A 120548-nucleotide genomic window follows, 5' to 3' on the forward strand; every position below is an offset into this window, starting at 1 on the left:
TTCCAAAGTTTATTTGTGGTATCACTTTCAGTAGATCAATTTAATTAAAAAACATTATACTGGCCTTAATATACTAACTATAATCTGTTGCTTCCACATACTTTTTCAACATTGCTAAGAACTGTGTTTGTCTTTCCTTAAATATTTTATTATTAAGATGACAAATGATTTTCAAGAGTTACAGGTAATCAAATAAAAAATAAATCAGGGTTAACCTTAGATTAAATAGATCAGAACTCATCAGTGTTCTTAAATCATATGGTAATTTAGATTAAAATATCCATATTCCTCAGTACAGAAATGGAGAAAACATACTGAAAAAGCAAGTTATTGGGTACCACCAACATGTAAATTTACTTATCTTGATGAACACTTAAAAGTTTGTTAGGTGAAAATTATTATACTTAGTCAAAATGGTTAAAGTTTCAAATTTGTGAAATGATGTATACATAAATATAAGTAAGTTTTAACCTTAAATATCAGTCAAATTTTTGGTAATGAATGCATACATACTGATTCCTTCCCTTTAAAGTTTTCTGACTATGTGATCACATTTTATGTCATATCCAAAGAAATCTGTCTCACTTGATGCACTCACTATTCAGAATAAGACACTAACATTTTAAAGGCATTACAGAAGTATAATGAGTTTAAGTAAATCAGAATTACTCCTTGGGATAATAAGGCATCTATAAAATATGTGGCATTTTATTGAATAAAAACTATACAGTATAGCTATAGATGCTGAATCTTTTTGCATGGTTCTTATCTTAGCAAGTATGGAAGAGAAATCATAAAATCCCCAATTTCAAATGATTTAAACATATAAAACAGCCATTGAGACATTCATTTCAGTTCTGAAATGTAAATCTGTAATTAGAATATTCTTTCATAAAGGAAAACTGAGATGTTATCTTAAATGAGTTTCTGCGTTAGGTGAAAAAAATCCTAATGCTACTTTGAAAGCATTAATCCATATGTATAGTAATTCATACTTAGTAACTTTTTGGACAATCTTTTAATTTTTTTCCCTTAAGGATGGGGTGTGAGGTAAATGTGAGCAGGTTTCTACAGTATGAATATATGTACATATAAAAAATATGGTTGTAAAGAGCAGGTGTTTTGCAAATAAAGCATATTACACACAAAATATAAATAACTTCCCTTTTAAAGTTTACTAAGAATAAAGAATACAGAACATGGTTATAGGCACTTACATTTCTATCTATCAAATGCAGTAATTAGTAATGCACTTCAAAAGAAGTGTTTTCTTTAGAGGGTTCATGGCATTGAAAATTCCACCTTTGGAAAGGGTACTTTTCATGACAAAAGTAACAGTACAACAAAAAAAGATCGTGGTAGGAGGAAAACAGTCCAAATTTAACGGACACTTTCAACTTCTTTTGGCCTTTACATCAACTTTTATGTTAAAAATAAAGTTGGTAGAGAAGCTAGCTCACTTGCAAGGTTAAGTGGCTTTTATGCAATTGGCGAATCTTGCTCAGATAATGCATTTTTAAAGCGCAAAACCAAGAGCCACCAGTATCTTTCTGTGCAATCAGAAATTATTTTCTTCTAATTCAAATGGCAGCAGAGGAATTCTGGTATGCACACATGTGCACACACACACAATCATTATCAAGACATGACAAACTAAGCAGTATTCCAAACAGATGGTGATCCATAGGCTGTTTACAAAGGTAGAATACAAATAGATTAAACTTTCTCAGGTAGAAGGCAAAAGTGTATATTTCTCCATCTCTGCTGAATTCATTTATCTTCTTAAGGCTTTCACAGAAAGCACCACTTATGAACAAATAATTCAGTACCCAGAGTTTGACTGGAGACTTATGAATCAGGATTAAAGTCTTGATGCAGTTCATAAAAACCCAATAAAAAAAAGCATCAAAAACCACATTTAAAATAAAGCGGTCCATATATAAAGAATGAAGTGTTTTGAAGTTCCCAGCTTGTATTCTACAGAGTACTGAAAAGTTTAGTATTTAGCAGCCTGTGAAGGTGTAGTGAGTAAAGAGTCTGAGAACCAAGTTAACACCCTTATTCTATTCTAACTCCACCCAATCCTTGGGTGAAAATAGTTTTTGCATCTAGAATTTCTCCACTATTGTTTAGTTGTCAAATCTTTACATCTTGGGATTCCACCATCTTGGCAAGTGTCTTCTTGATTCTCAGAGCTGTGAGTCTGGAGGCTGGGTTATGGGCCCAGCATTCTGACATCAGCTTCAAAACTGCTCGCAGACACTGTGAAGTACAGAGAAAGCAGTGAGCAGGTAGTTTTGGCAACATTTACCAATCACCTCCTCAGGGGACTGACTTCCACTTACTTCATCACTGTTCCATCGATTAGACACAATTGGCCGCAAACGTTTGACACACACAACCTCACGCATATCTTCATATGATGGATCATTGGGCACCATGTTGTAATATGGCAATTGGTATTCTTCTACTATGCCTGCAGGGAGGGAGAAGACATGGTGGGCAAAAAAATGGTGGTTGGACAAAATACTTATTCAGCATCTCTTGCTAAACTATGAAAGTAAAACAGATTCTTATATAAAGAAGAAAATATTTATGGAGTGGATAATTGAATTTTAACAGTAAATCAGGGTCTCTATCAGGACTGTGGATATGCCAATATCACTTTAAAAAAGGCAAAGTGAAATGCTCATGAACCCTGAAGTTTTTTTTTGTTTTTTTTTTAAAGATTTACTTATTTTTATACAAGAGTGGAGGTACAGGCCAGAGATGTGGGAGGATGAGAGGATTTACCACAGCGGGGAGCAGAACAGGCAGACGACCGAAATACACCGCTGAGGGGAGCAGTGAGCGAAACAGGAGAGGTCTGCAACACCATGTTGGAATGTCCCTGGCCGGCCGGGAATCGAACCCATGCTGCAGAGGTTGCTGATAGCTTCACAGTTCTGCACTCAACCCGCTGCACCACTGGGGAGGCTCCTTACCCTAAAGTTTTATTACTTATGCAGATAATTTTCTACTAATGAGTGTAATCTTATTTTTTGTTTCTATTTTGCGCTGGAATGACAACATGATATATATTTTTTAAAGATTTATTTTTATTTATGCATGGAAGATCTGGGGTGTAGGCCAGAGGTGCAGGGTGTGAGAGGATTCAACAGAGACAGAATGGGGAGCAGAACAGGCAGATCTACTGAAATACACTGCCGAGGGGAGCAGTGGACAAGACAGGAGTTAACTCCCTGGTTGGGGATGGAACTCATGCTGCAGTGGCTGGTGATAGCTTGATAGTGCTGAGACTTTAATCCCTGCGTCACAAGGGGTTATGACAATACGATATCATGACAATATGATATTCAGAAAAGAGAATTAAAAATGTTATCCTTAGAAAAGTTTGCCTGCAAGATTGTCTATAAAGAGTTCCCTACATGATTACAAAACTTTACCTATATATTAAGGGTAGCTCACTGTACACGACTATTTGTACAACATTATGGTTAATACTGAATACCTGCTTTCTTTCTAGGAACTTGGAATTTTGGTACATGCTAGGCAGAGGGTGCTCTAGTAAAATCTTTGGGGTCAAAGTCTCTAATGGATTTCCCTAGACGACAACATTTCACTTACTATCCAAGACAGTTCACTGCCGGAGGAATTTTAAGTGAATCCTGAGTGACTCCACTGGGAGAGGACTTTTGGAAACTTGTACCTGATTTCCTCTAATGTTTCTCCATGCACTTTTTCCTTTTGTTGATTTTGATTTGTACTGTTAATAAATCTCAGCTGTGAGGACAACTATACACTGATTCCTTTGAAGAAATCATAGAACCTGGGAGTGGTCTTGGGGATCCCTGCCTTATATGACATCAAATTATATAATTGTAGCTATTATTTTTTGAAAGAGGAGTACATAAACATAAACATAAACATACTTCCTAAACTCCTACCTCCTGTGATACAACGACGAGCCATTTCCCAAATGATGAGGCCAAAGCTATAGATGTCAGCCATTATGTAGGGCTGGAAATGGTTTTTATTCAGGCTTTCATCTAGTACTTCTGGAGCCATGTAGCGTTTGGTACCCACCCTGGTATTCAAGGGTATATCAACCTCATTTGTATCGCTGAAACAAAAGACAATGTCCAGGTTAGGGCTAAGAACAAGATACTTTTTTATTTTTGTCACATCTTGTAAAAGTCAGTCAGTTTCTTTATCTCTTCACATTCCCTATCAGAAATCCTTGGGGCCAGGGCCTCCCCTGGTGGCGCAGCGGTTGAGCGCTGGGCTGCGAGGCTGCCTGCAGCCTCTGCAGCGCCAGTTCGTTCCCCAGCCGCTGGCGAGGGTCCCACCAAAAAAAAAAAAAAAGAAATCCTTGGGGCCAGACATATTTTGAAATTTAGTATCTTTCATATTTTAGAAAAGTAATAGACCCTTTAAATATATGTTACATATAATACTCTCAGCAGGGTTTGGAGCATCACTGTGAATCACTCATTACTATGTTTGTAGTGAAAAACTAAATATGAATATTCATAATAAATACTTTTCATCAATTTAGGTCAATTTTTAATATTTTATTTTTGTTTTTGCATAGAACTGGGGTGTAGGTGAGAGGTGTGGGGGACAGGGAGGGGTGAGAGGACTCACCAGAAACAGAGTGGGGAGCAGAACAGGTGGATTTACTGAATTACACTGCTGAGGGGGTAGTGGTCGAGATAGGAGAGGTCTGCTGCACCATGTGGGTCAGCTCCCTGGCTGAGGATTGAACTCAGGCTGTAGAGGTGATGGCCCTGAGACTTAATCCGTAGGCCACCAGGGAGGCCCTAAGGTCAGGTTTATCAATAGGTCTAAGAAAGGACAATACTAAATATAAGAAAAAGTGTTAATTATGTGCCCAGAATAAGTGAATATGAAAATTGAGAGGAATCACTTGCTTTTATCATCCTCATGTGATAAACTCAATTTTTGTGAATTAGGACTCATTTCCATCTTTACAGGTCCAAATAACTTAGTTCTGTAATGACTAATATCTACAGAATCATACTAACAATAATGAATGATGTCTACCTATTTTCCAATTTTTATACTAAATTCTAGAGTTATAAAATATGAATGTGCTATTGCTTTGTTCCCAGTTCTGGCAGGTTCTGAAAAGTACTCTGAAGTTAGAGATTAATATAATACATATTTTCTTATACTGCATCTGATAAATATTTGAGCCAATCAATAATAGTTGGTTAAAAAAAAAAACAACCACCAGGGTTCTAATACTGTTAACTACTAGGGAAGATTTTTTTTTAATATTTGTTTTATTATGGACAAATACTTTTATTTTTATAAAGATTTATTTATTTATTTATGCATACAAGAATGGGGGTGCAGGCCAGAGGTGCAGGGGGTGAGAGGATTCACCAGAGAGAGAGTAGGGAGCAGAACAGGGGGATTTATTGAAATACACTGCTGAAGGGAGCAGTGGGCGAGACAGGAGTGGTCTACTGCACCATGTGGGTTAGCTCATAGGCCAGGGGATTGAACTCATGCTGCAGTGGCTGGTGAAAGCTTGACAGTTCTGAGACTTAACCCCTTGTACCACCAAGGAGGTCCTGAACAAGTACTTTTATTTGATGGTTTGAAATGAATTCTGAAATGTGGAAAAGCTGCTGTATTATAGATACATGAAAATAATTCTTACAGTTTTCCTAAAACTTTACTAATACCAACTGTTTAAAAATATTGACAATATTAAGTTGTGATGGAGAAATGGCATACTTATAGCCTGCTTATGAGAATATAAATTGATTCACCCTTTCTGAAGGGATAACTTGCAGCATGCTGTAACTTAGTATTATATACTCTTTATCCCTTCTCCAAGAATTCATCATGAAGAAAAACTTGCACAAGTGTCCAAGGGTATAATATAAAGGGGGTAAAAAACAATGTTCATTGTTAGGCATTTTCCTAATAACCGAGAAATTGCAGGTAATTTTTTTACACCCATCAGTTGGGTGATAGATGAAATATCCATATTATGGAAAACTTTGTATTAACACTTAAAAAAATGAAACAGATCTACATAAATTGAAATAAAGGATATATAAGATAAATAAAAAGGGGGAAATCAAGAATTACATTGAATATGATGTAATTTTTATTTAAAAAACAACACATAAAAACCACAACTATATTTATATAACTATGTAAAGTTACATAAATTCACGTTTGGAATTCCATTGTCCTGAATACAAATAGGGAAACAACTTCTGGAGCTTAAAATAATTTCAGAACAGTGGGCAAAGACCACTCACCTGTTGAATTTAACAGCAAGGCCAAGGTCAGCAATACAGCAACTTCCATTCTTCTTGATAAGGATGTTTTTGCTCTTTAGATCTCGATGAGCAATTGCAGGCTTTCCTTGGGTGCCATAAATTTCAGTGTGGAGATGGCACAGACCACAGGCAGCTGAATAAGCCAACTTGAGCAGGGCTCTCGTGTCTAGTGTGGCACATTTCAGGAAATCATAGAGAGATCCATTTTCATGGTAATCAGTAATCAAATAGAGCTGTGTCCAGGAACCTGTACCTTTAATGTCTGCTGCTATAAAACCTGTTCAAATTTAAAAGATGAGTTATCAGAAGAGGCTAAAAAGAATGACAGTTCATTTAAGGATATTGAGAATAATTTAGGTATCATTTACAGTAAATAAAAACTTAATTTACCTGACAAAATCTCTTGAATGTGTTAAAACAGTTTTTATGCCTACATTTACAAATGTAACTTTACACTTCTACAGTAAGTTTAAAATACTTTTAATGATAATCATGAGAAGATAAAATGACAAGGGGAAAAGATCACATATACGTGGGGGAATATTACCTACATGATTCTCTAAACATGAAAAGTTGTAAGGAGGAACGGAGAAAGGTTCTCAGTTTCAGAGTGCGAAGTGAACACTTCAGAATAATTAAAGGTGTCAACTAAGAGTCTGTTACTAAGTCAGCTGCCTTTTGCCCACCAATGCCTCATCTAATTCGCCTTTTCAGTCTTGCTGGCCGAGCGGTAGGTCCACAGCACTGGTCTCTGTTTCTTCTCTTTTTTCCCTCAGAAGGTAAGCATTGAGTTGAACAGTGTTCCCTCCCAATTCAGGTTCACCTGTCATTTTAAAGGTAACCTTATTTGGAAGTAGGGTCTTTGCAGATGTGATCACATCAGATGAGGTCACACTACATTAGGATGGCCTAATTCAATCACTTCTATCCTTTTAAGAAGAGTGAAATTTGGACATAGAGGAGGTCATGTGATGACACAAAGACAGGAGTGTTGTTTACAAGCCACAAAAAGCAAAAGATTGCTGACAATCAACAGAAGCCAGGAAAAGGCAGGGAAGACTCCTCCCCTAGAACCTTTAGGGAACATGGTCCTGCCAGTATCTTGATTTTAAATTTCTAGCCTCCAAAACTCTGGGAGAATAAGTTTCTGGTTTTAAGCCACCTAGTATGTGATAATTTGTTATAATCGCTTACTATATGCTCAGTCATGAACGGCAACGAGCTATGCATTCTAAAGTAAAAGATAAACAGTTGCTGAAAAGAAGGTAGAAAAGCTAGGCATGCTTATGCATTCTAGTAATGAGATCATACCTAAGTTATTTTGCTAGCATGTAAACCAGGAGTGGATGATTTAAGCTTACAGAAGCAAAGGTACAGAGAGATAAGGGGACCCTAGAAAACTGATTAAATGACCTATGAAAGACTGACATTCATTAGTATATTAGCAAATCCAATAAACTAGCATTACTTCTAATTTGAAAGCCACCGCAGTTTCCTTGGTTGGGTAACAAAGTGGTTGGCTGGCATTGAGGACTGTATTTAACTTGTGTATTCTCTACTTGGTTTCAAAAAGCTCACATGGCAGGCTTCCACCTGCATCCCACCAACCTTAGCAACTGAATTGACTGAAATCAAATGTGTACCCACCAAGTATATTTTCATGGCGCATGAGCACAGTTTGATAGATTTCTGTTTCTCGAAACCAGCTAGCTTCTTCAGTGGTAAAAAACACTTTGACTGCCACTTTCTCACCACGCCATTTGCCCATCCACACTTCTCCATATCGACCTTTACCAACTTGCCGAACCATCTGAATCTGTTTGGCAATCGTTCGCTGAACCTTCAAAGAAAAAGGTGAAATGTTTTGAATGCTTGATGAAAGGAACCTATCTATTCAGACCTAGAAAGTAGTCTGATAGCCCATCTCATAAGAAAGGATGGTATATACAACAGACCACCTCAAATGTTAAAATTTATAATGTATTTTAAAGGAGACGAAACAATGTACAATATATTTTGAAATCACAAATTAATCTACGTGGCAGACTGTTTGCAAAAAGGGTCAAAATAACTTCCCTCCCAGCACAAACACCCTTGGGTTATCTCCACAGAGAAACTGGGCTTGGCTACATGACTTGCTTTGGGCAAGGACTGACCCGTTCCGTTGCTTCAGGCTACTCAACTTTGGAATGATTTATTATTTAACAAAATCTAAATGACAGTTAAAAATCTTTTAACTCAGTCTAAATCCCTACATGATTGGGCCTCTGCCTAACTCTCTAGCCTCAACATTCACTATAATCATCTACCCTAGTCCTCTTATTTACACTTTTTCAAGTTGTAGAACTCACTGAAGCTCATTTTTGTCTCAGAGTCTTTTTGTATGTGCAGTTCCCTTGAGGTTTTTTTTTTTTAAGATCTATTTATACAAATGCTGGGGTACAGGCCAGATGTGTGGGAGGGTGAGAGGATTCACCAGAGACAGAGTGGGGAACAGAACAGGCAGACTGATGAAATACACTACTGAGGGGAGCAGCTGGCCAGACAGGAGAGGTCTGCTGCGCCATGCGGGATTCTCGCTGGCTGGCCGGGATGGAACTCAGAGGCTGTGAACAGCTTCACAGTGCTCTGCTCAACCACCTGGGCCACTAGGGAGATCCGGGTATTGTTTTTCTCTGTTAACACCTTCATAACACCTATACTCAGTTGTTACATTTACCACAATTAAAAATTTTTTACTTAAATACATAGTTGTTTGAATTCCATTACCTCCACTCACAGACTACAGATACTTATTTGCAATGAATACAATAAGCATTTTCATTAATATTTATTGAATTAAAGATGTACACTGCCACCTTGCATTTTCAGAGGTGTTAGTGGCCAATGTACGTTAAAAAGAACACTAGAGTCCAGGTTGGAAATGCACCTAAAATGGGCTAGATTTTGTGCAATGACTTTCTTTATCACTACAGAATCCTTTTGCAATTTTTTTTTAAAGATTTTATTATTTATTTAGGGGGCCTCCCCGGTGGCGCAGCGGTTGAGTGCTGGTTGCGAAGCTGCCCGCAGCCTCTGCGGCGCCGGTTCGATCCCTGGCTGCTCCCTGGCCACCGGAGGAGGGTCCCGCACGGCGCTCAGACCTCTCCCGCCACCAGCTGCTCCCCTCAGCATGTACTTCGGTCCTTCTGCCTGCTCTGCTCCCTGCTCTGGCTCTGGTGAATTCTCTCACCCTCCCGTGCTTCTGACTGTACCCAGTGCTTGTATAAACAAATAAATTAAAAAATCTTAAAAAAAAAATTTTTTTATTATTTATTTATACAAGCACTGGGTGCAGTCAGAAGCACGGGAGGGTGAGAGAATTCACCAGAGTCAGAGCGGGGAGCAGAACAGGCAGAAGGACCGAGGTACACTGCTGAGGGGAGCAGCGGGCACAGCAGGAGAGGTCTGTGCATCATGTGGGACCCTTGCTGGTGGCTGGGGATCGAAATGCGCTGCAGAGGCTGTGGGCAGCTTCGCAGCCCAGTGCTCAACCACTGTGCCACCAGGGGAGGCGCCTCCTTTTGCAATTTTTTAAATTCACATATAATAAAACTCACTCTTTTTATAAACAGGTTAGCATTTTGACAAATGTATAGCCATGTAACTACTACCACTACAATTAAGATACAGGGCCTCCCTGTTGGCCTAGGGGTTAAGTCTCAGAACTATCACCACTATGGCCTGAGTTCCATGCCCAGCCAGGGAGCTATCCTACATATGGCACAGCAAAGCTCTCCTGTTTCTCCCACTGCTCCCCTTAGCAGTGTATTTCAGTAAATCCACCTATTCTGCTCCCTACTCTGTCTGTGTGAATGCTCTCACTCCCCACACCTCTGGCCTACACTCCAGTTCTTCTACACACAAAATAAAATATATAAATATAAAAAAAAAGGATACAGAACAATTTCACCACCCCTGAAAGTTCTTTGTTGTCTCTTTAAAGTCAATCCTTCCGGGCCCCACAAATTGTAGTTCAGTTTATTTTGGCGTTTTCTAATTTTCAATGTGCATAAATTTTGTTAAACTTATTCCAAAATGTTTCATGATTTGACATTGTTTTGAATAAAAGTGCCATAAAATTTTAATTCCTAATTGTTGCTACTGTGTATATATTCAGTGGTTTTTGTACAACGACTTTATATTCTGCAATCCTAATTAACTCACTTCCTGGATGTTACAGATTTATGCTGTCATCCTTGAGATTTTCTATATAATTGTGTTGTTCATTTATAGAGACATTCATACTTTTATTTTTCCAATTCAGTTACAGAATTATTAAATTAGATGTAATTTTAAATTAGAAATCAAATGTATTTACTTTGACCAAATGTGGTTAAACTATTAAAAATCTAAATGGATATCTAATGTTTTTTGTAAGGGTCCTTTCAACCCCTAAATCTGAATATTTCCATACTTATAGCCTTCTGAGGATTACTTACAATTTCTCTTAAATTTATTTTCATGAAATGTGTATTGGTTATAAATAATACTATGTTAAGGCAAGTATCCTCTCTACGAAGATCTGGGGGAGATACTTTCCTTTGATTTCAGAGTCTGAAATACTCATACTTCTCCCAACCGGTTTAACCATTTAAATACAAGGAATCTCATATCTGATTCCTCTTCAAGTTGGCAGTTAAAAACAAAATGTGCTAGCTAACTAACAAGTTACATGCCACACTTTGACCATATTTTCTTTTCTAACTTGCTTATAAATCTATTTTAATGGTCTATTCTATTTTTGTTTTATATTTATTTTTTTCTAATTTCACCTTGTATTAATACAGCCATCTTTCTAAGTAAGATGGAAACTGTGCCTAGTAATGCTCCCTAATTTGAAATAATTATGCTGTCTCTTATCATAGGAGGACATGTTCTGTATCAACAAACCATTCCTGTTTATATGATATTTTATCTTACCAATAAAGGTAATCCAGATCCACTACCAGAACTTTGTGACTGGTCAATAAGGTCTTTTAATGATTCTCCAACTGGAATAAATGCTTCGTCTTGTTCCAAATCACGATTATAACGACGTCTGCTTGAGATGCTCTTGCAATAATGTCTTTTAAAAAAGCAGAGAATAACCTACATTAAAATTCTAAGACTATAAAATACTGAGGTAAGAAAAATCTTCTAAAAATTAAAAAAACAAAAAACAAAAAACAAATGAAGTTAACACCATGACCCTTCCTTCAGACAGGATCATATCCTAGTTAGTCTTCTCTAAGGTAACGTTTCCTCTGTTAAAATATATCCAGAAATGGAGTTTATGAGGTAGGGTTCTATATATTATGTTCAAATGGAAAGGTGTCCCTGGTGTATTAGCAAGTGATAAAACATAAAGATGTGATTAGAGCTATAAATTTTATATTACTTGTTTATATAGCTTACATAAATGAAAATATATATATATATATTTGTCTAAAAAGATCAGAAAGGATAAATTGAAGATAATAGTTACTTCTGGGGGTTTAGGAACATTTACATTCAACTTTATGTATTTTCATTTGAATTTATAATATTTTGTAACAAAATGAATAGTAAATTTACTTTTGCATCAAAATGAACAATAAATATTTCCATTTTAAGAATATGAAAAAGAAAAGAAGTTTTCTTAATTCATTTTGATATTTTTCAAGACTTTTATTTAAAAATTTTAAATTATGAAATATTTCAAGTACACAGGGAAAGATTAATAGGCACCCACGTGTAGACCACTTATATTTATTTATAAACATTAACATTATATTTATTTTAGACATATTTTAAATAAACATTAGAAATATTTGAAGCTCTAGCCTTTTCTCTGATAATTTCTAAGAGGCAAGCACTATCATGAAAGAGGTCATCTCCTTCCTATCTCCATCTTCATACTTTCAGCATGAAAAAAAAAAATATATTCACAAGCACTATCATTTTTTTACATTGATTTTATTTTTTAATATTAATTTTTTTATATCATTGTCCATTTTTAAACAATATTTGCTTACCCCCACCCCCTCAGGTGTAGTCCCCATAGAGTTCCCTTCACCATTGCACCCGTGCACCATCACCTCAGTCCCCTGTGCTCTTCCCTCCCTTCCTCTGATGCCTCTCCCTCCTCCTTCCCTGCAGTATGTCTGATTTATAATTGTCCGTTTTTGCATAAGCACTATTATTTCTGTGGATACAAATTTATGTCAGTGCTGTATGTTGTGTCAATATTTTTATGCCTTGTTTTAAAAAATACTCATGTCTTACATATTTATCCTTGTTAAAAAAAAAGTTAATTTTTACTAATACCAAGTTTTACATAGTTCTGTGACTCACTTCATTTTTACAAAATTCCTAAGAGGTAATACTATCATTTCCACTTTATAAACGAGGAGCCCAGAGAGTCATCATCTGTCCCATGGCCAATAGTTAGCTGGTCAGCTGGTAAAGCTGGGATCTAAACCCAAAAGCCTACATCTGGAATCCATGATCTTACTCACTCTGCAGAGGAAATGATTTTTTTGGTGTCTAGTGTTCCTGTTACCAATTTGCTACAACTTATCCTGACAGCCACATTTTTTTTTTTTAAAGATTTATTTATTTATTTATTTATTTATTTATTTATTTATTTATTTATTTATTTATATAAGCACTGGGTACAGTCAGAAGCGCGGGAGGGTGAGAGAATTCACCAGAGCGGGGAGCAGAGCAGGCAGATGGACGAAATACACTGCTGAGGGGAGCAGCGGGCGGCAGGAGAGGTCTGCGCGCCATGTGGGACTCTCCTCTGGTGGTTGGGGAGCAGCCGGGGATCGAACTGGTGCTGCAGAGGCTGCAGGCAGTTTCGCAACCCAGTGCTCAACCGCTGCGCCACTGGGGAGGCCCAGTGACAGCCACATTTTAATTATTTACAAAAGTTTGTTAAATTGTGTCTCAAAAAAAAAATTGTGCTTATCTCACATAAATGTATTAAATTTACACTTTCAATTTTATCAGTTATCATCAAATTGCTCTCCAAAATGAATTAATTTATACTTTCACCAAAAGCATATTATTACAACATTCATTTCTCCACATACCAGCCCAAATTTGGAAGTGTTGTATTTTTAGTCTTTGGCAAACGTTATAGCTATGTAGTGACTTGTTTTCATTTGCTTCTCCCTCATTATTAGGGAGGTTTATAATTTTTTTATTTACAGTTCAACTTCTTTTCTGTGAACTGCCTGGTGATACTTTTTGCGCAATATTCAAGTGGATAATCTTTCCCCTACTTTTAAATATATACTTTTATGCCCTGTTTAAGAACCCTTCCCAACCCTAAAGTCATAAACACGTTTTCTTTTCTAGGTTTTAAAATTTTGATTCATTTATTCTTTTAATCCATTTTGAACTTATAAGTATAGAAATTAGGGAATCAAATTAGATTGCTTTCCTATGGACAGCCCCATCTACTTAACCATTTTGTGATTTTTAAATATTTATATGGGTGCTTTACTTAAATGGTTTAAAATTCAAAAGGCACAAAGGGTGTAGAGTGAAAATGTTCCTCCATCCTTCTCCCTAAATCATGAAGTGCATTTTTCTAGAAGGAACCTGGAACTAGGACTATTTACAGGGCTTGGGGTAATCTTCTAGAGAACATTTATATTCAAACAAAAATATGTATGTTGCTATTCATGTCCACTTTTTAAAAATTTCCTTCCAGAAATGGTAGTAGATGATACATAATGTTCTGCATCTTACTGAGCAATAAATACATCTAAGGGATCATTCCATAGCAGTAAATAAAGAGCCTTCTTTTCTTTAATGGCTAAGGAACAGTTCATTATATTGCTGTGAACCACTCCCTACCAGTAACATTTAGATTGTTTCTAGTTTTATTTCATACAAAGCTGAATGACTGGTCCCTTTTTTGGCGTATTTCTAGTATAAACTGCTGCAAGTTAGAACTGAATTTGGAGTTTTGATGGAATGCTCTACTGACTTCCTTGTTTCTCCACCATTAGATGAGAGTGCTCATTTTCCACATGCTCTCATCCACACTCCTGTGGTTATTTTTATAACTTTATATTTTTTATGGAAGTTCTATATTCCTGTTTTTTTTTTTTTTTTTTTTTTTTTTTTTATAGAGGCATGCTTTATTTATTTGTTTGCTGGTTTGTTTGTTTGTTTTGTTTATACATGCACTGGGTACAGTCAGAAGCGCGGGAGGGCGAGAGAATTCACCAGAGCCAGAGCAGGGAGCAGAACAGACAGAAGGACCAAAGTACACTGCTGAGGGGAGCAGCGGGCGGCAGGAGAGGTCTGCGCACCATGTGGGACCCTCCTCTGGTGGCCGGGGAGCAGCTGGGGATCGAACCGGCGCCGCAGAGGCCGCGCGCAGCTTCGCAACCCAGCGCTCAACCGCTGCGCCACCGGGGAGGCCCTATATTCCTGTTTTTAAAAGTTACATAGACATGGTATCTGACAAGCTCTATAAGAGTCAAAGAAAAAAATATAGAAATTTCATATCAGAAATTTTATGTGATCCAGAATGAAGGGAGCTGATGGTCAGAGAGGAGATTTTAAAGAATCTATTGATTTTGAAGGTTGGTATCATGTATATAAATCAGAATCAAGAAGAATACAAAAATTAGATTTTTCTAAACTCAAAGAGAATAGTCATCAGAAAAAAAGTAAAACAAGGTATTAAAGTACATAAGAGACTAAATATGTATAAAGATACAGCCCTCAACTTCAGTCTTATCTTTTTATGGTTTGCTATGGGCAGCAAATCGTATCTTATAAAAAAAATTCAGCTAACATTGTAGATACGCCAAACTACTAATCTCATTTTTGTTCTTTCCAGAGAATATACTTTTAGCCTTCTGCTAGGGAGATGATAGGAAAGTCACATTATTATTTAGAACAGAAGTAGGGATATCTCAACGTCTATGGAATCTGGTGTAAGAAATGATCTCATTTCCTGGTATACACGTGCTTGTTTAGTTTCCTTCCATAATGCAGTAGGGCTAAGCTGTATGACCAAAATAACGTGGCAGAGTAGTGTGACTTCCATAAACAGCACTGCAGTCTCTACTTTCATCTTCTGCATCACTCAATCTGAAGGGAAGCCAGGCTTCATGCTATGAGGACATTCTAACAAGGAGTTCTGCAGAAAGACTCATGTGAGGGGAACTAATGTTTCCTGCCAACCTGTAAGTCTTGGAAGTGAGCACCTTGGAAGGGCAATCTGCCAGTTAAAGTCAAGCCTTCTGGAGAACACAGTCTTTGTTGACAACTGACTGGAAACTCATGAAAGATCCTGAGTCACCCAAGCAAGTCCCCCTTGAAAATTCCTGATCCACAGAAATAACAAGATATTATAATTGCTGTTTGAAGCCACTCAGCTGGGGAGGTATTTCTTTATTTTATTTCTTTATTTTATTTTACATAATTCTTACATCATTTTTCATTTTTGCACAACGTATGCATTTTCTTTTTTATTTATTTATTTATTTATTTTTAAATAGAGGCATGTTTTATTTATTTATTTGTTTGTTTTTGTTTATACATGCACTGGGTACAGTCAGAAGTGCGGGAGGGTGAGAGAATTCACCAGAGCCAGAGCGGGGAGCAGAGCAGGCAGAAAGACCGAAGCACACTGCTGAGGGGAGCAGCGGGCGGCAGGAGAGGTCTGCGCGCCATGTGGGACCCTCCTCAGGTGGCCGGGGAGCAGCCGGGGATCGAACCGGCGCCGCAGAGGTCGCCGGCAGCTTCGCAACCCAGCACTCAACCACTGCGCCACCGGGGAGGCCCTGCATTTTCATTTTGATTATATTCCCCATACAATTCCCACTCCCCCTTATTATGACCCTAATCCCTCCTCTTGGGGAAATATTTCTTAATGCAGCATTAGATAACTATCAGTGCATCTGATTTTCTAAAAACAGACTTTAATCCTCTTGGTTTTACTGCCACCCTTAACTTCACTTCCAGAGATAACTGTTACTGCCAATTCCTGAGCTTCTTGGGGAATTATATAAGTTGGTTGCTCTATGGCTTTCTCAAATTTAGCCTAGGATTCAGATTTTTAGGTATGCAAAGTCACTACTAATCGTTCCCATGGTTCACACATTTCAAATTTTTTACTGTCATTTTATCTCCTATTTTCCTTGTCCTAACTGGACAAAGAAGTTAAAAGCTATTGTTTTAGTGAGGGAAGCAAAAATGAGTACGTTTGCTTAATTAGCCTCTTTATTTAAAAGATCTGCTAACCAAACATTCTAGAGACACACCTATTTCTTTTGAGATAAATCATGTGGGGTTTTTGCCTATTTTCCCAATGAGTTACTAGATTTTTTTCCTTTTTTCATTACAGAAGCTTCATAGTCCAGCTCTACATAATTCAAGAAATTAGCTCTTTGTATGTAATATGAGTTAACCATATTATTCAGCGGTAGTGTGTCTTCTGAGCTCTTATGGTAGTTGCTGCCCCATAGTCAAGTTTCATTTTTATATAGTGGTAATTCACACAACCAAATTTTTATTTTTTTTTGTTTTTTAAAATTTATTTATTTAATTTCCCCCCTAAGATTTATTTATTTATTTATTTAGACAAGCACTGGGTACAGTCAGAAGCACGGGAGGGTGAGAGAATTCACCAGAGCCAGAGCAGGGAGCAGAGCAGGCAGAAGGACCGAAGTACACTGCTGAGGGGAGTAGCGGGCGGCAGGAGAGGTCTGCACGCCATGCGGGACCCTCCTCCAGTGTCAGGGGAGCAGCCGGGGAGCAGCCAGGGAGCAGCCGGGGAATCGAACCGGCACCGCAGAGGCTCCGGGCAGCTTCGCAACCCAGCGCTCAACCGCTGCGCCACCGGGGAGGCCCCAAATTTTTATTTTTAAAGTTTTTTTGTTTAGGTTTTTTTTTTTTTTTAAAGATTTATTTATTTATTTATACAAGCACTGGGTATAGTCAGAAGCGCGGGAGGGTGAGAGAATTCACCAGAGCCAGCGCGGGGAGCAGAGCAGGCAGAAGGACCGAAGTACACTGCTGAGGGGAGCAGCGGGCGGCAGGAGAGGTCTGCGCACCATGTGGGACCCTCCTCCAGTGGCAGGGGAGCAACCGGGGAGCGAACCTGCGCTGCAGAGGCTGCGGGCAGCTTCGAAACCCAGCGCTCAACCACTAAGCCACTGGGGAGGCCCTATTTTAGGTTTTGTTTCATACTAAGAAAGGTCTTCCACGTGTCCAGATTGTTTCAAAAAATTCTTCATGGTCTGCTCTAGCACTTAAGCCATTTCATATATATCATTTCATTTAATGTATAAAATTTATAAATAGTTCCAATCTGGCTAAAATTTATTTCAGTGTAGGGAATTTCATTTTTCCATATAGCTACCTAGTTCCATATCCAGTTCTTGGAAAATCCGTTTTTCTTCAATGATCTGAAATGTTACCTTTGTCATATACTAAATCTCTTTATACAGTGGGGCCCATTTATACATGCAGTACTCTGTTTCACTGATCCGTCTATCCAAACGCCACTAAGATAGTTTTATCATTGAAGTTTAAGTCCTGTCTCCTTTTATTTCTCTTCTCTTTGCTAGCTGTCTTCTGAAATCATGATTAAATGTGAATAATTCTGAAGTCCCAAGTAACTAAAGAATAATAACATAGTTGGTTTCTTGGAATAAATCATAAGTTTTCAGATATAAAGTTCAATATTCCCTAAGTTACAAAATCATAAGTACTAATGAACACAAAAGAATTACAAAGTTGTGTTCAATTAATTGACTGGTTGAAGGGTCCTCTTTTCCTTTAAGAAAACTATAATTTAGGGCCTCCCTGGTGGCGCAGCGGTTGAGCACTGGGTTGCGAAGCTGCCCGCAGTCTCTGCAGTGCCGGTTCGATCCCCGGCTGCTCCCCGGCCTCCTCTGGCGGGGGCCCCCTCATGGCGCGCTAGACCTCTCCTGCCGCCCGCTGCTCCCCTCAGCAGTGTACTTCGGTCCTTCTGCCTGTTCTGCATCCTGCTCTGACTCTGGTGAATTGTCTCACCCTCCCGTGCTTCTGATTGTACCCAGTGCTTGTATAACTAACTAACTAACTAAATAAATAAATAAATAAGTAAATCTTTAAAAACAAAAAAACAAAAAACTATAATTTAGTTACATAAAAGAGAAATAACGCAAGTTAATGATTTCTAAATTACATTCCATAGCCAATGGTTTCTGTCACTGGCTTTAAGAACAACTGTTTGCATCTAACATAATATTTATCTTCTTACTTGTAACAAAAGCAGCTGGAGAAGATGATCATAGCAATTATGCAGACAGCCATAGAAATGAGCACGACCAGCCACCGAATGCTGCCATCAAAAAATGGACCTGACAGTGGGAATAAACAACGAAATAAACATATTAGCTTTTATTAAAACAAAAAAACAATTTGTGGTGTTGAATTCCAGAGAGCTTGCTTATTGTTAAAACCAGACAAAATATTTTACGGAGAATCCTGATCACACTTTTCTTGGCTAACTTACCTATAACAACAGGGGGCAGTGTAGGTTGTAAATACTGGTTACATAAATTGGTCCGACAACATTCTATTGTCCGGCGTAGCTGAGCTTTGGGTGAATCCTAGTGAAGGACAGTGATACGATTAGAATAGTTTGATATAGTAAGTTGATAATAAATTTTTAAGGAATTAATAAAATACAATTTCTAATTCAGTGAGTCAAAAGGATGTACAAACTATAATTTAATTACAGATTGAATTTCTTTTTTTTTTTTAAAGATTTATATTTTATTTATACAATAGGGTACAGGCCAGAGGCGCCGGAGCATGAGAGGATTCACCAGAGACAGAGTAGGGGGCAGAACAGGCAGAAGGACAGAAATACACTGCTGAAGGGAGCAGCGGTCGAGACAGGAGAGTCTGCCCCACCATGTGGGAAACTCCCTGTCCGGCTGGGAATCGAACCCACACTGCAGAGGCTGCGGACAGCTTCACAGTGCAGCGCTCAACCTGCTGCGCCACTGCGGAGGACTACAGATTACATTTCATAAGCATTTTCACCAAAACATTTAGCCTATCTTGATATTTTACTAACGATTCATTTGTTTTTAGTTCAAAAGTAAATTACTCAAATCATGAGCTCTTTTCCTAAAACATTTTTTTATTACAATGATAAACAGTAGGGATGAATGAGATATAAGCGCAGACTAAAGTGGAAGCTATCCTATCAAATAAAAGACAAGATAGAAAAGGTAGCTGAGTAGGGTAGAAGATACTATAAATTCTCCAGTTAGCAACTGTTTTTTTTTTTTTTAAGATTTATTTATTTATTTATACAAGAACTGGGGTACAGGCCAGACGCGCGGGACAGCGAAAGGATTCACCAGAGACAGAGTGGGAAACATAACAGGCAGACTGACGAAATACACTGCTGAGGGGAGCAGCATACGAGACAGGAGAGGTCTGCCGCGCCATGTGGGACCCTGGCCGCCTGGCCGGGATCGAACCAATGCTGCAGAGGCTGCGGACAGCTTCACAGTGCTGTGCTCAACCACCTATGCCACCAGGGGAGGCCCCTAGCAACTATGTTTAAACTGATGAACTCAAAGTGGAAGCAAGTTGCAAGCATATTTGGTGAGGAAAAGGGCAAGACATAGAAATAATATTCTTAAAAAACTTTTTACAGACCACCAACCAGATATTCATCAGAAAACGAGTAGAGAAAGACTAATTATAGGAACAAATATGAGCAATTATGCGTGAAATTTTATTTGACTAACAATACAGTATTTGACAACTTCTTCACTTGAATGCTGACATTTCAACACTGGGTCAGTAATAAGATATTTTGCACACATAAACAAAAAGGTGATTAGTGGAAATAGTTCATTATACAATGTCCCATAATTGTTTAAAGATCTTCTAAATCTTATGCTGAAACTCCCATAATGATCCTATTATCAAGAATTATTTTCAGTGATCTAGCAATCCAATTGAAAGCAAAAACCTGAAAACCATCTAGCATACAAAACTGCTATCCTCACATTCTCCACACTAATACTTGGATTTCTAACTACAACACTGTTTGGAAACATGAGGTTTTAAATCTTAGGCCTTCCTTCTATAAACTGTGAGAAGGGTGGTTGTGAAAAAGGAAGGAAAAGAGGAACTGCTTGAGAAGCCCTGTTTCAGGCAGATCAACATTAAGCACTAGGACCCGTGGAAGTTTAGAATCCATAAAATGATTCCCCTAAAGCTATCCATGTGCTGATGTGATCCCTGGGTACCCAGGAATATGCATAGTTCAACTTAAAAGACTGCTCTGTTATATCAATATAATAAAGCTGACCTTTATTAAGTCCCCATTGAGTGTCAGCTGTGCTGAACTTTTTACATATATGCTATCTCATTTGAACTCCACAATTCCTGTACAAATGAGAAAACCACCAGAAGAGTCAATTTCCTTGCCCAAAGTTTCACAGCTTACTAGCTGGGATATGGATCTTTAACAGACAGTCAAGCTTAACAACGATCATCTCGGTGAATTTAGTTTGGGACATGCCTCATTTAGGAGGCCTGCAAAACAGTGGGTAATACTGCTAAGCTAATTTTACTACTCATAGCTCTTTCTTCAATTATTTTAAGTGATTAAAATGACACTTAAGTGACAAATGAGAGAAAAGGACTAATTCTGATATGATGAAATCTATCATAGACAAGTATATGACAATTGTATAATAAAACATATCCCATTCCCATGTGTAAGAAATTAACAATAAAGAGTGGAAGAGAGGTGGCTTTGCAGTATCATGAGTTAAAAAGATGGAGATTTTAGCTGACTGAGAGCTCCAAGAATATGGTATGACAAATACCTAACGTGAGATTTGGCCGTGTTTAGAAAGAGACAGTTATTCTGTTTTTCTAGTCAGACATGACTCAATGCACATATTATACCAAGAAAGGGGAAGGTGAGTAACTCTAAAGCTGATCATATAAGGAATAGCTGAAGTCACTGTGAACTATTATTTCCACTGAGTATAGACTAGATAGTGTGCGCAGGAAAGCAATATCAAATAAAAACACATTTCCTATAGAATAATGGGCCATCATATTAAACAGGGACTAGATTTGTTCTCTGTGTTCTAAAGTGATAGAGAAGAAGATAGGCTTTCAGTCACTGGCAGGAAAAGCATTCTAGGATCAGGTCAGGTCATTACTAGAGATGAAATAGGTGGTCTCAGGGAATAACAGTCCCTATAACTAGAGGTATGGCACTCAGAAGGGAAGCACTGTATGTGTAAGAATTTCAAACACTGGCCAAGACGTTGAAATATGTAAACTTTAGAGCTTTTATCAACCCTGAGAATTTCTTAAAATTCTTAGTAATTTTTTAAAATAGCTAAGGCTTAAATTTGTAAATAAATCTTCCTATCTAGAGTTGTTTTTCTAAAATACTGAAAGGATCCTGTAGGGCAAAATTACTTAACGAATATTTGAAGAGATTAGGTTTATAACCCAGTGCTGCCAGGATGTTCATAAGCTGATTTCTTTGCTAATGCAAGGAGTTAAAATAACCTCACTGAGATCTCCTTACAAGGCGTTAACATGCTTCTAAGTTGTCCACAGTGATACAAGGGTTTGCCCATCACCTTAGTCTTTTCAGACAATCTTATAATCCACAAAGAAGTGTGACAGTATCATTCCTTGTAGTTATGACAATATGGAAACAGATTATTTAAAACTTCTTTTTAGGGCCTCCCCGGTGGCGCAGCAGTTGAGCGCTGGGTTGCGAAGCTGCCCGCAGCCTCTGCAGCGCCGGTTCGATCTCCGGCCACCAGGTGAGGGTCCCACATGGCACAGCAGACTTCTCCTGCCGCACCCGCTGCTCCCCTCAGCAGTGCATTCCGTCAGTCTGCCTGTTCTGCTCTCCCCTCTGGCTCTGGTGAATTCTCTTACCTTCCTGCGCTTCTGACTGTACCCAGTGCTTGTATAAATAAATAAATAAACCATTAAAACTTCTTTTAAAAGTAAATAATCTGGGGCTTCAATGACCACAATCATATCACTTCAAGTAAGAACTAAGTTTCCTCCAATATATTTGCTTACAAGAACATATAGCAATGTATAGTCCATGCACACTTCTCCTAGAGGAAATTAATGCTTTTCATGTGAGACCTCCCTTTTTTTATTAAATAGGTCCCAAGTTAGATCGTACCTTACACTGAAAATCAGATCCTTCATATTTCATACACCCTGAAGCTAATGTGGTTTCTCCTTGGTCATCTTCTTCTATGATGGCAAAGCAATGGCCATTCGTTCTAAAAGAAAAAAACAAAAACAAAAAACAAACAATAAACCAAAAATCAGAACTTTACATAAAAATGTACTCATTAAATCTGAGTTTGAGTTTGACCAGGTCCTGATGACATGTAATTTACTGGCAAAACAAAATGGGTTTTAAAGCAATGAAAGTTGTCACATCTTGGTGCAAAAGGATTTCTGTTATGAAAGTTCTCCAAATATGAATTATTATGTAATTTTTCTTTGCTAATCATAGACATGTGATCACAGAGAGTGGATTTACAAAATTCTATAAAATAATCTTTTTTTCTTACAGCATCCCTTATACTTCCTTTTACCCTTTCTCCCTCTAAACTTCAGAAACATCATTATTTATTAATGATGACTAGTTTTGGTATTTTTACTTTGTAAAACTATCCATTGCACAAATGTTCAATATTTGTCTTTGTCATTGGTAAGAAAGTAGCAACATTAAATAAACATTACAATATAATTCATATATATGTAATATTTCAACCAGTTTAGAATTACAAGCCACTGGGTGAATTTTCATAGTTTCTTTTTGGTAATATCTAAGTTTTCTACAATGAGAAATATCAATAATTTTATAATAGAAACATCACGAAATAAGCTCAAAATGCTGGGCAAATACCAGATTTCTTTTATTTACTTTCACTTAATGGTAATAAATGTTCCTGTATACAGAACACTGGCTCTTTGAAAAGATACCACATAAAGCTAAAGAAAAAGACAATGTAAACAATTTTTAAAATAGCACTAAATGCAACCCTATTCTCATAACTTTAAGAAGGACTACATAAAATACTTACATGCACGTGTTATTAATAGCATCATCCGGGCAATGTCCTGAGCAATAGCACTTTAAAAAAGGCAAGGTATCTTCTGGTGCTAAGGTTACTCCATTTTCTGACTTTTTCTGGTCAGAGTCTGATTTCATTCCAGTACCATGGAGCATACTATCTAGATTCTGCCCTGTATTCAAATACGAAATTTGTAAATAAACCATGTATGAAAAGCTAATACTTTTATTTCAATTTTCAATGAGGAAACATTTCTGAGTTTTCTTATAGTAATTAAAGCTAAGTATGTCTTCTATTAAAAATAAGTCTCATTCATGCAATTAACAGACATTAATAACCTATTATGCACTGAATTACTGTCCCAAATACTGTGGAATATATGGGGATGAAAATGTCATATTCTGCACTAGTGAAAGACAACAAGAGTGGCGTAATGTAGAATATGGTCATAACTTGTAAGACAGGTATAAAAAGGAAAGCAATTTCAGGGAAGGCTAAGAGTGCTTCCAGTCATTAAAAAATAAACAAATTATGGTTATTAAATTCTTTGGTTCAAACTTGTGCCCAGCTTAAAAACTAAGTCCTTTATTTGTGCCCCTCTATGGAAGTGGAATAACTAAGCATCTTTGCTTTGGGCTTGAATTGCTTAAGTAAGGGAATTGTGAGAGCATGGGGACTAATCATATTATCCGGTGCCTTTTATCTCAAGGTCATTGCTTCAAATCCAGACTATGCTGCCAAAAACTGAAGGTTACTATAGGTCAGTAGTTTAGCTTATGGGAATAGAACTATATTCTTGCACTAGAGGATAGTAGCTTTAAATGATAGAGATTGTCATATTTGGTACTGACAGAACAAAACTAACAATGCTTTCAGTAATTGATTCCTCCCTCTTAATCAGGTGACTAGATTATTCCTTGTAGGGTTGATCTTGAGTGAACAAAGTGTAGAAACAAAGTAAGGAAACAGAAAAGGTATGAAATATTAAGAGAAACTGCAAAGTAAAACAGACAAAAGAAAAAAAAAAAAACCATGGCTTCATTCATGTGGAAGATAAAGAAACAAAGCAAATGCACACACAAAACAAAACAAAACAAAACAGAACACAAAACTGTAATTTCTGATAACAGAATTGGTGATTACCAGAAAGGAAGAAGATTCGGGGGTAGAGGGATGGGGTCAATTACATGGTGGTAGACAGAAACCAGAGTTTCAATGATATTATAATGTAATACATAGAGATGTCAAAATACAAGGTTACTCACCTGAAACTTATATCATTATAAACCTGTATTACCTCATTTTTAAGAAGAAATTACTAAAATAAGATTGCTTAAATGAACATTCATTTACCTTGAATATGCGAAATGATGAACAGATAGGCTCCCAATAATCTAATATAAATATGTAGTTGAGTCATTGTTCAATTTTAACGTTTCCTGTACACTGTGGCCTTTAATAACTGATTTTACTACGTCACTAATTAAAATGACTTTTATTCAATGGGATTTTCTTGTAAAAGTTCTCAATCACTTGACAATGACTCCAACTTCTACTGCTTTCTCCTGACTTCTGAAAGAAAAAAAAAAATCAAAAAGGTAATAATATAATAAAATTTAAATGCTATCAAAAACAAAGAAAAACAAGTACTCAAACATACTTTTAAGCATAGTAATACATTTTTAAAGATTAAAGCTAAGCTTGTTTTTATAAAGGCACTATAATTCAAAAGCTTCCAGTAATAGGTTGCAACCTCTACAGACCTTAGCTTATCAATCATCTGTAAAAGTTCACTAACTAATCTCAAGTGTTTTCTGGCTCCTCTAAAATAATTATTTTATTACAATCAAGAAAATTTCTAAATATATTCAGAAAACAGGAGACACTGATATTAAAATACAAAGCTATTCATGAATAATCCTTCAAGCCCTAGTAGATGTGATGAAAACACCATAAATCTTTCTAAAAAATAATTTATTCTATAAGTAGAAGAGAAAGCTTACCTCTAATTTAAATATGCCGTCTGCTTTGTCATTAAAGCAAAACCAATAGAAAGCTACACTTTCCTAATATTTTAGGTCTCACTTCATTAGTATAAAACTGAGCTTTAATATGGATGATGTGATTCCTAACCTCTCCAATAAGGTTTGACAAATATAAAATAATTAAACTGGTGGTAGGGGAAAAAAATCAATTTGGTAACAGTCAAACCAATTGTCCCCACTGTCCATCCTATTGCATCAGGTAATCTGATCTGACTGCAGCTTGAACTATTCCTGAAAGAAAATTATTTAACTTATTTATGACATAATTACCAGCATGATTTCTACCATAAATAACCTATTTTATTTTATCTAGGAATACCTAAGCATTTTTCACTTTAATTAGTTCTCCGAAGACATTTATAGTATTGAGCAAATTAAACTGCTTCCTACCTACATCATGCTGGAAAAGATGTTAAGTCTAAAATAATTATAGAATAACACACCTGCAAAGTGACAAGAGTATTTCTTCAGGAAATTCATTTCTTAAAAATGTATACAATTCTAGGGATACTTGTTCCAGGTTTCAAATTCAAAAGAAGTTTCTAGTATATTTCCAACCCTGATCTCTTCCCTTATTTCTATTTGCCTATTAAATATCCCTACTAGGATTACACTCCATCTGTCTTAAATCAAACTCATTAACTTTCCTTCTTGCTCCTCTAGACCTGTTCCTCCTCTTCCATTTGCTACTGCAGTGAAAGAGACACCATCTCTCAAGTCATGCACACCAAACCCTCTGACATCATTTCTACCTCCAGTTCTAGCTCTCACACCCTCTTCATATTTCCACTAATTTAATCATTCACTTACTAATTCACCACCAGCATTTTCTGAATATACATTACATATCAGTGACAAGGTGCTAGAGACAAGTATGAATATGATGGCTTTTGCTGGAAATGTCTAGAGAAAAATGATCATGATTGGTTCCATCTTTCAGTATTTCTTCACCAATTTATTTATTTATTTATTTTTATTTATTTTTTTTAGAGGCATGGTTTTTTTTAAATTTATTTGTTTGTTTGTTTTTTGTTTATACATGCACTGGGTACAGTCAGAAGCGCAGGAGGGTGAGAGAATTCACCAGAGCCAGAGCGGGGAGCAGAGCAGGCAGAAGGACCGAAGTACACTGCTGAGGGGAGCAGTGGGCAGCAGGAGAGGTCTGCGCGCCATGTGGGACCCTCCTCCGGTGGCCGGGGAGCAGCCGGGGATCGAACCGGTGCTGCAGACGGAGAGGTCTGCGCGCCATGTGGGACCCTCCTCCGGTGGCCGGGGAGCAGCCGGGGATCGAACCGGTGCCGCAGAGGCCGCGGGCAGCTTCGCAACCCAGCGCTCAACCGCTGTGCCACCGGGGAGGCCCTCTTCACCAATTTATTTAAAGCTAATCTGTGGTCTTGTCTCACTAGAGGTTCAACCAAGGCATCCTGCAGAGAAGGCAATGAGATGCTAAGTACCTGCCTCAGTCACAATCCCTCCCTTTCAGGGGGATGGGATTATGTGATTCCTTCCACATCAACATGTCACTCTGCTACTCTAATCACAAATTCAAGTCCTGGATCTGCCTTAAATAAACAACCTAATCTCTTTCAAAGAATTTCCTTATCTGCAAAACTAGAATTATACTCTCAACCCAACCCACAATAATTTTGAAAATTAAATGAGATCATAAATAACCAAGATCATAATAACCAAGACATCTATGTGCCAGCATCAGTACTGAAATACATTAATTTAGCATATCATCACGACATAGATAGTACAACTATTACTTTAATATTACAGATGAGGAAACTGAAGCAAGTTAGGTTTTTTTTTTTTTTTGAGCTATATATTCTTTTTTTTTTTTTTATTTTATATTCCCCCATACAATTGCAAACGCCCCATTCTGACCCCAATCCTTCCCCTCCCGCCCCCCACCCACCAACAAGTGTCTCTGGTTCATAGTTTTTTGTTGATTTTGATTTTCACTTTCTTATATTCATTTTCCTGGTCCCTTATTTAAGTTTTCTAGATTCCTGCTATGAGTGAGACCATCCGGTATTTTTCTTTTTCTTTTTGGCTTATTTCGCTGAGCATGATCCCTTCCAGTGCCATCCATGTTGCTGCAAATTGCATGTGTTTATCTTTTTTGAATGCTGAGTAATATTCCATGGTATATATGTACCACATCTTCTTGATCCAGTCATCTATTTTTGGGCATTTGGGTTGTTTCCAAAGCTTAGCTATTGTAAACAGTGCTGCTATAAACATAGGAGTGCAGGTGCTCTTTGGAATTGATGTTTCTGTGTCCTTTGGGTAAATACCTAGGAGTGGAATTGCTGGATCATATGGAAGCTCTATGTTTAGTAGGTCCAGAAATCTCCACACAGCTCTCCATAGTGGTTGGACCAGTTTGCACTCCCACCAACAGTGCACAAGAGTTCCTTTTTCTCCACATCCTCGCCAACATTTGTTGTTGCTAGTTTTTTTAATATGTGCCATTCTCACTGGTGTGAGATGGTATCTCATGGTAGTTTTGATTTGCATTTCCCTGATTACAAGTGATGTTGAACATTTTTTCATATGTCTGTTGGCCATTTGCATTTCCTCTTCAGAGAAGTTTCTTTTTAGCTCTTCTGCCCATTTTTTGACTGGATTATTTTCTTTGTTGTTGCTGAGTCTCATCAGCTCTTTGCAGATTTTTGTGATCAGTCCTTTATCATTAGTGTTGGGTGCAAAAATGTTCTCCCAGTTGGTGGGGTTTCTCTTTGTTTTTGTTATTGTCTCTTTTGCTGTGCAGAAGCTCTTTAATTTGATGTAGTCCCAGCTGTTTATCTTTCTCTTCACTATCACTGCTTTGGGTGATGTGTCTGTAAAGATGTCTTTGATGTGCAAATCCCGTAGTGTTTCGCCTATATTTCCTTCTATGTATTTTATGGTTTCAAGCAAGTTAGGTTTAAAGAATTTATCAAAGATGACTCAGTTGGTAAGTGGCAGGGCTGTAATTCAAATCAAGGAGATCTAATTTCAGAGTCCTACCCTATACTACCCTACAGAATAATATATGTAGATTATATAATGTGAAATATATATTACAAAATATTTGGGAGAACCCTTTACAGAGTAGGTGCTCAATAAAGGTTTATAGCACACTTGCCAACCTGGCACAGGAAGTACATAACAGGTGTTAACCATGACAATCCATCTGCAAGAAATTTTTATAGACTAAAGAACCTGTGATCATTTGTATGGAGAATACAAATGGAGAATAGCTATCAACCAACGGAAGACTGAAGTAAAATGGCTTCAAATGCCTCATTTGTAATCTCACAATGGAAACTTCTAATTTTCAAAAAGTTAGGTTTTAGCTGACTATAATTTGCCCTAGGTACTTAGCTAAGTCATGAAGACAATCTTACCAAGCATTGACAGAAACACAAAACTATAATCAAAGAGGGTAACCATTTACTTTATTCATCCCACCTGGATAGGACTTACACACTTTGGAGAAATGACTACATTGAGATACAATAGAAGGAAGCAGGGGTCTTTGCAAGAGTATTAAAGGAACAAAGCCTGAATGCACCTCTGTAAAGGACATGACAGGCACAACAGAAACAAGTCTAGACTAATTAAATGATTCATCAGATTTCTAACTCTAAAGTCCCGTGTGAACAATGTTCTTGCCATTGAATACTAATTTATTCTCTAAAATTTATAAGGTACTTGTTATATGAATGATTCTCTATTAGACACTGAGAATACAGTGATGAAAGCAAAACAGATCCAGTCTTAACAGCATTCAGTCATTAAACAGGACAATTAAGATATCCAGACATTGAACAAGACCATATAAATGATACACAATCATAACTTGTAAATGTGAAGAAAAGGAAAAGTGCCAAGTCCTAGAGGGGCGTAGGGTGGTGACCTAACCTAATTTAGATGGAGAGAGGTGCAATGCTGAGAAATGACATTTAAGTTGAAACTGAATAAAAAGAGCTATCCAGGTAAAGAAAAGAGGGGAGGGGAGTTTTGAGCATAAGTACTAGCCCATGCAAAGATCTTAAGGCAGAGAAGGGCAAGGAAGAATGTTTCTGAAAAGTTGAGACTAAAAGGAAGTGTACTGGGAGGCAAGATTCAAGAGAAAAGACAAGGACCAGGCCAAACATAATCATATGAAGGTTTTGAGATGTAAATCTAAGTGGAATGGAAGCCAACCATCTGGTTTCCATGTAAGGGACAAAAGCAGAAATAAATAGATCAATGAGAAGAATACGTAGTAATTTAGGAAACTGTCAGTGGTGGTTAAGATTAGAGTAAGTGGTTGGCATAAGGGATGGAGTCAGGATATATTTCACAAATAGAATCAATAGGACTTGGTAATGGATTAGATGTAGGGTAAGGAAGACTGAGGAGTTAACGAAGATCCCTATAATTCTAGAATAAGAAACTACTGAAAGGGGAACAAGTGGATTTTTTTTTTTTTTTTTTATAGAGGCATGCTTTATTTATTTGTTTGCTGGTTTGTTTGTTTGTTTTGTTTATACATGCACTGGGTACAGTCAGAAGCGCGGGAGGGTGAGAGAATTCACCAGAGCCAGAGCGGGGAGCAGAGCAGGCAGAAGGACCGAAGTACACTGCTGAGGGGAGCAGCGGGCGGCAGGAGAGGTCTGCGCGCCATGTGGGACCCTCCTCTGGTGGCCGGGGAGCAGCCGGGGATCGAACCGGCGCCGCAGAGGCCGCGCGCAGCTTCGCAACCCAGCGCTCAACCGCTGCACCACCGGGGAGGCCCACAAGTGGATTTTAAAAGGAGTTGAAAGAAAGTTATCCAAGATTCAAATTTAGATATCTATAATTACCCAAAAGAGAGACCTAATGGGCATTCTGCTCTGAAACTTAAAGGAAATATCTGGGACTGAAGATAGCAATCTATTATGCCAACAACATAGACATACTCAAATCTATAGCTCTGGATGAACTGGCCTAAGAAGAAAAAGAGAAGAGGTACAAGACAACAAGACAAGACAACAATGTCCACTTTAAAATTGACTTAATAATTGCACAAATACCAATATATTTAGCATTCACTGATAAAATGAGTTCATGGTCAAGATCTGTTACGTGCAATATTAATTTAATGTTTATTACCACAGCTGAAATATAAGCTAGTATTCACAAGTGGTATTTTTCAGAATTCTTGAAAAAAGCTGATCAACCAAAATACTGTTACGGTAATCTAAAATACGCCCATAAACACTTGACATTGCCTTCAAAAGATGGGGCCTGGTTCCCCTCTTCAACTCCCACTTGACATAGTGACTTGCCTCTAACAAATAAAATAAGATGGAAACAACATGATTTCTGAGACGAGATCATAAAGGCACTTCAGCTTCCTCCTTGCTCTCTGAGAGAAGCTAGCTGCCATGTCACATGAACATGCAGCCTTACTGAGAGAGAGGTGTCTGGGGCAAAGAATTGCATGAGCCACCTTGTCTCATTAGCTACCAGTGCCAGGGAAGCTCACAGAGCTATAGCTCCACAATTGATGGGATCCTAATCTAGAACCATTCCGCTACCAACTGGTGGATTCATGACTCTTGGAACATGTATGAGAATGAATGCTGGTTGTTTTAAACAGCTAAGTTTTGGTGCAGGAACACTTACAGTGATTAGACTTTTATTATTTCAGCAAATTTCTCCTAAGGACTTTATTATAATCAAGAAATTTGCTGAAATTCTAATCATCATAAGTGACTATACAATTAAAAGACAGAAGTCTAAAAGCTCCAGTATAAAAACTAACTGGATGACATAACTAACATCTTTCTCTCAAAGGAATAACCAGAAGCAGGAACTTGGTTCTTCAATTATCTTGACAAGTAAGGATCATTTTTTTGGTGGAAGAAAAACTGTCCCTGGTTCTATGCTATACACTGTATCTGCTCTTTTAAACTGTGGATGCTATAAAGATGACATTAATTTTGTGATTTAGGTAAAGGCACTTTTCATATAGTGGCAAATCTTAGAGAGTGAATTGTGTTGTCAGTATCATGGTTTCAAATGTTAGCTCCTCTATTTCCTATATATTTTGGGTAAGTTACTCAACCAACTAGGTCTCATTTTCTTTTTTTTCCTTTTTTTATGTGTTACTTTTATTTTATTTTATTATTCTTTCTTTTTTATTATAAATTTTATTTTTATATTCCCCATACAATTGCGACCCCCTTATTTTGACCCCAATCCCTCCCCTCCCCGCCCCCCATGGAGTGTCTCTGGTTTATAGTTGTTTGTTGATTTTGATTTTTACTTTCTTATAGTTATTCTTTTTCCTGGTCCCTTATTTAAGTTTTCTAGATTCCTGCTATGAGTGAGTAACTAGGTCTCATTTTCAATAGCTACAAAATGGGGGTAATATTGCTAGCATCTCAGTATTAAACATTCAACAAATAACAGATATAAGCCATTGTTGTGATTCTTATTAATAATACAAATACTGATGACTTTCCCTTTGTCACTTCATATTAACTGCTTCTATAACCATGACACAGAAAACGGTAAGCAATCTTGAATTGCAATTCAAGCAATCTTGAATTAAGAGTATTTTATACTCTTACTTTGCAAGCAATCTTACTTTGCAAGCAATCTTGAATTAAGAGTATTTTATAATGTTAAGACTTCAAAATAAATTTTTTTAATTTCTAGAATTCATTAGAATTTTATACTAAAACTAAAAAATACTAATCTTGTAATGTTAAGGATATAAAGAGATACAGATATTTGAAGTGCTGCAGGATCAATGTTTTAAAATGATGCTGCTGCTTAAAAGCTATTATTAAATAGTCCAAACAGGCATCTAAATAAACTTACTTTTCCTTTGCTAAATACATAAATGCACTTTCTTCTTCAGAAAAATAACACTTAGGCAAAAGAACTCAATAAAATATAAGCAATTTCAATTTAAATAAAAAAAGTTAAAGCTCTACAACCAGCAAGATAGTTGAACCAATGGTTCAAACAATTAAAAAAAAAAAAACAACAAACAGGAAAAGACTGAAGTCAGCTGGAAAAACAGACTAAAGTCATTCTTTCCTCTTCCTGTTAAGCCCCCCACCTTAATTTTCACTTTCTAGTACTGAGATTTGGGAATTCTCAACAAGCTGGCCAGCTGCCCGTTCCATAAAGTAGTAAGGAAAAAGCTCCGCTTTTCAGGGGTCCTTCCCCTAGGCAGCTCCAGGCGCCTGGTCTGACAAGCTTTCTGAGAAGGCCTAGACTCACTGCAGACTTTCTGGCTCCACAGTCATTGTTTGCATGGCTTCTTTGCTCCTTATCCATAGCCTGGATTAACATAAGAATATTGTCTACTCTCTTAACAAGCAAGGCATCCATTCCTTCTCCATGTCTAATCTCTACCCCCATCAATTCCTAGGCTAATATATACACATACAACTGGAGCAATACCACTCAGAATTATTTTTACATCACTGTAAAAAAACAATCTCATCCAAATCTAAGCATTAACCCTTAAGAAAATATCAAGCTTAAATTAATAGCTATATGAGTGTATCTGTGGCATTACAAGAAGTCTCACCATAAAGGTCTGTGTTGGATTCCATGTTGTAAGCATTCACGATTCAGGTCCTCAGGAAAATCTGCAAATTATACCTATCAGTCAGGAGCAGAGGGAACTGAACATTTAGCTAAATTCTAACCTACAACAGGGATGGGGAAGTGCCACTTTAAAAAAAAAGGTTAATTAAATTTATTTATTTATGCATACAATAACTGCTGTCTAGGCCAGAGGTGTGGAGGGTGAGAGGATTCACCAGAGACAGAATGGGAATATGTAGATCTACTGAGAAACACTGCTGAGGGGAGCAACTGGCAAAACAGGAGAGGTCTGCTGTGCCACGTGGGTTAGCTTCCCAGCTGGGGATCGAACTCATGCAGAACTCACACTGCAGTGGCTGGCAATAGCTTGACAGCACTGAGACTTTAACCCCTGAGCCACCAGGGAGGCTTGAGTGCTACTTTTTATAAAGACATTTCTAACTGCCATGTCTTTATCATCTTGAGGTCAGAAATTTCATCTTCACCTCAGAAATTACTTTCTCACTAGATGCTGACATTTTTCTGATGCTTAAGTATTAGTTAAAGCAAATTTCACATTCAACCTATGTATTTCTGCCCAATCATTTCGCCTTTTAATTCCAAACTTTCACTTCAATTCCAAGAGACTATTCCCCTAAAAGAAGAATTAATTATGCCACCTGCCAAATGAGGGGGGTCTAGATGCTATTCTTCTCTCTCCCCTCTGGAATAAGAATATATAACAAATAAAGTGAATCAGTAATTGCAGAAATACCTAGGAGGGAACGAATATGGTCATCCCTTTAAGCAGAGTAGGGTAAATAACACTGTCTTCTGCACAATATTTTTATAGAGATAAAATCAATGTAATGTGATAGTAAGGAGCTAAGAGTCTAGCATAAGACAGACCTAGGTCTTTTTAACAGATTAAATGAGGAAACTTTCAGTATACAGTATTTAACAGTAACTGTTCATGCCGCACATTACAATCTTTATAATATGCAAATAGTTTTACATTCATTATACCATCCATATGCCACGTGAACAGTGAGCAACTTTTCCTACTTTCTACTTTTTTTTTTTTTTAAAGATTTATTTATTTATCTATATAAGCACTGGGTACAGCCAGAAGTGCGGGAGGGTGAGAAAATTCACCAGAGCCAGAGTGGGGAGGGGAGCAGAGCAGGCAGAAGGACCGAAGTACACTATTGAGGGGAGCAGTGGGCGGCAGGAGAGGTCTGTGCGCCATGTGGGACCCTCCTCCGGTGGCCGGGGAGCAGCCGGGGATAGAACCAGCGCTGCAGAGGCTGCGGGCAGCTTCGCAACCCAGCGCTCAACCGCTGTGCCACCGGGGAGGCCTCTACTTTCTACTTTTACAGAGAAAAAACAAGTGCATACCTCAAAGACATCTTTACAGACACATCACCCAAAGCAGTGATAGTGAAGGCAAAGATAAACAGCTGGGACTACATCAAATTAAAGAGCTTCTGCACAGCAAAAGAGACAATAATCAAAACAAAGAGAAACCCCACCGGCTGGGAGAAAATTTTTGCACACAACACTAATGATAAGGGACTGATCACAAAAATCTACAGAGAGCTGATGAGACTCAACAAAAACAAAGAAAATAATTCAGTCAAAAAATGGGCAGAAGAGCTAAAAACAAACTTCTCCGAAGAGGAAATACAAATGTCCAAGAGGCATTTGAAAAAATGTTCAATATCACTGGCAATCAGGGAAATGCAAATCAAAACTACAAAGAGATACCATCTCACACCAGTGAGAATGGCACATATTAAAAAAAAACTAGCAACAACAAATGTTGGTGAGGATGTGAGAAAAAGGAACTCTCCTGCACTGCTGGTGGGAGTGCAAACTGGTCCAACCACTATGGAGAGCTGTGTAGAGATTCCTCAACCTACTAAAGATAGAGCTCCCATATGATCCAGCAATTCCACTCCTAGGTATTTACCCAAAGGACAAAGAAACATCAATTCCAAAGAGCACCTGCACCCCTATGTTTATAACAGCACTGTTTACAATAGCTAAGCTTTGGAAACAACCCAGATGCCCAAAAATAGATGACTGGATCAATAAGATGTGGTACATATATACCATGGAATATTACTCAGCATTCAAAAAAGATAAACACATGCAATTTGCAGCAACATGGATGGCGCTGGAAGGGATCATGATCATGCTCAGCGAAATAAGCCGGAAAGAAAAACAAAAATACCAGATGGTCTCACTCATAGCAGGAATCTAGAAAACCTAAATAAGGGACCAGGAAAAAGAATAACTATAAGAAAGAAAAAATCAAAATCAACAAACAACTATGAACCAGAGACACACTCTGAGGAGTGGGGGGCGGGGAAAAGAGGGATTGGGGTCAAAATAAGGGGGTTGCAATTGTATGGGAAATATAAAAATAAAATTTAAAAAAAAAAAGAAAAAGAAAAAACAAATGCATAGAGTCAAACTGACTTGCTGAATTCTCAAACAGCTACTAACTAGAAGGGCAAACTAATGCTCAGGTCTTCTAACCTCAAGTGCAGTATTTTATCCAGTAAATACATGAGTAAGAACATCAAGATGAACACAGGAAGTTAATTTTTATTGAGCCGCTTAAGATTTTATTTCATCTTCACAACTCCAAGGAGAAAGTGAAACTCAGCAAAGTTAAGAAAGTTGCCCAAGTTTACATAATCAGTAAGTGGTAGGTCTGCTGCTGACAAAGCCCAAATCCTACTCATTACTGCAAGGATAGTGGTAGGAAAGTAATAAAAACACCAAATGCTTTTCAAAGGACAATAACAACAACAAAAAACAGTTTACACCTCTAAGTCCTCTACTATGAAGCTGAGCTGTTCTTTACTAGCTTGGTTCCCTGACAGATCTGTCAACCAGAGAACTAGAAGTAATGAGAGCAGGGGAGAAGGGACTTCCTTCTTCCTGATTTTGTTTGCTGTCCCTGTCAGAGTCACCAACACAACACCCTTAGCTCAGGCAGATGCAGGTTCCAGTTTCCAAATTCCTTCCACCCTCCCAGAACCAGCCTCATGTTTCCCATACAGACTCAGCATTGCCTACATCTCAGGATCTCAGTCCCAGCTTCTCAACACCCCTGCTCTGAGAGCCTCTTGTGCAGCAATATGTGGGTGCTGGGCTCCCTCCACCTGGAGCTAGGTCATCCACAGGGGTATACTTTCTCCAAGCTTCAAGGTTCAAAACCTCAGCCTCTTATAGGTGGTTAATGCTTCCTATAATTACTATTTCTGTTTAATCCTAGTGCTCCTTTGCCTTTTCAATTCTCTAATAACTATGTGGTCAATTCTCTATATCAAATTCTCTGTTAAAATAACTAGTGTGGGTTATATAAAATAAACAGGCAGCTTTCCTTCCTAGAACCTAATTGACACAAATAATTTTGAGACTACACACACACACACTCAATTCACCAAAGAGGAACCAACAATATGTCTGATAACATCTAAGTGCTTATAAATTATGTTTAATATATTCAATTATATGATATAGTCAGGTACTTATGAGATAATACTATGACTTTAGAAATTCTTCTATATTGTGTATGCTTGACTTTTTCTCAAGATAAATCATTTTAACCTATCAAAGTTAGAAATTTGTTCATGACTGGTTAAATGCTCTACTTTAATCTGTGTGATCCAAGTCAAAATATTTAAGAGTACCAAAAGTTGGCTAACAAAACAATTCTCTTTTCCTTAAGTAGCACTACATTTTATCAAAGACTTTTTGGGTTAACTCAATAAATTCCTGTGGCTAAAAATTTCGTTTAAATACTAACATCAGGGTCCTCCCTGGTGGTGCAGGGGGTTGGGGACCGCACTGCGAGGCGGTCCGCAGCCTCTGCAGCACAGGTTCTGTCCCTGGCCAGCCAGGGAGAAACCCATATAGCGTAGTGGACCTCTCCTGTCTCACCTGCTGCTCCCCTCAGCAGTGCATTTCAGTAGATCTGCCTGTTCTGCTCCCTGCTCTGTCTCTGGTGGGTCTTCTCACCCCCACATCTCTGGCCTGCGCCCCAGCTCTTGTATGCATAAATAAATAAATCTTTGGAAAAAAAAAAAGAAAGCCATTTTGAAATGAGTAAAACTTTAAAAATAAATAAATACTAACATCAATATTTACAGGGAATGTACCTAACTTCTAGAACTAGGGGAGGAAAAAAGAATCAAAGCAGAACTTTAAAAATAACATTTAAAAAAAACCCATATTTCAATCAGGAAACCAAATCAAAATATATCAGTACTTACGCCCTCAAAATAAAAGAACACCATTCCAAAAATAGTTCCACATTTTTGCAAGTTATCTCTCAGCTCCAAAGATCTGGCCATACATGGGTGACTATTCGGTTGAAACAATGAGTGAACCATGACAGGACACACAGTGACCAGGGACCAAAGTGAAAAATGCAATTCTATGTACCAAGACAATCTCTTAAAACAAAGAAATGTCTCAACCACATGCCAACAGCACCCCCTTGATCAAAAATATGAATTCTTAACTGGAGTGTCTACCAGATTCCATTATTATGGGAAGGCACTTCTGTGGTTCCACATGTTCAAGAAGCAATACTATTACATCTCTAAGAAGAAAAATTATCTTTGTAAAACTAAAGTCTAAATGCATTTTTACTTTTATTTTACATTTTTTCCTTCTCATTTAATCACCTTTAAAAGGAATCGTCTTCCTGGCTGTGTTAAAATGCAGTGCTTGAGCAATGCAAAAGCAATTTAAAAATCAATCATTTTTCTCTACTTTTTGTCTATTTACAATTTTTAAAAATTCACAGGTTTCCCCAAAGCTCAAGGTATAGAGGCTCTGTCCTACAGTAAGCCAAGTCTGTCCTCTATCCGTAATGATGTTCAGGGGTGAGCTGGTCTAAGAGTTTCAGGGCTTTTCTTGGGCCTGAAGAGACAATGTCACTCTTTCAAATTGCACATGAGTAAGAAAACAGCAACCCAAGAAGATACTGGCAGCTATGTTTGGGCCAGAAGAAGAATCAGAAGGTAGAGCTAGGAGACTAAAAGAATCCAGATCTTTGGAGCCTTCAACAAGCTGCTCAAGTAACCTTGCCCAAAGCCTGAATTACTTAGTGATTTTTCAGTTAAGGGACAATAAATTTCTTCTATTTTTTTTTTTAGGTCAGAGAGAGTCAGTTTTTCTGTTACAACCAAAAATATTCCAGCTGATAGAACGATTAACACACACACCCCCAAAAAAGATTAAAGAGAAAGGCATTCAGGATTAGATTAGCATAAATTATGTATATATGAATAAAGTCAAATATCTTAAAAAAGCTCTTTGATAACATAGGCCAAAAAAACTGTTGAGTTACTTTTAAGACAGTTTCATAGTATGAAAATTGACGTGATGTTACCAACAGCTGTGTAATTACTCTTGATTTTTCTCCTGTCACCTCCCCCCAAATCTGCTAGAACCCCTTCAAGTTTTTCTCACCTTAGCTAACAGTCTGTCTTTTCTAAGTTTCACAGGTCTAAAATCTTGGAATCATTCTTGACCACTCCCTCTTTCCTTCTTTCCATATCCTATCTGTGAGTAAATCCTACTGGTTCTACTTCCAAAATATATTCAGCACAATACACTTCTCACTACCTTCACTGCTATCTCTCTGGTCCAAGCCACTAACAATTTTTGCCTGGATTATTGAAATAGCCTCCTAACTGATCTCCATGTCTACCCTTATGTACCTACAATATATTCTCAACACAGCAGACAAAGTGATAATAAAAAGCATAAGAGATTATAGCACTCATTTGTTCAACTTACTCAGAATAAGACCTGAAGTTTATAATGGCCCACAAATCTCAACTCCTGTCTACTATGGGCCAAAGATTCCAAGTCCTCTACTTCACCCACATTGACTTCCTTGTTCTCAAAACACCTGGGAGGGCCCTGCTGTAGGACCTCTGCATTTGCAAGTTCCCTCTGCCTATAACATTCTTCCCCCAAGACATCTGTTTGACTTGCTATCTTACTTCCTGTAAGTGTCTACTCAAATATTCCTTTCTTATTTAGTGTTTTGGCTCACCCTATTTAAAATCATTCTTACTGGTCCAGATCAAAAAAATCGGAAACAGTAAGTGCTGGAGAAGGTATGAAGAAAAAGGAATCCTCCTACACTGTTGGGAATATAAATTGATCCAGCCACCGTGGAAAGCTGTGTGAAGATTCCTCAAAAAACTAAAAATGGATCTGCCATACGACCAAGCAATTCTACTCCTAGGAATCTACACAAAGAACACAAAAACACTAATTTGAAAAAAACCTACATTCCTATGTTTATTGCAGCACTTTTTACAATAGCCAAGATATGGAAACAACCTAAATGCTCACAAACAGATGAATGGATCAAGATGTGGTATGAATACGCAATGGAATACAATTCAGTGACCAAAACAGATAAACTCATGCTAATTGTGGCAACACGGATGGAGGTGAAGGGAATATGCTAAGTGAAATAAGTCAGACGAAAAAAGAAAAATACCAGATGGTCTCACTTACATGTGGAATATACAGAAATCAAACAAAAGGTCAAAAAAAGACAAACTTTAAAACCAACCCTTGAAAACTGACTATAGAAATGTGGCATCCAAAGGGAGGAGGGGAGCACAATGAACTGTGCTGGAAGAGCAACAGTGGCCACACCTGAGGGGATAAATTCTACATGTCAGAACATTAACTAAGATGTAAAACAAAGATACTTCATTAATAATAAACAAACAAATCCATTTTCATCCTTTGCACACCTATCCTTCTCTGATTCTTTTTTTTTTTTTCCTCTTTAGCACCTGTCATCCTGGAATTTGATATATAATTTACTTATTTTATTTACTGCCACCACCTACTCCAGGATGTATGCTCCATAGGGGCAAAGGTATAAGTCTATTATTTTTACTCTATACTTTTAGCACCTAGAACAGTACTTGAAACATAGTTGGCACTAAATAAATATTTGCTGAAGGAATGATTGAATAGCAGAAGAAATTAAAACATTATGCCAATTTCTTCTACTTTCATCTACAAATGAGGCTTTCCCAAAAGGGCTATGCTGTGGATAAACTATCCAATTCTAATTACTTCAAACAATGACTTGTGTCAAGATTCAGTGAAATTTTTCTACACTCCCTGCATATACCCAAGCTTGAGATGTAAATTAAAAGGTCTTTAAGAAGGGCATGTATAAATAAACATTGCTTCCCAAGAGGTACACTATTGTTTTAAGGCAGACAATGGCTTGGACTACACGCTTACAGAACCACATAATTAAAGCAAGTTAAATAATTTCGGAAATAATCATAATTGGTTCTTTGGTATGAACAATGGGGTCTGACAAAAAGAACTTCAAAGCATATCTAAACTCAACTGCAGTCCTAAAGTTGTGACAAGTAAAAGTTCATGTATAACACTTCTATATAACTTGCAAATCACCAAAGGCCCTGATTAGACCAGAGGGTGTTAAAATCAGATCACTGACAATTCTTCCCTGACTAGCATGGATCACAAACTACAGGAAACTGAACCTTACAAACCTGTAGAGCTATGAAAGAACAGCTGCAGCATTAAAAATTCCTGCTTATTATTGTGAAGCACTTGCAAATCCAGGAAGAGTTTTCCGTCTGTAGATGAAGCATTTACATTTTATTTTCTTTACTCTGTCTCTGAACATCTTTTCAGGTTAAAATATACTTGACTTCATGTAAGAATTACCTATGTGCTGATTGAAGCACCATCCTCTCTCTCTGAGGTAATTGCTCTTTTGATTCAGCATTCACATGGTATTCAACACATCCTGTCTTTATATGCTTTTACTATCTATGGCATGTGTCCCCCAAAGCATACGGCATTGCTTTGTATATTGTTATACTTAATATACACACAAACACACAAAAGTTACATTGTTCTGTATATTTTTATAATTTACTTATTTCTCACAACACTGTGATTTCCATGATGTATACATAAAGCTTCTTTCAATTCATTTTCATCGTTATACAGTGTTCTACCTTATGTATATCATACAGCTATATTTATTCATTCTCCTGCCAATGACATTTTAGATCATTTCCACACATTGGTAATATGAGCAATGCTACAATAAATAAACCTGAATAGATGTCTTTATTGCTGTTGTTGTTTGGACAAATTAATCTGTAGGATAGAATCCCAGAAGAGGGAGTCTAATGGTAGTTTTAATAAATATTTTGATAATCCCTACTGAGGCTGTATCATTTTGCACTTCCAAATGCACCACACTGATACAAGGACAATTTTTAAATATTCCTAAAGGACATGTTATGTTATGTTACTGGATAAATTAATTGTACTCATCCATTAAGAGTTCTCTTAAAAAGTAAACTAAGTCATGGAAGCTTTTAAATGTGGCCACAAATTTCTTTCATACTCTTCAAGAGCTGGAACCTAATTCCTTTGAAAATGAACTAGACTGAGTGACTACCTTCTAACAAACAGATGAAGTGAAAGTGACAATGACTGCTAGGTCTAGGCCTTAAAAACGCATCCCATTTTTCTTCTTGATCTCTTTCTTGAATCACTCACTCTGTAGAAATACTTTATAACTTCTTAAATTTTACTAAATCTAACATAGAATTAAAAACTACAGTTTAAGAAATATGAACAGAGCATTATTTCTTTGAAACCTCCTCTTCTAAAAGAGGCAATACTTTGCTTTTTTTAACATCTCCCTTTTGATATGCCTTGAAAGTGATATATAAAAATATTTGTTGTATGTAAACAAGTTAAGAGACCAATAATACAGCAGAACATTAATGTTAGTTTCTTTAAACTTAAAAAACTAAAAGGAGTATAAGGGATGTTGGCAGAGGGGGAAAAACAAAATAATAAACTCAGAAAACTTGGACCCAACAGGACTTGAGGAATGATGTTTATTACTTAGCAATGCAAAAGTACCCCTACAATCTGGGTAAAATATGTGGGCATCATCCAATATACTCCAAACTTTAGTAACCAATTAGTGTCTCTTCTTCCTTCACAGTATTTAATCCAATTTTCTCATCTACTTCTACTATGCCTATTCTGATTAAATTCTGATTACCTCATGTTACAAACTTTAAGCCCTCTGATTCCTCATTACATTTCTCTAATGACATATGTTTATACATTACCACTAATTTCCCTAAAGTATAATTTCCTTTATGTTATATTTCCTACCCTCCCCAACACCTCTACCACTCCTATAAAAATATTCATTTTCTATTAATCAGCTTTTCAAAAAAAAAAAATCCCCCCCCTTTTTTTTACTATTCAAATTCTACTCATTTTGCAAAGCTTAGTTGAAATAACTCGTCCTATGTTCTATCTGTACTCCTCATAACTGTGACTATAGAAGTAATTTCTCCTTTGTGTTCATCATTTTTATCAATTTTCATTACTCACTTTACTTAATATACATAACCTTCCTGATAGAACTACAGAGGGTGGGACCATGCTCTTATTTTCTGATTCCTCCTTCTTTATGATTTGCTGTTAAACAGTTTCAGAGGGACCCAAAGATACAATATAGAATAAAAAATAAGTACTCCACGGTCTTATATTAAGAAAAAACATAATTTCACAGTCAAGAGAAAGGAACTTATGGTTCTCAACTGGTACTTGAAATTACTTAAAATTCATAGGTCTTCTACAAAGAGAGAAAAAGGAAAAAGCATGCCAGGAGAAAAATATCATATGAACAGAAAGGAGACAAAATATAAGAATTTCAAATCATTAGCTATTGAGTATAGCACATGTAGCAGTAAAAGAAATTAAACATTTGCTAAGTGATCAGTGCTTAAAGGTTTTTATAATTTCAGTGAAGTTGGGCCCTACCTTTTATCAAGAATCTCATTATTTCTTGCTTGAAACAATTAAGAGTATACTAAGTCTCTGATTTTGGCATCTCCCCCTTCCAAGCTATCACTCTTATCACTACAAGCAAAACATAGTCATGATCCAAAATACCTGTTAAAATTTTTCAGTGACTGCAAACTACTTTCAAAATAACACCTTCTTCACAATCAAAATCTCTTTTAACCTTGTCCCTCAAAGCTGCTCTCACAACCTGAGCGTAAACCATACAAAATGTCTTCTGTATGTTCTTTATCTTTTCATGCTTCCCCTGCTTACAATGGGTTCTGTGCACCTAATTCTCATCTCCAAAATTCCACTTAGCAATCTTCTACTCTTCCTTCAAGACTCGACTCCAATATAATTTCCTTTATGAAGTCTCCTTGACAATTCTCTCCTCTAAACACATTGGCAGAGTCTTTGTAGTTGATGCCAATACATTTTTTCAATATGACAAGCACTCTTCAACTACACTTAGAAATAACTGTTTACATACTCATCTCTAAACACACCATCCTTTGAGAGCAAAGCAAGGAACTCATTTTCTATTCTCAGCACCTAATACGGTGTCTGGCACAGAGCAAGTGTTTTAAGTGTTTTAAAGGAGAAGGAAATAGATGTGTGCAGGCAAAGGTGTCACTGACTTAATGCTATATTGTTGAAAGGCTTTAATATTTTAAGAGTTTGTCCTTACTTTGGCAGGTTACTGAAAAGTCACTCACAGTAAAGGTAGAATTATCTCTCAAAAAATTTAAGCTGTCAGCAACATGCAGAGGGAAGGTAAGTGAGGAGAGGTACAAAGTTAAGTGAATCCAGTTATATTTCCAAAAAAATACAATATAAATACCTTAACTTGGATAGTGATGGGATAATAAAAAAGATAATGAAAAGATTCAGGATACATTATTGAGGTAAAAATGGTAACATCTGATCTCCGAGGGCAAGAAGGAAAAGATGAGGAATCTGATTCAGCACTAAGCATGGGTAACAAAGATCCAGTAACAGAAGGGGGAACATGGGTAGGAAAGAGCAGCTGAAAATATGGACCTGAGGCTGAGACACAGTACCACGACTGAGCTATAAAGTTGAGAGATAATTTTCAAGGTAATTGTTAAAATCATGAGATTAGGAAAGACATAAAAATATTTTATCAGTGAATTTAAGAGGGTAAGGATAAAGAAATTATGCAGGTATAATAAAAGAAACAGAACTAGAAGAGCACAGGGTCTTAGAAACCAGAAGAATTTCAAGAAAGGAAAAATGTCTACTACTAAAGTGATCAAACAGTATGCAGCCTCATGACACTTAGAAAGTCAGAAGTATTTCTCAAAAAAAAAAACAAATATAACAGTTTGACAAGGATAAAAGAAGATGAATGAATGATGTAAGAAAAGAGAAGCTGTGAGTAAAAACCTTTATTTCAAAGATATATTATTCTAAGATAGTGATTTTGTAAACATCATTTTTGAAATAAACTTCCGGGCCTCCCCTCGTGGCTCAGCAGCTGAGTGCTGGGCTGCCAGGCTGCCCACAGCCTCTGCAGTGCCGATTCGTTCCCCAGCCGCCAGCGAGGGTCCCACAAAAAAAATAAATAAATAAAATAAACTTCCATTCTGAATTCTGCTTTGTATAAAAATGATTTAATATGTATTTTCCACAATTAAAGAAAGCAATACTAGTAAAAGGGTCAACATTTTATGGAGAGGAAAATATTAGAACTATTTATGACCTCATAAGGAACAGAATTAAAGAAACTAAAATAAGGTTGCAACACTGATACAGAAGGACTATTTCCAGTTAAGAAATCAAAATTTTCATATTATTCTAACTTTTTCATGTTTCCCTTACCTCAGAGAGGTAGCTAGATGAAACTGCACTTCCAATTTTCTTCAAACAGCTTTGACCTATGCTTCCATCTCATGAATTCCAAGACAGTATTAAACTGATGCATATTTTCATTAATCTGTTTAGGAAACAACAACAAAAAAGAACTTATTCAAGGCTGAAAGAAATTTTATTTGTCTAAATAACACATGAAGTAATTCTAAACATTTATCATGTGAAAACTGTACATTTTCAATATAAATTCAATGAAAAGTTTTATAGTATTTTAGAAATTTATCACTTTACCATTTTCCCAACCTTTGCCTAAAGAAATTTCCCCTTCTGAATATTTTCAACTTGAGTACTTTCAGCAAAGGTAATAGTAGTTCTGTAGAAAAATTACACACATGCAAAATTTCTGTATTGGCTTTAGATTTATGAAAAAAAATCACGTTGGAAAAAACAGAAGCACCAGTAAAATTTGCAATTCTACAATATTCAGAGCTCTGCTTAAACAAAAATATAGTTGATTTCCTAGTCAGTATCCTTGTTTTCACTTTTTATCACAGTCTCAGTTTTAATTCCAAACATCTACTTAGGCACCTTGCTGCTTTAAGGGACAAGGTTCATAAACCTACAAGATAGATATCACTAAAAATCTTAATTTACTTAAAAGATGGTATGCTGCTTGCACTTAGAGATCTTAAAATAATTTTGTTGAATATTATCTTTTAACTGAGACTTCTACAGCAAAGCATTCTCCTTTCATATTTAAAAGGCAAAAAATTTTAAGTTGTATGAAACCTATGTCCCATTGCAAGGTCAAATGTCTTTGTCTTCAAGTCCATTTAGAAGTATCATTTGTGTTACACTGAGGTTTAGTAATCTTGGCAATAATGACTAAATTCATGTAAACTGGGGCAACCTGAACCTATCTAGCATATCAGATAGCAGCCTTTCTTAAAGTCTAGAGTCTCTAACTCAGCAGACGGGCTGCCTGCCACAGAACCATACTAAATCTTTCATGGTCAAACTAAAGACAGACTGACCCTGAAAGCAATTAGTAATGCTTTGTCTGCACTTAAGAGTCTTGAACATTTTTTCAAGCACTAGTTACTGACAACTTAACCAGGTCCCTAACGTTTTTTCGGGGTACTCAAGTGACTATGAAAGTCTTAGTTCATCACATAGAAAAAAGGAGGGCAGGAATGGAGGCTTGGTATTTAGTTTTGTTTGTTTCCTTAGACATTCAAAGTCCTAAAAAAAAATTCCCTTATACTAATCAAAAAGTAAATGCATTGTGTTTCCATTTCTGGAATAGCATAAAGATTTTCCTCCAACATTATTCTTTGCCAACAACACCATTCTTCCCTAATACTGTATGAAGAGAAGAGAGGTAATCACTATATTTAACAAAATTCAGATTAACCTATTTTTATAAAGGTCCAAACAGTCCATCAAAATGACCATATTTAAAATATAAGGTCTGATTCTAATTCTATTATATTGACATGGATCAAAAATAAATAAAATTAACATGTAAACTACTTGTTTATTACAACAACCACTGTTTAAACTATTACAGTTTTCTAAATGGTGCTGGGAAAACTGGGTCGCTACATGCAAAAGAATGAAGCTTGACCACTACCTCACACCATACACAAAAATCAACTCAAAATGGATTAAAGAACTAGACATAAGACCTGAAACCATAAAATACATAGAAGGAAATATAGGCGAAACACTACGGGATTTGCACATCAAAGACATCTTTACAGACACATCACCCAAAGCAGTGATAGTGAAGAGAAAGATAAACAGCTGGGACTACATCAAATTAAAGAGCTTCTGCACAGCAAAAGAGACAATAACAAAAACAAAGAGAAACCCCACCAACTGGGAGAACATTTTTGCACCCAACACTAATGATAAAGGACTGATCACAAAAATCTGCAAAGAGCTGATGAGACTCAGCAACAACAAAGAAAATAATCCAGTCAAAAAATGGGCAGAAGAGCTAAAAAGAAACTTCTCTGAAGAGGAAATGCAAATGGCCAACAGACATATGAAAAAATGTTCAACATCACTTGTAATCAGGGAAATGCAAATCAAAACTACCATGAGATACCATCTCACACCAGTGAGAATGGCACATATTAAAAAAACTAGCAACAACAAATGTTGGCGAGGATGTGGAGAAAAAGGAACTCTTGTGCACTGTTGGTGGGAGTGCAAACTGGTCCAACCACTATGGAGAGCTGTGTGGAGATTTCTGGACCTACTAAACATAGAGCTTCCATATGATCCAGCAATTCCACTCCTAGGTATTTACCCAAAGGACACAGAAACATCAATTCCAAAGAGCACCTGCACTCCTATGTTTATAGCAGCACTGTTTACAATAGCTAAGCTTTGGAAACAACCCAAATGCCCAAAAATAGATGACTGGATCAAGAAGATGTGGTACATATATACCATGGAATATTACTCAGCATTCAAAAAAGATAAACACATGCAATTTGCAGCAACATGGATGGCACTGGAAGGGATCATGCTCAGCGAAATAAGCCAAAAAGAAAAAGAAAAATACCGGATGGTCTCACTCATAGCAGGAATCTAGAAAACTTAAATAAGGGACCAGGAAAATGAATATAAGAAAGTGAAAATCAAAATCAACAAAAAACTATGAACCAGAGACACTTGTTGGGGGGTGGGGGCGGGAGGGGAAGGATTGGGGTCAGAATGGGGCGTTTGCAATTGTATGGGGGAATATAAAAATAAAATTTAATATTAAAAAAAAAATAATAAAAAAAAAAAATAAACTATTACAGTTTTCTTGGTATGAATAAAAGCTTCAAGTTAATAAGAAAAAGGAAAAACATTATCATAAGAATCTTCAAATATACCATCTTCAAGGTCCAAGACCCAGAATCATCTCTCCTCCCTCCATTCTCTCACACATACCAAAACATGATAACACATAAACTACAGAAAACTGTTTTTGAAGGTTGGACTTAAGACTGGCTAAAAAAAACCTAGTAAGATATGAGTTAAATAAAAGAAAATTAAAGACCAGGTCCACAAAACACTTTACATACTAGAAATTGTATGCATAAAGCATTTACTAACCTTTGCTATATAGTGCTATAATCCTATAAGCAGAGATCTATAAAAACATACATGTGCAGAAGTAAGATTTGCTTCATAGGAAAGGAGAGCATAAATACGCTTTGGATAAAACTCAGTCTAAGACAAAATTTAAAATTATTTTCGAGTTAGTACCAGAATGTCAAAAAGTAGTGATTTTCTTAGTATTTACTAAATTAATAATACTATGGATTTTTCCCTCCACTATTCTATACCCCCTTCATCTTTTATGTCTCCTTTCTTAGCACCCATAAAAGTATCCTTCTATCTTACAAAAACTGCTATAAACACTAGAACTTCATTTATATAACCATTGGAAATTACAAGAAACCAAATTACAAAATAAATAAATAAATAAATCTGTTGGGTTCAAACCGAAGATATTACTACTACAATCTTTGGTACACTAACTGGAAAATCCAAACATTTTACTTCACTGCTAAATATAATTTTAGCAATAAGTAACTCAAATGAACAGTTTAATTTAGGTTAGTTTATTATGACTATTGTAATGAAGCATGTAATTATATAACATAAAAAGGGAGGTCAACTTATGAACAGGTTATATTAAATGTTTCCAAAATTCACTTATAAAATGAATAAAAGATTTTGAAATTCAAGATGACACTTCTAATAAAAGCAAACATACAGTGTTAATTAACCCACAATACAAATAAACTTTAAAATACAATTCTATCCTAGCACTCTTCTGCTTAAGTATATTTCCACAATAAACTTTAAGTTTCTTATTCATGACTGTATTTTAGAATCTGACAGTTACTGACACAGAGCAGAATTTCAATAGATAGCTAAAGTATTGAAGAGCAATGAAATCCAGATATTAAGCTGAATCATCTAGAAAACCATACCAATCTTTTTTTTCATTTTATATATTTTTACATCATTTTTCACTTTTGCTCAATGTATATGCATTTTTATCTTGGTTATAGTCCCCATATAATTCCCATCCCCCTAATTCTCCCCCCCCCGCCCAGGTAGTGTGTCTCTGGTTTATAGTTGCTTGTTGATTTTGATTTTTACTTTATTATAATTAGTTTTTTTCCTGGTCCCTTATTTAGGTTTTCTAAATTCCTGCTATGAGTGAGATCATCTGGTATTTTTCTTTTTCTTTCTGGCTTATTTCACTCAGCATGATCCCTTCCAGCTCCATCCATGTTGCTGCAAATTGCATCAGTTTATCTTTTTTGATTACTAAGTAATATTCCACTGTGTATATGTACCACTTCTTATTGAGCCAGTCATCCATTTTTGGGCATTTTGGGTTGTTTCCAAAGCTTAGCTATTGTAAATAGTGCTGCTATAAACATAGGGGTGCAGGTGCCCTTTGGAATTAATGTTTTTGTGTCATGTGGGTAAATACCTAAGAGTGGAATTGCTGGGTCATATAGAAGCTCCATCTTCAGCAGGTTGAGGAATCTCCACACAGCTCTTCATAGTGGTTGGACCAGTTTGCACTCCCACCAGCAGTGCAGGAGAGTTCCTTTTTCTCACATCCTCACCAACATTTGTTGTTGCTAGTTTTTTTTTAATATGTGCCATTCTCACTGGTGTAAAATGGTATGTCACTGTAGTTTTGATTTGCATTTCCCTGACTACAAGTGATGTTGAACATTTTTTCATATGCCTGTTGGCTGTTTGCATTTCCTCTTTGGAGAAGTTCCTTTTTAGCTTTTCTGCCCATTTTTTGACTGGATTATTTACTTTGTTTTTGTTGAGTCTCTTCAGCTCTTTGCAGCTTTGTAGTCCTTTATCATTAGTGTTGTGTGCAAAAATTTCCTCCCAGTCGGTAGGGAGTCTCTTTGTTTTGGGAAAACCAGACCAATCTTAACTACAGCAAAGAACCAAACGCAAGAGGAAACATTTCTTCTAAAAAAGCATCAAAAAAGATGCTTAATTCCAGGTTAAGAAAGCTATGGTCTAAGATAACTGTGGCAATTTCCCCCCTCCGCCACCTCTTCCACCCCCCCTACTCCCCATCCCCCTCCCGGAGCAAATGAGTGGCTTAGTAAAAAGCATTTGATTCAGTTCTGGCGAGTGAGAGACATACAAGGCTAAGTTTGCTAGGGAGCATCTGGGAAAAGTTTTTCTGGCTAATGAAAAAAGACACTCAGGTGAAAAACATTCTTATCCACCCCCCTCCCCCGCCCCCCACCCGGCAACTCTGGGTTTGAATTTGTGTTTTGTTTTGTTAAAGATTTACTTATGCAGACAAGAACTGGGGTACAGGCCAGAGGTGCAGGGGAGGGTGGGGGTGAGAGAATTCACCAGAGACAGAGTGGGGAATAGAACAGGCAGATTGACTGAAATACACTGCTGAGGGGAGCAGCGGGCAAGACAGGAGAGGTCTGCTGCACCATGTGGGTTGCTCCCTGGCCGGCTGGGGATCGAACTCGTGCAGCAGTGCTGCAGAGGCTGCGGATTGTGTTGCTTAACCCCTTGTGCCACCAGGGAGGCCCTGGGTTTGAATTTGTTAAGCAAAACTATAGCAGCCATTTTGAGACAATGAAGTAACAAACAATCTAAGAGAACAACGAATGCAACATTAAAAGATGAAAACAACGTGGGTCCTAAAAATGTCATGTTTGAATGAATTAATCCTAAAAGCAGCTTATTAACTTGAATCTTTTTTATTGTATTAAAATCCTTGTATTAGTTAAACAAGTTTCAATTGCTAAAAGTAACCCAGTAGGTCACAAAGATTTAGGAACAGATATACCATTTACTTTCATGAATTCAACTCTTACCTATACATGATGTCCCCCTAAATTGGTATCTCAATCTGGATCATTCTTTTGAACTAGACACATATTTCCAAACTATTAATAGTCACATTAAATATATATCCCAGTGTTGGGCCTCCCCGGTGGCGCAGCGGTTGAGCGCTGGGTTGCGAAGCTGCCCGCAGCCTCTGCAGCGCCGGTTCGATCCCCGGCTGCTCCCCAGCCACCGGAGGAGGGTCCCACATGGCGCGCAGACCTCTCCTGCCGCCCGCTGCTCCCCTCAGCAGTGTACTTCGGTCCTTCTGCCTGTTCTGCTCCCCGCTCTGGCTCTGGTGAATTCTCTCACCCTCCCGCGCTTCTGACTGTATCCAGTGCATGTATAAACAAAACAAACAAACAAATAAATAAATAAATAAAACATGCCTCTATTAAAAAAAATATATATATCAGGTGTTAAAAAAAATATATATATATATCCCAGTGTTATATTAAGAGAACAGGATCTATGAGCACAAAAATTGCTTTCATACACCTATTCACTTTTCTAGCTGCTAACAAACAGCATTATCTACCCAAGGTCAAAGATCATGATCTTGTGATCACCAGTCCTACCTCCCTCTGTTTCATCTACTATAGTCAGGCAGTTACTAAATGCTACCCATTTAGTAACTATAACATTTTTAAAATGTGTCTCCATCTTTCTCTGTATTATATAGTATAGGCCTACATCTTTCATCTAGCCTTCATCCATTCTTACCTCTTTCACTTTATACCCATGTTTTTAAATTATAAATGTGCTTCATGAAAAGAGTATAAACATCATAAGTCATTGTAAAAACAATAATTAGATTAATGAATCTCTTATACATTGCTGGTGAAAACCTACAATGCTGCTGCGAATTGGGGAAACAGCTTGGCACTTTCTGTAAAAGTTAAGTATATACATAGAGTCAACACGAGTCATAATTTCTTCTATGAAAAAATCTACTCAAGAGAAAAGAAAATGTGTCTACACAAAGACACACACACATGTTCTCAGCAGCACTAGTCATATTAACCAGAAACTCAGAAACAATTCAAATGTTCACCAACTAGTGAATGAATAAACAAAATGTGACATAATCATACAACAGAATAATACCAGGAAATAAAAAGGAACAGAATACTGACTGATGCAAGTTATAACATGAATGAGCCTTATAAATATAGTAAAAGAAGCCAGATGCCAAAAACTATATATTTTAGAAGTATATGAAATGTTCTGAGCAGAAAAGTTCAAATACAGAAAGCAAAGAGTAGTTGTATAGAGAAAGAATAGGAAATGGGAAATTTGGGACAGGAAGGAAGTGGTCTAAAATATTCACAGTACAACTCTAAAAATTTACTAAAAATAAAAAAATACAAGTGTGATTTAAAAATTTTCAGTGATTTCAAATTATATACAAAATGAAATCCAAATTCTTTAAGTGGACACTCAGAGATTGCCATTATCTGCATTTAGTCTATTTAACCCGCTATTTATGTTCTGCTGTAATATAATCTCTGCCCCCAAATTTCCTACTGGTCATATTAAACCATTTGCTATTTCCTAAATATCCTCAGCTACTTAATGCTTCTACCTTTCTTCAGACTTGCTATTGTAATTCAAAAATCAAAATGCTCTTTATTTCCTGGCAGTGGATTTCCCTTTGTCCTCACAAAGATCCATCTCCAATATCTCTTCTGTTGAGTCCTCCCCACTCCCTACATAGCTCTTGTCCCACGAGGCCTGGTAATAAGACACTGTAGCACGTATCATACTGAATTATGATTATCTATTTATAGGTATATCTCCTTTATTAAGACAGCCTCTGAGTACAGTAATAGCATTTTACTAATGCTTGTGTCCCTTGTGTTTTAAGAGCAATCTAGTACCCAGAACAGAGTGTAATCAATATGTTTTTGAATAAGTGACTGAATAAAGAGTGACAATGAAGAGAAAAATCCAAAGGAAGAAAAAAATGAGCTCTGCACATTAGCTTTGCTTATGTTTTATATAAGAGAAAAATGTTTATCAGTTTAGGATTGGTTAGTCACACTAAACAATGTACAGAATGAAAAATATCTATTTATGCTGACAGATATTCTGAATACTTTCAGTTAAAAAAATCATATAAATCGCTCTTCCATTATCGTGTGTGTGCGTGTGTGTGTGTGTGCATATACAACTTGTTTTAGGAAGATGAAGGGCTGAAAGGTGTTCTGAGTCTAGGCAAAAAAATGAAAACAACCTAATGAATGAATCAACAAGTGCTTTCTATGCAGTGGAATATTATACAGCCATAAAAATAAATGAACTACATATAGAGTAAAAAATGTAACTTTAAAATTATATAAACAGGTAAGCCACTGACAAACTTAAAAAAAATGAAGTCAAAAAGAACTGATTCAGATACAACAATGATGAACTTTTTAAACTTTATGCTAAGGTAAAGAAGTCAGACACTAAAGGTCATATATTTCGTATGATTCCATTTTTATGAGATGTCTAGACTATACAAATACCATAGAGACAAAAATAGATTAGTGGTTGTTTGGGGCATGGAGTGTAGGGTGGGAATGGAGAAAGACACCCAAAGGATAATCCATAAAAATTAACAAAAAAATTTATTTCATCAAAACTAAAAAAGTCTGCTCTGTAAAATATCCTAAGAAAATGAAAAAGCAAGGTACAAGCTAGAATATATTTGCAAACCATATATGGGACAAAGGACTCATCTAGAATACATTTTAAAATCTCCAAATTCAACTTTAAAAATTTCAACTGGAAAATGGGCAAAGAAACTGAAGAGATATTTCACCAAGATATTTGGATGGCAATTAAACATATCAAAAGATACAGTCAACACCACAAGCCACTGAGGAAATGCATATCAAGAGTATGCTGAGATATTACTACACACCTACTAGAACAGCCACAGTGAAAACACAATGACAATACCAAGTGCTGCCAAGAATGTGAAGAAAACGGATCACATACCTGCTGGTTTGAATGTAAAATGGCACAGCCACTTTGGAAAATGGTTTGAAAGTTTCCTTAAATTCTAAATATACACTTAGATATAACCACCAGCACTTCAGTGCACTTGTCCCAAAGAAATGAACCTGAATGTTTTACATCAGTTTTCTTTTCAATAGTCAAAAACTGGAAACTTTCAATAGGTGAATGTTTAAACAAACTATGATACATCCACACTATACAATCTTATTCAGAAATGAAAAAGAACTACTGATTCACGCAACATGGAAGAATCCAAAGGATCAGAATGAGTGAAAAAGGCCACATATAAGAACATTCCATTTATAAAATGCTTAAAATTTTTAGACAAAATAATAGAGACAGGTGTGTGAGTAGCACTAAGATCTTTGTGGTGATAGAATCTGTCTCTAGCAGTGGTTACACAAGTCTACATGTATATTTAAATGGCACAGAAGTATACATACAAAATGTACCAATGTCAATTTCTAGTTTGATATTGTACTCCATGTAGAATGAAGTAACCACTGGGCTGGGGGGTAAGTGAAGGGCACATGGACCTCTACATGCTAGTTTTTGAAGTTAAAAATTTTCTAAGCCCTACTTTCTGAAAATGTTGTTTCCTCATTATCCATGTGTTATCCATTGTTCAAAGGTTTCTTCCACATCAGCGAAAGTTCTGCAGTGATTTCTAATACTCTGTGGACATGAAGAGTCCCTATAGCAGAACACCAATTACAGTTCCTAGGTCAAATTCTGATCATTAGTGCCCTCTGTACCCCTGACGCTATGGCTCTGGGAAGCAGTATTACCCCTAGGTGAGTGTGGATATATTCTAAGAGGCAGCAAAGGCACCAAATTTGAAGCAGCCATCTAATCAGAACGAACCCCCAAATAATCATTACCTGTCTATTCCTTTTCAATTTATCTTTCCTGACAATAAAATAGAAAAACCACTCCTATATTTTCATTTTTCAATTTAATTAGTTAGAAATAGATATCACCCATTTTTTCCTGTAGACTTTTGAGAAATTATCAATGTATTTGTTTTATTAGCTGAAAGATAAAAGCACCACAAAGAAATCCCTTTGAATAGATTCACTATACACAAAATAGTAAAATTTCTACTATCAGTAATCAGTATGTAATTCTAGCTTGTTAAGGATTCACCAGTTCTAAAATGTGTATTGTTTACCTTCTCAAATGAATCACAAAGGTTATTTAGAATTAACATATCCCACTCTGTCTCTAGTGAATCCTCTCAACACCCCTCCCACACCTCTGGCCTGCACCCCAGCTCTTATATGAATAAAAAATATTTTAAAAAATAAAAATTAAAAAAAAAAAGAATTAACATGAACACCAATCACAGAATTATGCTACCATATATGCTGAAACTGTCTGGGACTATTAATACCTAATGCTGTTTGTTCCAGTCTAAATGGTCCTAGACAAGTGCTGTTTATTTACTTATTTTCTTGCTTGTCTGCTTATTTGTTTTAATTTGTATCCCTATTTCTTGATTAGGTTTTCTTCTTCTTGCCAACAGCTTTCCAGAATGCATGTTTGCTAATATAATATAACCACACCATCACCCCATTTTTCATTTACATCATCCTTGGGAATCAGAAAATAGCTTAATGCAGCTTTGTGGTTCTGGTCTATAAAAATAAAAAGGCTGTATATGAATGCCTGAGACTGAAGGTATAAAAACTGAACATGTGTTATGATCAAGAAATTTTTATGCTGTGGTATTATAATGATTTAAAAAAGACTACTTCAAGTGAAGGGGAAGATGAGATACCTGAGTGAGTCAATCCAGGAAAAAACAAAAATGGGTGGGGTTAAAAACTATAAACATCTCAAAATGCCTATTCAACATTTCTAATGAAATGTTAAAAGTTTAAAAATACCAAACAGAACTCTTTATCTTGTTTTCCATCCTCTTACAAACCAGTTCCTCTTGAATTCATTATTTAGCTTAATGTACAACTGTTTACACAAAAATATTTTGCATTACCTAGTAAAGTTGTCAGTGTACTAACTCAAAGATCCTAGCTCTGGGTACATACAGAACTTTTTGCAAATATCTACCAGAAAGCTTGTACAAAAATATTTACAGCAGCATTTTCTTAATAGCAAAAATGAAAGGAAACCCAAGTGTCCAACAACAATAAAATGAATAAACTGTAGTATATTCATATAATGGGATGACCTCATAGTGGTAGTGAAAATGAATTATGCCTCAGCCAAGTATGTCAAAAATCATAATGTAGAATAAAAAAATTCAAGTCCAAGAATACATACATACATTATGAGTCCATTAAAATAAAGTGCAGAAATAGGAAACACTAAAAAAAATGCATATTAAAGGAAAATACAAAAGCAATAAAAGTTAAGGGAGCAATACCAAATTTAAGATGGTTCTTTTGAGGAGGGAGAGGCAACTGTTGTTAGCATGGGGGGGTTCAAAGATGCTATGCCATTATATATCTTAAGGTAGGAGGTTGGAACAAAGATATTAATTATTATGTAAAATGTGTATCTATATCGGGACCTCCCCCAGTGGCGCAGCGGTTGAGCGCTGGGTTGCGAAGCTGCCCATGGCCTCTGCGGCGCTGGTTCGATCCCCGGCTGCTTCCCGGCCACCGGAGGAGGGTCCCACATGGCGTGCAGACCTCTCCTGCCGCCCGCTGCTCCCCTCAGCAGTGTACTTCGGTCCTTCTGCCTGTTCTGCTCCCCGCTCTGGCTCTGGTGAATTCTCTCACCCTCCCGCGCTTCTGACTGTACCCAGTGCTTGTATAAATAAATAATCTTTAAAAAAAAAAAGTATATCTATATCATATATACCCTTGTATGTAGGATAGATTTTAGAATAAAATTTTAATGTAAAATAAAAATGACTAAATGTTAGCATGTCTAAAATCTGAGTACTGGGTACACAGATGTCTTTTATAGTACTTCCTATATTTTTATAATCTGTATTAACTTGCTTTTTTTTTTTAATTAAGAGCAAAGTACAAACAATTTTGTAGTCCATGGTAGGGTGGAAAAATGGCTCACTCTAAAAGAAACTAAAGAAATACAACAACCAAATGCAATATAAATTCCTTAGTTCCTGGATCAAAAATCAAAACTGTTTTGGAAGAAAAATAGAGCAAATTTTAATAAAGGGCAGTAAATTATATAATAGTATTGTATAATATTAAATTCTGAGGCTACACTAAAATATTTAGGGATTAAATGTTGAGATATTTTCAGCTCTTTTTCAATTGTCTCAAATAAAAAATAAGAGTATATGTTTACATAAACAGAGAAGGCAGATGAGGCAAAATCTTAGCAAGTGACCTGGTGAATATAACTGACATGGGAGTTTACTATGTGTTCAACTTTTACATGAACCTTAAAGTTTTTAAAATAAAAATTTGGAGAAAATATGTACTTTATCAGTTGTGAGCTATAATTTTACACATAGATTTTATTTAGTAAACCAAGTCAACATGACAGATCATTAAAATCAAACTTTGAGGAGGGGATTATGTTTACTGAAATAAGTGAAAGACTAAATGATTTTACTCACGCATAGAACATAGAGAAACAAAACAAAGGAACCAGCAAAACTATACCAAAACCAACCCTAGAAATATGACCACAGATCTGAGGCTATAGGAGGAGGACCCAAAGAACGACGATGGAGGTCTATGGGTGTGCTGGTGGTGGGTGTGGTGACATATATCTGAGGAGATGAGAACCTATTACCCTAAATCATACATAGTGTTGTAAACTAATGTTACCTCCATTAAAATGTATGTATTTTAAATCAAATATTGACAGTTCTACAAGGAAGTTCCAAGATTTTCCTCCATCAGCAAATTTTAAAACACTTTTTCCTAGAAACTGTAAATTATAGGCTGTTCAATAGAAAAAAAAATACATTTTGCGTAACCGGTCAAAGATTATGGCTGTGCTTCAGCCATAATCAATCTGAGAACATGGAGTTTTAAAAAATTGTTTGGCAAGTCAATTGTACTATATATAATTTACAAAGATTTTGTTAATATTGCTAAAAGAGATATACCGACACATTAGAACATAGTAAACTATCCTACTTAGCAAATAGAAGAACGTTTAAAATTTTTTCTCAGATCTATTTCCTAATGATGCATACCAACCGTAAGATTATATTTAAAATCTTTTATAGGATTACTAAAGATGAGGTAATAAATGCAGAAGAAATTCCTTAGAAATGTGAACAGTTTCCTAAAAAAAACTATGCTTCAAGAAAATGGATAACTACCTATCACTTCAAGGATGTACTGGTTATGTTAGAATTTAATCCAATTCTCTGGTGTATAATATTTGGCTTAATTATTATTTACTGAAATCTTAAAAGTACCTTCATTAAATATCCAACAGTCATTCATCCAAGATACGTGCATCAATGTAACTAACAAATGATTTTCTACAAATTACAGAAAATAAAATTATTTTCAATTAACAGCACTCATAAAATCCATCCTTTATACAGGAACATGCAAACTATTCACTTCCAACAGGAGGCGGAAACAGACTACAGATTATTTCCTCCCAAGGCTGGGTGTGGGACACTGTCAGTACATGTCCGTAGGTGGGTAAACACACAGGGTAGAAAGTTTTAGCTAGGAAGCCTGCATTTAAGTTTTCATCTCTGTGTGATGAGAGGCAGGTAGTTAATTACTGAATAGCACTGTCTTTTAAATCAGTGAGTCACATGCCTAAGGGAGGGGCTTGTAAGCAGGATGAACAACAACCAGGGCAATCAAGCAAGATTTCAAACAGCAGCAACAACAGGTTTTAAAGAGTTTCAAACAGATAATTAGAAGCAACTATCTCAATACAGTGCACATAATCCAATAGCTTTACTATGGACTACCCATCTTCTTGCAAAACATACTGTGTATTTCGGGGTCTAAGTTTGTGAGGCTAGATATGCTTAAATTTCAGAGAACTAGGTCTAGCATCAGTGCGTAGTTAAGAGTGAAAGGAAGAACGCTCATGATACTTCCAAGGGCACTACTAAAAATTTTTAAACATTTAAGACATAGTTTCCTGCTAGAAGGCAACATTCAGTGAACTTGGAGAGTAAAGCAGTAAGTATAGTAAAACTTAAAAAAGAGTGCTAGATAACAATACAAATATTGTCGTTAACACCATACATGATGATTAAATGAGAAGTACAGAAAATGATTGCTTCACAGGTGGAAAGAGCACTGTGGGCTAGATTTAAAGAGGTCCTCGAAACACTGGCAGTGTTTGCATACAAGGAAGAGGGGTACAGGCTCAAATCCGCATTCCAACAGTGGGCCAAGGGGCCCAGGAAGGGGGCCTTTGGCCTGGCTATCTACCAGGGGCCTGGAAGATAAAGGGGAAAAACAGGATAATCTGACCCAGATGACAAACACACAAGTGCCCCAAAGTGCAGTCCAGCAGACATGAATATTCATTTTAGTTCTGCTAGTCATGCTTTAAAGATCTGATAGTTCTTAATATAAACCCTCCAACAATCAAGATGTCAAGATGTTTGAATTCCACCTACCATTCCCTGGGGAAGAAAGGGATAAAGAGAAGAACACAGTGATAAGAGCCTGGGTTCTGTAGTCAGACTGAGAATCATGGTTAGAAGTCTGGCTCCACCACTTACCAGCTGTAAAACTTGGACCAAGTTGCTTAACCCTCCTCAGTACTCAATCTGTAAAACAAGGACAGTAATTGCATGTCCCTGAAAGGTGAGGATCAAAGGAATTAATGTAGGTATAGCACTTAGGACAGTGCTAGGCAAATGTAAGTACTTTCTAAGTATAAGCTACTATTTCACTGTTCTCTATCAATAGAAAATTGGCTGTATCCTCATAGAGTAGTTAGAATTTTATATAAAGAAGAATATAAGCAGCTGTATAAAAATGTTGACAGCTACAGAAAACATTCTGAATCACTAACAGGAATAGACCATTCATTAATTAATAACAATATCTAATATTTTCAAACACTGGCTAGTTGATTTAAGAACAAAAATACAACAAAGATAGTATTCTCAAGTTCCTATGAGCCAGCTGTGCTAAATTCTGTACATTTTTTATTTTTTATCTTGCTTAATCCTTAAATTAATGAGGCAGGTACCTTTACTAATTCCATATTACAGATAAGAAAACCAAGAGTCAAAGTGGTTAAGTATTGTGCACAAAGCCACAGAGTGAAAATATGTAATTGGGATGTTAACCCAGGTCAATGAGTCTCCAGAGACTGGACTTTAAATCCTAAACGATACTCTATTTCCAAATCTAGGACCAAATGACCATGATATAACAACAGATTAAAATATAAAAGGGTATTTTAAAATAATAAAATTATAGGGGATGGGGGTCTCTAGCTAAAGAGTATAAGTTTGAATTCAAAGTGCTAAAAATGTTCTAAAATTGACTGTGGTGATAGCTGCAAATATCTGTGAATACACCAAAACCCAGTGATGTGTACCATAAATGGATGAATTGTATAATATGTAATTATACCCCAATAAAGTTGTTTAAAATATTCTTGCAAAAGGTAAAATTAGGCTAGATGGTAATTGGGGCTTTAGCCAATTGGTACAGAATAAAAAACTGGTATAGTATTAAAAAATGAATTTAGGCTAGAAAAATAACTATTTTCAAAACAGAAAGATACAGAATCAATAGGAAAAAAATTAAATATTATGTGTATGTTGACGTTAGACTTAAATAATAAATGAAATGCAGACTGAGAAATATCTGTAACCATGAAATAAAACAATGATCCCCTTCCAGGAAAGTCCAACATTTTGGCAAGACAGGAAAACAACACTTTCATCACATGGTTACTCACTTTTAGCAAGGGGAACAGTAGAAGACATAGGCAACATGAAATTTTTAAATAAATGTAATGACACTAAACGTCCTCCAAACACCCTTGTGGGCTCTAAATAAGTGTAATCTCTCCAGAGGGTAATTTGGTAATATGCACTATGCACCCACTAGCCTAGCAATTTTACTCAGAGATTTATATTTTGCTAATAAAAATCTGCTTTAAAATATCATGACATACTTAATAAGATTTAGTTACATGAATAGCATTATAATAACATTCTTAATGGTAGCAAAGCAAAAACAGAAATCTAAATAAACTGCAGTACATTCATATAGTAAGTGCCCATTATTATTTTTTATGTATTATCTTATTACTTAGAACAAATCTACTAGTTGGATAAGACTGTTATCTCCTTTTTCCAGATGAGAAAACTGTAACTAGAGGAATAACAAGGTCATAAAGCTAGTAAGTAGTTGGAGTACTGACTTCAACCTAGGTAGAGTCAACACTGCCAGTTTGTATAGCTACTATGTTATACAACAGAAGAAGAAATCCTTGGAAATACACTCATATTAAAGAAAATAGGAAAAAAATCAGACAGGAAAACCATAGGCAAGTAGTACAATCTTTCTTATACATTAAAACAAAACATGGAACAGGTAACAAACAGTCCCAATTTTTTTTTTTAAAGATTTATTTATTTATACAAGAGCTGGGGTACAGGCCAGATCTGTGGGAGGGTGAGAGGATTCACCAGAGACAGAGCAGGGAACAAAACAGGCAGACTGACTGAAATACACTGCTGAGGGGAGCAGCAGGCGAGACAGGAGAGGTCTACTGTGCCATGTAGATTTCTCCCCGGCCAGCCAGGATTGAACCCGCGCTGTAGAGGCTGTGGACAGTTTCACAGTGCCCAAATTTAACAGTGGTTATCGCTGAATGGTGGTAATGATTCTCTTTGTGCTTTTTTGCATTGTCCACATTTGTATTACAAGGTAATATTTTATTTTATTTTTTTTTAAATATTTTATTTATTTATTTATTTGTTTGTTTGTTTATTATTTATACAAGCACTGGGTACAGTCAGAAGCGTGGGAGGGTGAGAGAATTCACCAGAGCCAGAGCAGGGAGCAGAGCAGGCAGAAAGACCGAAGTACACTGCTGAGGGGAGCAGCGGGCAGCAGGAGAGGTCTGCGCGCCATGTGGGACCCTCCTCCGGTGGCCGGGGAGCAGCCGGGGATCGAACTGGCGCTGCAGAGGCTGCGGGCAGCTTCACAACCCAGCGCTTAACTGCTGCGCCACTGGGGAGGCCCACAAGGTAATATTTTAAAAGAACAATTCTTTTTTAAAAAGATAGTAACATTTTCAAGTATTCAGAAAACACAAGCAATAAAAAAACATGGAAGCTGTTCAATTTGTAAATGGGTTACAGGCGAGTTCAACTGGTAGGGGCCAAAGTGGCAATGGTAAGTATAAGTATGTTTTTAAAAGGCATGACAGGAGCTAGCTAGGTATAGACTACCATTTTGATTAGTTCCAGCAGTGAAATAAAGAATGGTATATAGCCTCACCAAGTAACAGCAACATCAAAGGAAGGTTTTGTTGGTTTCTTCTTAATTTGAAGGAAAGTTGATCAGGGTTGTAACATAACTGGTAATAGAGTATGTTAAGGATGGGAAGATAGAAAATGAAAGGGACATGTCAGAAGACAAGGATTACCCATAGAAAAAGGGAAACTTGTGAAATGAGAAGAAAAGGACTCAAAGATGTTGGAGGTAGTGGGAAGAAACTGACAGCACTTAAATTTCATGCATTCAAACTTCCCTAAGAAATAGAAAGTGAAGTAATCTTCTATTTAAAACTAAGAGTGGGGCCTTCCCGGTGGCGCAGCGGTTGAGTGCTGGGTTGAGCGCTGGGTTGAGAGGCTGCCCGCGGCCTCTGCAGTGCCAGTTCGATCCCCGGCTGCTCCCCGGCCATGGGAGGAGGGTCCCACATGGCGCGCAAACCTCTCCTGCCGCCCGCTGCTCCCCTCAGCAGTGTACTTTGGTCCCTCTGCCTGCTCTGCTCCCCACTCTGGCTCTGGTGAATTCTGTCACCCTCCCGCGCTTCTGACTGTACCCAGTGCTTGTATAAATAAATAAACAGACAAACAAATAAATAAATCTTAAAAAAAAATAAATTAAAAAAATTAAAAATTAAAAAAAAAATTAAAACTAAGAGTGGGTGCCTACCTGGTGGCGCAAGGGGTTAAACACCGCACTATGAAGCAATCCACAGCCTCTGCAGCAGGAGTTCGATCCCCAGCTGGCCAGGGAGCAACCCACATGACACAGCAGACCTCTCCTGTCTCGCCTGCTGCTCCCCTCAGCAGTGTATTTCAGTCAGTCTGCCTGTTCTGTTCCCCACTCTATCTCTGGTGAATCCTCTCACCCCCCGCATCTCTGGCCTGTACCCCAGCTCTTATATGCATAAATAAATAAATCTTAAAAAAAATAAATAAAATAAAATAAAACTAAGAGTGGGGATTAGACATAGAAGAGCAGTATGTAGTAGTGAAAAATGCTACAAAGTAATAAGATTCACTAACTTACCAGAATTATCAGAAACCATTTACTTAATTATCACATGACTATAAAAGAAAATACTAGAGCAAGTTGGGAAAATCACTTCTCCTTAGTATGCAGTGTATGTAAAGCACTGGGCTTACATTTTCAGCTGCTCCATTCAAAACCAGGGGAATTCATGGCATATTTGGCTTCACCAGTAATCTCCAGAATATCAACCACTGTAATAATCTATGAACTACATGTTGTAAAATGTCATCACTTTAAGGAAATGAGATTTTTTGTCAAATAAAGCACCAGAGATTCAAGCATAAATATTTAATCTGACAATAAAAAGGTAGGTTTTTAAAGGAAAAATCAAGTTTCAAAGACATGAAACTTTGTATACTGTAACTGAAGTTTCCCCAAGACAATTAAATTGTTGTGAAACATTTAAATGAAACAATTAAATTATTATGATAAAGATACAAAGACCTTTCTAAAGCAGCTTTTAAAAAAAAAGTGGCACTCAAGCTCTTCATTTCATGTATGAGAATAGACTGAAAGAAATAAAAAAGATAAGAGGATTTACTTAGTATGTGGATAGCTTTATAAATACACATACTTGTAAGCCCAGTGCTTTACATACACTGCATACTCAAAATAGTCTATGAGGGGGCCTCCCTGGTGGTAGAAGGGGTTAAGACACAAACTATGAAGCTATCCACAGCCTCTGCAGCAGGAGTTCAACCCCCAGCCAGCCAGGAAGCTACCCACATAGCACAGCAGACCTCTTCTGCCTCACCCGCTGCTCCCTTCAGCGGTGTATTTCAGCTGATCTGCCTGCTCTGTTCCCCACCATCTCTCTGGTGAATCCTCTCACCCCCCACAGCTCTGGCCTGTACCCCAATTCTTGTATGTATAAATAAATAAATCTTAACAAAATAGTCTATGAGGTAGGGGCTTCATTTTCAGTCAGTGTATATTTATTGAGTGCTACCTATGTATCCCTTGAACTATTCTAGACATGGGGATAGAGCAATGAACAAAAAGACACCCCCCCCCCAATTTCTGCTTTCTTGGAAATTATATTCTATTTTACTATCTGTCTCAGTGGGCTAATTTCTTTTGAGAACCATATCTACTAGGCAGCAGAGATGGGAATCAAATTCAGACATGAGAGATCACGAGAACATGTTCTTTGGCTCCTATTATGATTCCTGTGTATATAAAGCACTGCTCAACCAAGGGAAAGGATAACTTCTCCATTTATGTTTCTCACTAATGACACATATTTTGAGAAGAATTTTAAATATCGTGCCATTCTGCTTATACTAGTGTCCTCACTATAGATGCACTTTTTCTTCCATCAACTTTGTAATGTTTAAAATGAAAAAATAACTGAGCTAAAAGGAATCAGAATGTCACCTGCATCTTTACATTATTAACCAAAGAGCTACTCATGCTTCAGCACACATCTTAAAATACTAGAGTAAGGTGTAGGTACTGGAGAAGAGCCCCATCTCAAAAAAAAAAAAAAAAAAGCTGATTTTTTTTTTTACTGATATTTTCATTATCTGCATTAGGTTAATACTGCAAACAACTCAATGCTACTATTATTATCCTCTTTCCCATAAGAAGTTTGTTTCCTGTTAGCAGTTTTCAAAAAAAACCTAGTGAAGTGCATAATGGATAAGATGAGTACAGGAAAGGCCTGTAAACTAGAGGACTTCATTGTAGAGTAATTGGGCAGTCACCAACCTGTGCAAACATGGAGACCCCTGAATGTCAGGCTCTGTTAGAAAAAAGTCCTCCAGTCTCCTAGATAGACGGTATACACCACTGACTGCTGGTGCTCTATGGGCAAATGGAAAAAAGAGACATGGGACAGAAAGTATAGGAACATCTGATTCAGCAAGTAGGTTTTTGCTTACCCTCTATTTACAGCAATTGTGAGAGTTTGTGGGCTCTTCACCCACACACTGTGCACACAAGTGCAAGACATGGCTCAATCTCGGGGTGCTACAACAACAGGGTTTATTCACTAAGGGAAGACTGGGATAAAGAGATTCTGAGGTCACAAATGGCTAGCTGTCCTACCCTAGTGTCCACAGTGTCCAGTAGTCCAAACCAAAAGCAGCTCATGCAAGATAGCCATGCCCCTTTGATGAGAACCTGGAACTGGTGGCACAGCAGTATATGGTGAACCAGATCCAGCTAACTAAGCTGTGGCAGCTGGGGTAGGCACAGGTGTTGCTGAGGCCATACCGCTGCAGCATCTTTCCTGAAGCTTCTTCCAAGTTGAGTCCCAGGCAGCCTCTCTTGAACCAACTGAGCCTTCCCAAATTAAGTCAAGCCTCTCCTCTCAGGCTGACTCCAAGGCTTTCCAAGCAGCTCCACTCCAACAACCTTCTCTCCCAAGCAGCCTCTCTCCCAGACAAGGTTCTCTCCAACAACTTTTCTCCCAGGCAGTTTTTCTCCAACAACTCAAAGCTGAATCAAACCTCTGCTTATATACCTAAGTTCTGCCAGAATTAGACCAGATAGGGTTCAGTATTATAAAAGAGAAACAAAATGCCACAAATGCAACCAAATGTGTAATTTATAATTTTCTAACACCCTCATTTAAAAAAAATAGAAATAACTGAAATTAACTTTAGTATATTTTATTTTACACAATGGATCCAAAAACTATCTAGAAACTCCCAGAACTAGCCACATTTTAAGCGCTCAAAGTCATAGGTGCACAGTAGCTACCATATTATAGCACAATCTAAGTTATACCATGTAACAAATAACTCCAAAATTGCAATGGCCCAACACAAGAAAAATTTACTTCTGTCTCATGTAAAATATCCAATATGGGTGGTCAGGGTCTGTTAAATACTCATTCAAGGACCCAGGCTGACCATCTTGTCCCTGTACTAAATTAAACACCTGACTACGTATACTTGCCAGACTGAGGGCAGGGGAAAGGGAGAATCTTCCAGAGTTTTCCACTATGCTAAGCTAGAAGTGAAACACATATCCCCACAAAGCTCACTGGTCAGAATCAGTCACACAATAGCATGTAATATCAAGGAAGCAAAGAAATTAAATGTTCCCACATGCCTGGAATGAAAAACATGGATGTAAATGAGCAGTAAGAGGTCAATTACCACAGGCATTTGGCTATGTAGACAAAGTCTGACACAGAGGATCTAAGTGCTAGATTCCAGAATATAACTTTCTTACACAGATTTTTTAAAAATCAGTCTTTAGTCTGAACTCTTATCCCTACATTAGGTGAAACAAATACCTGCAATTCTGGACCTTGACAGAGACAAAAAACTGGTTTGCTTGTTAGCATGTACTTCCAAAAACTAAACAGGAAACAACTCACTGTAAAGAACAGTAGGCAAACTTGAAAACTCTATAAGTAAATCTGCAGAGTGGAGACCTGATCATTTGACTGCAGATGAAGATAAAAGGACTTACTTAGCATAAGGTTTGAAGCTGATCATAGTCAAGCCTCTCTGAACTTGTACTTGGCCAATCAGGCTTCCTTCCAGGACAGAGTTTTGTATGGAATAAGAAACTACTAGGAATGAAAACTAAACAGAACAGGAAAGGTACAACAAAGGCAGTGTAAGGAGAAGGCTCACATAAAAGGGGCAGTAATAGAACCAGGAGATCTTGGAAGGCAAACAGCCATCTTCTTAATCACTATGTTTCCATCTAAGATTTTAAGAAAACCAATTTAAAAATAAACAATGGAAAAGTTTCCAGATCCAAATCTCATACATCATTATAAGGTTAAAAAATAAAACCAGTGGCACAGCGGGTTGAGCACAGCGCTGTGAAGCTGTCCGCAGCCTCTGCAGCGTGGGTTCAATTCCCGGCCGGCCAGGGAGATACACACACCGTGGAGTGGCCCTCTCCCATCGCGCCCACTGCTCCCCTGGCACCCATTGCTCCCCTCAGCAGTGCTTTCCTTCTGTTTGCCTGCTATTGTATAAATAAAAAATAAATCTTTAAAAAATAAATAAAAAGCAAAATAGCATCCCTATAGACAACCAAAGCACATCAGAAAAGCAGAAATACAAAATATACAAAACTATAACCTACTAAATGAAGACTAAAATCCTTAGCAAAATTACCTAAGACATGAAAAACAACATCCTAACTGGAGAAACTTTGAAATGTGAGAACTTAAAAAAAAAAATAGGGCCTCCCCTGGTGGTGCAGGCGGTTAAGCACAGCGCTGTGAAGCTGTCCGCAGCCTCTGCAGCGATGCTTCGATCCCGGCTAGCCGGCAAGGGTCCTACATGGCGCAGCAGCCTGCTACTCCCCTCAGCAGTGTATTTCGTCAGTCTGCCTGTTCTGCTCCCCACTCTGTCTCTGGTGAATCCTCTCACCCTCCTGCGCAGCTGGCCTGTACCCCGGATCTTGTATAAATAAAAAAAATTTTTAAAATACTAAAAACAAAGGAACACAAGAGTGAATAAACAGTAATGCCATTATAAAAGAAATAAATGAAAGAGCCTAATTCTAAATTCCTTTTTTAAAAAAATGAATAAATTCTAGGAAAGGAAAAGTGACATTTTTGTGTAATAGGAATCAGAGAAGAAAGCCCAAGAGAGGGAACTGAATACTAAAAGCTATACTAAAATACCAAAAACTAAATAAAGAAAATTTTCCCAAAATAAAAAGATATGACACTACATATTTAAGGCATATAATGCACACATGAAAATACTAGCCCAAAATAATCAACACAAGCATATAGTAAAATTTAAGAATTTAAAAAAAAATAGTATTTGAACATGCAGATCAAAATATCAAGCAACTTTTAAGTAAAAAAATTACATTAGCAACAAATTTTCTTTTTTCCAAAAGCAACCCTTTATATCAGACAGAAGTTGAAATACTTAAGGGAAAAAAGATGAGAATCAAGAATTTTACAGCAAGTGAAACAAATTTTCAACCATAAGCAATACACATATTATCAAGAATTCAAGAACTATTGTTCTCATGAATGAAAGAAATCTCCCAGAGAATGTGCTTCAAAACATTATTACAGCAATACTGTATTAGGAGTGCATGGAGGTAAGCATTAAATAGTTACTTGAGACTAAATGAGGATGAAAAGAAGAGAGTGGATATAAGGCCTATTACTGTATAAAGCATAATTATACAAATGGAGAGCAATAAAAAAATGTATTATTTTGTTATTGTGAAACTCTCAGATATGAAAATGTGATCAAATAAATGTGTCACAGACCAAAATATAAGCTGCAAGACTCAGAATACAGGGCAAAATCTATATAACCTTGGCAATATTTTACATACCAAAAAAAAAAAAAAAATCACCAGAATCCATGAAAAAAACTGAAAAAAAAAAAAAAAAAAAAAAAAAAACCTTACTAAAATTTAAAATGTCTGCCCTGCAAAGACAATGCCAAAACATTAAGACAAACCATAGACAAGGAGAAAATATGTATAAAACACACATCTTATCCACAATATACAAAGAACCTTTAAGACTCAACAATAAGAAAATAAAACAACTTAAGACTGGGCAAAAGACTGAATCACCTCACACACACAATATGTATAGGTGGCATATGAGCACATAAAAAGATGTTCAACATCAAAGGGCACTAGGGAATTACAAATTAAAATAACCACCAGGTAAATGCTACTACACACCTATTAGAACACACAAAATCCTGACACCACCAAATGCCAGTAGAGATGTAGAACAAAGAAATGCTCACTCATTGCTATTGAAGGATACAATACAAAGGATACTGCCACATTGGAAGAGTTTGGCAGTTTCATAAAAACTAAACATACATTTAGCATAGAACACGGAAATTTGGTATCCCAAATGAGTTGAAAACTTATGTCCATACAAAAAGCACATAAGGACATTTATAGCAAATTTATTCATAGCTGCCAAAATTTGGAAGCAGCTAAGATATCTCAGTAGTTGAATAGATAAGTAAGTCATGGTGTATCCAGACACTGGAATACTATCAATATTCAGCCCTAGAAAGAAATGCACTCACAACCCATGAAAAGACATAAAGGAAACATAAATACATAATAGTAAGTGAAAGAAGCCAATCTGAAAAGGTTACATGCTGTATGATACTACCTATATGGCAGCCTGGAAAATGCAAAGAAAGTTATGGAGTCAGGAAAAAGATCAGAGGTTGCCAAGTGGGAGGGAGGCAGAACAGCAAGGGTTCAATGCAACAAGGGAAGTGAAAATACTCTGCATACCATAATGGTAAATGCATGCCATTTCTACACATTTGTCAAAACACATTAAATGCTCGACATCAAAACTGAATCCTAATGTACACTACGGCCTTTGAACGATGATGCTTCAATGAAGGTTCATGAATTGTAACAAAAGTACCACTGTGGTGAAGAGTATTGATAATAGGAGAGGTTATGCCTAGAAGGAGCAGGTAATAGACAAGAAATCTCTGTATTCTACTAATTTTGTTATGAACCTAAAACTGTTCTAAAGAATAAAATCTATTTAAAAGATGTGTGTATATCTCAATGGTGTCTTTTTCTTACATTTTATTAAGATAAGGTAATTCAATTCTAGGACACATTTCCCCCCGCCCCACATTTTAACAAACTATAAAATCAGGATACAGCTTAAAACCAATATTATATTGTTTAATAATTGTCATTTTTCTTTCTAAATGGTACATAGATAACAGTCTATCAATACCTATGGACTGCAGATATATGCATTTTAGGACAGATGAAATACATTTCAGAACATATAGCTTAACTTCAGAAACATTTCATATGAATTTGCCAGTATAAACAGCAAAATGTTTTTCATACACAAACCTTGTCTGATATAAATGTGGGTTCTTCTTTAGGTTAGATTGACTTCCAAGTAAGTCACCAGTTGATTGGCACTTTCAAGATTCTCTTCAACATCAGTACTATCAACTTTATATGATTCATCCTATTTATATATCACTCATTTTGCTACACAATTTTCTTCCTAATGCCTAAATAATAGTTTCTATACATAATTTCTCCACTAGGGGAATTGGCCTCTTTAGAGATTTTTGTCTCATAAATGGGGTGAAAGGAGAATCACCCAATGTGAGTCTGGAATGTGTGAAATTGTAAAGAAATGTACACACACAAAAGATCAATCCGCATTCAAAGAACACTAGAGCCAGGATGAAGGGACTCACACTACCAAAGTCGGGACAGTTTGAATATCAAAAACATAAGGATTGCTCTGGATTATAACCTACTGAGTAAAACAGAAGTCTGCTAGTCCAGACTGATGGTAACTTGATAGATTAAATAAATAGATAAGAGTATGAAGGGTTCTTACAATTCAATACAGAATGACAAATGAAGAACAAGTGTTAAACTGGAAAACTGCCATACTACAACTATAAATAGCAAAGAGAGTTAACTCTAGTGGAAAGTGGGGAATTTTATAAGTAACAAGAAATGTACATAGTCAAGTATCTCCTACTAATTGGCTATTAGTTGTGAAAAGGAAAACTGTTGCTAGACTGTGGAGAAAATGATTAACACCTTGACCAGATGACCAAAATTAATATTACAATAACAAGGCAAACTATTACACTTCTAAATTTGATACTCTGGGGAAAAACACACCATCATTATGTAGGATTTTGGCCACCATGGCAGCATCTAAATATAGTAATAAGAAAAGTACCGGACAATTTCAAATTGAGGAATACTGTACAAAGTAATTATTTTCTTCAAAAAATGTTAATGTCATGAAAGATAAAAGATAGCTAAGGAATTATTCCAGATCAAAAAGACATGACAACTAAAAACAGGATGTGATCTCAGGCTGAACCCCTTATTAGAAGGAAAGACTAAAAAGGACTTGATACAACTAACAAACTGGAATACAGACTGCAGATTAAAGAACTATATCAAAGTTAAACTTCCTGAATCTGACAGTGTAAGTGTGATTATTATATATAAGAATATCCTTGTTCTTTTAAAATAAAAACAAATATTAGGAGTAAAATAGTATGAAATATATTCTCAAAGATTTAACAAAAAATAGTATGTGTGTGTACGTAAAAGAGAAAGGGAGAAAATAAGCCAAAAAAGCAAATATGAAAAACATTAAAAATTGATGAATCTAGGTAAAAAGTATATGGAAGTTCACTATACCATTTCTATCTGCATTTTTTCCTATGTATGAAATAATGTCAAACTAAAACACAAATGAATTAAATGTATATACTGAAGTCTTAACTCCCAATACTTCAGGATGCAATCTTATTTTGAGACTGTACAGAGGTCATCACGCTAAAATGAGGTCATTACAGTGGGCCCTAATCCAATGACTGGTGTCCTGACAAAATGGGGAAATTTGGACATACAGTAGAGAATGACAGGACAAAGATGGCCATCTACAACTGAAAGAATGCCTGAAGCTACCAGAAATGAAGAAAGAGGCCTGAAGAGATGTAACATGGCTTTGTCAACATCTTGATTTTTGGACTCCAAGCCTCTAAAACTGGGAAAATATTAATTCTCTGCTATTCTAAGCCAAAACAAACAAAGTATTAGAAAAGCACCTACAGAACATTATGCTAAAAATATATTAAAGGCCTCCCTGGTGGTGCAAGTGTTTAACTCGCAACCTTATGAAGCTAATGGCAGCCATGGCAGCACCAGTTCAATCCCCAGCCAGGGAGGTGACCCACTTGGTGCAAAAGACCTCTCCTGTCTCACCCACTGCTCCCCTCAGCAGTGTATTTCAGTACATCTGCCTATTCTGTTCCCCAATGTGTCTCTGGTGAAACCTCTCACACACACCCTGCACCTCTGGACTGTACCCCAGTTCTTGTATGCATAAATAAATCTTTTTAAGAAATAAATAAAAAAAATATTAGTACTTCTTACAGATATTTGAAATATACTTGCACCAGAGATGATAAGAAAATACAAATACTTGGGTTATTCACTGTTGTCCAACAAATAAAGATTGAAGAAATCATCAAATACAATCTTTGCACTATAAAGAAAATCATGTGATTAAAAAAAACTATCAAACTTGGTACACTATTTCTATATTGCATTTTTAAAAGTAAATTCTATTTTATTAATTGAAGTAACATTACAACATTAAAAAAGTGCTTTTAAAGTAAATCTGAACTGAGAATATACTAAAACTGACTTAATAAAATCATTATTTAAAATCGTGTGCATATTTACTATATTTACTAAACCCCCATTAGAATTAACTGAAAAATTATAAAAAATTAAAAGAGAGTTTAAATATGTTGAATGGTTTGAATATACAACTGTTTGTATATTAAGATAACAGGTTACAAAACATAATGGAAAAAAATAATCTCCCTCACAGTAGTACCCATAAATACAATACACTAAAAAACTTAAAGTTAAAAAAAACAATAAAAGAAGGTATATCATTTTATGAGTTAGACAACCATGCACTATAAAAACGCCCATTTTGTCCAAAATTAGTAAGAAAAATGTTAAGAGGTTTTTGAATGGAATCAGACAAAAGACTTCTAAAAACATTTGGAAAAATAAACTTTGAAATATTCCAAACTTATGAAAAAGTAACACAGGATTTCCCTTACTAAGTATTAAAACGTACTGAAAGCTACATTAAAATACATCGTGATTCCACCGTCAAGAGGCAGATTTTAAGAGACCAAAATAAATCCAGATATATAAGAATATAGTAAAAGCAGCACTTCAAATCAATAAAAGTTGTTGAGAGAATTTGCTAACCATCTGGGAAAAAGCCAAGTTGGATCAATACCTCGTGCAACAAAACTAATTTCAAATAGATAAAAGCTTAAGCTATAAATGTGAAAACAAATAAATTTGAAAATACTCTTAAAATATGGGGAAGGAATTTCTAACTTTAATATCAAAAGCAGAAACCACAAAGAAAAGGGCTAATTATAAATTATTATTAAAGATGACACTGACTATAACTTTTATGTAGCAATTTTAATAACCCTATGATATTATTATAATTGTACTGTACTTTTAGAGTTGTGACTAGGGCAGATCAGTAAATCAGAATATTTTATTCTACCCACCTGACTTCATTTTAGAGAGAATAATTTTCCACTTTGATTTAACAACTGACTTTCCTGTAATGGTTAGGTTAGTGAGTAATAAAAAGTACATAAATACTTTATTTTCACACTTTTGTGATTGCTGTCTTTAGTTGAAATGAAAGTAATCATTTAAGATCCTGGTTAAGTGACTGCTGACAAATTGGTATTATTAAAATGGATACAAATTTTTTATTGTTTCAAGTTAATACTGAATATAACTGCAAGGATTTTTTTTTCCCCTCTCTTAAGTTAGTACCACTGGACTTGAGTACCTCAAATGGTTAAATCATCTATGTTACAAAGCAAATGTTTTCTCTGAAAGGGGTTAGCGGGGAGGGATGCTTATTTAAATGTGATGGCATGTGTTATGCTATGTCAAATTCCTAGACTTTTCTCCCTTTTATTACAGTCATTCAAGCATTTGTACCTTCAACAGAGTAGGAAGTATTCCTAATGTAGTTCAGATTCCTTGTGATCATTTTTACTTTCCAAATCCTCTTTTTTGTCCTATCACAAGTTAGCCCAAATATGTAAGATCGAAGATATAAAGCGTGGGTTATAATGCTGAATTTACATATGGCTAGGGCTTAAGTATAAGGGCCTAAAATCAGCAAAAGTCTATCCTCCAACGTAGATTTAACATACTCAGAGGCACCGGTGGATTGTGCTGGGAGATGTGGGAGGTGAGTAGTTCACAGAGCTCTCCAGTTGTTTTTCAGCACTCAGTTAGTAGTTGGTGAGGCTCACTTTTTGACAGGCATCATCAATCAATAATAATTACAACCATCTTAAACCAACCAAAAATGCAAAGTAAAGGTAGTGAAAGGTGATATTCTTTCAAAAATTAGCTAAACCTTAATTTCAACTCCTTAAGTTCTGCAGTTTCATAGTAAAATGGTCATAGTTATTTTCAAGTAAGTAAAGCTGAAGTCAGTTCTTTTTTGGTTAATGTTTCTTTTCTGGGCCTCTAAATCACTAAAAGTTTATCAATTTAAAGAGGTCTAAAAAGAGAGCACTGCACTGACTGCTGCCAGAAAGAAGCTACTGAGCACATGCGATAGGCAGGCCCCCTACACAATAAACCAAGCAAATTTCCCTATTCACATAGAACTTAGAGTTTCTAAAAAACAGAATCAGATCTTTAAAAAATGCTCATATAAAATATGTTAATACAATCATGACAAGAGCCAGAGTAAATTTAAAGCAGATTAAGTCTTTGACAAAGGTGTGTAGGTTTAACTAAAAAGACATAACTGAGGAAACTCTCAATATACTATAGGAGGTGTAAAGACAAAGCACTCTACTATAATGAAGTGATTGCCTTTAAAAACAGTCTGAAGGCTTACACTGAAACCTGTAAATACATAATTCTATCTATATTTTGTATGTCCTAGCATAAGTTTCTATGTTTATGTCTCATTTTTTGTTTTTAGTCATTCATTTCCTATAAGACAAACACATACACACACACAAACCTCTTAATTTTAAAGAGTAAAATCTGTATCAGGATTTAGTTCTAAGTCTCAATGAACAATTAAATAATTAAAGCACATTACACATTTACAAAACTTAAAAAAAAAGGACAAAACCAGTATTTCCAAATACTGTAAAGAAAGTTGCTCAAATGCTACCTTATTGCTAACATAAAAACTTAGTATTACTTATTCAAATATGAAAATTGTGATGAAAGGCCAATTATTTCATTTTTTTGCTAAAATACAAAAACACTATATGTTATGAGACTATAAAAGCAAAGCATTACAATGGATCATAGTTTTCTAGTAAAAACTTGGCACCATAAGAAGTAGATATAAAAGTTAGAAAAAATATTCTTATGGGCCTCCCCGGTGGTGCAGCAGTTGAGCGCTGGGTTGCGAAGCTGCCCGCAGCCTCTGCAGCAGGGGTTCGATCCCCGGCCACCAGAGGAGGGTCCCACATGGCGCACAGACCTCTCCTGCCACCCGCTGCTCCCCTCAGCAGTGTACTTCGGTCCTTCTGCCTGTTCTGCTCCCTGCTCTGGCTCTGGTGAATTCTCTCACCCTCCTGCGCTTCTGACTGTACCCAGTGCTTGTATAAATAAATAAATAAATCTTTAGAAAAAAAAAAATTCTTAGGAAAATGTATCACACTGCATGTCAAATCACACTAACAATTTAATGAGTCTGTCAAAATTATAAATAGCAATTATACAAAGTACCCCAATACAATAAAAGATCCAAAAGCAAAAAAATCTCTTGATATTTATCTCAACTTTCAAATACTGAGGTTTTCCTGTAATTTCTAAATATGCAAATGTATGCTCTTAATGATATTAACAAGTAACATCCTATACCACCATGCTCTATTCTCACTTGTCACTTTCAAACATCTTGCCTGATTCATGCAGTCATGGATTTTTCTTTTTTTAAACAATATCAGGAATCACATGGCAATCCTTTTGGGGTGTGATCCATACAGAAGTTTAGGAAAAAAATCCAAGACTGGGCCTGACAATGCCAGGTGACGTGAAGAATGAAAAATTCACAAATCCTAACAGACTCAGTCAGCTTCTCTTGTTCCTTTCAAAAGCCATCTTTAAAAGACTAAACCAAAGTTATGAATCATCTAACCATCCCATATTTATTAAAAGTCTGTTTTAAGGTGACCAACATGTGTAGTAATAAGAACCAAAGAGAGAAAGACATGTGACTAGACTTCCAGCACAGTGTAGATGGCTTTCACTCCTCGGGTGTAAGTTAATACCTACCTTACAAGATTATCTTAAAAATTCATAATGAAGCCACAGAATGTGGCATACCACAAATACACAAATAATAACTAGCATATTTAAAGTAAAATTAAATTTGAGAGCAATACTTAGGAAGAAAAAAAACAGTATAAACTAGCATTACAAGCTCTACAGAAGCAAAGAAAAGAAGAAATTACCAAGAACCCAGATGAAATTAAGGCTTTATGGAGGTGAGAGTTAGGCTGAGCCTACCAAGAAGGCATAATCTTTTAGACAAGGGAGAGGAAAGGGATTAACAAAGAGGGGAAAGTAATACTAGAAGATGAGGGTCACAGCATACCCCAACATACTATAGAGCAAAAAATATATAAATAAATTTGAACTAAATCATGAACTAGACAAAACAAAGTCTATATGACCGTAACAAAACTAAACATCAAATCTTACTGCCCAACCACAAATTTTTATCAGGAGTACCTTTTCTCTTTGAGAAAGTGTGCTAGGACAAGAGACTATTTTAAAAAATAGGATGCACAACCATTCTCAAATAGTAAAAGCACTGATACAAGTATCACCATATTCTATAATATAATCTGATTATCAATTACAGTGACTTTCTTTAGACAAATATTAAGCAAGTTATTAAATGTTATTAATACTTAAAATGATCTAGAAAGGAGAAAAGTATTTTTTTTAATAGCTGGTCATCTTTAACAGAGGTATAATCAGTTTACAAGTAATGCTTGAGCTTCTCAAATCCTTAAACTCTAATGCTTGAGTTTCTTAAATATGACCAGTTGTATATAAATACTTGTTTATGTAATATATCCAAATTTTAATAATTAAAATCTTTAAAAATTCCTTAAAAGTTTTTTTAAAAAAGCTTATATTCTAACTAAAACTGAACTGGGAAAATTACATGATAATACAATCAAATTAACATTCAGAATATTGCCCTGGGACTTTTACGACAGTTTTTATGAGAAAAATCTTTTTCCAGTCTTCATTTATATAAAGAGCAACAAGGAAACGGAACAAAAGAAATACTGTAACGAGAGACTTTTTAACACCACATTTCTAAAACACACAGTGCAATTCATTGTCTTTTTATACCAAGAACTGTATTTCTTCTTAAACTATAATTTGAATACTCTCTAAATTTACTATTAATTTGAGTTTAATTTAGGTTTATCTGCAATATTAAAATATAACTGGTAGGCTTCCCAAAGAAAATACTTTTTATCCTTTGAATATACAAAGAATCATTATGCTTACTTGAAAACTAAATTATAAAAAGCAAAGCCTCTAAGAGAAAAACTAAGCAAGTTTTACAAATATTTAAGTTAAAATGGATCTTTTTTAAGTTAAAATGGGGGCCCTGTCAAGGAAAAGGTCTAAATCTCTAGCTCCCTAAGTGGGGGCAGGGTGAAGATACAGTGGAAAATGCACACTCTAGCCTCGCCAGTGTGGCTCCAAACTTGAAGTGCAGTGGTAGGCTCTGGAACAAAGAATGTGTAACTTGATCTCTTTTCCTTCTCTCCTCCTTCACAGCAACATTTAGAAAGTAATTTAACCTCTCAAAATGGCATCTCTGTGCTGCCTTGGGAAAAAACCTCTATTCACTATTATAATGTAAAGTAAAAAATAAATCAAATCACTTTTTAAAAGTGATTTTTTGCTTAATAGAGATATTTTTTGTGTTAAACAATGAGTATGCAGATAAGCCAATTATAAATGAAGACTTAATTTTGCTACCTGGATGTCGAGTACCCAGCAAAGTACGGACACCACTGCTTTAAAAAGGACAGGACTCTGGGGACATAAATGGCCGAACAGTTAAAACAGGAAAGTGGAGTCAAGAAAGGTAGTGTTGTTTAAGGTGAGAAAAATGAGAATATGTTGGTGTACTGATGAGATTGATCCTTTATCATATAAGAGAGAAGGGCTGGAATTAGCAAAAGTACAGTGTGACTCCTGCTGTAAGAATGACCAGTTTTTCCACAATAACAAAGGGAAGTCAGAATACATACATGAAGCATAAATGCAGACAGGTGCACAGATACATAGTAGCAGGAGGTTTATAGATGTTTTCTTATGGAATCTATTTTCTCAGCAAGATTAAAAGCAAAGTTGTATGCTGAGAGAAAGTATAAGTAGGTGTGTCTGAGGTCAAAGAAGGAAAAGGTTAAAAAACTACCTAGGTCAGACTGGGAGAGTAAATGGACTAGCACCTATTACTAAGCAACATTAAGGGTTCACCTGATCTTAGTAATCATTAACTGGAGTTAGGACCAATCAACAAGCTAATTCTCCAGCCACTTTCAGTAGCAAAAGTGCAAGATTACATTCAGAGCATCCAAATAAGAAGCAAACACTGACAAAGCTGAAAGGAAAAGACAGACAGACAACTGTAGGAGATTAAAATATCTCACTTTCATTAATGAACAGAATAAACAGACAAAAAGATCAATAAGAAAACAGAGGATTTGAAAAATACTATGGATCAACAAGATCTCACAGACTATTCAGAACACCCAACAGCTTAAAACACATTCTTCTCAAATGCACATGGAAAATTCTCCAAGACAAATCACATTAGACCATAAAACAAGTTTTGACAAAAGTTAAGAAGTCTGAAATCATACCAAGTATATTTTCTGACCACAATGGAATGAAGCTAGAAATCAATAGAAGGAAATCTGGGAAATTCACAAATTTAAAAAGACACTCTTGAACATCTAATGGGTCAAAGATATCACAAGGAAAATTAGAAAACATCTTGAAATAAATGAAAACAAAACACAACATACTAAAACAGGGTGTAGTTACAACTGTTCTAAGAGAAAAGTTTATAGCATTTAAAAAGATGTAATTTAAAAAGATCTAAAATTTAAATCTACAATTTAAAAAGATCTAAAATCTACAATCTAACTTTATACTTCAAAGAACCATTAAAAAACCTAAATTACAGCAAAAATAAATGAAAGAGAACAAAATAACAATAGAAAAAATGAACAAAACTATGTTTGTTTTTGAAAATGTCAACACAATTGACATACCACAGAAGGAGAAGATTCAACTAAAATCAGAAATTAAACAGAAGACATTACAATTGATGTCACAGAAATAAAAAGAATTTCAGACACTATTATGGATAACTCTACAACAATTTGAATAAGGTAGAAGAAAAGGATAAATTCCAAGAAAATACACAACTTACTAAGGCTGGATCATGGAAAAAAAGAAAACCTGAACAGACCTGTAACTAGCAAGGAGATTGAATTGACATTCAAATATCTCCAAACAAAAAAAGCCCAGGATCATATGGCTTCAATGAAGAATTCTACCAAACATTTAAAGAATTAATGCCAATCCTTTCCAGTCTTAAAAATTAAAAAAAATGAAAATAAAAATACTGAGCAAGAGAAAACATTTTCAACACCTTATATTATGAAACCAGCATTATCCTGGTATCAAATCAAACTAGTAAGAAAACTACAGACTAGTATCACTGCTGAAGCTACCAGCAAAAATCCTAAACAAACAAAAACTGGCAAACTAAATTCAATAGTACATTAAAAGTATTATACACCATGACCAAGAGGAATTTATCCCTGGTCTGCAAGGTTAAGTCAATACAAGAAAATCAATAAATGTAACACACAGCATTAACACAGGGAAGGGCAAAATCACCTGACCATCTTCAACTGATGCTGAAAAAAAGCATCAGACTGAATTCAACAAGCTTTCATGACAAAACAATAAACTAGCATATTCACTGTAATAATGATCATATGTAAAAACTCCACAGTTAATGTTAAACTTAATGGTGAAAATGTAAAGCCTTTCCTCTAAGATCAGAAACAAGAAAAGGATGCCTATTCTTTTTTTTTTTTTTTTTTTAAGATTTATTTATTTATTTATACAAGCACTGGGTACAGTCAGAAGCACGGGAGGGTGAGAGAATTCACCAGAGCCAGAGCAGGGAACAGAACAGGCAGACTGATGAGATACACTGCTGAGGGGAGCAGCGGGCGGCAGGAGAGGTCTGCACGCCATGTGAGACCCTCACCAGTGAGCGGGGATCGAACCGGCGCTGCAGAGGCTGCAGGCAGCTTCACAGCCCAGGGCTCAACAGCTGCGCCACCAGAGGAGGCCCGGATGCCTATTCTTACTACTACTCACATAGCACTGGAAGCCCTGGCCAGACTAACTGGACAAGAAAAATAAAAGGTATTCAAATCAGAAAGGCAACAGTAAAATCATCTTTATTCACAGATGACATATGTAGAAAACTAAAGATCAAACACACACACACACATACAGAGTTAGAACTAATAAGTAAATGATTTCAGCAAAGTTATAGGATGTAAGAGCTACACTCAAAAATCAGTTGTTTCTGGGCCTCCCTGGTGGCGCAGCGGTTGAGCACTGGGCTGCAAAGGTGCCTGCAGCCTCTGCAGCACCGGTTCGATCCCCGGTCGGCCAGCGAGGGTCCCACATGGCGAACAGACCTCTCCTGCTGTACCCACTGCTCCCCTCAGCAGTGTATTTCGTCAGTCTGCCTGTTCTGCTCCCTGTTCTGGCTCTGGTGAATTCTCTCACCCTCCCGCGCTTCTGACCATACCTAGTGCTTGTATAAATAAATAAATAAATCTTTAAAAAAAAAATCAGTTGTTTCTATATATTACCAATGAACAATCCAAAAAAGGAAATTAAAATAACCCCATTTATAATAGAATCAAAAAGAATTAAACAGAAATGTTAACCATGGTGGTATGAGAATTATATATTGAAAACTACAAAACATTGCTGATCTAGTAATCCCACTTCAGGTTATATAGTCAGAAGAATTAAAAACAGGATCTGTAAGAGATATATGTATACCCATGTTTCCTGCAGCATTATTCACAAAAGCCAAGAAGTAGAACCAACTCAAATATCCAACAACAGATGGATAAAGAATATGTGGTAGATGCACAAAATGGGCAATTATTCAATCTTAAAAAATAAGGAAGACACATGTTGCTAAATAAAATAAGTCAACTGCAAAAAGACAGCAGTGCATGATTTCACTTAGAGGAGGTGGCTAAAGTAATCAAACTCATAGAAACAGAAGATAGAACGGTGGTCGTCAGGTGCTGGAGAGAGGGATAAACAAGAGGTTGTTGTTCAATGGATATCAATCAGGCAAGATGAAAAAGTTCTAGAGATCTCTTATAAAACAATGTGCATCTCATTAACAACACTGTTAAAATCATTAAGCTAAAGTTATATTATTCTTTACACACACACATACATGCACACGCATATGCACACACACACCCCGCACACACAGAGCAGGCACAGTTGGATTTATCCAGCATTAGAGTTTTTCAAATAAAAATAAAGCAAGTAAAGGCAAGGGTGTTGAGAACATTTGCAACCCTAAAATTATGGTTGACCATAAACTGAATAAAGAGAAGTGTAAAGTCAAAAGGGGGGAATGGTCAGGTATAGTGAAAAGGTAACAGGCTAAATGGGTTGTGGTCACAGCGAGGTAAAAGGATTGTTCATATTACATCAGACATGAGCTGAAAAGATGAGAACTAATAATCAGAATAGGAAGCTTAAAACCGAAATTATGGACGGGGTTACAGTTACTATCATTATAAGCACATTATTATTGTATAACAGATCTGAGGTATGCCCACAGATGGCTAAAGCTGAGTAGAGGCCACTGGATGAAGTCAAGAAACTAAGAGGCCAGCAAGGTAGTGCCAGATTCACTCATCTAGAAGCTGAAATTAGAATAAAGTAGTACTGGAGATGGTGAGCCATATAAGATACAATCTTCACAGAATAACAAGTGAACCAAGGTTCCAGAGAAAACTGTAGGGAGCAGTTGTAACGGTGGTACTGCCTGATAAGGAGATTCAAAATCGTGTTTTTTGTTTGATGTTAAGTAAGATGGGAAGGAGGGAGGCCTGGAAGTAACAAAGAGGGGTAGAGGCATAACCCATTTCCACACCCAAAGGCAAGGTGGTCTGGAAGAAAAAAATCCCACCACTTGAGACAACTGCAAAATAATCAACCTCCTGTTTTTATCAAATTTCAGTTGCAGGGGTTATTAATCAAAGGCCCAGGGTCTCACAGAATTTTAGGTGGTCCAGGAACTTAGACAGTAAAAATATTTCATCTTTAGTTTTATTAGCCTCTCAGTGAAATTTAAACATAATTATTTACTTATAAGAGTAGGCAAAACCCACAATAGTATTAGCAGTACCTATAACTTCATAAGCATAAGAAATCAGATAATCTCATCAAATAACACTGTTGCAGATAACTCAAAGTATTATTCATGATCATCATTACTTAAAAATTAGAGCAGTTGTTAAAATCTACCACTGGAGAGTGAGTTAATTAAAAAACATACATATCACTATATTTCAATGTATTTTAACTTACACATTTAAAAACATCAGGCTGAGATTTTTTAAACAAACTGCCAAAAAGGTTAAGAACACTGAGAACAAGGAGGTGATAAAATGGTCAGAAAAAGACAACAGAATGAAAAGGCTTCAGGAGTTGGAGAGTAGAGGGACTAGAGTCTGCTAAAGAGATTTCATATCTTCCTTGACTAAAGATGGGATTACGTTCCAAAAAACAGCATAAATTGAAAATATCCTAAATTAAAATGCATTTAATAGACCTAACATATCAACCATCATAGCTTAGCTTAGCCTGCTTAAACATGTTCAAAATACTTGCATTAGTCTACAATTGGGCAAAATCATCTCACACAAAGCCTACTCTATTAAAATACTGGCTATATCATGTAATTTACTGAGTACTGTACTGAAAGTGAACAGTCTGTAGAAAATCTGCCATTTACCCCAGTGGTGACGTGATTGACTGGGCACTGAGGGTCACTTCCACTATCCAGGATCACAAGAAAGTGTTGTACTGAATATGGATAGTCTGGGAAACAATCAAACTCGAGTAATGATTTATACTGAATCTGTAACACTTTGACACCAAAGGGACCATCTGTATACAGAACCTGCTGGGAATGAGGTTCAATGTGAGGTTAAAAAGAATGACAGAAATGTAAAAAAGGTTAAGTGAGAAAGGCAAACTGCAATGCAAAATGCATGATAGCATTGCATAAAATTTCAAAAAATGAACATGTCTTTAAAAGTGGAGAGAAAATTTTAGTAGGATAAGTAGCAGGAGCTGTTACCAATTAGAAGTGAGCTGAAAAAAGAGGAGAATCAGTTTACTTTTCTGTAATGTAATTACAGCATGTAATATACATTTTTTAAAAACTAGCTATTTTCAAGGAGATCTCTTTTCTATTTTCTTTGGTATTCTTAGTGACAGGCCACAAAGGGCTAGATCTACAGGGCCTCCAGAAAACTCAGTGATATAGTCTTTCAGGGAATGTTGTCCAAGATCAAATTTTGTAAAGTAAAGAAAGATGGGAATCACAGCGAATAGTTTTAGTTATATCGGGTTATCACGGAACTATCATTCTTCTGTCAGTCCATCAAACAATTGACTTTTGTGTACGCTAGGCAAGCAGGAAATTGGAAGCTTCATCTCCCAGGGTTCCTTCTCTTCAAAATTGAAAGCATTTCTCAGATGGGAAACTGCCCAGGCAGTTTCTGGAAATTAATCCATGCAGGCCAGGATTAATAGGCAGTTCTTATCAAATGTAGTAAATATTGACAGGACAGTACTTCTCAAATTGAAAGGTTATTTATGGCAGGTAGAAGGAACCTACTGGTTTTTTCGCTCACCATGTATATACAACCCTCTTACTGACCTCGTTTATTAGTTTTCCAAGTTCGTTGATTCTCATGGTTTTTCTAGGTAGATTATATGCTCTGCAAAGAGCATAAGCAATGAGCACAAGTTTTGATTTTCCCTTTCCAATATTTGTACCTTCTTTCTTTAGCCGCTTCTCATTCCAGATGCTGGGCCTTTGGTTAAATGTTTAACAATAGCATTAAAAATGAGCTCTTAGTAATGTTATTTCTTTGATGGAAAATATTTTACCAGTTGGGTTTACCTTATGTTTTAGGTAATTTTACATTTTATCAGGCTGAGGAGGTTTCCTTCTTTTCCTTAACCTAGTCTATCAGAAATTCCATCTAATTTTCTAGTCTTCAATTGAGGTGATCATATTGTTTTCCTTCTTTATTAATACAGTATAAATGACACTAAAAGATTCCCTACAGTTTCCCTTTGAATTCTTAGTAGCTTTACCCTAAAGGTTAGTATATACACTGTTGGATTTAGTTTGCTAGTATTTTATTTTGCATTTCACAACTAAGTGACAGAGACTAGTCTTTGCTTTTTTTTTATGTGCTATCCTTTTTGCTAGCAGTTATGCTGGCTTCAAAGAGCATCTTTTACTTTTTTCCCCCTTTTCTCCAGGAATCTGTGTAACACAGGAATCATCATTATATGAAAATCTTATAAAAGCATCTGGTCCTTTTAAAGGGTATACATGTGATTATTTTTTCTATCACTTCATTAGTTACCAGATTACCAAGCTTTTCCATTTCTTTTGACAATTTATTTGTTTTCTTAGGAAATAAAATAGTTCACGCAATTTCTAGAGTGTATGGTATAATCACATACTATATTCTCTTACAAGGCTTTCATCTGGGTATTCACAGAGCTGTCCCTATCTCATTTTTAATGTTTTCTTATAGCTTGTTTTCTTCTTAATCAGATTTGCCCAGAGTCAGACAGCTTTTGATTTTACTGATCGAGTTGTTTTGTTGCATTATCATTTTATATGTATTAATTCCTCCAATTTATTTTATTGTTCTTTAAACAGGTTGAATAGATACCCTCTTCATTCAGCTTTAATCTTTATTTACTAATTAATAATTGCTATGAATTTCTCAAAGCTCCACATTGACTACACTGAAATGCAGCACTCTCTCTGTGCCTTCTAAATTGTGTGACTTCAGTTATGACTGTCTCTTTAAGCAACAAGTTATTTAAAAGTATGTCTCATCCCCTTCCTTGATAGTAGCTAGGTGTTAGCGTTTTTTTTTTTTTTTTCCCGAACTTATATTTTTGTTCTGTATGTTTTTGGATTTTCTGACTGGTGAGGCATCCTATTGTTAATTTCTACTGCACTATAGTCAGAAAATATAATCTATTTGATTTTTGCATTCTACAAATCTACTGATTTCCTTTGTGGTACAAAAGATGTCCCCTTTTTGTGAATATTTCTTGTGTTGGGAAAGCATATATATTCTCAAGAAATCTGTGTGCAGGAACAACATACAGTCTTCAATTAAGGAACTAGAACTAAGAAATGGACCAGTGAACACTACAAAGCTATACAAAAATACCTTATTTCTGTACTGTAACTGAGTCATTCTTCTCTTAAAGATCACTTTCTGATTTATTAGGCTACCTGAATCCCACCAGCCCTGAATGGAAGCAACCTCTCCGTGTCAATGGTCTTGAGCACTCCAATGCTAACTACTCTCCAGTTACCCAAAAGGAGATTCCTAGGTAAAACAGTCCAAATGGTCTCTTTTGGATTCAGGGTTCATTCTTGCTCTACTCAACTATGGCCAGGAAAAGCACGGTTGTTATTGCTCCAAAGTTATCTTCCCTTCTACATTTCCCCACTTTATTCTTTTTTTTTTTTTTAAAGATTTATTTATTTATACAAGCACTGGCTATAGTCAGAAGCGCGGGAGGGTGAGAGAATCCACCAGAGCCAGAGTGGGGAGCAGAACAGGCAGACTGACGAAATACGCTGCTGAGGGGAGCAGCGGGTGGCAGGAGAGGTCTGCGCGCCATGTGAGACCCTCATTGGTGGCCGGGGATCGAACCGGCGCTGCAGAGGCTGTGGGCAGCTTCTCAGCCCAGCGCTCGACTGCTGCGCCACCAGGGGAGGCCCTCCCCACTTTATTCTAACAGGTTTCTGTTTTGTTTTTATGTATCTCACCACATTCTCAACCTTAATAAACTTAGGTCCCTTAACTATCCCCTCTCCTAGAACTCTAATTTTTTTCATAGAAAAGGGTATCTCATTGTAATCATATAAATGGGTGAGTTTGTGTTTTTTAATGCTGATTTCCCCTCCTATAGCATAAGTTTCATGAAAGCAGAGTGAAGGCTATTTCACTTACTCATATAACCAACTCTGGACAGCCTGTGCTAACAGGTGTTCCTGATCAAATGGAATTATACTTCCACATCTAAAAGACTCAGAGAAACAAGACTAACACTGGTCAGCACAGAGATTTTTCTCTCTGCTTCCTCAGGAAGTCTATTTTTTTCACCTTAGGAAAGTTAAGGGTTCCATGGAAGGGTCATAAATGGTACTGAGATAATGCTTCCTAGAAACGATGTAAAATGGATTCAAGTTTTGGCAGGAAAGGGAGTTCAAATGTACTAATAGGAAAACAAAGTAAACTTTGGTCAATTACACCTCTCCTCCTACCTTACTGAAAAAGAAATCTGATGTGGGCCTCCCCTGGTGGCAAAAGCGGTTGAGCGCAGCACTGTGAAGCTGTCCGCAGCCTTTGCAGCAAGAGTTAGATACTGGCCAGCCAGCGAGATATCCACATGGTGCAGCAGACGTCTCCTGTCTCGCCTGCTGCTTCCCTCAGCAGTGTATTTCAGTCAGTCTGCCTGTTCTGTTTCCCGCTCTGTCTCTGGTGAATCCTCTCACCCTCCCGAATATCTGGCCTATACCCCAGTTCTTGTATGCATGAATATATCTTAAAAAAAAAAAAGAAATCTGATGTAAAACATAAGACTGAACTTCCCTCTGTACTCTTATCAAGTCAAAATTGAAAAAGAGGAAACTATTTTTTAACTGATAAATAACACCGGTTTACAACATTTTAACTTCTTGAAATAGAAATTTAAATCACTTATCCATAGGCTTTCTATTTTTCTAATATTCACTTATAAAGTCAGAACATTTCCTCTAAATATAAAATTAACTTTTCCCCAAGTTTTGATATGACCTGTATTGTTACCATTATTGAATCCCAGGTAAATTTTTTTTAAAGATTTATTTATTTATTTATACAAGAACCAGGGTATAGGCCAGATGTGCGGGAGGGTGAGAGGATTCACCAGAGACAGAGTGGGGAGCAGAACAGGCAGACTGAAGAAATACACTGCTGAAGGGAGCAGCGGGCGAGACAGGAGAGGTCTGCTGCACCATGTGGGACCCTCGCTGGCTGGGATAGGACCGGCGCTGCAGAGGCTGTGGACAGCTTCACAATGCGGGGCTCAACCGCCTGTGCCCCCAGGTAATTTTTAATTCCTTTGGGACTGAGTTACATACAAGTATAAGCTTACTTTCAAAGATCTTCTTGTTATCTTTTATTATTGATTTCTAACAATTCCACTATGGTCAGAAGACACTGAATGATTTCAATCCTTTGGTATTTGTTGAGGCTTGCTTTATGACCCAGCAAATAGGTCATATTCTACCCTTACTGGGTGTGGTGTTCTATATAGATCAATTAGGTTTTTTCATAGTGCTGTTGGATTTCCTATATGCTTACTAAATTTTTCTCTGCTAGTTTGATCAGAAGTCAGTGTGATTATATACAGAATTTTAGATAACTCACACAGTGTTATGGGTTGGATAAGATTCTAAATTATAAAAAAATGCACATTTATACTTACATGTATACTATACATATTTATATTATATAAACTTCCAACCACAACCTGAGGTGTGACAATTATTCCCATTTTACAAACAACAAAACAGACACAGAGATGTTAATCTATTTGCAAAAACTGCTACTGACACAGCTAGGATGAAACAGAGCTGGAGTATGAACCAAAGCAGAGTCCATACTCTTGAAAGAGAAAGAGCAAGGGAAAGAATTCTCTAATAGCTGACTGAATTGACAGTGCTCTTTCTTTTCAAGTTTAAAGATAAAAGAGATAAAGATGTTAGCAAGACAACGAAAATCACAGAAGATAATGGATATAAATGTGCTTTGTAAACTATAAAGCTATACAGATGTTAGTAATTATACAGCATCCCAGAATTAAATTTTCATGACTTTCCCTTTTTAAATTTCAATTGCTTTGAAATGTAGTTGTTTTAAAAGTTAAATATTTTGTTTAAACAAATTCAGAAGGGTTGAATTTTAAAGGGCAGAACATTAAAGTGCCACATATTCTGACAAAAAAAAGCAATGACAAACTTACAACAGCATCACACTTTTATTATCACAGAAAAACTCAAATTTGTAATTTAATAAAATGTAAATCAAATGTTGATACATTTAGTTTTACAGGAAACCTTAAGTGAACCCCAAGACACTGTGCTATTTTTTGAAAAGAATTTTCAGTAACTCCTAAAAAAAAAAAAAAAGAGGGCTAATTCATTTGAAGATCAATTAAATATACCATGTGCAACTAAAAGTGTATACATGTCATAATTAGTGATAAGAATATATGCTTAGTCTATTTAGGGTATGCTTTCCTTTCAAGGTTTCTCTTGCTATTTCTGCAAAGAGGGTTCTTTGAATAAAGAATGCACAGCTGCTTAGCAGATGTATAATTTCAATGTTCAGATTCCATTCTTTCTAGCTTCATTCTGCTAGAGGTTTTAGATTTTCTATTTCCATATGGTTTTTGACCTCCCTCAGTTTAGGTTCTACCTCCCCACATCTTATTCTATTTTAGTGCACTATTACAGAAATATACATCAAATTTAAAACATCTTTTTAAGGCTTAAATGCTGCAAATTTGAAAAAGGGAGAATATTGGGGAGAAAGATCAGATAACTAGATGAGAAATGTCAAATTTTCAAAACTTTCTATTTCTAGTTAGGTAACTCTTCTGAATTTCTAGATTTCTTATATTTCAGGTTCAGACAGACAATCAAGTTTAATACGAGACAAAATTCAGCTTTACTCATTTAATTTCCTCAAATTCTTTTTTTTAAAGATTTATTTATTTATGCATACAAGAACTGGGGTGTAGGCCAGAGGTACGGGGGTAGGAGGGATGGGTGGGATGAGAGGATTCACCAGAGACAGAGTGGGGAACAGAACAGCCAGATCTACTGAAATACTGCTGAGGGGAGCAGTGGGCAAGACAGTCCGAAAAGTCTGCTATGTCATGTGGGTAGCTCCCTGGCCAGCCGGGGATTGAACTCATGCTACAGAGGCTGCTGATAGCTTTACAGTGCTGTGCTTAACCCCGTGCACAACAAGGAAGGCCCTAATTTCCTCAAATTCTTAAGTTATGGTAGAAACAGCAACTGTAGTCCACAGACATTCATTTCTCTATGATGCAAAGGAAACATTAAGGCAAGTCAATAAATACCAATTAAAAAATTACCCATGAGTCTCCCTGGTAGCACAAGGGGTTAAGAGCAACCTGTGAAGCTGTCCACAACCTCTGCAGCATGAGTTTGATCCCCGGCTGGCCAGGGAGCAACCCACATGGCGCAGCAGACCTCTCCTGACTTGACCACTGTTCCCCTCAGCAGTGTATTTCAGTGGATCTGCCTGTTCTGTTCTCCACTCTGTCTCTGGTGAGTCCTCTCACCCCCCTCCCACCTCTGGACTGTACCCCAGTTCTTGTATGTATAAATAAATCTTTAAAAAAAATTACCCATGAAAAATTCTAACAAACTTTAAATATTAATAAAAGTAGGAGTTAACTGTTAAATGTCAATCAAATTTAACCCATTAAATACATGCAGTTAGGCTTTGAATGGAGATGTTGTAGGTACCACACTACAACAAAGACTAGCACACTCATCTATGTCACTTCACTATGTCATAAACTGTGTTGAGTATGTGTAATACATATTCTCACCTTAAATTACCCTACTCTATATGAAAACAAATATAATCTCTAGCTAAGAAAATGGATTCTAAAGTCAGACTACTGGGGTTTAAATCCCAGCTCACCACTTGCTAGCTGTGACAATTAACCTTTGAGGCCTCATTTTCCTCACATGTTAAAAAAAAAAAAAAAAAAAACAGTAACAATACTTAGAACATAAAATATTTGTTAAGAATTAAATGAAGCAACATATTTAAAGTACTTAAACTAGGACCAGGTAAACCATCAGGAAGAGGCTACATATCATCTATCCATCTCAATCTCCTGCTATTGTTCTACATTACTTAAACTAAAACCCTCTTACCTTTTATATGTGAATAATACTTGAAAATTAATTTAAAACTTCATAAAACTTGACATCTTCTATACTAAGTAAAATATATTAAACTTGTGCTTTTTATTGAGTGCTTTTTTATTTTATTTAATGTTTCCAAGGTTTGATAAACTCTAAAAACTCCATAAAAATTAAGGAATTAGCCTACTTAATGTCCCAATTTAAAGGATTATCATATACAGTTTATAAATTTGAAGTAGTTAGAATTAAATAAGCTTAATGCTGAAGTTATATCGAGCAGAATTGGAATGCACTTAGAAACAACATTAAGAATATCAAACGGTCATGTATAATACTGTAATAGCTTTATATAGAGAAAAGAATGGAGTTTGGTGTCAGGAGGGTTTTAGTAGGAAATTAAACTACTATTTTTGTAAGTTTAATAAATTGGTACAAAAACAGGAAAAAGTTTTATATTTCTCCAATTTCTGCCTCCCCCCCACCCCCCCATGATTGGTCCAATTTCCCTTTTTACTACTTAAAGGTATCTGGAACAATTCCTATGGTTTTCCTGTAGCTCTTATATATTAACAAGTCCATTCCACTATAATTTAAAACTTTAATCTTCAATTTTACAGTCATCTCCTTCCTCTCCAAACTCAGGCTTGGCCAATGGTTCAAGAAAGTTCAACTGGGGAAGGAGTTTGTTGTGTCTTTTGGGGGAAGCAGTGAGGGAGATGAGGGAGCATAGACTAGAGTGAAATGTCTCAACATCTGAGTACTTCTGTATTCCCCTGGGGTGGTTGCCACATCCCTTGCTAATACTGACTATACTATCTGTATCAGAGTCAATCAAACAATGATACTTCTTGAGAAAAGCTGAGGCTCTCGGTGACATAGGAGGTAGAGATCTCTAACCCGCTGCATGTTCCCTACCTAAAGATATGTTTCAGTTCAATTCGTTCTAATTACTGTCCTACTCTCCAGCAGTGTGAGTCCTGACAAGACACTGGAAACTCCTTACTTTCTGCATTGACCACTTAATAGAAATTCAAAACAAATACAGGCTGTTCCACTGCCACACCCTCTGTCCACACTGAGTTTCTCTCCAATTTTCTTTACCCCTGGCTCACCAGGCACTGATAAACCAATCAGCTGAAGAATGACTATGCTCTAGGTACTGAATGTTCTACTCCTTTTTGTTAGTATTTCTAACCTTCAGGTCTGGTTCTCTTAGACCTCCCCATATTTAGTAAGCTAAGAGAAGACCACCCCAAGGGAGGAAGAAGGGAGCACAAATTATACAATTCCCCTCTAGGCAAACTAGCCACTAGGAGTCTACTGTGCACAACTCCCCTCTCTTCCATCTTCTGATGGGTTTCTACCACATCTTAAATAAGCCCCAGAAAGGATTAAACCCACTAAGTGCTTGAGGTTTTCTTTAGAATGTGAAGTCTTTGACTTCTCTCTATACTTAACTCTGAAGCCCCACTCTAAAAAAAATTAGAAAAGATCTGATTCTACTTACTTTTTATTCTTACCTGTTTGACCTTGGCAGGACAAGTTAACTTCTTTAGTCTCAGATTCTTGAAATACAAAACAGGAAAAAGCAAACAAAATCTCCTACGACCAATTGCAAGTATTGCTGGTCAAACTTAGCAAATTCAAATGTAATGTTAACAAAAATAATGTGTACTTTCAGAAGGTGTCAGCATTAGATTTAATTTCAAGGACCCTATATATGCAGCCATTTAAATCTGCTTTTTAATATAAAGCTGGCCTCAATTTATTTCTCTCACACACATACTATAAACATCACTAACATTTATTAAGCATTACCATATGGCAATCACAGCATTCAGTACTTAGCTGCACTCACTCATTTAGTCTTGACAGTAACACTGTGAAAAAGGATCATTATCATCTGCATTTTACACATGAGGAAATAAGGCTTACGAAGTTTAACTACTTGGCACAAGGTCACAAACCTAATAAACAAAGAGCAGTAATGTACAGAATACAATAAATACATAGTTAGATAACTAAGCATAAAAATAAGTTAAAGTTTAATAAAACTTTTTGTTTATTTGGAGCAAAGAACGGGAAAGTCACTCCAATCATAACAAGATTCCTTTATCCTTTTCGGAAATTTTGTGTAAAGATCTTACTTAACCTTAACCAAATGATCTTTTTTTTCATTGTTTCTTCTCAATGATGTGACCAGTGGAAGCTGCTACAAACCATTTCTATGCAAACTGATGTTAAGAAAGAATAGGAGGCAGTGAACAACTTTAGCAGAACAAATTTCTAGTCAATACAATTAGAGTAATTATGACACTCCATTAACAAACAGCATTGTTATTGTAGGGATATATTCAAGAAGGGCTTCTTTTTAATAATATACTTCATTAACAAATTTTTAGTTTTGGAAATCATATTTGAAAACATATTTTGAAAAATTTAGTTTAACAAAACTTGACTTACACTCTCTAAATTTAAAATATTTAGCTTTATTTCTAGACAAGGTTCATTTTCCCTAATCTGCACTAACAGTCAGAAACCATCAATCTAGCCACTGTCAAATAGGAAAACTTTTCCTCTACCCTCTCAGACTCAGGATTTTGAAAATTTCTGCAAATTAAACTGACAAAATACAGCTCACAGCAAGAGAAAAGATAGAAATGGATTCATTTACCAGAATTGACAGAAAAATTTACAGGAGGCTGTTACAATCTGGGGCTTAAATACCATTTACGGGGAAGCGGAGTAGGAAGAACATTTATGGGAAAACAAATGACTTCTCAAAAAGATAAATGGGGGGTCTCCCTGGTGGCACAGGGTTAAAGATAGCGCTATCAAGCTATTGCCAGCCACTGTAGCATGAGTTCAATTCCCCTGTCGGCCAGGGAGGTGACCCACATGGGGCAGAGCAGACCTCTCCTGTCTTGTCCACTGCTCCCCTCAGCAGTGTATTTCAGTAGCTCCACCTGTTCTGCTCCCCACTCTGTCTCTGGTAAATCCTCTCACCCCCAACACCTCTGGCCTACACCCCAGTTCTTGTACACATAATAAAAATAAATCTTAAAAAAAAATAAAATTAGTCTCACAGGATATGCACAAATACCATTGCTTTTTGTGAAGATAAAAAAATTAGAAAGATTCTAAATATTCATCAACAGAGGAGTGGTAAATAAAATTAAGGTATATTCATAAAATAGAATACTACTTGGTTACTAAAAAGAATGAAGTTTACAAGTGCTGACATAAGGAGTCCTCCTACATATTCAGTGAAAACAGAAGCTAAAAGAAAAGATTCACAGAATGACCCCATTTTTGAAGAGGGGGAGAGGGACAGAAAAAGAAAGGAATGAAGTCAACAGAAGAGAAAGATCAAACTTATCTCTATACTTGTAAGAGTGGTAATGAGGGAGGGAGGGTGGAGGACTACAAAAGACTTTCACTTTCTACTTCACAGCTGCATTGTTTGAAATTTTAACCACAAGTCTATGCAACTTCTAGATACAGAAGAAACAGGATAATCTTTGATATAACACAGTTAGATAAACTATTCTGGACAGTCACTATTCTTATCAGCTATTAAAAGCTGAGAAGCTTGTAGTAAAGAAACCTAATATATAAATAGGTGGTATAAGAAATTCCAAAATTTAAAAAAAAAAGAAAAAACAATTCCAAAATCTGCCTTCAAATAATGAAAAAACTAACTTTTAGGCTTGGACCACTGAACAATGCTTTATAGAAGAGATGGGATTTATGCTAGATTTGGAAGGATTTTGATAAGCAAAGACCGGGGAAAGGAAAGCTAAGGTCAGTACTATCCAATATAATGTATAATTTAAAATATTTAATGAACCACATTAAAAAGGTAAAAAGAATCAGGTGCTATTAACTTTAATAATGTATTTATTTAACACAATGTATCCAAAACAGGACCATTTCAGTATGTAATCATATTTAAAAGTATCAGATATTTCACATTCATTTTTCAGAATAGCTTCAAAATCTGGTGCGTAATTCAAACTAGCCACATTCCAAATGTTGAAGAGTCACATGTGGTATGTACAGTGGACAATACAGTTCTAAGGATTCTGAACCCAACCCAGAATTGGATATTTAGGTGACTTAGGCTACTAATAAAAGAGTGGTAGGCAGACAGGGCCCGAGTGGAAGGCCAGTCTGAGATCATTTGAATTTTATACTGTAAGCAAGTTAAGACACCAGAAAAATATTTAACAAGAAGGAAGGGTGACTAAAACACTATTTTCAGGACAAGTAATTTATTTTTCTTTACTCAGATACACATATATATCAATATACAGCTCTTTCCCCAACATTTTTAATAGACAAAGTATTTTTGTGTTAAAAAAATCTCTCATCAAGTGACTGATTTTATTAATATGGAATATATTTCAAATATTTTTGGATACTTTTGGATAGTTACTATTGAAATATTATTATTTTGTGATATTTTAAAATTACATTTAATACACATTTTAAGAAGTTCACCAAAATTTAACCACCTTACTTTATCACTTCCTATCAGAACGTCTTTCAGCCAGAATCTAAAATATTCTTAAACAAATATAAATTTAAAATACTCAAGATCTTATGCTCCTGAAATATAAAAATTTTAACTAGTAAAACTACATACAAATTTCAATATACCTAAAACAGTATCAGAAACATGAAAGTCTCTTCCTGATTTTTAACTTCAAAATTGAAAGCCTCTACACATGCATTTCAGAAGATTTACCTAAAGGCTAATGGGGGAAAAAACTAGTGCTCAAAAAAGGAGATGTAATTGTGCAAAGATGAAAATGATGTTAAGAATTTTATAAAATAAAATATTAAAAAAAAAAGATGTGAACGCAGAGGCATGGAAGAACAGTTCATAAGCCATTCCCTTTGCTACTTACAGTGATTGCCAAGTAGGAAAAATGACTTTTTCAGCCAAAAGTCAGAATCCAATGATGTCATCAGGACCAAAAGCATTAAGTGACCTGCAATTTCAGCAACTGTGTTGCATTAAAGTCATGAAATTATCTTTTTTAAGCATAAAATGATCTTGAAGTGCAGCAAGTTTCTTTCAATTTTTTTTTTTTTAATTTTTTTTTTTAAGATTTATTTATTTATTTATACAAGCACTGGGTACAGTCAGAAGCGCGGGAGGGTGAGAGAACTCACCAGAGCCAGAGCAGGGAGCAGAGCAGGCAGAAGGACCAAAGCACACTGCTGAGGGGAGCAGCGGGCGGCAGGAGAGGTCCACGCACCATGTGGGACCCTCCTCAGGTGGCCGGGGAGCAGCCGGGGATCGAACAGGCGCCGCAGAGGCTGCGGGCAGCTTCGCAACCCAGCGCTCAACCGCTGCACCACCAGGGAGGCCCTCTTTCAATTTTTAACATAAGAAAATAGAGTTCCAGATAGTTTTAATATAGTAACCAGGACTGCATAGGTACTTAGGGGTGGAAGCAGTACTAAATAAGAAATTTATAAAGTTTATTAAAAATGCACTGCTTTTTAATAATTTTTTGTCATTTCCAAATTGTTCACAATTAACAGATATACTTTCAGAAACATTCTCCCCTCTTTTCTTATCTAAGGTCTGACTCTATAGGCCACTTTTTCAGGAAAGTCTTCAAACGCTCCTACATTGTAAATAGACCAGGTTCCCCTCTTACCTACCCTTTTTTAAAAATATTTATTTATGCATACAAGAACTGGGGTACAGGCCAGAGGTGTGGGGGTGGTGAGAGGATTCACCAGAGACAGAGTAGGGAACAGAACAGGTGGATCGACTGAAATACACTGCTGAGGGGAGCAGCGGGCGAGTCAGGAGAGGTCTGCTGCGCCATATGTGTAGCTCCCTGGCCGGGGATTGAACTTGTGCTGCAGTGGCTGTGGTCAGCCTCACAGGTTGCATCTAAACCTGTTGCACCATCAGGAAGGCCCCCTTACCTACTCTCTTAAGTTTCCTGTACTTCGCTTTTGTAAATCTTAGTATATCAGATAATTATCTGTGAAATTATTTAATGTCTATCATGTCTACCTACTCTTAAATTGGTTTTCAGAGCTGCTGTAGGCTCCTAGCTGCATACACCAGGAGTTTCTGATATGAGGTCCATAATATGACCATGAAATTATACACAAAATTATTATATATGTGTATTTTTCTTTCAGTTTCTCAAAGAATGCCCTTAGAAAGGTTAAGAACCAGAGGATAGTAAACCTATGTTGTTTACCTGCCCAGAGTCATCCTTTCTTTGGGGAAACAACCACTTTTCCATCTCACACAGTTCCAAGAAGGCTAACAGCCCCTACACTTGACACACCGTCCATCATCCCTCTTAAGTCAACAAGCAATTAAATACATCTAGAGCAATAAGAAAGTTATTATTTCAGGTATTATTACTGTAGTAACAAATGTATAGTCATAAGAAATAATGTTCATCAAAAGCATACATGTATACAATGGAATACTGTTCAGCAGTCAAAAAGATAAATTCATGTCATTCACAGCAACATGGATGGAACTAGAAGGAATTATGCTCAGTGAAATAAGTCAGAGGGAAAAAAGAAAAATATTGGATGGTTTCACTTACAGCAGGAACATAGGGGAACCAAATAAGACATCAGTGTAAAAAAATAATAACAGTATAAAACACAGCAAAGCACAATGGACAATAATAAATCAGAGACATCCTACAGGGGAGAAGGAGGGAGAGGGATCTGAGGGAGGGAGGGAGGAACACAGGGGACTGCGGTGATGGTGCACCGATGCATTGGTGAAGGGAACTCTATGGGGACTACACCTGAGGGGGTGGGGGGAAGCAAACATTGTTTAAAAATGAACAATGATGTGAAAAATAAATTTTAAAAATGGGGGAAAAGAGCACACTTGTATAAAAAAGTAACAGACCAAGAATTAGAACAGCTCAGATTCACCTGTTTTTAATGTAAGATTCTTAATTTCCTTATCTATTCACTGTCTATTCATGAGTTCTATATTTAACTGTCAATATGAACTGGGTCTAGGAATCCACTGGCCCCTCCACCATGAGATGGATTCCACTGAGCAGCTGATCTCCTGCACTAGAACATTCTTCAAAAAAGAGGAGACAGGGGGCCTTCCCTGGTGGCGCAAGGGGTTAAGCACCACACTATGAAGCAATCCACAGCCTCTGCAATATGAGTTCCATCCGCGGTTGGCCAGGGAGCAACCCACATGGCACAGCAGACCTCTCCTTGTCTCGCCTGCTGCTCCCCTCAGCAATGTGTTTCAGTCAATCTGCCTGTTCTTGTTCCCCACTCTGTCTCTGGTGAATCCTCTCACCCCCTGCATCTCTGGCCTGTACCCCAGCTTTTGTATGCATAAATAAATCTTTACAAAAGAGTAGACAGTCTTTAAAATACTGTCTACAAAATTGATATCTAACTATGACCCTAAGATAGTCAAACATTTACAATTATTTCTGTATTTACTTTATAAAACAACTAAGTATATGTGAATATGAAAGATGACGTATAAATACTGGATATCATCTTTAAAATAACCTATATGATTAATATCACAACTCTTCCAATAAAATTCCCCTCTTACTCAATCATTTCATTTTATGCAAACTACCAGTTCTCAGGGAATCTGTGAGCAAATGAAAAAATGCTGAAAGTTGATGGTCAAAGTGCCTTGTAATCAGATGAGCACACCTAGTTGTAGGAGACCTCATCCAAAAATAAAATTTTTTTTTTCCTATGCAAAGCATTTTACTTGCTAAAGAAATTTTACAGGCATTTTTTTAAAAATAACTTTATGAAACTTTTACATTAGCGTAGTTTCAATTCTTTCTTCCCAACATCTACATGTAAGGAATGGAAGTTGTTTTGTTTTTAATAAAATTTTATTGCTTTACCACTGGTTTGCAATATTATGTAAGTTTTGGGAGTACAGCATCACATCTCAATATGTGTATACACCTCACTGCACCCATCACTGAAGTTCTAGTGCCATTCACACCATCAAATTGATCCCCTTTGCCCATCACTCCTGCTGCTCCCCTAAACCACCGTGGTCTAAGTTTTTCTCATGGTCTAAAAGTTTACCTTTGTTGCATTTTTTGTTAGTTCATTTGTTTTATTTATAAGGAATGGGAGTTTTGACTGGAGAGAGAATCTGTATTCATCAATTGTGAGTCACAAATTTTTCATATTTTAGCATCTCTAAAATTAGGGTGCATCTAACAATCAATGGCATCTTAAAATTAACTAGAAGCACATTTTCTTTACCACTGGTCTATATAATTATGGGGTATCTTAGAATTGATATAATTGAACCTTTAATCCTATAAAAAGTTAAAAAGTTGAGCTGATTTGGTCAATATGAATCTTGAGGTATTAAAAAGGCATTCATCCCAAATGCACAACACTGACATACATCTGAGGAAATGTGAATCTATCCCCCTAAATCATGCACAGTGCTATAAACCACTGTTACCTCAATAAGGAGGAAGGGTTGGGGGAAGAAAGTTAAAAAACTAAGCAGAAGGAGGAAAGATTTTCTAGTCCAAAATTCAGTCTGAGAGAAAATCCATTTTCCTTTCTCTCCATGGCTCCCTGCATCCAAGATCCAAACATCAGACCTAAATTACTACTATAACTGATGTCTAGTCAACTGCTAGGCTAGACAAGGGCCTTTCTCCATTTATTCATTTTAATATGCAACAAAGTCAGTTACAGTCCAGTCTTAACTCTAGTAGCAGAACTAATATTTGCTTAAAAACTCTACAAAAGACCCAATAACTCACAGAACTGCACACCTAACATGTATATATTACTGTATGTAAATTGTACTTCAAGGAAAGTGATTTTTAAAAAAGAAATACAATAAGAAAATATTAAAAACTTAAAGCCCTAAAAAACACCCCTCCCTTCAGAAGGTATTAATTACATCCAGATAAAGAAAATGGGGAAAAGTAAAGAAAGAGGTAGAATTTCAAATGGGGCTTACAGAATGAGTAGGACTTCCACGCAGAACAACTGGCCATATATGCAGTCCAAGTAGAGGGAACAGTATAAGTAACAACAGGAGGGCCTCCTTGGTAGCGCAAGGGGCTAAGTCTCAGCACTATAAAGCTATGGGCAGCCATTGTGGCATGAGATAGATCCCTGGCCAGGGAGCTGAGGCACACAAGGTGCAGCAGACCTCTCCTGTCTGGCCTGTTGCTCCCCTCAGCAGTGCATTTCTGTCTATCTGCCTGTTCTGCTCCCCACGCTGTCTCTGGTGAATCCTCTCATCCCCGGCCCCCACCTCCTGCCTGCACCCCAGCTCTTTATAGGCATAAATAAATAAACCTTTTAAAAAAAAAAAAAAGAGAGAGAGGGCCTCCCCAATGGCGCAGTGGTTGAGCGCTGGGTTGTGAAGCTGCCCGCGGCCTCTGCAGCACCGGTTCGATCCCCAGCTGCTCCCTGGCCACCGGAGGGGGGTGTCCCACATGGCGCGCAGACCTCTCCTGCCGCCCGCTGCTCCCCTCAGCAGTGTACTTCGGTCCTTCTGCCTGCTCTGCTCCCTGCTCTGGCTCTGGTGAATTCTCTCACTCTCCCGCGCTTCTGACTGTACCCAGTGCTTGTATAAATAAATAAATGAATCTTTAAAAAAAAAAAAAAGAAAAGAAAGATCAGAATTCTAAAAGAAGTGATGTAGTCAACTTAAAAAAATTAAAAAAATAAAAATAAAAAAAAGAGAGAGAGAAGAAATTCAGCTCAAACCTGAACCACCAGGTAGAGATATATATAAAGCAGTTGGAAAACAGAAATCAAGCGTGGAAGAAAAAAATGATTGGAGAACTATTCACACCAAAGGGTCTGAACAACAATGTGAAGGACTAGTAATGTACGGAAAAGTGATCTGAACACCAAACTTGGAGAACACTTACAAGAGAAGAAGACAACAAACAGAAAGCAGAAAAGAGGAACAAAGTATAATGTTACAAAAGTTCTCTTTTCATCTTCTTAATTCTTACTTGTCTTTTTTCAAATGAGTCCTCAGTTGGAAAGTAACATTTTTAAAGAGGCCTTGTAAGATTCTCCCAGCATCACCAGGACCAGGTCCATAGCCCATTTCAAACCTTTATAAATACTGTATACTTTCCATTATAATCACAACTATATTTAATTATGGAATTCATTCTTAAATGTGCATCTCTCCCAGCAGACCGTAAGCTCTATTTAGGAGGGCCAGGGTCATATCTGATGTTACATGTTATTGCCTTGCAAGTTGTGTTAGAATATTTAATGCATGAAATGGATAGATGATTGAAAGTCAAAGAAAGACATGTCAAGAAAGAAGGGTCAATATTAAATGCCACAGAAAGCTGAAGAAGTTGACTTAAAAGGGAGGCTTAATTAAATGTGTTGACTAGGTTATGGGGTGACCTCTAAGAAGCTGACTTTCAGATAACAAGGGGTTAAGAAGTGAAAGGATGGCCAGGAAGTCAGGAAAAATAGCAATCTCTAGAGATGAGATTATGAAGGACTGAATTTTAAGTTTACTTCAATTTGGCTCTACTTTCTAGTTTTTCTTTAATGAACGAACATTACTTTTACAAGGACAAAACTTTTTTTAATGTTAATATGGTTTTAAAGGAAAGGCAGCAAAAAGACAGCTGGAGGGAGCGAAAGGTTTTGTAAACTGAAGTAATCTTAAGCACATTTGTACTTTTTAAAACCCAAGACAAAGGGGAGAATAACTCATACTCTATTAAATGGAAAACAAAAATCAACAAGGTTGTTAACTACTTCTAGGAAAGACAAAGCTATTCTCCTGAGATGGAAGATAAAAGATTCTAAAGGAGCTCCCACTGGATGCCTCAAATCTTTTTTCAGTTAAGGATGTGGAGAAATGAAGTCTGAAATGAGTTACACGGAAAATGTGGGAGGGTAGGAAGGAGCGGGAAGGAGTATAATACTGTTTCTATTAAAAATGCGTTCTAAATTTCAATCAGCCTTTTGTCAACTTAACCCATTTCTAGCTCAAAACGGCCCGTATTTTAGCTTTAAGAGCAAATACATAATTCTGGTTCACAAACTTTATTATTTCAACAACTCAAAACAGAGATAAGCATTAGGTTACATTCTTCTTTAATTCGGACTAGAACTCCTCTTACAGGCAAATACAATAAGGGAGTTGTTTTCAACTCAAGCAACAAAATAGCGATCATTTCAACCACGAGTAACAGAAAAGCACTCCTAAACGTGAAACGTGTTTGCAGAGAGGTTTTTTGTTTTTAAACTTTTTCTATGCTTCCCTTTAACAGGTTCTGAATATAAGAGAAAATAATGGGTTCAAAATGCCAGCTCTCTTAGACAACTTATTTCACCTCTTTGCGTCTCGGTTTCCTCGCCTGAAAAAATGAGGACTACAATAACCAGGGTTATCACAAGGATTAAATGACGTCACACAGGTGAATGTGCCAAATTCGTACCACGAACTCAGAACAGTTTGCTAACCGAAAACCTGCACCACTGTGACCAAATTAAAACATCTGAAAGCATGAAAGAGTGCAAGTCCCAAACTCCAGACCCTAACACACAGCACACTATTTTTCTTCCCTGACGCAAGCTATTTTTTTTCTTGCCAAACCTTTCCACTAGGAGTCTGAAAACTGAGTGTGAGTGTGAGAGCGTGTGTGTGTGTGTGTGTGTGTGTGTGTGTGTGTTTGGGGGTGGGTGGGTGGATTAGATTCAACCCAGTAGAAAGTTTCCTGAAAACTGAAGTGCAGAATCACAACAGACATGGCAGCGCAGGCAGCGAAAACAACAGGTGAACCTCCGAGAAACCTGGCACCTTCCTGTGGGCAAGTTTTGAGAAAGGGCCTGCGACTCCTCCTGGCCCTGGCACCCCAAGACACAGACTACGCCGCCCACCCCCGCTTTTTTTTTTTTTTTTTAATTCAGAAGGGTATAGAGACAAACCGTGAATATCAACCTCCCAACAACTGCCAGGCGAGGGAGGTGAGCGCCTTTCCCATTTAAGGCTTCGGGCAGCGTCCTCGGGAGCGGCTTTCGCGCACACCGCCTCCCCCAAACTCGGCCTGAAACCCGGGGGTGGGTAACAAAAGCGGGGGGTCAGCACGGGCCCGCCGTCGGCGTCTCGGGGCTTCGGGGAGCGCGGCCCGGGGGCGGCGGGGCCCGGTCGGCCGCGGCCTGACGCGGCGGGACTTCGGGGACCCCGCCGGGCGCCCGGCTCGGGCCGCCCCCCGCTCGGGCCTCCCGCGCGCGCCCGGCCTCCGAAACTTCACCCCGAGCCCGCGCCGGGCCCGCAGCCGCGCCGGCCTCCCGGGCGCGCACTCGCAGCCCCGCACGCGCCACTCACCCGGACCCCGGGGAACGCATCCTCCAGCCGCGGCGCGGAGCGGGGGGGCGCGGCGAGCCGCCGGGGCCGGCGGGGGCCAGGCTCGGCCTCCGCCCTCGGGTGCAGCGGCCCGGCCCGGTCGCCCCTCGCGCGGCCGTGCGATCCTCGTCTCGCGCGGACGGACGCGCCGGAGCCCGAGCTTTCCTGCCCGTCCTCCCCGCCCTCCTCCCTCCTCCTTTCCCCAGCGCCAGCAGGCGGATTCCAATCTCGGCCGTCGCCGCCGCTCGTACGGGGGTGGGGGGGGGGGGCGCGGCGCGGCCTGGGGGGAGGGGCAGGCCTCCGCGAGGATCGCTCTGCGCGCGCGCTCTGGACGCACGCCCGCCCCGCCTCGCCCGGCCGCGAAAGGAGCCGAGCGCGAGGCGGAAGCTCCCGAAGGGGCTGCCGGGGCCGGCGCCCCGCTGCCGGGGAGGCGAGCGCGCCGCCGGCTCGGGGGCGCCGGCCGGCCGAGGGGCGGGGGGGAGGGGGGGTTCTCCTCCGCGCGGCCCCGCCAGCCCCTCCTCACCAAGCAGCCCCACCGCCGCCGTGGCGTGGCCGCCCTGGCTCCGGAAGCCGTTCCGAGCCGCCGCGGGGCGCGGGCCGGGCCGCCCCGCACGCTCCTCGGGTTCCGTCGCGTGGACGCGTCGCCCGCGAGCTCTGGTCCCGGGCGCGCCAGGCAGCAGGTCCGTGAACCCAGCCGGGCCGCTCGCACTTCGCCCCCCAGGGCGGGCGCTAGTCCGGTCGCGGTGCTAGTCCGAGAAAAAGGAAAATGTGGCCGCCGAGGCGTGCGCTGTTCCGCACCTACCGCTGCCCGGCCGGGCCCGGGTGGGGAGGTGCCGGCCCCCGGCCCCGGGCGAGGCGCTGCGGGGAGAGCGGTCTTTCAGCGTCGGCCCGGGAGCCCCGAGGCGCGGCTGCCCTGGGCCCGCGGTCTGCGGGCCTGTGAATTCCAAAGGTTTAACGTGAGCGGCGTTAACCCGGCAGAACTGAAGTCAGCAGACTATAAATATTGTTCCCTTTTCTCCCTTTGGCTCACTGCAGTGACCTCGTCTACCCTCCGAAGTCGCGTTCCCTCCTTTTGGAAAATGCAAATTGTCACCATTTCTTCCATGTCTTTTTCTTGTGTGGAAATACTGGTGGACGCGCTCAGTGCGTCCTGCACGAAGAAAGAATACAGCACCGTTTTGAACAACCAAATATTACACTCTCTTTGGTAATGGTTGCAATGGCTGTATCTATCTTAAGTGTCTTTACAAAAGATACTTTTTGAAAGTTTCCTTTATAACGTCTCTTTTTTAACCGTGGGTGAAAAGAAAGAGAGAAGGAAAGAATGTGCCAAGCACCGATAGTTGTTTTTACACACATTCTCCCTAAAGAAATATTTAGACTCCAGAGCATTTCTCTATATTCTTGTTTAAATGTCTGAATTCCCTTGCATTCTCTTGAAGATTTTATGTCCATCTTTTATTCTGTCCCACTTCCTCTTCCTTTTTACCTACTTTTGCCTTTAGTGACTTCAGTACCCTCCACAGTGCCAAATTACTTGTCAATGCTGCTTTTGTTCCTTGAGCTCTTTAATTGTTTCAGGCTTGACAGTCCCAAGTTACAGTTTCTTGCTATGCCAAAAAAAAAAAATGAATGCTAGGTGAGTATACTTTCGTGACTAAAATTTGTCATTTTTTCAAGTTTTCTACATACATACTGCTTTAATTTTAGGGGAAAGGATGATTGTTTTGCTCCAAGAGATTTGGACTCATGGGCCAAGGAACTCACTGATGTATTATGCTGGGCAATGTGTCATAGCAGATAAAACCATGAAAAGTGTGTTAATATACCTCTGCAGCTTAGCTTGATTTTCAAACATATGAATCAAGCTATAAAATAGACAAGAATCTCAGGTTTGAACTTCAGTACATCACATTTCTGAAATGTACAATGGGTTCTTGCCTTTAGACTGTGTTGTATGCCACTGTAGAAATGAGTTATCAAATTTTCGCTGGTGATATCTTTGCTTCTCTACAAGAGGATCTCCTTTTCAAGTCTTTGGGAATTTTAATTGACATCCTTTTGCTCTGCTAACATAAGACCCACCTAGTCCCTAGGCTTAAATCCTTAGGATTATCACAGCCTGCAACCTACCTACCAGCAGCTGAGCAGGGCTTGGTGTTCTCTCTGGCTCCTGGTATGTGTGTGCATGCCAGCCTGTTTCTCTGGTTTGCCTGCCCACTAAATGAGCAGAGCAGCTTGGAGGCCCAAAGAGACAGCTGGACATACATGGTTTCACCCCCAAACTTAACAGCAACTCTTCAAGGTCCAAATTTAACAATCTCTAGTGTGATGGTCTTCCTTTAAGTAGGTTAATAGAGTGGGCTGGAAATGGGCCATTTTTTCTGTGTAGAGTTAGCTTGAAGTATAAGTCCCAAGAGTGGTGGTGGTATACTCAAAACATGTAGCATCAGTTTAGAATGGAAAACAAAGACCTGTCAATCTTGTTCTCAACCAGTTCCTGAGAACCTAGTACCTGGCAAATAGCAGCACTCAGTATTTGTTAAATGAGTGAGGGAGATAAGGATAGAATTTCCTCTAGCCATTTTTCAACCTTGTCATCAAAGCCCAGTTTTAGAAGGTGACATGGACTGTGTTGGAAAAATAGTCTGATCGGGAAATTATGGGTTATATTATTTTCCATGAAACAGATACTTCTGCCTTTAGGAAAGGCAATAGCTCAATAGTTTAACCCAAGTTAAGCAATCAGAAGTTATTTTCCTGTTATAAAGACTTTATGAGGTAAAAGACAACACTAAGTCTTTGTAAGTACGGTATAAGTTAATGCCCAGTAGTCAGGGACTAGTGAGGGATGATACTTTATGTTGTTGTCAAACCCAATATTAAATGAACAAATGTGTAGTGAAGAACAGAAGCAATAACTACATTTTTTAGAATGAACACCACTACATCATTTTATTGGTTAATAATACCCCATTATAGTTTGGGAGAACCAAGCCAATACAGAAACTGTTAAGAAAGAGAGTATACATGTATCTAGTTCAGTGCACAAAATAGAAAAGTTTTAAATTCTAAGTTCTTTTCTTTATAACAGTACAATATTTTCTTCTCCTTTTTTATTGCTCCTTTTCTCAGTTCCATTTTCATTTCTCTTTGCTTCAGAGCACATGCTTACTATGTTTAAAAGATGGTTTGCTGAGGCTGTGCCAGCATGGTATTCACCATTTGGTCCTCCCTAGCCTTAGTCTCTGTAGTCTCCTCTCCCTGCTGTCAATACACCCTTTACCAAAGAACCCACTCCTTTCCTAGGCCCTGAGGCAGGAGGAAGTCACAGGGTTCCATCAGTCCCACTCCCCAGACACAGCCTCCTGCTGCCTTTATAATTACTTAGTGAGCCTTGACCTCAGCCCTCTTCTAAGAACTACCTCAACTCCTTTCTTGTGCCAGAAGCCCTGTCCTGTTAACTTGCAGGGAGCTTTACTTTTCTCTGCTGGTTTTCTGTGCACTCTGTTCTCCCCAGTCACACTAACCCTGCAACATAGACTCTGCTATGCACTTATAATAATAGACATGCTGGTGGCAACATTTATTTGCCTCCAATTCTTTGTTCCTAGATTGTCCGCATCCATACTCTATCCATCATATCTGGACTCCTTCCCCCCATTACCTAGGTTGGACATCCTTATGCCTACTGTTCTCCTGGACTACCATCTGTTGTTTGCTCACTACTCTCTGACTATCAGATACTGCCTGGAGGCTGGAGTTCCTCCTCCTGAGCATCCAGAACTGGGGCCTTCCCACATCAGCTCCAACTCAACCCACAGTAAATCATGTCCTTTCCCATCCTATAGCAGTTCACTCTGCCTTTCACTGACCTGAGAGAGGTGGGTTTACAATCTATTACACTTTATTTCTTAATGAGATAAAAATAACTATTACATATATCTAGTTGGTTTAAAAATAATAAAGGTGTAATAGCTTTATGTATATGCATGTATAAATAAAACCTGTAGCTGATTCTGCTTACTCCTAAACTCTGATCCTACTCAAGAATCCTTTTAGCACTAGTAGTCCAGAAAACTCAGGGTTTTTAATTGACTATGATTACGTATAACTGACTATTCAAAGGAAGGCAAGGTGTTCCCATAAAAGACTCAAATTGAGATAACTGAAGAGATACAATTCTGGATCAGGAATGCTGAGTCATTAATGTTTCTACTATACCTACAGTAGTATTCTACATGTTCATCTATATGTTCCATGGTGGGGCCTCCCCGGTGGCGCAGCGGTTGAGCGCTGGGTTGCGAAGCTACCCGCGACCTCTGAGGTGCCAGCTCGATCCCCGGCTGCTCCCCGGACACTGGAGGAGGGTCCCACATGGCACGCAGACCTCTCCTGCCGCCCGCTGCTCCCCTCAGCAGTGTACTTCGGTCCTTCTGCCAGCTCTGCTCCCCGCTCTGGCTCTGGTGAATTCTCTCACCCTCCCGCGCTTCTGACTGTACCCAGTGCATGTATAAACAAACAAACAAACAAACAAATAAATAAATAAATAAAACATGCCTCTATAAAAAAATTAAAAAAAAAAAAAAAGATATGTTCCATGGTGTTTTAAGATGCCACCAATGTGACTGCACATACTAGTTTATTCATCAGATACAGTGGGGGTACATATCCCTGTGCTGGATTGGAAGTCAGAGGCCAGGAACTGTCTTATTCTTACTCTGCTGTGTCTCTAAGATATAACCTGCCGCTTGACACACCAACAGATGGTATATACTTATTTACAATAGTAAATACTTATTGAATGAGTGATTGAATTTTCTAGACATTATAATGGATCCCTGTCCCCTAAAATCTGAAAATCTAGTAAAAATAAGATGTACATATTTCTTCATTTGATGGTTGTTTCCAAGACAGGATTTATTACCCTTCATGATAATTTATACTTTAATTTGTTCTCTATTGATAATTTGCCCTTAAACTACCATTTTTGAACATTTTAATCAACCCAGACTGCGTTCCCCTCCCCCCCCCCCCCCAGTATTTTTGAGAGTTAATGGTAAAGCACTCATCTTGATAGAATGAGAACCTAACAAGTGTGGTACATGACAATACAGTTAGAATTAGCATTGACATAAAATTCTTAACAACTGATTTTCAACAAATGATGCTTGGATTCTGAATTTCCACTTGTTCTTATATCCTCAATTCTTTTATGTCAGCATTTCTTTTAAAATGTGTTCTTTTACATTTAATTTGCCACCCACTTTAAAAATCTGTCTTCCTAACTGTATACCTGAATTTGACTAGTTAGTCTCCTTAATTGGTCATTGCCTCTTTCAACTGAGTGCCTGATTTTTCCAGATTTCTATTAATAAAACACCATTTTCATCAAAGTCTGGGAGCCACTGATGTATGGCAACATTCTGTTAAACTGGTCTCCCGACTCCCTGCAGAAACCACATTCTTTCTCCTTTAAATATCATTCTGTCTGCAATGCCCAAACCATCTCTTGAAGGAAGTCATCTTTGCTTCATCCTAAACTCCTTTCCCTTCTCTCTATATGTATCATTGACATTTTTGCATAGTTAAGCTGTTCCTGTGTCTCTCCCTAACAAGATTTCACACCTTTAGTCACTTACATGTGAATTGGGGCTTCTTCGGTACCCAACCTGAGGAAGGACCATTTATCCAGTACTGAAATACACAAGGCATCAAAATAGCTTCTCCTAGCTGGGCATTATAATTACCAAAATCTTTACCTCTGCTAATCCAGTTTTTCCAGATAGAAATGAGGGATGATTGAAAACTCCTTGATGCATCTGCACTGCTGCTCTACGCCTAAAAATGAAAAATGATGCTCTTGATGCTGATCCTCCCTCCTTATGACCTGCCCCTGTTCAAGGTCCCACAGTTGCTTTATTCACTGTGCTGAGCACCAGGGTGACTGCATACAGGACTCCAAGCAGGTGCCATTCATGTCCTGCTCTGTGTGAAAGGTGCTCCTTAGAGTTGTATGGTATAAAACCTGCACCTGGCCCTACTGAACATCACAAAAGTGCCACCCAATTCTAGACAGGGAACCTAGTCCCTGTCTTTCTTGCTTGAAGAATCAGATTTTTTTCAAGTGTCAACCAGTCACTACAAAGTAGTGACAAAAACAACCCAATTTGTTTGACTTCTTGAAGAAGCAGTACCAAAATAAGCAGGTAAAATCCATCTAAGAATTGAGGGACCATGTAACCAACGTGCACAAGATGGAGGCCCCTAAATCTGGCGTGATCGAGTATCTCTTTGACAAGCATGCCCTGGGAGAAAGTGCTGCGAGCTAAGTTAAGCCCTATGCTGGCTTCCCATAGCCAGGAGGGTGACTTCCCTGGTCATGCATGTTAGGGTTACCTATACATTTTCCATAAGTTGTACCAAAACATCTACTTAAATCTCTCATTTATACCATTCCTTCAAATAAAGTAATTTTTTTTTTTTTTAAAAAAAAGCTAGTTTCATTTTTAATTGTCCAAACATACCTTTTAGGGCCTTTGGCAAGATATATGTAAGCATTTGTTAATTCTGTTTTGCAAACTCTGTACATATACAACTAAATTAATTAAAAAGAAATAGAAGAAAAATGTTGGCTTCAGTAGTTTTTGGAATTGTGGCCTAACGGATGACAGTTATTTTCTTCAATAAACTTTATCTTTCCACAGTAGGCAATAGTTCTTTAATAATCAGAAAAATTAATTTTATTTATTTTTAAATAAATATGGATTGATGAAAAAGATTGGGGTAAAATGAAAGTGGCAAGATGCATATTGTCAGAATGAAGTCAGTTCGATTTACTCAAAGTTATTATCAATGTGAGTGTTCTTATTAACAAGTTATTGTGCCTTACACTTTTAATAATGCATCATAGTAATCAGATTTTAACTATATATACATCATAAGTCTTCAAAACTAAGATGTTGATTATAGGAAGCCATCATTGCTTTATGTACAGCTAAGAAAGCAGTGTCAAACTAAGATACATCAATAGTAGAACATCCTCATTTCAGGGATAAGTTCTCAAAAAATGTGTATCTAAGGATATCATGAAACCCAGTGTGTTTTAATGCATCTGAAAGGCATATATAATGACCAGTAATTTGAAATGTTGGGTTTCTAGTTTTTGACATACAATCTTACTCACTTTTTATGAACAATCCTCAAATAGCCACACTATGAATGTTAACCACAAGAGCAAGTGACAGTACAGTTCAACTGTGTGTAAACATGTAAAACAAACAAAAGTGAATAACTTATGATTCAGTCCCATAAAGTTTAGAAGAAATACTAGCATATAATCCAAGTCACAAGCTTGGATTATATTACAAATAAAAATTAACTTTGACAGCTGCTTACATTGAAAACGTGCCATGACAAGAAGAATTAAATATTAGATGTTAACACATGTTTTTATCTTTGGAAAAGTCAAACTAAACAATCAGAGAAATCTCATCACACTGGAGAATGATTTTACATCTACCCCGGAAGTTGAACAATAGTACTTGTTGCTTATGAGGCCATCAGGAAAAACCAGCTGTGGATTTCTTTCTAGTAGAATTAATTGCTTCCGCTGTATATAAAATTGAAAGAATTGGTGCTTTAGTGCGGAAAAAGGATATCCTGCTACACTGCTCCTGTTTCCTCACAAAGGCTATTATTGAGGCTTTTGCCATTAATTCACATGCATTGGATTATCCTGTGATGAAAGACCAAAAGGCTTTTCATTTTTATAGTCTCTTATCGCCTATTTATTTGGCACCTCTCTGGAGATACCTGCTCTTCTTCCAAGACCGGTTAATTGCTAGGATGTCAGAAGGTAGCTAATAACTGACTTCCTTTTCAGAGACTAATTGTGAGGCCATCTCTTTACTTTTTCTTAAGGTATCCTTTTTCGTTACTGAGAAATATTCTGAGTTGTCATTATTTAAAATTACAGTTGTCATTATTTGAAATGCAGATTTTCCTGCATTTTCAATGTTAACTTTGAATCCCTGCCCACCATACACTTTGTGACCAGCAAGTGACTCTTTTTATATATCCTCTTTGTAAATCTGCATTGTCCAATATAATAGCCACTTACCATGAGTGGCTTAGTAAATTTTGAATGAGCCAAAAGGAAATAAAATTCACTTTCTCAGTCTCAGCTTATTAAGTGCCCAATAGCCACACAAGGTTAGTGCTGCCATATGGGAAGAGTGTAAATAGGGGACATTTCCATTTTCATAGAAAGTTCTATTGGATGGAGCTGGTGTAGACTGTGACCTACTCAGCTTGGCCTTCATGAATGGTATCTGTGCTCATCTCCCTAACTAATGTTTCTCTTTTCACCATTCTAAACAAGTGGTAAGAAAGACCAAACTTTCAGGGACCATTTCTAAAGTTTGTTACTAGGGAAGTTTCTCTGAACATGTACATCCCCAGAAAGGGGGATCCTATTCAACAATTACAAAGTGACATGTTAGATGTATTCTTACCAGAATAAAAATAATTCTATAGAAGTGGTAGAAAATTGGCCAAAATGCTAATAGTAGTTGTCTCTGGATAGTAGAACTATTACTTTTTTCTTCTTCCTATTCATATGTGCTTTTCAGAATTCATTCAGTATGCACATGTTTCTTAATTAGTAAAAATTGCATTTAAGATAACCCATTCATTTATCAACAATTTCAAACTAAAGTGATTTCATCCAGCTCCAGTCTTTAAGAGAGGAAGTAGTTATTTTGAGCAACTGTTTCCTTAAAAATTACTCTCAACCAACAGCTTTTAGATCTGTATTCCCTTCTATCCTAGCATGAAAAGCATGTGAGAACCTATGATTGGGGTGCCCTAGAGCCCTGGTAGGGAGAATCACAGGACTTCCCTCTGGAAGAGATGACTCATGATCACTAGCAATCCTCTCACCCAAGCCTTTGCCAGACTTTTGGCCAGGATCCACACATTTCTAGACTATAGTCCAGAGTCTTAGAATCAAGGCCCAACAGGTTAAGGAGGCTCATGGAGCTCAAGAGGGCTCTAGTTTTACCACAGAGAAAAGAGCCATAAAAAGACATTCCTCATTTCCTAAAAGTTCAGGCATGATCGTACAGGTTTAATTAGGAACAGCAAGCTGTTTACAGCAAATTATAAACTGTATAAAGCAGACCTCGGTAGACACTCCCAAAGTATGTCCAATGAACCCTTCCTTCTCCAAGTCCAGATTCAGCAGATCTGACTTGGTGAGGTAGAGTGCTGCAATGCCAGTCAGACAAGTATTCCAGAACTTTCATGACCAAAGGAGATGGCCAAAGAGCTCATAGAAATCTCTTTTTTCTTTCCTTTTTTCTTTGAAATTCCAAGCCAATCCAATTGTTTTGATTGTTAAACCACCAACTAGTGAGACACTTCAGAAACAGGGCAAGCAATAGAGTATGGTGGGAAGAACACCAATTTTGGAGTCAGAATTCTGGCTGAACTTTATAATTTTTGACCTTGAAAAGAGTTTGTCAACCTCTCTGAATCCTAGTTTCTCTTCATCTATAAAATGGGAATAAATAATAACAATCTAATGAGACAAATGTGAGAATTAACTGAGTCAATGGAAAGCAGTTGGCAGAGAGTCAACAATCAATTAATTTTAGTTACTTTTCCTTTTCCTTCTAGAAAGTGATTGGTCCATTAGTGTTTATGTTCAAGGGGAAAGAAAACAAACTATAAAACTCATAATGAGCCTTACTTCAAATACAGCCCAGTGCAGTTCAGTAATTAGGATACAAGTTCTGCTTCAGCTTGGGCTGGGCTCCAGTTCTTCATTGCAGCCTTAGCTCAGGAATTTCCTTCTCTAGAAAGCCTTCACTGCCCACTCCCAGGCAGAGTTAGTGTCCCCCTGAGTAGTCCTGTCACATCCAGCCTTACCTCTATCACTTACCTGGCATTCTGCGTCTGAAACCAGAGTACCTAGCATAACATGGAGCGCATGATGTTATAGGGTATCTTCTCCAGAACATCAGTTTTATTTAATAACAGCTTAAAACCCAGAGCATATTTCTTTAGTTAAAATATTAGATTATAAAAGAAATTTCATGATTGCAGAGCATCCCAAGAGAATATGTGTTTGTTGTCATTTGCTTTTAGGTCTGTTATGCAGAAAAGTTGTAGTTCATTGACATATGATACTGAAATTATGTAGTAACTTGGCTATTTCTTCCATCAGGCTGTAAGCTCTGTTAGGGCAGGGGTTGTGCCTTGCTTGCCTCTGAAGTCACTATACTTAGCACCAGAATAGTTTTTTGAATGCTTGTGGAAGTGAAATTGATCCTCTGTCTTCTCCTAGTACTTTTGGGAGAATATACTATTTCTCCCAGAAGAGGAAACTTGAAAACATTTAAGTGACAGAACTTCACATTGAGTGTCTTGGAAGGAATACAAACCTAGCTGTGGTTCTTGGGAAAGGTGTTTTACCTATCTGACTCTGACTTCTGAACTTGGTAAGGCTATGCAGTCAACAGGAAAAGATTCATAAAGTACTAAACACTGTGCTTCGCTCAGAAATTGTTTGGAAAAAAAAAAAAACTTTACACTAAGTCTGGGATTTTTAAGATAGGAATTATTCAACTAGAATGTACAGAAAGGCAGCCCCCTTAGGAGGTGCAAGCTACAGAATCAGGGCTCATTTTAAACCATGTCTCAGTCAGTGATCTTATTTATGCTCTGAACTCCAAGGCAAGGTCCTTGTTCTTGGAACAGCCCTAGATAAATATTGCCAGTCCTTAACATAGAGCAGAGCCAGGGAATAAGGATCTCAAAATGACTGTGTCCTTCATTCCGTTGGTCTGGGTCCAGAGTAGCTTTACCAGGAAACTAATGACGTTAAGCTTCAGGGCCTCTCACTTTCAAAGGCTTCTGTGAAACAGGGAGTTGCTAGAATGTTTACTTTGAGAGGGCAAGTCAGGTTGCAGTCAGGGGACATTTCTATACAAGTTTTTCTGATAACTTGCCCAAAGAGATTGCAGAAGAAAGATAGAGATGCATGACTCCAGTAATTTGTTGTGACTTTTCCCCCTCATTCTAAATGAACAGTTTTGTCATTTTGTTTTCAAAATTGTATATTCTTTTTCTTAAAGATTGCCCTACAAAACCTAGATCCCAGGATGAATTAGGTTCTTCCCCAATCTGGCCCTGCTTTTCTCCAAAGCCTCCTTATCCTACAGCTCACCAGAATGTCACAAGCACATCAGAGCAGTCTCTGCAGCAGTCTCTGTAGAGATGACCCTGTGAGAGAGAGAATCACCCTCACTACTTGCACCCCATCTCCTATTCCAGGCACACATTGACGCTTTGTACCAGTTGCTCCTCCAGAAGTGCTGGGACCCTTTAGTATTCTCAAATGCCTCATTAGATATAAAAAAAAAAAAAGACCTTTCTTAGCTGTTTTCTCACCTGAATCTGAAAGCTGTTTTTTAAAAAAAAGATTTATTTATTTTTGTACAAGAATTGGGGTACAGACCAGAGATGTGGAGGGTGAGAGGACCCATCAGAGACAGAGCAGGGAACAGAACAGGCAGACGGACCAAAGTACACTGCCGAGGGGAGCAGCGGGAGAGACAGGAGAGGTCTGCTATGTAGGTTTCTCCCTGGCCGGCTGGGAATCAAACTTGTGCTGCAGTGGCTGCAGATTGCTTCATAGGTTGTGTCTTAACCCCTGTGCCACCGGGGAGGCCCTGAAAGCTGTTTTGAAATAGTATACCTACTTTTAGACATCAAATAGACTTTGGACTAGAGTTCGATATGGAATAAGCAATTTGCAAAGGAAAAAGTAGTCTATAAGAAATAACTTAATAAAGTGTTTTGGATTTTGAATAGAATTTGTTTGTGGAAAAAGGAACTCAGTTCCCAGCTTTGTGATAATAATGATGGCATCCTTTTTACAGTAGATGGGGAAGGAGTAGGGGGGAGAATATAATCCAACGTGTCCACTACTATGGAAAAGTGTTCAGTTTTTCAGTTTTGTTAACACATAAATGTGCTCCAAAGGGTCATTCCTCATTGCTGTTTTTTATGTGAACAGGTGAAAAAGAGATTCATAAAGACTCAATTATTAAATAATGTGAAAATGCAAACATGTGAAAAGTCTGAGGAGAGAATGTTGCCCAAGGAGTGTCCAGGGCGATGTTGTGTCATGGAAAAGCAGGCCCAAAGCAGGTGAAGAGGAGGCTGGAGAGGTTGCTGGGGCTGCATGTGAAGCTCTTGTATGCAAATTCATTTGGACTCTAAGAAGAGTTAATAGGAAAGCGATTTAGGAGTGTTAAGTAGGGTCATATTTATTTTTGAAGAGATTTCTATAGCTGCAGGAATGGGTGTAGAGTGGGTAGGGGGCTGAAGACAAGGGCTGTTAGGAAGCTGCTGAGATAGCTCAGAGGGAAGAGGTTGGAGGCAGGAAGGAGTTCTGAGGATCGAAAGGAGAAGAGAGATTCACAACAGATTCAGGAAGTAAATTTGGCAGCCTGTGGTAATTAGTGGTTGTCAGAAAGAACAGTTGTGAGAGAAGAAAGACACTTAGGTTGACTCCCAGATTTTTAGTTTCAATGACTGGGTGGTGCCAGCAGTTACCCAAAGAAAGAATATAAGAGAAGCAGTTGGGCTGTAGGGTGGTAAATTCAGACAGTGACAGCTCCAGAATCTTATGTTGAAGATGTGGAATTTGTCTTGAATCTGTGTTTACAATAACAAGCACTGTCTTACTTAGATTGTATGTTTAGATAGTATGGCATACATACGGTGAGTGACAGACTTGGGGGGCTTACCATTGCCCCACCATCCTGAATTCAGCACTGGACATTTGATTGTGAGTGACAGCAGCCCAATTTTAATAAACTAATGGATAAAGGAGAAATTTATCAAACAAAGGAAAAGCTGGGCATGGAGCCCCAGGGGTGGCTCCACCCTAGAGTCTCTGTGTGGGCAGAACCCCCCTCCCTCTCATTTCTAATCTTCTCTTCTCAGGGCCTTTGGACTTCTTTCTGTCCTATGGCAAACAGACCTTCTCCACACAGGAGGGAACGGAGATCCTTCGAACTCACACTCTTCCAGCTCACTCACCAGTGAGAAAAGGCTCTCTCTCTTCTCTCCCTCTCTCTCTCTCTCTCTCTCTCTTAGTCTCTCCTCCATTTAAACAAAACTCTAGGGGGAGGAGCTTATTGTGATCTGATTGTTCACAAACCCACTTCTTGAATTAATCACTGTACCTGAAGGGTCAGGGTCTGTACCAGGTGACTAGGATAAGGCCATTCCTCCAACCTGTGAAATGGGTGGGTTTGGAAGTGTCTGTGGGGCACCCAGGTGAGGAGTAATATTTGGTATGTGCATGTGCAGAGCCCTACACTGAAGATGAAGAGGTCTTACTATTCAAAAACATAGTTGATAGCCTTGACAAAATTAATGGCAGGGTTTATTCCACAAGCTCAACAATCAGATTAACTCATGATCATTACTATTCAGATAACTCTTAACATGTATTTTATAGAGGTTTAAGTAAAATCAGTGAAGCTCAAGTTAAAAAGCAAGTGTGGTATGGTCCCAATTAAGTAAAACACAAAGTGTGTGTGCAATTTGTGTTGGTGTATATAAAAGCACAGGTCCAGGTTTCTTAGATTTCAGAAACCAGTACTGTGTTCTACCTACATGGAACTGATGTTTCCCGGGCTTCAGAGTACAGCTTGCAAACTTAACAGTGTTGTCATAGTCATCCAGAGCTGCTTCATGAACAGCTTTGAAATTTTTTTCAAGTGAAAAGTCTTACAAGAAAAATAAAATTTATTCTTCTGTCAAAAGTGAGGTTCTATCAAAGCAGAAATAAATGAAATAGAAATTAAAAAAAAAAAAAAAGAAAAAGAAATAGAACACCTAAACCGCCCAATTACAAGCAGTGAAATTGAAATGGTAATCAAAACCCTCCCCAAAAACAAAAGCCTAGGACAAGATGGATTTACAAATGAATTCTCCCAAACATTCAGAAACCAACTAGTGCCTATCCTTCACAAACTCTTTCAAAAAACTGAGGATGGGATAATACCAAACACATTCTATGAAGCCAATATCACACTAATACCAAAACTGAATGAGGACAGCACAAAAAAAGAAAACTACAGGCCAATCTCTCTAGTGAACACTGATGCAAAAATCCTCAATAAAATTTTAGCTAACAGACTCCAACAATGTATCCACAAGATTATTCACCACGACCAAGTAGGATTTATTCCAGGGACATAAGGATGGTTTAACATCTGAAAATCAATCAGTGTAATCCAACACATCAACAAAAAGGAATATAAAAAACATATGATATTATCAATAAATGCTGAAAAAGCTTTTGACAAAGTACAACACCCATTTATGACAAAGGCCCTTGAAATTCTCTGGATACAAGGAACATACCTCAACTTTATAAAGGCCATATATGACAAGCTCATAGCCAGTATCATTCTCAATGGTGAAAAGTTGAAAGTATTCCCATTAAGATCTGGAACAAGACAAGGATGTCCACTGTCACCACTGCTTTTCAATATAATACTGGAAGTCCTAGCCAGAGCAATAAGACAAGAGAAAGACATACAAGGAATCCAAATAGGGGAGGAAGAAGTAAAACTATCACTATTTTCAAATGATATGATAATATACATAGAGAACCCCCAAAATTCAGTTTAGTAAAGTAGCAGGGTACAAAATCAACACACAAAAAACAGTAGCCTTCCTATACACAAACAATAAACCTGAAGATTTATTGAAACAAATTGTTTCAATTTATTATTATTTCAATTTATTATTGAAACAAAAAAAAATCAAATACTTGGGAATAAACCTAACAAAAGAGGTAAAGGACATATACAAAGAAAACTATAAAACATTGTTAAAAAGAAATAGAAGGAGACACAAAGAAATGGAAAGACATCCCCTGCTCATGGATTGGAAGAATTAACATTATCAAAATGGTCATCCTACCAAAAGCAATTTACAGATTCAATGCTATTCTGATAAAAATTTCAATGACATTCTTCAAAGAAATAGAACAAATATTGATGAAATTCATATGGAGCCAGCAAAAACCCCAAATAGCCAAAGCTCTCCTGAAAAAAAGAGAAGGGAATAGAGGTATCACACTCCCAGACTTCAGACTATACTACAAAGCCATAATAATCAAAACTGCATGGTATTGGAACAAGAATAGACATATGGACCAATGGAACCAAATAGAAAATCCAGAAATAAACCCACAGATTTACAGTCAACTAATATTTGACAAAGGGGCAAAGAAAATTTGTTCAATAAATGGTGCTGGGAAAACTGGGTCACTACATGCAAAAGAATGAAGCTTGACTACTACCTCACACCATGCACAAAAACCAACTCAAAATGGATTAAAGAACTAGGCATAAGAACTATAAAATATATAGAAGGAAATATAGGCAAAACACTACCTGACAGGGCCTCCCCGTGGCGTAGCGGTTGAGTGCTGGGTTGCGAAGCTGCCCGCAGCCTCTGCAGTGCCGGTTCGATCCCTGGCTGCTCCCCGGCCACTGGAGGAGGGTCCCACATGGTGCGCAGACCTCTCCTGCCGCCCGCTGCTCCCCTCAGCAGTGTGCTTCGGTCCTTCTGCCTGCTCTGCTCCCCACTCTGGCTCTGGTGAATTCTCTCACCCTCCCGCGCTTCTGACTGTACCCAGTGCTTGCATAAATAAATAAATAAATCTTTAAAAAAAAAAAACAAAAAACACTACCTGACATACATATCAGTAACATCTTTAAACACACATCACCCAAAGCAGTCATAGTGAAGGCAAAGATGAACAGCTGGGACTACATCAAATTAAAGAGCTTCTTTACAGAAAAAGAGAGAGTAACCAAAACAAAGAGACACCTCACCAATTGGGAGAAAATTTTTGCACACAACACTAATGATAAAGGACTGATCACAAAAATCTGCAAAGAGCTGGCAAGACTCAACAAAAGCAAAGTAAATAACCCAATCAAAAAATGGGCAGAAGAGCTAAAAAGAAACTTCTCCAAAGAGGAAATGCAAATGCCCAATAGGCATATGAAAAAATGTTCAACATCACTTGTAATCAGGGAAATGCAAATCAAAACTACAATGAGAGAGTCTCCCTGGTGGTGCAGGAGGTTGAGCGCCCCACTGTGAAGCTGTCCGAATGCAACCTCTGCAACAAGGGTTCAATCCTGGCCGGCCAGGGAGAATCCCACATGGCACAGCAGACCTCTCCTGTCATGCCCGCTGCTCCCCTCAGCAGTGTATTTCAGTCAATCTGCCTGTTCTGTTCCCCACTCTGTCTCTGGTGAATCCTCTCATCCTCCTGTGCATCTGGCCTGTACCCCGGTTCTTGTATAAATAAATTAATTAATTTAAAAAAAGATTAAAAAAAAAGAAAACCTAAATAAAGGACCAGGAAAAATACTAATTATAATAAAGTAAAAATCAAAATCAACAAGCAACTATAAACCAGAGACACACTAGCAGGGAGGGAGGGGGTGCGGGGAGAAGGGGGGAGGATCAAAATCAGGGGGGTGGGAATAGTATGGGGACAACAACCAAGATGAAAATGCATACATTGTGCAAAAATGAAAAATGATGTAAAAAAATATAAAATAAAATAAACTTTTAAAATTAAAAAAATAAAATTTTAAAAAGTGAGGTTCCCCATGTATAGTTCACTATTTTATCTCTTTGCAATCGGTTGGCATTTCAAGGTATTCTCTGGTGAGTCTGGATTACAAAGCCTGCTATAGAAGCCTCCTCCTTCTACTCTCTCCTTACCTCTACTCTCCAGCATTGTGCCTTGACAGTGCCAAAATTGTTCCCTTTAAGCCTTTACATTTATTTCTCTGTCTGAAACCCTCTGCCTCAAACTTTGGTGTGGCTGGTTTCTTTCTCATCATTCAGACCTCAGCTCAAACGTCACCTCCTAGCAAGGTCCTCCCAGACCACTGAGCACATAACTCTTTTATTTTCCCAGAGCAGGCACTATCTCAAATTATGTGACTATTTACAACTGGTTAATTGCTTATCTCTTCCCATTAAATGTAATTTCTATGAAAGTAGGAATTTTGTATTGTCATCCTCTATCCCTGCAACAGAGCCTAATCACTCAGTGAATGTTTGTAGAAAGAAAATATATACTATTGGGATATTATCAGCACTAAAGAGAAAAGATAGGGAGGAAACTTAAGTGCATTTTAGGAAGTAAAAGAAGCCAATCTGAAGAGGCTCCGTACTGTGTGACTTCTACTATATGACATTCTGGAAAAGACAAAACTATGGAACAAAAAAAAGACAAGACGAAACTATGGAGACAGTTAAAAATAGCAGTTGGCATCAGGAGTTAAGGGGGATGGAGAGATGAATAAATGAAGCACAGGGGATTCTTAAGGCAACTCTGCAAGATATAAAACATTTATTCAAGCCCATAGAATGTACAGCACCAAGCGTGAACTCTAATATAAACTACAGGCTCTGGGTGATAATGATGTGTCAGTATGGGTTCATCAATTGTAGCCAATGTACCACTCTGCTAGGGAATGTTGATAAAGAGAGAGGCTATAAAGAATGGGACAAGGGCTATATGGAAAATCTCTGTAGCGTCCACTCAACTATGTTGTGAACTTAAAACTGCTCTAAAAATATAGTCAAAAGAAGAAAATATACTACCAGAGTTGTCAAAATGGTCTAAGTGTGTGAGCAGAACACTGAGAATGATTTTTCAACTTTAGGATTATCCTGGAAGAGCTGGCGCACAGGAAAGCCTGCACTCAAACTTTAGGCAGGGATTTCCAAATTAAGAGTTCCAGCTCAGGTGAGTCAAATAGGTTTCTTTCTTAAGGGAATGAGTCACTAAGGGTGGATAACATATACATGTTTCTCAGACTAATTTGATCCAGAACCCATTCTTCATGCCATATCTTTATCATTAATGACTCTATGTTCAATTAATGTCAATGGTAACCTGGAAAGC

The 120548-nt window shown here is 37.4% G+C and overlaps 1 protein-coding gene and 1 pseudogene across 4 annotated transcripts; one reads left to right on the plus strand and one right to left on the minus strand.

Annotated features, from left to right (window-relative positions):
• Positions 1 to 688: 688 nt before the first annotated feature.
• BMPR1A (bone morphogenetic protein receptor type 1A) lies at positions 689 to 102756 on the minus strand. Of its 4 annotated transcripts, XM_037497289.2 has the most exons (14): positions 102494 to 102551; positions 44845 to 44959; positions 33074 to 33134; positions 24812 to 25030; positions 23468 to 23630; positions 22552 to 22654; positions 18862 to 18958; positions 18607 to 18706; positions 11289 to 11433; positions 7974 to 8166; positions 6306 to 6603; positions 3948 to 4123; positions 2346 to 2476; positions 689 to 2262 (listed from the first exon to the last, which is right to left on the minus strand). In XM_037497289.2, exons 4-14 carry the CDS (start codon positions 24876 to 24878, stop codon positions 2137 to 2139), a joined length of 1599 nt encoding a protein of 532 aa, XP_037353186.1. In that variant the 5' UTR covers positions 24879 to 25030; positions 33074 to 33134; positions 44845 to 44959; positions 102494 to 102551; the 3' UTR covers positions 689 to 2136. The 4 variants fall into 4 exon arrangements, with proteins under 4 accessions (XP_037353186.1, XP_037353185.1, XP_054546307.1 ...); XM_037497288.2 differs by lacking the exon at positions 33074 to 33134 and having other exon boundaries at positions 102494 to 102756; XM_054690332.1 differs by lacking the exon at positions 33074 to 33134 and having other exon boundaries at positions 24812 to 25027.
• Positions 102757 to 110902: 8146 nt separating this feature from the next.
• On the plus strand, positions 110903 to 110983 carry LOC119234992 (small nucleolar RNA U3; annotated as a pseudogene).
• Positions 110984 to 120548: the final 9565 nt, after the last annotated feature.

The sequence above is a fragment of the Talpa occidentalis genome, unplaced genomic scaffold (genome assembly GCF_014898055.3).
Source record: "Talpa occidentalis isolate TD23 unplaced genomic scaffold, MPIMG_talOcc4v2.1 talOcc4.8, whole genome shotgun sequence".
NCBI classification, from domain to species: domain Eukaryota; kingdom Metazoa; phylum Chordata; class Mammalia; order Eulipotyphla; family Talpidae; genus Talpa; species Talpa occidentalis.

Bases quoted from the DNA above. Each gene is read 5' to 3' on its own strand.
- BMPR1A (XM_037497288.2), bottom strand. From the start codon at position 24,878: ATGACTCAACTACATATTTATATTAGATTATTGGGAGCCTATCTGTTC. The intron at 18,707-18,861 runs GTAAGTTAGCCA...TCCCACTGTCAG, and splicing joins ACTGCCCCCTGTTGTTATAG to GTCCATTTTTTGATGGCAGC. The intron at 11,434-18,606 runs GTAAGAAGATAA...CTTTTTTAAAAG, and splicing joins TCCAGCTGCTTTTGTTACAA to ACATTATTGCAAGAGCATCT.